The sequence below is a fragment of the Petromyzon marinus genome, chromosome 72 (genome assembly GCF_048934315.1).
Source record: "Petromyzon marinus isolate PM22_M1 ecotype Great Lakes invasive population chromosome 72, UKy_Petmar_22M1.pri1.0, whole genome shotgun sequence".
NCBI classification, from domain to species: Eukaryota; Metazoa; Chordata; class Hyperoartia; order Petromyzontiformes; family Petromyzontidae; genus Petromyzon; species Petromyzon marinus.
In genome coordinates, this window is record NC_133738.1 from 5,778,926 (window position 1) to 5,923,104 (window position 144,179).

At 44.3% G+C, this 144,179-nt stretch overlaps 2 protein-coding genes across 3 annotated transcripts in view; one reads left to right on the forward strand and one right to left on the reverse strand.

The window, feature by feature from the left end:
- Positions 1–2,035: 2,035 nt before the first annotated feature.
- On the reverse strand, positions 2,036–72,877 carry LOC116957348 (uncharacterized). The gene is made up of 11 exons (XM_076055707.1): positions 72,762–72,877; positions 58,346–58,414; positions 57,409–57,516; positions 36,896–37,054; positions 34,708–34,866; positions 25,956–26,060; positions 24,053–24,211; positions 23,193–23,300; positions 21,466–21,624; positions 18,313–18,423; positions 2,036–3,481 (listed from the first exon to the last, which is right to left on the reverse strand). Exons 2-11 carry the CDS (start codon positions 58,356–58,358, stop codon positions 3,051–3,053), a joined length of 1,512 nt encoding a protein of 503 aa, XP_075911822.1. The 5' UTR covers positions 58,359–58,414; positions 72,762–72,877; the 3' UTR covers positions 2,036–3,050.
- A 30,976-nt stretch (positions 72,878–103,853) lies between these two features.
- Positions 103,854–144,179, forward strand: part of LOC116957321 (uncharacterized) — a 51,150-nt gene continuing 10,824 nt past the window's right edge. The window contains exons 1-11 of one of the 2 annotated variants that reach the window (XM_076055708.1): positions 103,854–105,000; positions 108,409–108,479; positions 109,308–109,412; positions 120,791–120,949; positions 123,427–123,534; positions 124,340–124,498; positions 128,292–128,399; positions 131,912–132,070; positions 134,051–134,158; positions 136,149–136,307; positions 142,045–142,155. In XM_076055708.1, coding sequence (XP_075911823.1) covers positions 108,419–108,479; positions 109,308–109,412; positions 120,791–120,949; positions 123,427–123,534; positions 124,340–124,498; positions 128,292–128,399; positions 131,912–132,070; positions 134,051–134,158; positions 136,149–136,307; positions 142,045–142,155 — 1,237 coding nt within the window. In that variant the 5' untranslated portion in view covers positions 103,854–105,000; positions 108,409–108,418. Of the gene's footprint in view, positions 105,001–107,959; positions 108,209–108,408; positions 108,480–109,307; positions 109,413–120,790; positions 120,950–123,426; positions 123,535–124,339; positions 124,499–128,291; positions 128,400–131,911; positions 132,071–134,050; positions 134,159–136,148; positions 136,308–142,044; positions 142,156–144,179 lie in introns of those variants that run through there. The other variant, XM_076055709.1, reaches the window with a different exon arrangement.

The following is a 144,179-nucleotide window of genomic DNA, read 5'->3' on the forward strand; positions in this document are numbered from 1 at the left end:
TCCGCAGATGTAGATGCCACTGGTTCCTCACGTTCTGCAAATGTAGATGCCACTGGTTCTTCACGTTCTGCAGATGTAGATGCCGCTGGTTTTTCACGTACTGCAGATGAAGATGCCACTGGTTCCTCACGTTCTGCAGATGTAGATGCTACTGGTTCTTCACGTTTTGTAGATGTAGATGCCACTGGTTCTTCACGTTCCGCAGATTTAGATGCCACTGGTTCCTCACGCTCTGCAAATGTAGACGCCACTGGTTCTTCACGTTCTGCAGATCTAGATGCCACTGGTTCTTCATGTTCTGCAGATGTAGATGCCACTGGTTGTTCACGTTCTGCAAATGTAGATACCACTGGTTCTTCACGTTCTCAAATGTATATGCCACTGGTTCTTCACGTTCTGCAGATGTAGATGCCACTGGTTCTTCATGTTCTGCAGATGTAGATGCCACTGGTTGTTCACGTTCTGCAAATGTAGATACCACTGGTTCTTCACGTTCTCAAATGTATATGCCACTGGTTCTTCACGTTCTGCAGATGTAGATGCCACTGGTTCTTCATGTTCTGCAGATGTAGATGCCACTGGTTCTTCATGTTCTGCAGATGCAGATGCCACTGGTTCCTCACGATCTGCAGATGTAGATGCCACTGGTTCTTCACGTTCCGCAGATTTAGATGCCACTGGTTCCTCACGTTCTGCAAATGTAGATGCCACTGGTTTGTCACGTTCTGCAGATGTAGATGCCACTGGTTCCTCACGTTCTACAGATGTAGATGCCACTGGTTCTTCACGTTCTGAGGATGTAGATGCCATGGTTCTTTACGTTCTGCAGATGTAGATGCCACTGGTTCTTCACGTTCTGCAGATGCAGATGCCACTGGTTCCTCACGTTCAACAGATGTAGATGCCACTGGTTCATCACGTTCTGCAGATGTAGATGCCACTGGTTCTTCATGTTCTGCAGATGCAGATGCCACTGGTTCCTCACGTTCTGCAAATGTAGATGCCACTGGTTCGTCACGTTCTGCAGATATAGATGCCACTGGTTCTTCACGTTCTGCAAATGTAGATGCCACTGGTTCTTCACGTTCTGCAGATGTAGATGCCACTGGTTCTTCACGTTCTGCAGATGCAGATTCCACTGGTTCCTCACGTTCTGCAGATGTAGATGCCACTGGTTCTTCACGTTCCACAGATTTAGATGCCACTGGTTCCTCACGTTCTGCAAATGTAGATTCCACTGGTTCCTCACGTTCTGCAGATGTAGATGCCACTGGTTCTTCACGTTCCACAGATTTAGATGCCACTGGTTCCTCACGTTCTGCAAATGTAGATGCCACTGGTTCTTCACGTTCTGCATATGTAGATGCCACTGGTTCTTCACGTTCTGCAGATGTAGATGCCACTGGTTCTTCACGTTCTGCAGATGCAGATTCCACTGGTTCCTCACGTTCTGCAGATGTAGATGCCACTGGTTCTTCACGTTCCACAGATTTAGATGCCACTGGTTCCTCACGTTCTGCAAATGTAGATTCCACTGGTTCCTCACGTTCTGCAGATGTAGATGCCACTGGTTCTTCACGTTCCACAGATTTAGATGCCACTGGTTCCTCACGTTCTGCAAATGTAGATGCCACTGGTTCTTCACGTTCTGCATATGTAGATGCCACTGGTTCTTCACGTTCTGCAGATGTAGATGCCACTGGTTCTTCACGTTCTGCAGATGTAGATGCCACTGGTTCTTCACGTTCTGCAGATGCAGATGCCACTGGTTCCTCACGTTCTACAGATGTAGATGCCACTGGTTCTTCACGTTCTGAGGATGTAGATGCCACTGGTTCTTCACGTTCTGCAGATGTAGATGCCACTGGTTCTTCACGTTCTGCAGATGTAGATGCCACTGGTTCTTCATATTCTGCAGATGCAGATGCCACTGGTTCCTCACGTTCTACAGATGTAGATGCCACTGGTTCTTCACGTTCTGCAGATGTAGATGCCACTGGTTCTTCATGTTCTGCAGATGCAGATGCCACTGGGTCCTCACGTTCTGCAGATGTAGATGCCACTGGTTCTTCACGTTCTGCAGATGCAGATGCCACTGGTTCTTCACGTTCTGCAAATGTAGATGCCACTGGTTCCTCACGTTCTACAGATGTAGATGCTACTGGTTCTTCACGTTCTGCAGATGTAGATGACACTGGTTTTTCATGTTCTGCAGATGCAGACGCCACTGGTTCCTCACGTTCTGCAGATGTAGATGCCACTGGTTCTTCACGTTCTGCAGATTTAGATGCCACTGGTTCCTCACGTTCTGCAAATGTAGATGCCACTGGTTCGTCACCTTCTGCAGATGTAGATTCCACTGGTTCTTCACGTTCTGCAGATGTAGATGCCACTGGTTCTTCACGTTCTGCAGATGTAGATGCCACTGATTCTTCATGTTCTGCAGATGCAGATGCCACTGGTTCCTCACGTTCTGCAGATGTAGATGCCACTGGTTCTTCACGTTCCGCAGATTTAGATGCCACTAGTTCCTCACGTTCTGCAAATGTAGATGCCACTGGTTCTTCACGTTCTGCAGATGTAGATGCCACTGGTTCTTCACGTTCTGCAGATGTAGATGCCACTGGTTCTTCATGTTCTGCAGATCAAGATGCCACTGGTTCTTCATGTTCTGCAGATGAAGATGCCACTGGTGTCTTCACATTCTGGAGATACAGATGCCACTGGTTCTTCACGTTGTAGATGCCACTGGTTCTTCACGTTCTGCAGATGAAGATGCCAACACTGCTAGCTATTGTGCAAGACGGTTGAACTTACGACTCTCTTTTCCAAACACCTGCAACTGGACATACGGGGAGAGCTTTGTTCGTATCTCTGAAAGTCCGTGAGTGCAATATTCGTAAGTAGAGGAGTCCCCCACACAATTTTAGCTGGGCGAAATATATATTTTTTACCTGCATAGCTTAGGGCGCCCCTTTCCCCCTTTTCAGGAGTGCCATCAGCCACGCTGGCCGAGGACAACTGCCGCGGTCACCCCGACAGGCAGAGCATTAAAAAGCAGACGAGATAACGGTCGCGGCAACGAGCAAGGCCGACGTGAAGTGGGCCGCTCGCAATCCGGCGCATCCGTTGCCACCACCGCCGCTGCTGCCGCCGCCACTGCTGCCGCCGCTGCTCCCACCACTGCTCCCACCACTGCTGCCACCACTGCTGCCACCGCTGCTGCCACCGCTGCTGCCACCACTGCTGCCGCCGCTGCTGCCACCGGTGCTGCCGCCACTGCTACCACCACTACTACCACCACTGCTGCCGCCGCTGTCATTGTTGTTGCAGAGATTCTGCTGGCAGCAGGTAAACGAATCGACAGTGCCGGTGAATGAGGGGAAAAGGGTGTTGATTTGCACCTTCAGCTGATCCTTGAAATCGCCGGCAGCACATTGAGCCGTAGTGGCGCAGCCTCTGCCCATGAACTGCTGCCCGCCTGGAAAAGGAAAAAGAAAAAAAAACCTGTTAAATAATTAAATTTAAATAAATAAATGCTACCATGAATAATAGGAATTATTAATAATAGTTCATATTAATAATGCACATTCCATCCGAGGATACTCCACATCCACTTCAGCGAACACATCATCAATGCCGGGGTCCGCCTTTTCACGGGATGGCCGGCATCCTGTGAGAATATCACGCCAGAGCCCTGCGTGGGACTGGAGTCACTCCCGGAGCAGACCACGGCCTGACGTGGACACGCAAGCCAAGGCCGATCTTCGACACCGCGGCCTTGGCTTGCATTCAGCGTGGCGGCTGGCGCAAGATAGAATCGCCTGGTGGCGGCGTGTGGAGACTGCAACGCCCCGAGGGGCATGCACATGATGATGATGATGAACCGAGGATTCCAACTGCGCATTGCATAAAGAGCAGGGAACAAAAACAACCGGTGGGGGGGGGGGGGGGGCAACGGACCCAACTAGAGAGGCAAGATCTTGACTTGAAGCTTTCGTTACTGCAGGAATTAATATTCTTTGGGACTTTCGGTAAAGTCACGTAGATAGGCTGTAATAATCGAAAATATATATATACAAAACATGTTATGATAACACTGTGTAACAAAAAAAAATGTATTTTGTCCCTGGGTAGTAATTGTTATTATCTAATTGCTTATGCCCCACAAACTTTGCTTTTGTGACCAGGACAGTGATATTTTGAAATGTACCTATTTTCAATGGGAATTCCAGATAGGTTCAGTGCTGAGTAAACTTGGAGTAACTTCTAGAACATTCTCGAAGTAGTAATACGTTTTTACCCTTTTATCTGGCACAGAAAACTGACACCTTTATACAAGGGATCATGTTTGCAATAACCACAACACAAGCAGTCAAAATGCAAACAAAAAAGACAACTCTGACGATATGTACTGTCCTTGAATTTGATTGGTCCACACCCGAGATGGCTTTTCTTAGAGCTTAGTCTCCACTGGTGTTGGACCAGAAGACGCCAAAAGGCGTACAACTCAAAAACAGCACACAATCAGAGTATTGAGAGCTCGGAGTAAGCATTTACATTATGAGACCTTTTTGTTTGCATTTTGACTGCTTGTGTTGTGGTTATTGCAAACATGATCCCTTGTATAAAGGTGTCAGTTTTTTGTGCCAGATAAAAGGCTAAAAACCTATTACTATATCTTGTTACTGGCAAAGGAGGTCTCATAACATTCTCGAACTTTCCAGTAATATACATAGTAGTATAAATACAGGGGCCTTAAGCCCACCAGTTCAGTTTAGTTCCATTTGCCTAAGTGGATACATATCTGCATTTTTGTGAGATGGTATCAAGAGGCTGCAAGCATCCGGCAGACGCATTTTGCTATGTCTGCGACCAATTTATCAAGAAAAGAGTGAAAAAGTACTGCTAAGATGTGCGAGGCCTATAAGGCATATTTCGGCATGCCTGTCGGGGATAAAGGCAAACCCTGGGCACCTCATTTCACCTGCGAGCAATGCAAACAAACTGGAAGGTAAGATGGACAATTGTTGCTCAGAATTTTATGTTATAAAATTTGTTAAAATGTTTTCAATTGTAAAAGCTTTTTATTTTAAATGTTTTACAATTTTCAATGTTATTATTGAAAAAATATATATCATATATGAAAAATGTTGCGATAATCTCTAACACATTAGTCATGGGTGAAATAAATGTATTTCGTAGGATGGTACAGAGGGGAAAAGAGAGCCATGAAGTTCGCTATCCCAAGAATTTGGCAGGAACCCACTGACCACTCAAGCAACTGCTACTTCTGCATGGTGGACCCTTCCTAACGTCGGACTGGCAAGAATGCACCTGCTATCACGTATCCGTAACTTCCTTCATCCATCACCCCGGTGCCACACTGCCATGAGCTCCCCATACCCACTCCTCCGGAGAGAAAGGAGCCGTCTTTAGAAGAGAGCAGCAAGTCAGAGAGCGAGGAAGATGTAGATCCAGATGACAATTTCAAAGGTGGAGCTGAGGAGAGAAACCCATACTACCCCAACCAAAAAGACCTCAATGACTTGATCAGAGATCTTGGTCTCACCAAGTCCAATGCCAAGCTTTTGACGTCTAAGCTCAAGCAGTGAAACTTGTTGTATGCAAGTGTGCAAGTCGCAGATCAGAGGAAGCGTCACCAATCTTTTTGCAGCTTCTTCACCCGTAAACATGGGCTCTGCTTCTGCCACAAAGTGACCAGTCTGTTTGAGGCAATCGGAATCGCCTGCAACTAGAATGAGTGGCGCCTATTCATTGACAGCTCATCCAGGAGCCTCAAAGCCGTGCTGCTCCATGATGGTAACAAGTACCCGTCTCTTCCTCTGGCTCACTCGGTGCATCTCAAAGAGGATTACAACAGCATCAATACCATGCTGGATGCCTTGAAGTATGATGAGTACGGCTGGGAGGTCATCGGAGACTTCAAAATGGTGGTATTCCTGATGGGTCTTCAAGGAGGTTTTTACCAAGATTCCCTGCTATCTTTGCCATTGGGACAGTAGGGACACCAAGGTGCACTACCACAGACGGGACTGGCCACAGCGGACCGAGTTCTCTGTGGGGAGGCACAACGTCAAGTGGGAGCCACAGGTGGACCCCCGGAAGGTGCTGATGCCACCACTGCACATCAAATTGTGCCTTATGAAACAATTTGTCAGAGCTGTAGATAAGGAGTCGGCATCCTTCAAGTGCCTTCAAAATTCTTCCCTAAGATGTCTGAGGCAAAGGTCAAACCCGCTGTCTTCATCGGACCACAGATAAAAGACTATCCTGGAGTGCAATGAATTCCCCCAAGAAGCTCACTAGTAAGGAGAAAGCGGCTTGGGACAGCTTTATCGCAGTGGTTTTTTGGCTTGCTGAGTAATCACAAGGCCGAAAACTCTGTGGTTGAGACTGGTGAAGAACGATGGCACAACTAGGGGTTGTTCGGGGGCGTCTGTGGCGCCCCTCACAACCATTTACGGCCTTCGGCCAGGAATGTCACAAAAAAATTGCGCACGAACGACGCATTCACGCAAGCACCCGATGCTCTGTTTTGAAGTTTTAAAATGAAACATTTTTAATTGTATTATGTTTTGAATTGGATAATTTTATTTCTTCATTAAAAGCTTATATCATTTTACATCTGGAAGACTTCACTTGAAAACGACATTTCGTGTGAATTTCCTCTCGTCGTTAAGTAGATGGCCTTGCTGGGGATTTGGTTCAATGCGGACTTTCACCCGCCCCTCTATAGCCCCGCCAAGCGTTCGTTGGCTGCTTGGTCCCGGTCACGTGATGCACTTCAACCAATCTGTGCCGCGTTAGTCACACAATGACAGAATGACAGACCTGGGTGTTTATATATTGATGGGCTGTAGGATTTCCCTCAAAGTCCATATCCTTGATGCTCATCTTGATACATTCAAAGACAACATGGAAGCATATTCGGAGGAGCAAGGCGAGCGCTTCCACCAGGATATACTGGACTTTGAAAGCCGCTATCAAGGACATTATAACGAGAACATGATGGGAGACTACATTTGGGGGCTGATTTGTCAAAGTGTTTTAAAGTATAATCGTAAATCTCAAAAACTACTCACTTCTAAATATTTTGTAGTATTTTTTTTATTACTTTAGTATGAATACATGTTCATTTTGATTTATATGGTGTTGTTTTTTTACTTTATGTGAACGAAAAGACACAATTTTAGTATGAATACATGTTCATTTTTATTTAAATGCTGTTGGTTTTTTTACTTTACGTGAACGAAAAGACACATTATCGCCTGTTTTCTCATTGAAAATAGGAACATTTCAAAAGCAAACTTTGTGGGGAACAATAACCATTTTGTATACTTTTTAGGCATGAGCAATTTAAAAAGAACACTTACTACCCAGGGACAAAAATTGTGTCACATAGTGTAATGTAATTGTCTTTGACATTGATTGGCCTACACCAGAGACAGCAGCCTTCTGTATGGCCTAGTCTCACTGGCAGTGTCTCACTACCAGTGTCTTACTACCCAGTGTCTCGCTACCCAGTGTCTCACTACCCAGTGTCTCGCTACCCAGTGTCTCACTACCCAGTGTCTCGCTACCCAGTGTCTTACTACCCAGTGTCTCACCACCCAGTGTCTCACTAGCAGTGTCTCACTACCCAGTGTCTCATTAGCAGTGTCTCACCACCAGTGTCTCACAACCCAGTGTCTCACTACCAGTGTCTTACTACCCAGTGTCTCACTAGCAGTGTCTTACTACCCAGTGTCTCACTACCAGTATTTCACTACCCAGTGTCTCACTAGCAGTGTCTCACTAGCATTGTCTCACACCCCAGTGTCTTACTACCCAATGTCTCACTAGCAGTGTCTCACTACCCAGTGTCTCACTAGCAGTGTCACAATACCCAGTGTCTCACTTGCAGCGTCTCACTACCAGAGTCTTACTACCCAGTGCCTCGCTACCCAGTGTCTCACTACCCAGTGTCTCGCTACCCAGTGTCTCACTACCCAGTGTCTCGCTACCCAGTGTCTCACTACCAGTGTCTCACTACCAGTGTTTCACCACCCAGTGTCTCACTACCCAGTGTCTCACTACCCAGTGTCTTACTACCCAGTGTCTCACCACCCAGTGTCTCACTAGCAGTGTCTCACTACCCAGTGTCTCATTAGCAGTGTCTCACCACCAGTGTCTCACTACCCAGTGTCTCACTACCAGTATCTTACTACCCAGTGTCTTACTACCCAGTGTCTCACTAGCAGTGTCTCACTACCCAGTGTCTCACTACCAGTGTCTCACTAGCAGTGTCTCACTACCCAGTGTCTCACTAGCAGTGTCTCACTACCCAGTGTCTCACTACCCAGTGTCTCACTAGCAGTGTCTCACTACCCAGTGTCTCACTACCCAGTGTCTCACTTGCAGTGTCTCACTACCCAGTGTCTCACTACCCAGTGTCTCACTTGCAGTGTCTCACTACCCAGTGTCTCACTACCCAGTGTCTCACTTGCAGTGTCTCACTACCCAGTGTCTCACTACCCAGTGTCTCTCTACCAGTGTTTCACTACCCAGTGTCTCACTACCAGTGTCTCACTACCCCGTGTCCCACTACCAGTGTCTTACTACCAGTGTCTCACTACCCAGTGTCTCATTAGCAGTGTCTCACCACCAGTGTCTCACCACCAGTGTCTCACTACCCAGTGTCTCACTACCCAGTGTCTCTCTACCAGTGTTTCACTACCCAGTGTCTCACTACCAGTGTCTCACTACCCCGTGTCTCACTACCAGTGTCTCACTACCAGTGTCTCACTACCAGTGTCTTACTACCCAGTGTCTCGCTACCAGTGTCTCACTACCCAGTGTCTCGCTACACAGTGTCTCTCTAGCAGTGTCTCACTACCCAGTGTCTCACTACCCAGTGTCTCACTTGCAGTGTCTCACTACCCAGTGTCTTACTACCCAGTGTCTCACTTGCAGTGTCTTACTACCCAGTGTCTCACTGCCCAGTGTCTCACTTGCAGTGTCTCACTACCCAGTGTCTCACTACCCAGTGTCTCACTAGCAGTGTCTCATCACCAGTGTCTCACTACCCAGTGTCTTACTACCCAGTGTCTTACTACCAGTGTCTCACTACCCAGTGTCTCATTAGCAGTGTCTCACCACCAGTGTCTCACCACCAGTGTCTCACTACCCAGTGTCTCACTACCCAGTGTCTCTTTACGAGTGTTTCACTACCCAGTGTCTCACTACCAGTGTCTCACTACCCAGTGTCTCACTATCCAGTGTCTCACTAGCAGTGTCTCATCACCAGTGTCTCACTACCCAGTGTCTTACTACCCAGTGTCTTACTACCAGTGTCTCACTACCCAGTGTCTCATTAGCAGTGTCTCACCACCAGTGTCTCACCACCAGTGTCTCACTACCCAGTGTCTCACTACCCAGTGTCTCTCTACGAGTGTTTCACTACCCAGTGTCTCACTACCAGTGTCTCACTACCAGTGTCTTACTACCCAGTGTCTCGCTACCAGTGTCTCACTACCCAGTGTCTCGCTACCCAGTGTCTCACTACCCAGTGTCTCACTACCCAGTGTCTCATTACCAGTGTCTCTCCACCCAGTACTACCAGTGTCTCACTACCAGTGTCTTACTAACCAGTGTCTCACTACCCAGTGTCTCACTACCAGTGTCTTACTACCAGTGTCTTACTACCAGTGTCTCGCTACCCAGTGTCTCACTACCCAGTGTCTCGCTACCAGTGTCTCACTACCCAGTGTCTCACTACCCAGTGTCTTATTACCAGTGTCTCACTACCCAGTGTCTCACTACCAGTCTCACTACCAGTGTCTCACTATCAGTGTTAGACCAGAGAATAACGCCAAAAGGCGAACAGTACAAGGATAATGCCACGTATCAGAGCATTCATAGCTCGGGGTGAGCAGCTTCATCATGGGATACCTTTTTGCCAGTATCAAAGTATAGGAATAGGTTTTACCCTGTCTGGCAATAATAAAACATGAGCTCTGTTAAGATGTTCAAACACTAAATAGATGATACATTTTGCAAGGGATCAAGTCTGCATTAACCACACACAGTACTTCTGGTTAACATGCCAACAATCATGCTCTGATAATAATGTTACACGCATTGTCTTTTTGATAGTGATTGGCCTAGTCTCACTACCCAGTGTCTCTACACCAGTGTCTCTACACAAGTGTCAGACCAAAGAACGTTAAAAGGGGAACAGTACACTAACAATGGACATTTATTACTCTACACTGCACCGTAGACTCAACATTGCACGATCGACTCAACACTTCCACCCATAGACTCAGCACTTCCACCCATCGACTCAATACTTCCACCCATAGACTCTATACTGCCACTCATAGACTCAACACTGCCACCCATAGACTCAACACTGCCATCCGTAGACTCAGCAATAATCCAATAGACTCAATACTGCCACCCACAGACTCAACACTGCCCCTGTATATTCAGCAGTCTCCCCTCTCCTTAAGCTCTTTCCGTTCCCTCTCTTAAAGTCTCATCACCTCTCCATCGTCACCAATTCCCCTGCCTCTTTCCCCTCCACCACGCCCCCCTCCACTCCTTCCTGACCTTTCCCTGTAACCCCTTGGCGTGATTCCCAAATACCCCCTCTATCACTCCTGTCACTCGTTGCTCAATACCCTTGTAGCACGCCTCTTCTGCCAACTGCATTATTCCACTCTATGTCAGCATTTGCATTTGCAAGCGCCTTGAGATAACATACAAAACTGGTTCCATTGTTGCTAGATTATTAACCCCTCGCCTGGTATATAGTGGGGCATGAGTTCAATCCTGACCGTGATGCCTGCTGTATATTTGGAGTCTGCTTGTCTCTCTCCCCGTGGTCGTGTGGATTTTTCTCCAGGTCCTCCGTTTTTCGCCTTCACATTTAGAATCAACATCTCCACACGTTTAGAGTATTTGACTGTTGCTATACATTTTCACGTGATATCAGCCACTTCATTAAGCTGCTATCATTTGTGAAAGCCAGCTCGCTTCCGCATAGCTCAAGGGGCCTTACCTGGTAAAATAAAAATTGCTTATAGTTTAGTATGTATGTACGTAGCCAACCGCGCTATTTGGAGTTGAGGGGGAAGGACAAACTAAGCAAAACAACAAGCAGTTCTAAAGAAATGAGCTTGTCGATCGAGATGATTATCTGAAAGTGTACAGCTCCCAGTGGCTTCCTAATATCAGAAGAGCTCTCCATACGGCCGCAGAAGCGCATCTGAAAGCGCCGTGCGATGATGTGTTTGACTGTCTTTGTTCGATGGCTAGGCAAAAGTTTAGTGTATAGTAGTGTGTAGTGTATAGTAGATGCCGACCGAAATTCGGTTTCGGCGCCGAAAGTTGGCAAATGGCCACTTTTGGCATACTTTCGGTTTCGGCCGAAAGTAAATGTTTTACTTTCGGTCTGGTTTCGGTTTCGGCCAAAACTGATATTGACTTTCGGTCGTCAACCGAAGATCATTTTTAGAATATAACGCTAGTGCTAAGTCTATCAGCCAGTCAGTCGGCGCGAGGCAATCCTATGCGATAGGCTGCATACACACACACACACACACGTACATATACACGTACATACACACACACGTACACACGTACATACACACATACACACGTACACAAACACGTACACACGTGCACACACGTACACACGTACACGCACACGTACACACATACATACACACACGTACACACATACACACACACGTACACACACACACGTACACACACAAACGTACACACAACAACAACAACCGCCATTCGCCACTAAGTGGCGGTGACGTCACCACGACGCTTGTGCCAGGCTATGTGCACCCTGAGGCCACGTGAAGTGTCGAACGCCCGCTGGCAGGAGGTCATGGGGCAGACCCAGGTGCCACGGGTCGACTGACTGAGATGACTGGCTGATGCACCACCTGTGCCCCCTACTGTGCCAACCTGCTGTGCTTTAGCCACCCGGCACTCCGCTCGTTGTTCTGAGCGTCGCTCCTCCGCCCTCCGTTGTTGTTGAAGGGCGACTACCTCCAACTGCCCAGTAGCATCCTTCACGAGGCTCCTCGACAGAGGCCGATCTTGACACCGCTGGTACCAGTCATCGGCAAGTCCACTCAGCTCCACGTCCTCCTGTACCACATCACTCCATGTCTTCTCTAGCCCGTGCCGCGCCCGCTTAGCCCCCTCAATCCGGCCGAACAAAAGCTGTTTCGGCATGCGGAGGCTGGGCATGCGGGCTACATGACCCAGCCATCGCAGCCTTGCCCGCCAGAGGAGCTCACCGATGGGACCTTGCCCAGATCTTTCAAGGATTTGTGAGCTCCTCACACAATCCAGTCTGGTTAAACCCAGGATGGATCGTAGACAGGCCAGCCTAAATGTTTCTAACCGGTGAAGATGTTCCATTAGGGGGGTCCACGTATCGCAAGCGTAGAGAAGGGAGGGAATGACCGTGGCCGAGAAGACCTGAAGCTTAGTGCGGAGCGACAGACCAGGTAGCTTCCACACAGCGTTACGCAACCGATGAAAAGATATTGCCGCTCGACTGATTCGGAGTGAGACCTCTGCTGTTAAACTGGAGCCAGTCATAAGCACACTGCCCAGGTATGGGAAACTCTCCACTCTCTCCACAACTGCCCCATCACCGATTGGGAGTTGTGGGGGTGGAGTGTCCGATGGTACAAAATACCCAGGCAGGTGCTTAGTTTTGGTGGGCCTGATGGTAAGGCCCCACCTCTTAGTGGCACGCTCCAGTCTCAGCAGCAGCGTCTCCAACTCCTCCTCTGACTGAGGAGCTATTACCAAATCATCAGCATACATAACGTGGTTGAGCAATAGGGAGCCATCCCTTGACCGCACCCGGGCATCGATTAGCCTCCCATTATATCTGTACCATATGGAGATTCCCCCGGTACAGCTATTGAAGGCTTCACGAACTACGTGGTCAAAATAGATGTTAAATAATGTGGGAGGCAGAGGACATCCCTGTCGCACCCCAAGGTGTACAGGGAATGGCTCTGACTCCCGGCCACGTAGTTTTACCCGGGCCCGCTCACCATCATGAAGGTCCTTAATGATTGTGAGCAGAGGGTCAGGTACTCCAAAAGCACGAAGAACGACCCAGAGCCCAGGCCTACTGATGGTATCATAGGCCTTGACCAGGTCAATAAAGCAGAGATGTAGGTCTTGTTGGAATTCCCTACACCTTTGCTGTTGCAGACGGACAGAAAATATGGCATCTGTGCAGGACCGCCCTTTCCTGAAACCGCATTGGGGCTCCGCAAGCCTCTCCTCAGCGTGCCTGGCTAGGCGATGCTGAATAATCCTTGCCAGGACCTTTCCCGGCACACTGAGGAGTGAGATGCCCCTGTAGTTGTTACAGTATGTGCGGTCCCCCTTCTTAAAAAGGGGGACCACCAGGGCATCCTTCCAATCCTGCGGAACCCATCCAGTGGTCCAGACTGTTGTTATAATGTCATATAGGGCAGTCTGTGCACAAACGCCACCCTCCCTCAGCATTTCACTTGGGAGATCATCTCTGCCCGCTGCCTTTGTTGGTCTCAGACTCCGGATCGCCTTCAGTACTTCCTCAGCAGATGGCACCTCAGCCAGCCACTCACAGGGGGTGACTTCTTCCAATATTTGAGGCACCGCAGCCTCAGCAGGGTCATCCTCACTTTGTGCCACGATGTTTTCCTGGCTGAGGGATTTTCCCTCCCCCAGGACCTCACAGAAATGCTCAGCAAATCTGCAAACCTGTTCCTGGGGGTCGGAGATTGGATAACCCTTTTTTCCCCTAATGATGGTAATAGGTGTGGCGCCGCAGGTTACTTTTTTGATGGAATTAAATAGAGATTTGTGATCACGGGCCACTGAGGCAGACTCCATCTCCTCAGCAACCCGCGACCACCACCCATCCTTGCAGCGCCTCACGGCTCTCCGAACCTCCGAGCGAAGGCTGCGGTAAGCCTCCACATTCTCTGACGTGGGATTCTGTAGCCGATGACAGTACACACATACACACACGTACACACATACACACACGTACACACATGTACACACGGACACAAAAGATCCAAAGATCCCCCATATAGCCTTAACAGACTGTAGGGGCAAGTGCTGTTAGCGAGCACCTATGAAGGCCGGTAACGGTACATGAGGGGGTGGGTGGCCAGCACCACGCCCGACCGCCTTTGTCTCCCTAGTAGCAATGTTTACACACCGCACCAGGTACTGATTTGAGGCTGAGTCGACCTATGGGAGGCCTGGGACCGGTTAAGATAATCGTACGTACACAAGTACACACACATACGTACACACGTACACACACACATACACGTACACACGTACACAAAGATCCCCCATATAGCCTTAACAGACTGTAGGGGCAAGTGCTGTTAGCGAGCACCTATGAAGGCCGGAACGGTACACGAGGGGGTGGGTGGCCAGCACCACGCCCGACCGCCTTTGTCTCCCTAGTGGCAATGTTTACACACCGCACCAGGTACTCATTTGAGGCTGAGTCGACCTAGGGGAGCCCCGGGACCGGTTCAGATAATCGTCACTGGTGTTGGCCGTGAGCGGGAATCGAACCCGGGTCGCCAGATTCATAGCGCAGCGCGCTAACCGCTACACTATCGCTCCCCACACGTACACACATACACACACACATACATACACACACGTACACACGTACATACACACACACGTACACACATACACACGTCCACACACACACGTACACACGTACACACACACATAGACGTACACACATGAACAACAACAACCGCCATTCGCCACTAAGTGGCGGTGACGTCACCACGACGCTTGTGCCAGGCAATGTGCACCTTGAAGCCACGTGAAGTGTCGAACGCCCGCTGGCAGGAGGTCACGAGGCAGACCCAGGTGCCACGGGTCGACTTACTGAGATGACTGGCCGATGCACCACCTGTGCCCCCTACTGTGCCAACCTGCTGTGTGTGCTTTAGCCACCCAGCGCTCCGCTCGTTGTTGTGAGCGTCGCTCCTCCGCCCTCCGTTTTTGTTGGAGGGCGACTGCCTCCAACTGGCCAGTAGCGCCCTTCACGAGCCTCCTCCACAGAGGCCGATCTTGACTCCGCTGGTACCAGTCATCGGCAAGTCCACTCAGCTCCACGTCCTTTTGTACCACATCACTCCATCTCTTCTCTAGCCCGTACCGCGCCCGTCTAGCCCCCTCGATCCGGCCGAACAAAAGCTCTTTCGGCATGCGGTGGCTGGGCATGCGGGCTACGTGACCCAGCTAACGCAGCCTTGCCTGCTGGAGTAGCTCACCGATGGGACCTTGACCAGATCTTTCAAAGATTTGTGAGCTCCTCACACAATCCAGCCTGGTTAAACCCAGAATAGATCGTAGGCAGGCTAGCCTAAATGTTTCTAACCGGCGAAGATGTTCCATTTAGGGGGTCCACGTTTCGCAAGCATAGAGAAGGGAGGGAATGACCGTGGCCGAGATGACCTAAAGCTTAGTGCGGAGCGACACACCAGGTAGCTTCCACACAGCGTTACGCAACCGATGAAAAGATATTGCCGCTCGACTGATTCGGAGTGAGACCTCTGCTGTTAAACTGGAGCCGGTCATAAGCACACTGCCCAGGTATGGGAAACTCTCCACTCTCTCCACAACTGCCCCATCACCGATTGGGAGTTGTGGGGTGGAGTGTCCGATGGGACAAAATACCCAGGCAGGTACTTAGTTTTGGTGGGGCTGATGGTAAGGCCCCATCTCTTAGTGGCACGCTCCAGTCTCAGCAGCAGCGTCTCCAACTCCTCCTCTGAATGAGCAGCTATTACCAAATCATTGGCATACATAACGTGGTTGAGCAATAGGGAGCCATCCCTTGACCGCACCCGGGCATCGATCAGCCTCCCATTATATCTGTACCAAATGGAGATTCCCCCGGTACAGCTATTGAAGGCTTCACGAACTACGTGGTCAAAATAGATGTTAAATAATGTGGGAGCAAGAGGACATCCCTGTCGCACCCCAAGCTGTACAGGGAATGGCTCTGACTCCCGGCCACGTAGTTTTACCCGGGCCCGCTCACCATCATGAAGGTCCTTAATGATCGTGAGCAGAGGGTCAGGGACTCCAAAAGTACGAAGAACAACCCAGAGCCCAAGCCTACTGATGGTATCATAGGCCTTGACCAGGTCAATAAAGCAGAGATGTAGGTCTTGTTGGAATTCCCTACACCTCTGCTGTAGCAGACGGACAGAAAATATGGCATCTGTGCAGGACCGCCCTTTCCTGAAACCGCATTGGGGCTCCGCAAGCCTCTCCTCAGCGTGCCTGGCAAGGCGATGTTGAATAATCCTTACACACACGTACACACACACGTACACACATACATATACACACGTAAACACGTACACACACACGTACACACACACTTACACACGTACACACATACACACACACACATACACACACGTACACACACGTACACACGTCAGCAGCAGCAGCAGCAGCTTGCGAGCGAGGTGACAGCGCAACCAATGGTCTGGGGCCGTCAATAAATTATGTCACGCACCTGGGGGGGGGGGGGGGGCAGCGACTGCGTAGCGGTTTGCGCGCTGCGCTACGAACCCGGCGGACCGAGTTCGATTCCCTGGGCCTCCCCTACGTCGACTCAGCCTCAAACGAGTAAGTGGTGTCGTGTGTCAACATCGCCACTGGGGAGACAAATGCGGCCGGCCGTGGTGAATCCAACTCCCGGGCGAAGCCGGGTTGTAGAGCTCTTATTTTATAAATCTTGTGTTCCGTAACGTCGGTTATATACCTTTCTGTTTCGGTCTTGGTCGAAAGTCAAATTTTAACTTTCGGTCTGGTTTCGGTTTTGGCCGAAACCAGAAATTCAGTTTCGGTCGGCCTCTAGTAAATAGTAGTATAATGTATGGTGTAGTGTATAGTAGTGTGTAGTGTATAGTAGTATAATGCATCGTGTAGTGTATAGTAGTATAGTGTGCTGTATAGTGGTGTAGTGTCTATAGCATCTGAAAGCGATGTGCGATGGTGACCACCGTCCGAGTTCAATGGCCAGCAGCCGAATGTCACTGCTGCTGCAAGGATGAGCGGAGTTCGCGTGACGATGGTTTATTGTTCCTTGATGAAATCAGCAAGGTATTTGGGTCATTTGTGGCAATTGAAAACTGTGTGTGTGTGTGTGTGATCAGTGCGACCTTCTAATGCTGTATGTTCGTTCGGCAACCGGAAGCCAATGCAGATCTATGCAGTACCCCTTCACGACACGTGCCAGATAATGTTGTGCACGCTTTTACCAGACGTCTCATAGAGTAGTGGGAGTTGTAACAAATGAGTAAAGGGTGCTCAATAAATATAATTAGATTATATGTGTAGTGACATCACGGGATGCCACTGGGTAATGCCAGCCCTAGAGAGGCACGGAGTGCGGTGTGATAACATCGCAGATACCACAATGGTGTGGGTGTAATACTGGCCCAAGAGGGGCTCGGTTAGCACTGAGTGATAGCGCTGGATGGCATCACGCTTGGCGTGCAGTCCCAGCCCTGCAGGATAGGGTGGAAGTGCCGGCCATAGGAACGGGGTTATTATAGGCCATGGCACTTTGGTTGACCCGAGAGGACATGTGACCGTTTAAGTCTACAAAGGGCCCCAGGTGGGGGCTCGGGGTGGTCACGTGGTCTGGGTCGAGATCCTCCTAGAGTGTTCTGGAAGGTGGTCGTGGTCAGGGGCGGGGCCGGCCACACGGCAGAGGATATAAGCCGGCTCCCCACAGAGGGACCGGCGCTGTTATTCATCCAGAAGAAAACTTCGTCTATGTTCTACGTCCAACAGGTGGGGGTTAGGGGTGGTCACGTGTCAGGGTCGAGATCCTGCTCGAGGATTCTGGAAGGTGGTCGTGGCCAACCGCGGAGACAGACGCGACCCGTTAGGATATAAGCCGGGTTCCCTCAGCGAGACCGGCTGCTGTTGTTCATCCTGAAGAATTCTACGTTCTACAAGAGTCTCCAACACGTGGACCGGGACCCAAGCTGTGGTCCGGTTCGTTGTAGCTAGTTACGGTGTAAATTAGTGTAGTTAACCTGGTGGTCACCACCATAGGTTGTTATTCTGTTAAGGGGCAGTTAACCCCGTGTGTGTTGGTGTTAATAAATGTGTTGCCTCCAAAGAGTATGTCTGCGACTCAGTTGAACTCACTACATATGCATAAAAAAGTTATGATTTTTACCAGAACAAACTTACCCTGCGATAGCACAGCGGTCACACACGAGTCTTCCTCTGGTGCACAGGCCTTGTCCACTTCAGGAACTCCCAACCCGCTGCTTCCGAAGCGACAGGTACGACCATTGACCACTGCATGGCAAGGGGGGTGGGGGGGGTGAGCTCATGGGAACTTGCGACATTCAACAGCATCGATACAGATCAGACCCAGAGAATAATAATAATGATTATGATAATGAATACTTTCATCTTATATACTATATAGCGTCATTCGTAGTGGTTGGCTGCGCATGGTGCGAAAGAAACACAACACATGCAGAATTAAATTTGTTGTCCTTCCCCTGCACTTCCGATTAGTGCGGTCGGCGACGCACGGTGGTGTGAAAGAAGTTCAACATTCATACCATAGATAACACTACCCATCGACTCAATACTACTCTACCCATAGACTAACACTTCCCATAGACTCAACAATACCCATAGACTAACACGACCCTATCCATAGACTAACACTTCCCATAGACTCAACAATACCCATAGACTATATTATTTGGTTCGTTCGGTAAAGTCACGTAGGTAGAAATAAAATTAAACAAATCACGACGTTTTGAATGCAACACAAGCATCAGTAGTCATCAGGCAAAAAAAAAAAACACTACCCATAGGCTCAACACTACCCATATACTCACTGCCAATAGACTCATCAATGCACCATAGCCTCAAAACTGCACCTCTGATTAGCATGGTTGGCTATGTACAGTGTGAAAAAAGTTCAACCTACACACATATCAGTATGGGTCTCGGTGGGTTTTTGTGGGTCTCTTCTAATATTAGGATGCCACTGGGCGATATGCACTTTTAAATAATCTCGACTGACAAACTCACTTCTTTAGAACTGCTTTTTGTGTTTAGTTTGTTGTCCTTCCCCCGCATCTCCAATTAGCACGGTTGTCTACGTACGGTGCTAAAAAAAGTTAAATGTACATTCTACACTTCTGTACACTACACTGATGGTGGGAAGACAAAGTGAAGGAGATCCAACATCTTGCCGACATCTATAATATGCGTGGATTTTTCAGTGCCACCAGAACCGCCAATGGTCCGAGCACTCAGGGACCAACCCCCCACTGAGGCCTAAGAATGGAGGAGATCTGATCAAGGAGAGGGAACTCAACACCCGCTGAAAGGAGAATTTTGAAAATAAGCTCAATCGAGACTCGTTTGTCGATGATAGTGTTTTCCGCTCCATTCCACAACATCCAATCAGAAATGAGCTTGGAACCCCTCAACCCTTGATAAAGTGAGGAAAGCCATCAAGCAGATGAAGAGCAATAGGGCACCTGGGAGCTGATGGAATTCCTGCTGAAATCTTCAGAAAAGGAGAGGAGCTCGATTTACTGCTCCAAGCGCTCACGTTGAAAATTTGGAAATACGAGGACATCCCGAATGACCTCAGAGATGCCATGATTGTGAAAATCTTTATGAAAGGACATACAACCGATTGTGGAAATTACAGGGGGATCGCCTTGCTGTCCACTGCAGGAAAGATCATTGCAAGAACTTTCCTGAACCGTCTTCTGCCACTTACTGATCAACTCCCCCCCAGAATCCCAATGTGAGTTCAGGCCATGGGGAAGCACAACTGGCATGATTTTCGATGCCCATAAACTGCAGGAAAAATGTCAGGAACAACACAAACCTCTCTACATGGACTTCTTTGACCTCACGAAAGCCTTTGATTCTGTCAACCGAGGAAACACTGTGGAGATCCTTGAAAAGTAAGGATGTCCACCGAAATTTGTCACCATTCGCCTGCTGCATGATGGTATGCGAGCAGTGATTCTTAGTAATGGATCCATCTCACACCACTTTGAAGTTAAGACTGGAGTCAAACAAGGCTGCGCCATCGCCCTAACACTCTTCTCAATATTCCTCACTACGATGCTACAGCTAACTACTGGTAAGCTTCGAGCAGGAGTGGAGACAAACTAACAAATTGATGTTAAGCTGTTCAACATCAACCGACTTCGATCTAAATCTAAGACCATCCCGACAGCAGTAGTTGTTGAACTCCAGCATGCTGACGATGCTGTCGTGTGTGCCCACATGGAGGTGGATCTTCAGGCAATCAAAACTTTACTAAGGCACATGAGAAAATGGGACTGACGCTTAATGTTTTAAGGACGAAGGTCCTTCATCAATCAGTTATCAATGAGCAGTCCCCACTTCCAACAATTTACATCCATGGTGAGACTGGAAAATCAGTATTTCCCATACCTTTTTTAATGGAATGCTGATGTTGGTAAATAAATCCAAAATCCTCTGAAATGTGTCTGTGCTGCTTTCAGTCGGATGAGGAAAAGGGTGTTTGAGAAATTTGACATTAGGTCCAAAACCAAGATCATGGTTTACCAAGCAATCGTAATCTCTACCTTTCTGTACAGAACTGAGACGTGGATAAAATATAGGAGACATCTTAAAGCACTGGAGAAGTCCTATCAAGGCTGCCTGCAGAAGATCCTTCAAATCAGGTGAGAAGACGGACTCACAAACGCCAGCGTCTTCTTGCAAACAAACACCACGAGAATTGAGGGCACGATCATTCGACGTCTTGCCCAACTCCAGCTTATTTCGGGGTGTGCATTCAAGAGGAGGGCAGATAAAGCACTTCAAGGATGTTCTGAAGGCCAACATGAAGAAGTGCACTATCGACACCAACTCATAGGAGACTCTTGCCCAGTATCACCTCAGCTGGAGACACACAGACAGTCTATTTCAAGGTTCCAAACATACTGAAACTCAACGGTGGAAACACGAAGAGGAAAAGCGGGAATGGCGGAAACAGCATACTGTAGCCGAAATTACTTATCCAGTTCCACCCACCACCCTTGAGGTATTTTAAGACCCAAAGATAATTAAACTTTTCTATGGAAGACACTCATCCTCGATTGCGAGGGATCGCCTATGATGATGACACTACACATTACCCCACTATACTATTTCAAAACACATTTATTTTCTAATTGCTTGTTTTAAGTTCATCGTCCTTTCCCACACACCTCCGATTAGCACGGTGCGACATGAAGTTCAACGTACACACACAGGCATACACCACATTACAGAAATAAGACGGAGGTGGGTAAAACAATCTGTCCGTCAATTGCAATCCACTACCGCCGTTGCAGAGATCGGTCTGGCAGCAGGTGTAATTGTTCACGGTGCCGTCGAACGACGAGGCGATGCCGGTGATGAATTGCTTTATCTGCGTCTTGTATTCAGACGTCTCACACTCCGCTTTGATGCCGCATCCCCTGGCTTGGAATGTTTTGCCACCTGCAAAACAAGGAGGCGATCGCAAACTGTTTAGATCAACGTTGTAGTGACCGGGACCGAGTTTTATTGTCCCCCCCACGTAACCACCCCTGCCCAGAGCATGTCAAAGTCACTTAATCTGGAGAATTGGTCCCACTAAACTAGAAACATTTTTATTTTATTTACTAGGTGTTAAGGCCCCACTGAGCTATGTAGCTATTATTCAGACAAGCCACCTGGCCATCACAAATTATAGCAGCTAATGAAGTTCCCGATAATCACGTGGAAATGTATAGCAGCCAAATACTAAACTCAACGATTTTTAATTGAGCAGGTAAGGCTCATAGCTACGTAGCTTTTTTTTTACATAAGCGACCTGGCCATTACAAATGAGAGCTGAACAAAGTGGATTATCACGTGCAAATTATTTAAAAAGTTTCGTTTAGTTCTCTCTCCACATTGACTCCCCCTTTTATCAGAATATATATTTACACTCCAGGAGGAATCCAATGAGATATAAAGTTCTTCTTCATAGATGTCCAGTACAGACACGGGATAAGAGTGTTACAAAAACGAACAATAAAAAACACAATAATCGCGCAAAGTACAATAAAAGTAAACAAATCACCCGGACATATAGAAATGAAACTAAGCAATGCCCATGCTGCCAGGTAAAGCCCATTGAGGTATTAAGTAATTTTTCAGACGTAACCTGGCTTTCACAAATGATAGCTCAATAAAGTGGCCCATCATTCGGACATTTGTAGCAGTGAAATTATTTAAATTATCTCAATGCATGTTTCTAAATGTGGAGGAAAAAACCAGAGGACCTGGAGAAAAAAATCCAAGTGACTGCGAGGAGAACATGCAAACTTCAAATATACAGCAGGCTTCAGGATCAAACAAACGACATCCTGCATACCAGGTGAGGAATGTAACATCTCACCACCGTAGCACCTTTTAAATGAATAAATTTAGTATATAAGTTCAAATTGCATAATAAATTCTTAAGCTTCGGAAATGGGGCAGTTAACAGCAAAATCTGCCTCAGACCACACCAAGACACAGTCCTTAAATATTTTTTTACGTTAAAATGGAACTCAATACATTAAGGAATTAAATCTACAAATCACATGGGGAAATGTGACTGTATCCATGACTAATCTTCTACATCCCCTCACCAGCTGCAGTGCCTCCTACCCCCTCCCTTATGTTGTCATTGTTTAGAAACCCGCAATACTTGTCTGAAGGGGGCACTGGTGAAGCATAGGGGTTAGGGACCGGAGCTGGCAAGGGGTTAGGAAGCAAGATTGGTATGCGAAGCATACATGCCAACCCCTTATCAGTGCCTACCTTATTACAGACCAATTCAGACCTTATTGGTCACCCCATGTCCTTATAAATATTATCCTACAGTCCCATCACAAGGCAGAAACACAAACAAAAACTATGTTTTGCCCACTTTTAAATAGCTGTAGGGCATATGGTCCTGAAAACTAAATTTCCCTGTACAAGAATACGTGTAAACCGTATGGGTTGACACGTATGACAATGGTCGTCCAAATCATCTTCCCAGGCCAAACCGTTACCCTGCGTTAGGGTGGTGGTTAAGCAGGAGTCTTCGCCTGCCGCGCAGAACTTATATTCTTCGGTGATTCCCAGTCCGGCACTCCCGTAGTAGCAGATCTTTGCAGTGACTGCAACAACAAAACAAACCACGCTCGCATCAGCAAGTGAGAGAGACAGAGAGGGTACTGTAGCAAAAGAAGACACGTGGTGAAGGGATAATGAATGAGAGGGTGGTGTAGCTAGAGAAGACACGTGGTGAAGGGATAATTGATTAGAGGGTGTGTGCGCTCCGCTGATGCGTTACTCGTCACGAGTTGTGAAAACTCCATGTAACTTAATAAAAGGTCGTACCTTTCTCTTCTTTCACAACTCGTCGGAGCTTCTTTACACAAGTACAGCACACCGGTTGTGTGTTGGAGAGTAAACCCACTACAACATTTAAAAATCGAGTGCCGTGATTTTTCGCCAGTAAGTACAACTAGCAGCATCATCAGGCAACAGCCAGAGTTGTGGAGAAATCCTCCTCCTGTCTCGGTCTTAAACAAAGCGTGACGATTTAGTTTAATAATTCAGCACTAACCGGTTGTTGTATGTTGGAGAGTTCAAGCCACAAACACACATTTACACAATTGTGTAGCTGGTGATGTTTCGCTTGGGGTGTGATTACAACAACAACCAGCGGCCAATTTTGCCTGTCGCTTGATGAGGATTAGTTTAGTTTTCCTTTTGTCAGTAAGGTTTTGACAGTACGTAACCACAAAATAAGAGAGAGATGAGTCCTAGTTTAACATTTGTCGATAAGGTTTGACAGCAGGTAACCCACAAAATAAAGAAGGGGGGGGGTGAGAGTGGAAATCCATAATTCGAAATCCCAACTTACCGTAATTGCAGTTTTTTGACTGGCAACAGCTGTAGTACTTGACGATGCCCGTGAACGAGGGCTTCATGCCCACGATAGATTGTCTGATCTGCGTCTTAAAGTCGGGTGCGTTACATTGTGCCTGGTTGGCGCAAATTTTGCCCTTGAACATTCGGTCGCCTGCAAAACAAACGCATGCGAATTGAGAGCGGAAACGGTAATGTGCTTTGGTTTAGCCAGGGTGTATGTGTGAGCTTAACTGTGATTGATCGCACATATAATCGTGCACTCTGCTAAAAGCTATGCCACAGCCAGGTGCGTTTTTATTATTATTATTTAAGAGAAGGCAATGGTGAACAGGGATCGGTCCCCGAGGCCCTGTGTGCACAGTATAGTACGGGGCACACACCCCCCAATTTCGATTTTGGCAGATTTTCATGCTGTTAAGCTGCATAGCTCCGATAATATATCTAACTGTTAAAATTATATTGCTTGAATGTCCATCGACTGACAGGAGGATCTCGGTAATGTTAATTGACCGGTCAGTTATTGGTGGTAATCAAGATGTTGCACGATTAAGACGTTGATATTAAAGTGTATTTTAATAAGTAAATACTTGTAATAATTGCATCTGGAATATGAACACCGGTGCTCGATTCCATTTACACCCGGAGGAATTGAGCTGCGGCGTTGTGCGACATGGAGGGGTGACGAGGGAAGTGTCAGGTCGCTCTTGCAGATACGCAATTGCCCGTTAGAGATTAAACCTTTTGAAATGAAATTTTTGCCGTCCCACAAACGCACCCTTTGGTGCTCAGCTGTTTTGGAATCGCCCACTTTCTCTTCGGGAGAGACAGAACACAACACAGAGTATATCAATTTATTCATCGTCAGTTTAAAATGTAGGCTTTCGTGACCAATATTATTCATAATAAAGGTCTTTGGGTTAGATCGCGTTATTTATGTGTCGTAACCCTCCACCACCCGACACAGCCAATCAGCAAAAAAGTGTCATGTTGACAAAATACAAATAGTTCACTACTTTAGCCCACCGGTGTGTTGAAGAGTGAATCCACAACATTTACATCCAGCATCATCGGGCAATTCGCCAGAATTGCCCGATGATGCTGGATGAAATTACCAGCGAAACGGCGTACTCAATCTGTAAATGTTGTAGATTCACTCTTCAACACACCGGTGGGCTAAAGTAGTGAACTATTTGTCTTTTGTCAACGTGACACTTTTTTGCTGATTGGCCGTGTCGGGTGGTGGAGGGTTACGACACATTTATAAATAACGTGATCTAACCCAAAAACCTTTATTATTTATCGTCGTCGACCTAGTTAAATTATTTTGTAATCATTGTTGCGGTCGTCTATTTAGCTGATACGACCCCCCCCCCCCCACCTTGTTAGAGGGACAGGGTAGACTGGCTGCATTTGCATCGCAATAAAGTTGTTAATACCTTGCTGTAGACTGGCTGCATTTGCATCGCAATAAAGTTGTTAATACCTTGCTGTAAAAGACAGGAAAGACTTCTGATCATCTCTCCACGTTTTTCCGCATCATGCCCTGTGATAAATGCCACAACGTAACGCAGCCCAACTGTTGCGCTAATCGGAGGTGCGGGGTAAGGACGACAAACTAAATACACCTCAATAAGCAGTTCTAGAGAAATACGTTCGTCAATCTCAATTATTTAAAAGTGCACAGCTCCCAGTGGATTCCTAATATCAGAAGCAAGAGCGTTAAAGGCGACCGCAAAGTGCATCTGAAAGTTCGCAATGTGATGACCCCTATCATTCACCTCGATCACCACCACTATCACTACCCCTATCTCTATTCCTGTCATTACCACTACCCAATACCCCTATCACTGCATGCATGTGTGTAGCTAAATCAAGGCCTCGCTGGAATAGCTTACCCTGCATCAGCAGTGCAGTCACACATGAATCTTGTCCAGAAGGGCAGAGCTTGTCCTTTTCATCAATTCCCAAACCGACACTTCCATAATAACAGTATTGAGTAACTGCAAAACGTGGAAGGAAGCATACTAAATCATGTGAATGTAGTCACAATGGCAGATTGCACTCATACACACACAAAGCACTTGCCACGAATGATCCATAATACAGACAGTCCCCGGATTACGGAAGGGTTAGGTTCCATAGAACGATCCAAAACCAGGATTTTCCATATTTTGTAAACTAGACAATTTTCTCCCTAAATCAAGATAAAAGCCGGAAATGGTTGTAGCCTCCTCTACCGTTTTCCCTTGGTACTGTAACGCACTATCGTGTATCACGCTATCGCTACCTGTATCATATCGCTGTACATATGCTCTGCACTTCCTATGATTCTTTCAATACATCGAATATCTACCATAACACTTGCCATAATTAAACTGATGGAACAAACTGTATCCAATTATGTATAAATACCACGAAACATTTTTTATTAATTGTTAACAAAGAGCAGTCATTTCCGAATGTTCATTTACTGTATATTAGGCTAGGCCTAGACTTACACATTTGGCTAGGCCCACCTTACGCCTCGATTTGCGGTATTCATCCGTAACCTCACCATGCTGCACTTCGGCTGAAGTGAGCAGGTAAAAAGTGAATTCGTAACTCTAAACTATAAAACGAACACTAAAAACTTTTATTTTACCAGGTAATGCCCCACTGAGCTATGTAGCAATTTTTCAGAAACGACCCTGGCCATCACAAATGATGGCAGTTCAGAAATGTGGCTTATCACGTGAACATTTCTAGCAGCAGCCAAATATTGTAAACGTGTGGTGACGTTGATCTTAAGTCTGGAGGGAAAAACCGGACCCGGAGAAAAATCCACGCGAGCAAGGGGATAAAGACATGCAAACTCAAAATATACAGCAGGCACCATGAGATTCTGGAGCAAACCCACGAGCTCCTGCGTACCAGGCGAGGTAGTTAACATCGCCGAGTCATCGTGGCACCCACTAGACCTCCACTTTGAGTATAGGCACTCTCCAGGTAACAGCCACACCCCTCCAACACCTTACAGGCTTACATGATGTACACCAGTTTCTGGTTAGAAAGTTACAGTGCAGAGTAAGTCTGTTCTCCTATAACGTGGTGGCAGTTGTTGCATTCCTGAAGACCACCGTGTTAATGGACAATCGCATTGTAATAATACATAATATAATATAAAGTGAAATTTTGATTTAAAGCTTTCGTGACTGCAGGGATTCATATTCTTGATTCTTTCGGTAAAGTCACGTAGAATGAGAATAAAATAATAAATGGCTAAAATAAAATAAAACAATAATATTCTCACGACGTTTCGGCCACAGCACAAGCGGCCTTCATCAGGTGAAGGGGACGAGACTGTCTGGAGGACAGCGCTGGAGTGACAAAGAAACGCTGAGATCACAACCTTTAAGCTGTGTGAGAAGAAACAAAACGCCTTGACAAAGGAATTAGCATATAATTTAGCATTGAAATGGCTGAGTGATTAGCTTGTGACTGGTCACAGAAAAGGCTATGTTAAAGTTAAAGCATACACATCCGCAAAGGCACCCCTTGACAAAGGAATTAGCATAGAATTTAGCATTGAAATAGCTAAGTTAAAGTATACACATCCGCAGAGGCACTCCTTGACAAAGGAATCAGCATAGAATTTAGCATTGAAATAGCTGAGTGATTAGCTTGTAACTGGTCACAGAAATAGCTATGTTAAAGTCAGAGCATATACATTCACCGAGGTACCTAGTACAAATCAAACAGGATAATTTAGCATTGAAATAACTAGGCGAATTTAGCATTGAAATAACTGAGTGATTAGCTTGTGACTGGTCACAGAAATGGCTATGTTGAAGTTAAGGCCTACACATCTGAGCTATTCACAGCAACTGGGTATACAATACAATATATAATGAATACTATATAGTGAACCAATAAAAAATACTAAAATATAAATTACCTCAATGTTATCAATAAACTCTATATTCTCCAATCAGCTAAGCTACCAACAATAAGTCGTTATATATCACAATGCTATATGGCGAAGAATGGGTGGATTCTTACCCTTAACTTTAGCAACACGGATAGCTACGGGTCCCATTCAGACGGACGAGTTCATCCATGGTCGGAACAGAGGAGAGGGAGAGAGACAGCTGCGAGGCGCTATTATACTCCATGTTGTAAACCATACCATTAACCGTGGTGTGAGAGGTATTAAGAGTCAATGCCAGCGAAGGAGCTGCGGTCTGAAGGTCATCGTAAAATACAATTAATTAAGAACGGAAATGGTTCAAAACATCTTTCCAATGGTTACTAAGCCAGAATCCATCTTCTCGGTTGAAATTGTCTCTGTGCTTGTATATGTGAATGGCCTCATGAACGAATCTCTCATGGTAGCCGGTTGGTTTGCAAAGAACCTCCGTCTTGGATAAGTCAATGTCATGTGAGCCCACTGAATTGTAACAGTGATCTGCCACGGCAGAGGAGTTCGTTCTACCGTGTTTCAAGTCTGCTTTATGTTCGCGGATGCGGTCCGAGATATGTCGTTTGGTTTCTCCAATGTAGCTACTACCACAGAGGCACTTTAGTTTGTAAACGCCCGGGTACTGTATGTCTGGAACCGCATCTTTTACAGATGGAACTAGGTCACGGATTTTATGTACTGTGTTGAATCGGACCTGGATCTTGTGTTTATTCAGGATTTTGGAGATCTTTTTAGTGACCCCTGCAATGTAGGGTAAGGTGATGGTTTTGAGTGGCTCCACAAGAGGATCCTTCTTCATGACTGGAGTGATGGCTTTGCGGATTGTGTAGTCCAGGGGTCGGGAACCTTTTTGACTAAGAGAGCCATGAAAGCAAAAAATTTGGAAATTTATTTCAGTGAGAGCCATATAATATATTTTAAAAGTGAATTCAACTAAATATCAGTATAATAAGCCTCTGAATTTATTCTTTTAAATAATGTTGTTATAACACTCACCATTAATGCGACTTCTGGTGCTGCATGGATTTGCTGATGTCTTTGTAGTCGGGTTGGTACTTGGTGAGGTTAAGCTTCATGCAAGCGTTGAGGCTTTCATCCGTTAAACGTGATCGTAGGTTGGACTTGATGTTTTTAAGATGTGAGAATGACTGCTCACATGCATACGTAGATCCAAACATGGTCAATACAGCAATACTCACACGCTGCAGTGTGTGGTATGTGACAGGAAGCGCGTTCCAAGTTTTGAGAATCAGCTGGTCTTCGGGTTGGAGTTTTTTCATTTCTGTCCACATGTGCTTGCTCGCCAACTCCGCTTTCTGTCGTGTGATTCTTTCCAAATCTTCATTCAGTGACTTGAACTTATTCACCCACATGTCTGAGGCCTTCAGGTCAGCCACTTCTGCTTCAAAATCTCTGACGGAGACACCAGGGATGTAATTCAGGTCGGCTGTGTTCAGTGAACACTCGTTTGGATGGGTGATGAACTTAAAAAAGACGAGTGTGCTCACGAAATTCTCCAAAGCGTGCTTTGAAGGACTGTAGGAGACTGGATGTGCAGCCAGCTAGCTGGTGGAGATCAAGGTTTTGAATGGGCTCACTTGCTGTGCATGCATCTTTAAATTGGCTCAGTTTTTCAAAATGTAGTAAACGACCTGTTTCAAGATCCGTGATGAAAAGCTCCAGCTTGTTTTCAAAAGCAAATACAGCTTGTTGAAGGGATAACACTGTATTTCCAATGCCTTGCATTTTCACGTTGAGCTGGTTCAGATGTTCAGTCAGATCTACGAGATAGTAAAACTTGAGGAGCCACTCGGTGTCGGCTAGCTCAGGATGCCCGACGCCTTTCATTTCAAGGAAAGTCCGGATTTCGTTCAGGCAAGCCGCAAAACGGCTAAGCACCTTCCCTCTTGACAACCAACGCACATTGCTGTGCAAAAGCAGACCAGGATAGTTATTTACAACTTCATCCAGCAGTGTTTTAAACTGGCGATCATTTAAGGCTCGGGCAACAATAAAGTTGATCACACGAATGACCAGCGACATCACTTCGCCAAACTGCCTGTCACACATCTGAGCACAAAGTGCCTCCTGGTGTATAATGCAATGGAAACTTAGGATGGGTCTATTTTCATGTTCACGGAGAAGCGCCACAAATCCTTTGTTTTTCCCCACCATACACGGAGCACCATCAGTACACACTGAGAGAAGTTTATCCATAAGTAGACTTTTTTCTTGAGCAAACTCCATGAAAGACTTGAATAAATCCTCACCTCTTGTGGACCCTTTTAATGGCAGAACAGCAAGACTTTCTTCGCGCAGTGTGTCACCAACAGCATATCTTGCAATCACGCTGAACTGCGACAAATGGCTCACGTCTGTTGACTCATCCAAAGCCAGAGAAAAGAACGGCGCTGCATTTATGTCCTTCACTTGCGTTTCCTCCACTTTGTTTGCCATCACGATGGTACGATCATGAACAGTTCTTGCCGACAGAGGCATGTCTTGTATCCGTTTGATTATCTTGTCTTTGTTCGGAAGATCATCAAAAAGTTAATTGGCTACATCCAGCATGAACGTTTTAGCATACTCGCCATCTGTGAATGGTTTTCCGTTCCTCACTATTGCTAAAGAACCAGCAAAGCTAGCCGAATTATAGTCACCTTGCCGGGTCCATACGCGGAGTTGCTGCTGGCTAGCTTGCACCCTGCTCAGAAGCTCTTGGCACGCTTTCTTTCTGCTGTCTCCCGCAGGGTATTTTGATGCAAAGGTAGCGTGGCGCGTGTCGAAGTGCCGCTTTACATTCGACCGTTTCAACGATGTAATTTTGTCATTGCAAATTAGACACACCGCAGAACCCGCTCTCTCCACAAAGGCGAATTCTTCGGTCCATTCGTCCTGAAATGTACGATACTCGTCGTCTTTTTTTCTTTTCGCCATCTTCTTCGTCGAAGGGTTAGCTTTGAGCTAATGACCGAGCAGACGCAGTCTCAGACTGATTCAAAAGGGGGCGTTTACCTGTTTTACCCAGCAACGGCAAACGTAGGCCAGTATCATCCAATTAAAATAATGGACAATTGCTCCTGCAGCCCTGAACAGGACATGCGCAGTGAAAAATCGATGGATGGATTAAAACAAGTGAGAATATTTTGTTTTATCTGCGAGCCATATGCAATCATCAAAAGAGCCACATCTGGCTCGCGAGCCATAGGTTCCCGACCCCTGCCTTACATGATGTACACCAGTTTCTGGTTAGAAAGTTACAGTGCAGAGTAAGTCTGTTCTCCTATAACGTGGTGGCAGTTGTTGCATTCCTGAAGACCACCGTGTTAATGGACAATCGCATTGTAATAATACATAATATAATATAAAGTGAAATTTTGATTTAAAGCTTTCGTGACTGCAGGGATTCATATTCTTGATTCTTTCGGTAAAGTCACGTAGAAGGGAAACAATAAAATAATAAAAAAATATATAAATAATAGACCTATATTTTTTATTTCATTGTTTCCCTTCTACGTAACTTTACCGAAAGAACAACTCAATATAATGAAAGTGGTAAAGCACAGTCCGCAATAACGCATGAGATGATGACGCGTAACGCAGGACCTGAACGTTTAAGGTAGCAGTGACTATTATAATCCAGCAGTATCCCAATGCATTGTGCGACGACGATGATGATACTACGCCGAGGTAACAGTCGTATTACGACCACTTATTCCCACTCACGTGACATAATTCAAGCTCGCTCAATTGTGTTATAATATATAATTATAGGTGGTAAAGCACAGCCCACGAAAACGTGCGAGATGATATGTAACGTAGGCCAAACAAAGAATGGAGGCGCGTATAGGGTAGCCTCTAGAATTATCCAGCAGCATCCAAATACCCTGTTTGTTTATGACGATCATTGAGAAAAAATAAAAACTGTTGCTTTTCACAATGCCATACGAAAGAAGAAGTTTGATGCTATGCCGAGGCAGCCGTATGACCGCTTATTCCTACTCGTGCTGCGACGTAGTTACATTCGCTCGATCACGTTGCATCCAATTCTCAATTTTTTTTCCCTCTAATACATTCTTCACTTTGCATATACAATTCGCGGTATGAAAACAACACACAGCGTTACAGGATAACTGACTGCCTTTGCTTTCAATCACATGTGTAGTGGATTCCACAGAGGCACACACTCGAACTTGGATGCAACACGTTTATTCTTAATACAACGGGGTAACTATATTAACACTTGATAAAGGGTGGTAACCACCACGTGTAACTACGTAACCGAAGACCGAAGACGTAGCCGGCGGATTCGATTCCCAGAGACGAACAGCCAAGATCGCTCTCGGGACTCGCAAGTCGCGGCCGACGCATGGGCTAAAACAGTGCCTGCCTGTATTACAGACGTATCCAACCCCGCGTTCGGGACCGGAATAAAAGGTTCCTGGTCATTGGACACTAATATCTGAGCCCCCACTAGTGCCAAACCCCAGGCAACTTTATTCAAGGGTCCCAATAGGATTCCTCCCGCGGTCGCTTCCCGGTCGAGCTGCTTTTGCAGCCGCAGTGGCACAAGCATCTGCGCACCGGGCGGAGAGAATGTCTCCAACTCAACTGGTCTTACCTTGCTCGTCACTCTGTGTCGCCTCTCCTCCAACCCCTGTCGTCGGCGGAAGCGCATACTGGGAGGTCCTCCTTGTCTTCCGGTGCAACAACCACCTCGGAAGGTGTGGTGCACGCCGCCACTCCAGCAAATCGTTTTAAATTAAGATGCACCTGGATGCTTCGTGCAACCAAGTTCTTGTGCCAGTGCCAGCAGCGACAAGAGAGCACTGCGCAAGGCGATGGGCATCTCGGGTCATCCCCCCCCGCCTCCACGCGGTAAACCAGTGTTGAACGTTGGACGGCGGATCGTAGATGGCCGCCATTGGGGTGAATGCTGTTGGCAGCGTGAGCCTCTCAGTCGGCGGGATGGCATAGAACGCAGCCAAGGCATCATCATCTTCAAGAGCGGTGGGGAGCGCCCGCAGCGGTTCCACCTAGTTCCATCCAGCCAACTCACAATTTGCGTAGAAACGGCGATGAAATGCTTCCTAATTGCCACCAGCTCCGGAGAATTCCTACACAAAGGGGAGCAGTCGCTTGAGTGATGGGACTTCAAGCGGTTTTTTTTGGGCGGGAGTTCCAATTTAGCGGGATCCTCGTACCGCCCGACCTCCAAAATGGCCGCTCCGTGCGCAGGCTGCACGTCCAAATTTTCCCGCGCGCGAAAAGCGGCAGCAGCAGCGGCGTCGTCGTCGATGTCCCGTGGCTCCTGCGCTCCGATGCTCCGCCGCCGGCTCCTCCAGGTTGAGCTCGGCGACCAGCGCTGTTGCGGTTTGCATGCAGCTCTCGGCGAGGCGAGCGCGGTGCGCCTGGCGCTCTCTCTTTGACGGCGGCGAAGGGGCGGCGTGATGGACGACCCATTGTTCAGCCTGCAGCACCGCCTCGCACCCTCTCTCCGGGGCTGCGATCCCCAGGGCTGTCTGAGGAATGATCCCCCTCGTAGTCTTTGTTGTCTGAAGACGTCTTGGTGAGTTGTTTCCTTCGCGTGAAAAGTACACCTACCCTGGGCTATCACTGTGTTATTCTTACCACTTCTGATACCAGTTGTAGTGGATTCCACAAAGACGCACACTCGAACTTGGAGGCAACACGTTTATTCTTAATACAACGGGGTAACTATATAACCACTTGCCGGGATAACGATATAGCATGGTAACCACCACGCATAACTACATAACCACTCAACAGGATAACGATGTAAGGTGGTAACCGCCACAGTTAGCTACGTAACCACTCAACAGGCTAACTACATATACTCGGACCAGGTCAGCTAACACCCTGCCTGGTCCACGATGCCGTGCATGATGCCCGAAGACCGAAGACGTAGCCGGCGGATTCCATTCCCAGAGACAAACAGCAAAGATCGCTCTTGGGACTCGGCCTTAATGGGCTGCGGCGTGGCCAGGCTCCGCCCTTGGACACGCCATTTTCCAGATCCTTTTCGGAGACTCTGGGCCCACATCATGTGTCCCTCTCACCTCGTCTTTGGCCAGCTTTACTACCTCATCCGGTCACGTGCCTTCTCGGGTCCTTACCGAACCTCTCTCTGTCACCCGAACTATGCCCCCTAGGGGCCCTTTTGGTGTCATCTGGTTGAACACCATATTGGACTAGGCTCTAAGGAAAGCTGTCTCTGGTGTGGACCAATCAATTTCAAGGACAATGCATACATTATCAGTGTGTTCTTTGTTTGCATTCTGACCGCAGGGATTGTGGTTAATGCAAACATGAATCCTCGTAAAAAGGTGTCAGTTTTGTTGCTAGCTCGCTTGTCGGAAGGGGATTGCATCACGTGGGGTGTGGGGCCTCGTCACATCTAGCGGAGGATCGCTCCGCCAAACAAAGTAGTTCCGTGGTTCATCTTACTGGGAATGTTCGTAAGCGCGGGCATTCGTAAGCATGCAGCTATTCGTGAGCACTCGGGCGTTCGTAAGCACATGGGCGTTTGTAAGCGCCGGCGGTCGTAAGCCCGGAAGTATTGTATCCCCGGGACCGCCTGTATGGTACTGCATTTTCACTGCCATTAGGTTTTTCAGGAAAACAACCCAGAAGCATTGAAGTACACCACCGTGAGTTTATTTTATTACCGTGGTTGCAATAACTTTCCTGGCAGCAGGAGGTGCCATCGACCGTGCCAGCGAACGTTGGCAGTTTTCCGAGGATGTACTGTTTCATCTGGTCCTTGAAGTCGGTCGCATCGCACTGTGCTTTTGTTGCACAGGTTCTGGCCAAAGAACGAACACCATCTGCAATGGAGACGTAATTGGAGAGAAGAAAAATGAAATCTGCAGTTAAGTATAAACGACATATAATTTGCATGTGTACGTAATTCAATCTAACGTTTTTGTTGTCGTTGTTGGCAAAGCACGTCCCAAAATGTAAAAATAAGAGGATTACGTACAAGTACAGCAAAGCCATTCCGTCTCGCGGGTTTTAGCCATCGCGGTGTTGTGACAAATGTATTAAGTTTTGATTTAAAGCTTTCGTGACTGCAGGGATTCATATGCTTGGTTCTTTCGGTAAAGTCACGTAGAAGGGAAACAATAAAATAACAGGCTTTGATATATTACAATAAATTATTACAGCACATTCGTTTGCATGTTTACCACAAGTACTGTGTGTGGTTAATGCCGTACATGATGCTGCACAATAAATATCTATTTGGTGTTTGAACATCTTAACACAACTCCTGCTTTAAATTTTGATTTAAAGCTTTCGTGACTGCAGTAATTCATATTCTTAGTTTTTTCGGTAAAGTCACGTTGAAGAGAAACAACAAAATAACAAAATATATATAAAACAATAAAAAAAACAATAAAAAATTCTCACGACGTTTCGACCATAACTCAAACGGTCATCATCAGGTGTGTCGGTTTGCATAAATTTATTTTGAAAACGGCATATTTATTTATTTATATAAAAATAACGTTTGCGTCACGCGCAACGATTGGCTGTTTGCCAGGACTAGTCCATCTATTTTTTGAAAAGAGGAGGGGGGAGACGAAATTTGTTTTTTATGTATGCTGTCTGAAAGGCACTGTAAGCGTGAACAATCAATCAAGACCTGAAATGGTTTATCAAATCCTTCCAGTGATTGCTAAGCCAGAATCCATCTTCTCGGTTGAAATTGTCTCTGTGCTTATTCCTTCTCAAGTGACAATTCAAGTTCGCTCAATTTCGTTATAACATATAGTTATAGGAGGTAAAGCACAGTCCACGATAACGCGCGAGATTATACGTAACGCAGGCCGAACAAAGAATGGAGGCGCGTATAGGGTAGCCTCTAGAAGTATCCAGCAGCATCCCAATACCCTGTGTGATGCTATGCCGAGGCAGCCGTATGACCGCTTATTCCGACTCACGCTGCGACGTAGTTCCGCTCACTCGATCACGTTGCATCCAATTCATTAAAAAAATCCCTGTAATACATTCTTCACTTTGCATATACAATTCGCGCTATGGAAGCACAGGGTTACAGGATAACTAACTGTTTTTACTTTCAATCACATGTCTAATTTTCAGAATCCATATGCATGCATGATAATGTCTCAGCTGTGTCGAAATGTTTTATTTCATTTGAGCTTTGGGTCAAATCGCCCATCAGGTTATACAATTGGATATTACGTGAAAACACGGTGATATTATATGGTACGGTTTTATTTAACAGTACACGGTTCAGGTTTTCAAGAACACGACCCAAACATACATACAGAGAGTCCTTGACTTATGAAGGAACAGGTTTTATATTCCCGAGAGACGTTCGCAAGTAGATTTTTTGTCGTATCTTAGAACTCAAGAGTTAATTGTACAGTAAATACGATCAGTCCCATTAAGAAAGTGATACGGTTTCAATAAAAGCAGGGAAGCATAGTTAAACTCACAAATAAGACATTGTACATTTTCACGTAATACTGCAATAAATACTGTATAGTGAATAGAATGAAAGTAAAATAAAAAAAATAAAGGTAACATGAAAAAAATGATCGGTAATTTTTTCCGCTCACTGAGTCCTGATGCTAGCTCGCTTGTCGGAAGGGGCGTGGCAACAACGCGGGATGACGTGGGGGCCTCGTCACATCTAGCGGAGGATCGCTCCGCCGAACAAAGTAGTTCCGCGGTTCATCTTACGGGGAATGTTCGTAAGCGCGCGAGCGTTCGTAAGCATGCGGGCGTTCGTAAGCCTGGAAGTTTCGTATCCCCGGGACAGCCTGTATGGTAACCGCATTTAGGTTTTTCAGGAAAAACAACCCAAACACAGAGTTTTTGTTTTATTACCGTCGTTGCAACGATCTGTCTGGCAGCAGGAGGTGCTATCGACGGTGCCAACGAACGTCGGCAGTTTTCCGAGGATGTACTCTTTCATCTGGTCCTTGAAGTCGAACGCATTGCACTGTGCTTGTGTGGCACAGGTTCTGGCCTGGTAATGAATACCACCTGGAATGGAGGTGTAATTGGAGAGAAGGAAAAAAAGAACAAAAAAATCTGCAGTTAGGTATAAATGACATATCATTAGCACGTGTACGTATTGAAACTTAACGTTTTTCAACGGTTTTACTTAACTTGACTCCTGTGTCGTGGTCAAATCGTCAAATCTTGTCATTTACATTTCGATAGTTTCCCGTTGTCCAATCAATCCCTAATTTTGCACACGTACTCAGATCCGGTGACAATGCATGCCTATATCTAATAATAATTTAATTGGCTCCTTGAAAGCAATTCACTTTTTGTATGGACGACTTGTTAATTATATATTTTTGTGATGGTCAAAAACGCCGCGGTCCCTAAACTCTGGAATCGGCTCGCCCAAGAAGCAGGGCCACGTTTCTCAGGCGCCACGTGTCTCAGGCGCGCCTGCTCCGTGTCAAAAGCTTACAGGCACCCTCCATACAATAGTGGTACATTGAAGATTAATTTATAAAATAACCTATTAATTCAAGTAAGCGTTGATCTGGGAGCAGGCACCACATAATTGATGTACTTCTCGACGGTGAGTTAAACGAAGTTGTGAAAAATTTCATTGTATGTCGTCAAATCTTGCAATCAAAATGTCCTCCAGTTACCGTTGTCCAATCGATCCCAAATTTTGCACACACTGACATCCAGACACAATGCATGCCTGAATCAAAATCGCCAACAATTAATCAATTACTTGCCTCATTTAAACCAATTAATATTTGGTATTGAAGCCTTATTCGACGAGTGCTTTGCAAACAGGTTTTGTTAATATATATTGATCCCAACGTAGGAGTCGACACTTCGAAACTTGCCTGGAACATATTCTTTTCGTACTATTATTTTTAATTTTTTCCTTCAAGGTAAACAGTCACATCAAATTATTTGGTGTGTTTACAAAAGTTATTTATTATGATGTAGTGCATCCAGTGGGACAATGAAAAGACAGGGTCAATGACTTCATTTTTGCACTAACCCCTTTGAAAGTGACATTTTAACATTTGTATTGATGTTTTATCCATTTTTTTAATTAAGCTGTTTGTGGTCGACAAATCATTTGAATGTTGGCCTTTCGATCTCAAGCTCAAAAGTTCAAATCTTGGGTATGAAATTTGTAGGGTTTTTTTTCAATTAACATTTTTGGTACTTTATATAGATCTTTAAACTCTAGCACATTTTAGAGTGAGTTGTCTGTGCTTGATAAGTTGACTGAGGTTGGGAAATGTGACTTTTATATTAACATTTTTAACTCATCTCGTGAGTTCAAGCCCCGACTTATCACAAATTGCCAGCCACTCTTTGACCCAAAATCATTTGTCCTATACAAACCGACATCAAACAAAAAACAAGGACCTACGGTAACGACAAATGGTAAACAAACAACGGATCATGGGAAGAGAAAGCAAAAATGAAACTGCTACGCAACAAAGCGACGGTTAGAAAAGGCTCGGCAAAGTACCAAGAAAAGCGTGCAAAATTAAGATGAAGAGGCAAAGCGCGCCAGACTTGACAAACGACGTGATCATTTTCATGATGAAACAAGCACGTAACGTCCAATTTCAACGAGACCGTCAACATCACATAGAATCAATAAATCAAGAAACACTCGTGATGGTCGATTGCAATCTGTGCGTGAACACACGTGACAATTCAGAGTTGCAGAAAGACTTGAAGCACGTGATGTCACATGAAAGCGAAATCGTCTATCAATCGCAACATCTTCAAGCACTCAATGCTGACATGACAACATTTGACAATGCAATCAACACATTCTGTCATTAAATCTGTGAAGTCTGCACCAAACTTTCCTATCCAAAATCATATTTACAGAGTACGACGTAACGAAAATGCATTGCACTATCTACCAATCGAATTGTCATCAAAGCAAACATTGGAAATGTGTTCACGTTGCAAGACACATCAACAGTGACAAAGAGCTGCACTGCCACAAGCTCACTGGAATTATTTGGATCCTGGTGAAATCCCAGATGTGATTCCAGTCTTAACAACGTCTATTATCAATGGTTATACCATTTGTCAAGATCATCAAATTCCGTGGAGTCTTCAGTTAATTTGGCTTCCGTGGACAGGCATTGCTCTTTGCTATGGACATTTTTCAAGTTAATGACACATTTCCACAAGCAATGCATAATACTGCAATGGTTGTCATCACAACACATCGTGAGAATCTAAACATCACATGTGAATTCTATATATTTCGAAAATAAGTTTACAATTTACTTAACTGGCTAATTCAAAACAGTCCACTTTATCGGGATGTAACAATCAATTAAGAAGCAAACATCGCTGATGTACATTCAGTGGCTTTTCCTGTGCAACAACCAGTGGAACAAAATCAGCCGCGATACTTACTTGAAACCGGATTCCCACCACCATCCATCCCAGAAGAATTCCCTCATCAAGACTCTATACCATAGAGCCCAATGCAATTCCGACCAGGAACACATTGCGAGTGAACTTAAGCACATACACCAAGCTCTCAAGGCTATTGGTTACTCCGTCTATACAATCCGCAAAGCAATCACTCCAACCATGAAGAAGGATCCTCTTGAGGAGCCATTAAAAACCATCACCTTACCCTACATTGCGGGGGTCACAAATGAGATCTCCAAAATCCTGAATAAACACAAGATCCAGGTCCGATTCAACACAGTACAGAAAATCCGTGATCTGGTTCCGTCTGTAAAAGATGTGGTTCCAGACATACAGTACCCGGGCGTCTACAAACTAAGTTGCCTCTGTGGTAGCAGCTGCATTGGAGAAACCAAACGACATATCTCGGACCGCATCCGTGAACATAAAGCAGACTTGAAACACAGTAGGACAAACACCTCAGCCGTGGCAGATCACTGTTATAATTCAGTGGGCTCACATGACATTGACTTCTCCAAGACGGAGGTTCTCTGCAAGCCATCCGGCTACCATGAGAGATTCGTTCATGAGGCCATCCACATATACAAACACAGAGACAATTTCAACCGAGAAGATGGATTCTGGCTTAGTAACCATTGAAAAGACGTTATAAACCATTTCGGTTCTTGATTGATTGTATTTTACGGTGACTTTCAGACTACAGTCCATTCGCTGGCACTGCTTCTTAGTACCTTTCACACGACGGTCAATGGTATGGTTTATAGCACGTATAATAATAAATAGTATAAGTGTAATGTTTAACATAATTGAAAAGGCAATATATAGTTTCGTAATTGTATAGTGAATATACAGCAGTGTGGTATACAGTAGGGTTTGTAGAATAATACATAGTGTAATATTCCAAGTCTAATATTTTATAGTCTAAAGTATAGGGTAGTGTATAGTAATGCATTGTATTATTCAAGGGTGGGGTTTGTCTATGGCAGTGTATATTACGGTGTATAGTCGTGTAATGTAGAAAAAAGTTTAGTTGGAGGCATATCAATATAATGCATAATGTTAGAGCTTACATTGGGCTGTGTATACGATATTATACAATGTAGTTTAGATCATTAGACCTCCTTTGCCAGTACCAAAATATAAGAATAGGGGTTTTCCCCTTTTTTCTGGCAACAAAACTGAAACCTTTTTTCTAGGATTCATGTCTGCATTAACCACAATACCTGCAGTCAAAATGCAAACAAAAACACACTATGATAATATATGCATTGTCCTTCAAACTGATTGGTCCACAGCAAGGGACGGCTTTCTTTTGAGCCTCGACCCAATTGGTGCTCGCCTTTTGGCGTCATCTGGTCGAGCACCAATTGGGTCGAGGCTCAAAAGAAAGCCGTCCCTTGGTGTGGACCAATCAGTTTCAAGGACATTGCATCAAATATTATAGTATGTTTTTTGTTTGCATTTTGACTGCAGGTATTGTGGTTAATCCAGACATGAATCCTTCAAAAAAGGTTTCAGTTTTGTTGCCAGAAATAGGGGAAAAACCCTATTCTTAATGTAGTTTAGATTGGAAGGTATAGCATAGTTCTTTGTTTTTTTTGGTAAAGTCACGTAGAATGAGAATAAAATAATAAATTGATAAAATAAAATAACACAATAATATTCTCACGACGTTTCGGCCACAACACAAGCGGCCTTCATCAGGTGAAGGGGACGAGACTGTCTGGAGGACAGCGCTGGAGTGAGAAAGCCACGCTGAGATCACGACCTTTAAGCTGTGTGAGAAGAAACAAAGCGCCTTGACAAAGTAATTAGCATATAATTTAGCATTGAAATGGCTGAGTGATTAGCTTGTGACTGGTCATAGAAAAGGCTATGTTAAAGTTAAAGCATACACATCCGCAAAGGCACCCCTTGACAAAGGAATTAGCATAGAATTTAGCATTGAAATAGCTAAGTTAAAGTATACATATCCGCAGAGGCACTCCTTGACAAAGGAATTAGCATAGAATTTAGCATGGAAATTGCTGAGTGATTAGCTTGTAACTGGTCACAGAAATAGCTATGTTAAAGTCAGAGCATATAAATTCACCGAGGCACCTAGTACAAATCAAACAGGAGAATTTAGCATTGAAATAACTAGGCGAATTTAGCATTGAAATAACTGAGTGATTAGCTTGTGACTGGTCACAGAAATGGCTATGTTGAAGTTAAGGCCTACACATATGAGCTATTCACAGTAACTGGGTATACAATACAATATATAATGAATACTATATAGTGAACCAATAAAAAATACTAAAATATAAATTACCTCAATGTTATCAATAAACTCTATTCTCCAATCAGCTAAGCTACCAACAATAAGTCGTTATATATCACAATGCTATATGGCGAAGAATGGGTGGATTCTTACCCTCAACTTTAGCAACACGGATAGCTACGGGTCCCGTTCAGACGGACGAGTTCATCCATGGTAGGAACAAAGGAGGGGGAGAGAGACAGATGCGAGGCGCTGTTATACTCCATGTTGTAAACCATACCATTAACCGTGGTGTGAGAGGTATTAAGAGTCAATGCCAGCGAAAGAGCTGCGGTCTGAAGGTCATCGTAAAATACAATTAATTAAGAACGGAAATGGTTCAAAACATCTTTCCAATGGTTACTAAGCCAGAATCCATCTTCTCGGTTGAAATTGTCTCTGTGCTTGTATATGTGAATGGCCTCATGAACGAATCTCTCATGGTAGCCGGTTGGTTTGCAAAGAACCTCCATCTTGGAGAAGTCAATGTCATGTGAGCCCACTGAATTATAACAGTGATCTGCCACGGCAGAGGAGTTCGTTCTACCGTGTTTCAAGTCTGCTTTATGTTCGCGGATGCGGTCCGAGATATGTCGTTTGGTTTCTCCAATGTAGCTACTACCACAGAGGCACTTTAGTTTGTAAACGCCCGGGTACTGTATGTCTGGAACAGCATCTTTTACAGATGGAACTATATCACGGATTTTATGTACTGTGTTGAATCGGACCTGGATCTTGTGTTTATTCAGGATTTTGGAGATCGTTTTAGTGACCCCTGCAATGTAGGGTAAGGTGATGGTTTTGAGTGGCTCCACAAGAGGATCCTTTCTAGATTTAAAGCTTTCGTGACTGCTAGGATCCATACTCTTTGGTTCTATTGGGTAAAGTCACTCCAGCGCTGTCCTCCAGACAGTCTCGTCCCTTCACCTGATGAAGGCCGCTTGTGTTGTGGCCGAAACGTCGTGAGAATATTATTGTGTTATTTTATTTTATCAATTTATTATTTTATTCTCATTCTACGTGACTTTACCGAAAGAACCAAAGAAGATGAATCCTTGCAGTCACGAAAGCTTTAAATCGAAATTTAACCGCCTCTACGGAGAGGGATTCCACACCACCTTAAGATCATTCAACAGACTCCGGGATAAGAAGGCTCAACTAATCGAGTCTCTCACCTTTCTGAAGAGATGCCGCGACTCTAAGGTAATACCAACCGCATTTACACTAACCTCTGCTGTTGCAACGTCTCTCAATGCAAAACGAATTCTAGCTAGAACTAGCTTCGCTCTTATCTCGGAAAAAATCAGACTTACACGCACCGAACTCGATCAGTTAGACAAGACACTCTACAAATCACACTTAACATTGACAGCAACAATGTCTACATCGGATTGGGAACATGTAGACAATATGACTACCTCTTCGGCTGCTACTATGTCGACCAAATGTAGGGACAATTTGATTTCCAAATTCAATCACCTCTCCAGCAAAAAATCGGATCCACACACCGAAAAGATAGACGTCAACAAAGTCGTAATTAATCGCAGTAACAGTTCCATTTCTGATGGTCTGAAATCCGTTTTAGCTAAAGGTCTAAACTTTGCTGTCACACCGAGACACTTACCGGTTAACGATATCATTGCCCATGTCGACGTTGCACTCAAGGGCTTGAGTCACATCGCTGCAGACGTAGCAAGATCTGAAATCGCTGCAACCCTCAAAAACGCTAAGTTGCCACCCAGCAACATCAGCAAAGACGAACGTTTTGAATTATCTCAATTAAGAAAGAGATGATATTTTCATCCTCTCAGCCGACAAGGGCAATGCCACTGTCATCATCGACAACACAGAATATAATAACAAAATTCAAGAACTACTCAACGATGCCAGCTATACAAAAATAAAAAGAGATCCCACCAACAGCCTGGTTACCAAGACGAACAAAATCATCTCTGATTCAACAGCATTAATTGATTAGACCAAACAGTTCTCGTTGAAACCCTCTGCTGCCAGAACACCAAGATTATATGGCCTTCCAAAGACATACAAAGAAGATACACCCCTTCGTCCCATCGTCTCTACTATCAACTCCCCCACCTATAAACTGGCACGTTTTCTTGCTGATATACTGCGACCTTTCACTGGAAAACCACCTCTGCGGTACTAAATTCTACTCACCTGGTATCGACAATCAAAGGCATTTCCCTGTCCCCAGACGACCTGCTTGTCAGTTTTGATGTGGTGTCCTTGTTCACCAAAGTCCCGGTACCTGACACCATCGCTATCATTGAAGACCTGGTTCATCAAGGACTGCACACTGATGTACCCCCCCTGGTGAGACATTGCTTAACCAACACATACTTCACCTGGAATGGAACTTTCTACAAACAAACTGAGGGCACCCCAATGGGCTCCCCCCTATCTCCGGTTGTAGCCAACGTATTCATGGAAAAATTTGAAACTGACGCCATCCAGACCGCCACTCTACGCCCGACCTTATGGAAGAGATACGTGGATGACACCTTTGTCATCTGGCCACATGGCCAGCCTGCTCTAGACCAATTCCGCAACCACATCAATTCCATACACCCAGCCATCAGATTTACCATGGAGGTCGAAAAACATGGCAAACTACCCTTTTTGGATGCCTTAATTAAAAGGAGACATGATGGTTCAATGAGCCACTCTGTCTACAGGAAAGCTACCCATACAGATGCTTACTTGAAACCGGATTCCCACCACCATCCACCCCAGAAGAACTCCCTCATCAAGACTCTATACCATAGAGCCCAATGCATTTCCGACCAGGAACACATTACCAGTGAACTCAAGCACGTACACCAGGCTCTCAGGGCTAATGGTTACTCCGACTACACAATCCGCAAAGCCATCACTCCAGTCATGAAGAAGGATCCTCTTGTGGAGCCACTCAAAACCATCACCTTACCCTACATTGCAGGGGTCACTAAAAAGATCTCCAAAATCCTGAATAAACACAAGATCCAGGTCCGATTCAACACAGTACATAAAATCCGTGACCTAGTTCCATCTGTAAAAGATGCGGTTCCAGACATACAGTACCCGGGCGTTTACAAACTAAAGTGCCTCTGTGGTAGTAGCTACATTGGAGAAACCAAACGACATATCTCGGACCGCATCCGCGAACATAAAGCAGACTTGAAACACGGTAGAACGAACTCCTCTGCCGTGGCAGATCACTGTTACAATTCAGTGGGCTCACATGACATTGACTTCTCCAAGACGGAGGTTCTTTGCAAACCAACCGGCTACCATGAGAGATTCGTTCATGAGGCCATTCACATATACAAGCACAAAGACAATTTCAACCGAGAAGATGGATTCTGGCTTAGTAACCATTGAAAAGATGTTTTGAACCATTTCCGTTCTTAATTAATTGTATTTTACGATGACCTTCAGACCGCAGCTCTTTCGCTGGCATTGACTCTTAATACCTCTCACACCACGGTTAATGGTATGGTTTACAACATGGAGTATAACAGCGCCTCGCAGCTGTCTCTCTCCCTCTCCTCTGTTCCGACCATGGATGAACTCGTCCGTCTGAATGGGACCCGTAGCTATCCGTGTTGCTAAAGTTAAGGGTAAGAATCCACCCATTCTTCGCCATATAGCATTGTGATATATAACGACTTATTGTTGGTAGCTTAGCTGATTGGAGAATATAGAGTTTATTGATAACATTGAGGTAATTTATATTTTAGTATTTTTTATTGGTTCACTATATAGTATTCATTATATATTGTATTGTATACCCAGTTGCTGTGAATAGCTCAGATGTGTAGGCCTTAACTTCAACATAGCCATTTCTGTGACCAGTCACAAGCTAATCACTCAGTTATTTCAATGCTAAATTCGCCTAGTTATTTCAATGCTAAATTATCCTGTTTGATTTGTACTAGGTGCCTCGGTGAATGTATATGCTCTGACTTTAACATAGCTATTTCTGTGACCAGTTACAAGCTAATCACTCAGCTATTTCAATGCTAAATTCTATGCTGATTCCTTTGTCAAGGAGTGCCTCTGCGGATGTGTATACTTTAACTTAGCTATTTCAATGCTAAATTCTATGCTAATTCCTTTGTCAAGGGGTGCCTTTGCGGATGTGTATGCTTTAACTTTAACATAGCCTTTTCTGTGACCAGTCACAAGCTAATCACTCAGCCATTTCAATGCTAAATTATATGCTAATTCCTTTGTCAAGGCGTTTTATTTCTTCTCACACAGCTTAAAGGTCGTGATCTCAGCGTTTCTTTGTCACTCCAGCGCTGTCCTCCAGACAGTCTCGTCCCCTTCACCTGATGAAGGCCGCTTGTGCTGTGGCCGAAACGTCGTGAGAATATTATTGTTTTATTTTATTTTAGCCATTTATTATTTTATTCTCATTCTACGTGACTTTACCGAAAGAACCAAAGAAGATGAATCCTTGCAGTCACGGAAGCTTTAAATCGAAATTTATAGCATAGTTGTAACGCAACACAGGACAGAGCAGCGCATTGTGGCTGTTTCTCCCCCCTCCTCCGTTCCGAGCATAGATGGACTCGTCCGTCTGAACAAAGCTCGTCGCTTTCTGTGGTGCTAACGTTGAAAAGAAAAAAGAAACCGCCACTTTTTTCGACATAGAATTGTAATGTATAACCACTTATTGTTAGTAGCTCAGCTGATTGGAGAGTATATTGAGTTTATTGATAACATTGATGTAGTTTATATTTTAGTTTTTTATCAGTTTACTATATGGTATTCATTATATAGTGTAGTGTATACCCAGTTACTTTATGTTAATAGCTCAACTTATTGAATAATATATTGAGTACATTTATTATATTGATGTAGTTTATACTTAGTTCTTTCACATTGGCTTATTTTATTTTATGATAGTTGAAACGTCGTGAGAATTTTATCGCGTTATTTTATTAATTTATTATGTTATTCTCATTCTACATGACTTTACCGAAAGAACCAAAGAAGATAGTTAGGTATTTGCAGTTCTTTATTGTCAATATACTATATGCCTCTGTTGATATGTAAACTCTGACTTTCACATAGCTACTTCAGTTACCAGTTACATGCTAATTTCTCACTCTAACATCATGCTAATCTCCCAGTTACATGCTAATTTCTGACTGTAACACCTTGCTAATCCAACACATTAACACAGCTACTTCAATGCTAAATTCTTCTGTTGATATGTAAACTCCTTTGTCAAGGCGCTCTGCTCCTCCCACCCAGCTTAAAAGACGCTGCCAAGCTTAGCAGTGTTCATTGAAGCGCTGTCGTCCTGACAGTTCTGTTTCTTCACCTGAGGAAGGCTACTTGTGTTTTGGCTGAAACGGCGTGAGAATTTAATTTTATTATGTTTTAGTTTTATTATTTTATTTCCATTCTACGTGACTTTACCGAAAAAACCAAGAAGATGAATCCCTGCAGTCATGAAAGCTTTAAATCGAAACCTGCTAATGCTTACATGGCAATCAATTAAAGATCTAGAATTGTTCGTGCTGCACGGCATCAGGCAAATGAAGATGTGTTTACATTGGCCAATGCAGGTGTTCAATGTTGTACAATGGTGCTGGCAAATATTGTAAGAGCTGCTATACTGCTGTTGTATATATAGGCCTTTTTCCAAAAAAATATATGAAGAATAATTCTGCCTATATTTTTTTCATCAATCGCGGTGTCGCTTGGGGCAAAAGGGGGTGATGCGAACCCCCGTCCCCTCACACAGCAGCTGCCTTTCACACTCGGGGCCAGGCAGCCGGAGATAAGCCATACAATGCAATTAAAAAATCATGGTAAAAAAAGAAGGGGTTTGCTAATGAGATTCTGGGGAATCTTTACACGACTTCAAAAGGCCACCTCAAAAGAGTACAGAGAGCAGGCGCCACTAAACAGGTAACGTTTTTTTTATTGTTTTTGTTTCTCTTAACACAACGGTAAAAGTTTGAAAACTTAGCGACAAGAATAAGTGAACATCATAGACTCACACACTCCGATGAAAAACCAGATTAGTGGGTTATTATTTCTCATATATTATTTTAACACTAATGTTATTCACCTTAATTTTATTCTTATATCTACGTGATTTTACCGAAAGAACAAAGAATGAATTCTGTCTAAACATAAACCAAATCATAATTATGAAGTATTAGACCGAGGGTCATCCAGAAGAATTAAAAAGGCGAAAGAGGTCAATCACACGTGACCAAGATAAAATGTATCCCATAGAGAGAGACTCCCAAACGCCTTTGTCTCCCAGCAGCACGGGATAGCGAGAAATTGCATACGCATGCAAAGGGCATCTCCCCTTAAAAAGACAAATCAAATACCATGAAGGAATTCCAAACCACGATGAAAGTACTGTAAACACTGCTACAAACATACCTTGAGTTTTGATTTAAAGCTTTCGTGACTGCAGTAATTCATATTTTTAGCTCTTTCGGTAAAGTCACGTTGAAGGGAAGCAATAAAATAATAAAATATATGTAAAACAATAAAAATTCTAATATATTTTATTATTTTATTGTTTCCCTTCAACGTGACTTTACCGAAAGAGCTAAGTATATACCTTGAGTTACTTACAGAATCAGCACTACAAAAGTGGTATGGTATCAAGCTATAAGAGATAAAATAATATTTTTTCCAAACAGTACAAGAGAAACGACTTCAAAGGCCAGTGCCCCTCTCTGTGAGAGAGAAGAAGATGTAACACCCCACCGCGAGGGAACGGGGGGGGGGGGAACGCGACCTGACAGGGGAAGCCCCTCCCTCCCTCCAGAACAGTGGTTCTTAACCTGGGTTCGATCGAACCCCAGGGGTTCGGTGAGTCGATCTCAGGGGTTCGGCAGAGCCCCCGCCACGGAGGTCCGGACACACTTGAATTATTGTGTAAATTTGTGATGACACACACGGCCCGCTTGGCCATCACTGGCTGCAGATGATCATGCTACACTGCTTGGCCAATCAGCGCTGCGGGGAATTTAGTGCGTACTCAGTAGTCAACGTGTGACTGTTGTTGTCGTACGTCGTGTGATTTCTTTAATATTTTATCCATACTAACTATGTCGGGCAAAAGAAGAAAGTGGTCGGACGAATATGTACAACATGGATTCTCATGTATCACGGAACGTGATGGGAGTGAGCGTCCTATCTGCATGATTTGCAACGCCAAGTTGAGCAACTCTAGTCTTGCACCGGCAAAACTAAAGGAACACTTCTTGAAGCTGCATGGAGACGGGGAATACAAGAACACAACACTTGCTGAATTCAGGGTGAAGAGAGCCAGATTCGATGAAAGGGCCACTCTGCCTGCTCTTGGATTTGTACCTGTTAACAAACCGATCCTGACAGCATCGTACGAAGTTGCTTACCTGATCGCAAAGCAGGGCAAGCCACACACCATTGGTGAAACACTTGTGAAACCAGCTGCATTAAAGATGGCGAATCTGATACTCGGAACAGTGGCCGAAGGTAAATTATCCCAAATTCCCCTTTCAAATGATACCGTCAGTGACAGAATAGAAGACATGAGTAAAGACATCTTGGCTCAAGTAGTCGCGGATCTGATTTCAAGCCCGGCAAAATTCAGCCTTCAACTCGACGAAACCACAGACGTTTCTGATCTAAGCCAGCTTGCTGTTTTTGTACGCTATGTGAAAGACGACATGATAAAAGAAGAGTTTTTATTTTGTAAGCCGCTTACAACAACAACGAAGGCAGCCGATGTGAAGAAGCTTGTGGATGACTTCTTCAGAGACAACAATCTTTCATGGGATATGGTTTCTGCAGTTTGTACGGACGGAGCTCCAGTCATGCTGGGAAGAAAGTCTGGTTTTGGTGCGCTAGTAAAGGCCGATGCACCACACATCATTGTGACGCATTGTATTCTGCACAGGCATGCGTTGGCAACAAAAACCTTACCTCCAAAAATGGCAGAAGTATTAAAAACTGTGGTGGAATGTGTGAACTATGTGCGAAAAAGTGCTCTGAGGCACCGTATCTTCAGTGAGCTGTGTAAAGAAATGGGCTCTGAATTTGAGGTACTTCTGCTCCATTCTAATATTCGGTGGTTATCCCGGGGACAGGTGCTGAATCGTGTTTTTGCCATGCATGTGGAATTAGCCCTGTTTTTGCAAGAGCACCAACACTGCCATGCAGATTGCTTCAAAAATTCTGAGTTCATTCTCATTTTAGCGTACATGGCTGATATATTCGCAGCTCTCAATCATCTCAATCAGCAGATGCAGGGTGGTGGAGTCAATATCATGGAAGCGGAAGAACACCTGAAGGCTTTTCAAAAAAAGCTACCGTTATGGAAACGACGAACAGAGAACAATAACTTCGCAAACTTCCCGCTTCTGGACGACTGTGCAAGTAAGATCGAAGATGTGTCTGGAATCGGAGATATTTCTGTATCCACGGAACTGAAGCAAACAATTGCCACGCACTTAGATGAGCTTGCAAAGTCTCTCGACGGATATTTCCCTACAAGAGAGTCATATCCAGCATGGGTGAGACAGCCGTTCACGTTTGCTGTTGAAACAGCAGATGTCAATGATGAATTCCTCGACGAAATCATTGAAATTCAGCAGAGCCAGGTTCAACAGCAACTCTTCAGAACAACAACGCTCTCAACGTCTTGGTGTCGACAAATGAACAAGTATCCAGTTATTGCTAAGAAAGCCCTGGATTTTTTCATACCATTTGTTACAACATATCTTTGTGAGCAATCCTTTTCGAGGATGCTGGACATAAAAACGAAGAAAAGGAACAGACTTTGCTGTGAAAATGACATGAGAGTGGCACTTGCCAAGGTGAAGCCACGCATATCTGAACTGATCTCTCAAAGGCAACAGCAGAAGTCACATTGATTTCCAGGTATGTAATTTGTTGTGAGTTTATGCATTGTGTTGGTTTTATTCTTTGAACAAGGTAATGTTCATGCACGGCTCATTTTGTGTACCAGTAAAAAACATATCTATGTCTTGAATTTGAAAAAAATCACATTTTATTTTTCACTAAAAAGGGGTTCGGTGAATGCGCATATGAAACTGGTGGGGTTCGGTACCTCCAACAAGGTTAAGAACCACTGCTCCAGAAATAATTATTACAAGTTGAAAAACTAGAAAAACACAAAAGGGCAATTTTGGATCATCTGCTTTCCACGGATGAAAAGGTGGCTTAAGGAGGGGGAAAGGAATCAGGCCAGGGTGAGACTTAACAGATTGCTTAATAAATTAGGACATACACTACACACACACACGTACCCCGGATGAACAACTGCCCCCACAGTAAAGAGCGAAATCAAAGGGATTCTAGTCCTTTGTGAGAAGGCGAGCCGAGAGGAGAGAATTTCAGATATAAACAGTGACACGATACACACAATTCAGAGTACTGCGACGGGCAGACTCTGGGGCATGGCCTAGAGATCAACAATGGGTGTTGTGTGTCGCAGAGAAGATTGGCAAGGTGATGCTCGGTGCTGAGTTTGGCATGGACCGACAGAGTATCGCTGAACGTTTTATTCGAAATTTTTCCTGATGTTTTGTGTCGCTTGCAAAGTCAAGGATTGCGATAAGTTGTATTGTACTAAGCTATCAGAGTTGTGTAAGAGGTGTTCGGGAACCTGCCCCTGCGACTGGCACATCGTCAACGAGCTGCACCAGCAGAAGCCACGCATCTACGAAGTCAACGCAAAGCTCCGGGGTGGGACTCTGCAATCGACCAAGGATGGCGAGGCTTGCCGAGTAGCGATGTGTCACCGAGTACGAGTTCGGCGCTGACAGAAGAAGTATCGCTCAAAGTTATTCTACACTGAGTACCAGCTTCCAACCAGCAGCTGCACGATCAAGGAGAGAGATAGAGTGACGAGCAATCAACCTGGAGAAAGGGCGGAAAGCGCCAAGCATCGACCAAGCCAACTCACAGAGAACCAGCTGCACGCGCAATCGTGCATCGCCAGCGAGCACGGAGCCGGAGAGAGTGCGCAGCAGCGCCACTAGCGCCACCGAGCAAGGGTGTCAGCTGCCAGCGGACAAGTGACAAGCGTTGTGCCGACTCAGCTCATCCAGCAGGGGAAAGGCCCTTACCAGCCACCCGTGAGAAAGAGGAGAGCACCGTTGAGAGCGCCGTCGGTTCGACCCACATGCACCCACCAGCACTAGCTGGGAACCAAGACAAAAGTGAGGATCGGCGACCAGCGGACGAGCTGCGGGCGCTATCTGACAACGGAATCATCGCGCACCACCGACGGCGAGCGTCGTCCCGACTCTCTTCATTCAGCAGTGGACAAGTAACTGCAGCTGCTGCCGAGCGAGAGAGAGAGCGAGGACGCCGTGTGTATGACCCTCCCCCACACTCACGCACTCACAACACATTTCGTTAATTACATAATCTTACCAATGAATTCATTGAGGTCTACTTTTGCCTTCGGGACATGTTTCTTTATTGCCGTTCGTATGAATATCGTCACATTCATTTTTAAGGACTTTTTCCTGTCGCGTGTATGCTCGTGTTACTCTGAGAAATTAATCGATTGTTCTGTTACCCAGTTTAACAAACATAATCATTGAGGGTTAAATGTACGGATCAATGAGAACATCACCAGGAGTACTTTGTTGACAATTCCAAGCAATAGCCTATGATGGAGCAAACACTACTCGTTGGAAGTTTACAAGACTCAGTCAATGAAGGTGATTCACAAGGCATCACTTTTTAATGATTTGTTCACAAATCATCAGGCTGGCATACTAATAACAGGATCCAAATCACTAGGAATTATGCATTACGATGACAAATACAGGGTGTTTCAAACTCATGTACCCAATTTCAAAGCAGTATATTTCACGATAGCAACATGTTACAATTACACAAAAAGTTACAAACGGTTTAATGAGTTATCAAGTTCTACTAACCATTTAATAAATTATCTATCTGCCCTCCACCTGCTGTATGGACAACATCAAGACGATAGTTGAATTTGTCCCAAATGCCTCTCAAAGTGTCTTCTTCCACTGAAGTCACCACTGCCGTGAATCTGTTTTTGAGATCATCCAGATTAGTCACTAACGGTGGTACAAAAATACCACGGTCTTTGACGTATCCCCACAAGAAAAAGTCGCAGGGTGTGATGTCTGGGGATCTTGGGGGCCAAGAGTGTAGCGCCAAGTCTTGGGGTCCCGTGCGACCTATCCAACGTTGAGGCAGTGTGTCTTGGGAATGACTGAGGCTAGGAGTTGTTAGTGCGCTGGGAGAGGCATCTAGCAGTAATTATTTGAAACACTATGCCCCACCCTTTGAAGTGGTAAGAGTTTCATTCATGGGCAGTTCGTGGTTGCAGAGATATAGCGATTTCAAATAGGATCCATCTTTTTAAAACACCCTGTACTATTTCCCCCATTCACATTCATGTGGTCAGAAAGGTGCACCGGCAGGCAATGGCAGAGCATGCATAATTGAGTGTCACACAATTAAGAACTGCAGACGATCAACAGGCTCAAAAAATGTTCACGTCACCATCATCTTCATAGATGTTAATCAAAAATATTACATTGCCGATCCAGGAATGCGAGAAGAAGATTCATCGCCACATCTGCGATAGGCATTGCAAGAAAATATGGTACACAAGTTGAATCGATGCCTGTACAAACATCAGTCATGGCTTCTATAGATTGTCATCAGCCAAATGTGGAAGATGAATACGAAGTCTCTGATAATACTCATTAAATAAGGTGTAAAACAACCAACAACATTCTGAACGAAGCACATTCATTTAAAGCTGAAGAGTTTGCATGGTTCTACCTCTTCCCAAAAAGAATCAATGGACTCAAAGAAGTAAGAGCTGTCAGAATCACTCCATTGGACTCATTTCAATTAAGAATTCTGCATAGTGATACACGATTTCAACGAAACTACTACCTCGTCTACGCATTATCAATGTTCGAGTATTATCGCATCCAATCCAACATCTTACCATGTGGAAAGAAGGTTCAAGGACAAGATGCTAGAGTAGAATATTTTCATCTCTACCTTAACAACCTTCGAGGATCAGCTGCATATTGGCAAACAGCGCTGAATGAATTTATCGGACAAATATGTTCAATAGGACCACCAACATACTTTGCGAGATTCAGTTTCAATGATTTGAATTGCCTTGATATGCGCAAATCACTTTTAGTAGCTGATGAAAGACCCAATAAAGATCCAAATGAACTCAACATATATGCCACACAACGATTGATCGAACAGTATCCTGTCATAGTCACTCGACACTTCATTGTTCGATTGAACGCACCGATGAAATTCTTGACAAATAATCATGAAGTGTTTGGTGGTCATTTGAATCATTTGGCGAGACCCCGGGGTCCCGCAAAAATCAGGTCAATAATTATTTTCAGCCATCCCGCCCAATCTCGTCGCTGAGTTGGACGACGACAGCAACGCACTGCCGGCCCAGACTCGCGCCAACAAGCGCCAGCAGGCGGCAATCGACACGATGGGCACCACCCCACCGGCCAAACGCAAGCCCGGGCGTCCGCCGCAGTCGCGCGCGGCAACAACGCCCTCCGGTCAGCCGTCGATCCTCAGCTTCTTTGCCAAAGCGAGCCCGCCGCCCCCCAGGCAGTGAATTTAACGTGTTTATGTAATTTTTAAACTTTTTACGAAACTTAGTGCCCCGAGTAGCTCTCGACGAGGCCAATCGATTGACCACTAGTTTTGTTGTCGGTAAGGCAAGACTCGTGTCGCTACGCGGTTTTTCCCATCCTGGGGCAATGATGGGACCCCGGGGTCCCGCCAATTGCTTGATATATATTTATTGTTTTATTCTTTCCCTTCTACGTAACTTTACCGGAAGAACCAAGAATAAAAATACGATTACATTTCTAATAATATAGCGCGGCTATTTTTATTTGCTATTAACAATATCATGATGGTTTTTAGTTAGTTGACATGGCTTGATGCATTAGTAACACGTTTGGAATAATTTAACCGATTCCATGCTAAAATTCTAGTATTTAGGTTGTGAAGAGTTCCAACAAACTAATAAGAAAGAGCTTCTAGTGTTCCTTTGTAAACTAAAGTCTCACACTATGAAGGCAGTGCTATCTGATTTCACAAAAAGGTAAGGTGTAAGGTCCTAGGCAGTGTAGAATATGCATTATACATAATATCACCTATCAATAATAAAAAGCCTAGTATTAAATTCTTATGGAAAGTTCAACATTCATCTGGCAATCTTGACGAGCAATCTTTACTTATCTAAAGTGAAAACATAACAACATGAGTAATAATTATTTGGAGCAATTGAAACGCACATGTCAACTTGATTATGATACAGAAATTAAAAAATGCACAAAAATCAAAAACATTAACAGAAAAATCCAGGAAAAACTGAAAAAATCTTCCCGAAAAAGCACCGTACACCAACGCTGTGTGCAAAAATCCCAATGGGATGCAAGTCAAACAACAACAACAACAAGACAACTTTGATTAAAGCCATCATTCTAACTCCGTACTACAACAAAGAAACATGGCCAAATCAAAGAACTGTGACCGAAATTTCACAATAAACGACATAAACAACATGTACCACCAAAACCCTGTAGCATAGCTGGCTGCATGAGTCACTCCACTACAGCAGGAGCATCAGTAGGAGTATCAACATTTTTCAATGCACCTTTGGGATCAGCACACTAAATCAAAAACACAGATCATAATTTACAGCGGTCATCCGGAGCGAAACATTTTATTTTATTTTAGGCCACTGAATAGCAGTGGCAGCTAGGGGTGTACAACTCCTCTAGAGCAGTTTTGAGTGAAGATCTCATAGGTAGTGATTCAAGTTGCAGTTTATTGGCAATAGCTTTCCTGACCCTAGGGGCATCAATAGCAAAGGCCCTTACTCCAGCATTTGTACGGCAATAGGGAATGTGAAGCTGGCAAATGAGCGAAGACCTTAGGTCAAATTTGTTCTTTGAAATAGAGAGGAGATCCAGCAGGTAGTCTGCGGATTTTTTTGTAAGTACATCGTTAATAAATAAGATCTGGTGCACAAGCCGTCGAACATAAGAAATGTTAAGTTTGACCCAATGTAGAGATCACAGTGGTGAGTCCTGTATAAGCAGTTCAATGTAAATCTTAAGGCGGAGTGATAAATTGAGTCAAGCTTCTTCAGTACAGTACTTGGGGCTGATTTATATACGTTGTCACAGGAATCAAGTAGAGGCAGTATGGTAGCTTTTATCAATTCCAATTGGAACATAGGGGGGAAGCAGTGCTTGGGTCGATACAGAAAACCAATTTTTATTTTTGTCTTTTTACCAATATAATCAATGTGATATTCAAAATTCAGTTTTGAATCCAGGATGACTACAAGATACTTATAGATCTTGACTTGCTCTATTTGATCATTATTTAAGGAATGTAATTGGGGGAAAAATACTTCCTGCTTTAGTCCTGGTGAGAAGCATAGCACCTTGGTTTTGGAGGTATTCAGGACTAGTTTAAGAGCAACTAGCTGATGTTGTAGTTTGTTGAAATCACCCTGGAGCTTGGCAATCACGTCATCCGGAGAGCAGCCAGCAGTAATCAGTATCGTGTCATCTGCAAAATATTTACTCTGGAATGATCCAGGTCAGTGCCCAAGTCATTGACATAAAGAGATAACAAGAGGGGGCCGAGGATAGAACCCTGTGGAACTCCTTTTGTTATCTTAACACTGTTTGACCTCCAACCATCTGTGAAGACAGTTTGGGTGCGAGAAAAGAGGTAATTTTGTAACCATTTTACTGCGTTTTTGGAAAAAACGAGGCAACTTAGTTTACTAAGCAGGGTGTTGTGGTCTACTGTATCAAGTTTTTTACAAGTCAAGAAATAGACAGGCACAGTACTGCTTATTATCAAGGCTACTGTCAATGTGATTCAGAGAGTCAAATGCAGCAGATGTGCTGTATTTTTTTCGGAACCCAGATTGTTTTAGATGTAATAGATTGTTGTCGGACAGGAAACTGCTCATTTGGTAGTTCAATAGTTTTTCAAAAATTTTCATCAACGGGGACAATTGAGATAGGTCGGTAGTTATTTGGATCATCTTTAGGGCCCCTTTGTGAAGTGGATAAACATAGGAATGTTTCCATTCTAGAGGTACTGAAGCTTCTTTGAATGACAGGTTGAAAATATGGGCTATAGGTTTGTATTAGGTGACCAACAGTTAGTAGAGCAAAGACGGGAATACTATCTGCTCCAGTAGAGTAGGACCCTTTGAGGTAGGATAGTTGTTTCAGAACATTACTTTCGTGTATTGGCTGGAAACTACATTCGTTTAATGTTCGGACAGGGGTGTAGGAATTTGCATGAGCAGGGGTGACTCCCAATACATTTTCAAAAAGGTTACCAGCTTCAGAAAAATTAAGGTTAAAATTGTCAACAATTTTTTTGGGATCTCAAAAATATTCCCCATTTCGGTTAAGCTCAACGGGCAGATGATCTGTTTTGGATGCCTTTTTGATACATTTGATTGTTTTCCAGTCGAGGGAGATAACATACCCAGGTTAGAGAGAGATAGATGCATCCACCAAATATACAGCAGCCTTGACCTGGAAGCACTTACTCTGAGTCAATTCCATCGTCACGCACGAGTCTTGCCCTGCTGCACACGTGGTAAATGTTGATTCAGGAATCCCCAAATCAAGACTTCCAATGGTGCAGATAAGCCGTCCTGCGAAATTGTACAAAGGACGCATATTAGTATTTAAACTCAACCATTTTTTTTTACCAGGTGTAAGGCCCCACTGAGCTGTTACGTTGTAGCTCTTTTTCAGAAGCGACCTGGCCATCACAAATGATAGCAACTCAGCGAAGTGACTGATATGATCACGTGGAAATTTACATCAGCCAAATACTCTAAACCCGTTTTTCTAAATGTGAAGGGATAAACCGGAGGACCCGGCTTAAAAATCCATGCGACCACCACGGGGGATAGAGAGACGCAAACTCCACGTATAACAGCAGCATGCATCGTCTGGGTCGAACTTCACGAACCTCCTGCATACCACGCGAGATAGTTAACATCTCCACGGGTAGAGAGACACCTGTAGCCGGAATGGGCTTATTGTAACGAATCACGTATAATTACGGAGTTAATGATGACCATGGATTGGGCCCTTAGACTCACGTGACTGCACAGTACACCACGCCCACCAGTGGAGTAATCAATTCAGGGTACGGGGAATCTATTTAGATTCGGATGGACACTGTCCAGGTAACACACACACACTTTTACAGCTCCGCTAAAACATAGCTATATATAACTATTTAATAATTACGGTTGGACTCTATCTTAGTCCAACCGTTGCGCTAATCGGAGGTGTGGGGGGGTAGTGTAGTGTATAGTAGTACATTCTAGTGTATAGTAGTCTCTAGTGTAGTGTATAGTCTTGTCAATTGCGGTGTTCTTCAGGAACATTACTACCGCAACACAAGAGAAAATACTATACTAGCTAAATGAGCGCAAACGTATAGCCGGGGAGTGGAGTGAAAAACGTCACCTTCGACGCTCATAGCGAGCCAGATGACAGCCGCCAGAACGAATCAGGGTAATGTCCATGCTGCTCCACCTGGCAAAATACAAAAATACGCACCACGGTCATGCTGGCAGCAGCGTCTTTTGGCTAACAATCGAACAAAGATGGTGGTCACCGCATCATCGCGACACTTTCAGATTGTGCTGCTTCTGCGGCCGTCTGGAACGCTCTTCCGTCCGATATTAGGAAGCCACTGGCAGCCATGCAACTTTTTAAATCATCATCATCTAGGTTGACAATCTTACTTCTTTAGAACTGCTGCTCGTTGTGTTTAGTTTGCTGTCCTTCCCTCGCACCTCTGATTAGCTTCATATGGTGCTAAAAAAGTTAAACATACATACACCACTATACACTACACCATTCCACACTACACACCTATACACTATACTATTCTACACCATACACTCCACCACTATACACTACACGACTATACATTATACGACTAGAGTACACACTACACTACTATACAGTAAACACTACACTACTATACTATAGTACTATATAGTACACTCATGCACTTCACAAATATACACTATGCTATACACACCACACAATACACTACACTATTATACAATACACTACTCTACACCACTATACTAAATTGAAGTCGCGGGGCATGGAGGGAGGGCGGTATGGTGAGTGTGGGGGCGGGGTGGGGGCTGCGAGGAGAGGTTGTAAAACCGAGGGTGCACTGGGAGGCAACGGGTGGTGCCGAGACTGAGGCTTTGTGATGTAGATGGGGGAAGTAAATAAGCAAGCTAGGATTAAGCCGCCATTTGCTATGCTGCCGGGTGGGTAAGTTAGAAAAGTGCAGGCTAACAATGTAAGGAGTTCAAACTGAAATGTGGAAGCTAAAAAACAACTTGTGGTAAACACTACTATGGCGATGGTAGTGTGTAAAACTGGGGGTAGCAGACTGGGTATATGGGTATGTTTATGAAAATACATTTAAACTGGCTGTCTGGCAGTAAAATGCCCGGTAGCAAAAGTTTGACTTGGTTAATTACATCTTTCCAATGATTGCTCAATTTTAATCCATCATCTTGGTTGAAGTTATGTCTATGTTTGTATATCTGGATGGCTTCATGGACAAATATTTGCTATGTATGGCAATGTAAGGCATTACCAAAAAGATTTCCAAAATTCGAAACAAACACAAGATCCAGGTCCAATTCAGTACAGTACACAAGATCCGTGATCTTCTTTGGTTCTTTCGGTAAAGTCACGTAGAATGAGAATAAAGTAATAAATTGATAAAATAAAATAACACCTTAAAATTCTCACGACGTTTCGGCCACAACACAAGCGGCCTTCATCAGGTGAAGGAACGAGACTGTCTGGAGGACAGCGCTGGAGCAAACACAGCCAAGCTCAGACCGCGACCTTTAAGCTGTGTGAGAAGAAACAGAGCCCCTTGACAAAGGAATTAGCATAGAATTTAGCATTGAAATAGCTGAGTGATTAGCTTGTGACTGCTCACAGAAATGGCTATGTTAAAGTCAAAGCATACACATCCACAGAGGCACTCCTTGACAAAGGAATTAGCATAGAATTTAGCATTGAAATAGCTGAGTGATTAACTTGTGACTGGTCACAGAAATGGCTGTGTTAAAGTCGAAGCATACACATTCACAGAGGCACCTAGTACAAATCAAACAGGAGAATTTAGCATTGAAATAACTGAGGGATTCGCTTGTGACTGGTCATAGAAATAGTTATGTTAAAGTCAAAGCCTACACATCTACAGAGGCACCTAGTACAAATCAAACAGGATAATTTAGCATTGAAATAACTGAGTGATTAGTTTGCGACTGGTCACAGAAATGGCTATGTTAAAGTCAAAGCATACACATTCACAGAGGCACCTAGTACAAATCAAACAGGAGTATTTAGCATTGAAATAACTGAGGGATTAGCTTGTGACTTGTCATAGAAGTAGTTATGTTAAAGTCAAAGCCTACACATCTACCGAGGCACCTAGTACAAATCAAACAGGAGAAATTAGCATTGAAATAACTGAGTGATTAGCTTGCGACTGGTCACAGAAATGGCTATGTTAAAGTGAAAGCCTACACATCTGAGCTATTAACAGTAACTGGGTATATACTTAACTATATAATGAATACTATATAGTAAACCAATAAAAAACTAAAATATAAATTACCTCAATGTTATCAATAAACTATATATTCTCCAATCAGCTAAGCTACCAACAATAAGTCGTTATATATCACAATGCTATATGGCGAAAAAATGGGTGGATTCTTACCCTCAACTTTAGCACCACGGATAGCTATGAGCCCCGTTCAGACGGACGAGTTCATCCATGGTCGGAACGGAGGAGGGAGAGAGAGACAGCTGCGAGGTGCTGTTAAACTCCATGTTGTAAACCATACCATTAACCGTGGTGTGAGAGGTATTAAGAGTCAATGCCAGCGAAAGAGCTGCGGTCTGAAAGTCATCGTAACATACAATTAAGAACGGAAATGGTTTAAAACATCTTTCCAATGGTTACTAAGCCAGAATTCATCTTCTCGGTTGAAATTTTCTCTGTGCTTGTATATGTGAATGGCCTCATGAACGAATCTCTCATGGTAGCCGGTTGGTTTGCAAAGAACCTCCGTCTTGGAGAAGGCAATGTCATGTGGTTCAATGAGCCACTCTGTCTACAGGAAAGCTACCCATACAGATGCTTACTTGAAACCGGATTCCCACCACCATCCATCCCAGAAGAACTCCCTCATCAAGACTCTATACCATAGAGCCCAATGCATTTCCGACCAGGAACACATTACCAGTGAACTCAAGCACGTGGGAATGTATGATTGGTTCTACCTGGCCACGAAGGGGTATAAGACGGGTGACCCAACGGACCTCGGGGAAGTTCTCTCCTTGCACGAAGACGGAAGACTGGGCTGAAGCCTAGCTAGGACCCTGGACCAGCCTTTCAGCCCTTCTAAGGGCTAAGGCTCGGCATACCCAGTGGTCAGGACCCACCGGGCCAGCGGTGGGTCAGATAGCCTCCCCTAGGTCCTAGCCGGAGGACTAGGATAGCGGTAGACGTGTGAGTCCCGCCAAGTCCGGAGGTTGTACCTCCTTAAGTATCAAGGAGGTTAGCGGTAGACGTGTGAGTCCCGCCAGGTATGGAGGCTGTACCTCCCTAGGGTATCGGGTGAGGGGACCGAATATCCCTCTGTGTGTTAAGCGTTGCATAAGGAAATAATACAATAAACAGAGTGTGCCTCCTAAAGAAGTCTGCTCGTCCTTACAACACTACAACTTCAACATAGCCATTTCTGTGACCAGTCACAAGCTAATCACTCAGTTATTTCAATGCTAAATTCTCCTGTTTGATTTGTACTAGGTGCCTCTGTGATTGTGTATGCTTTGACTTTAACATAGCCATTTCTGTGACCAGTCACAAGCTAATCACTCAGCTATTTCAATGCTAAATTCTATGCTAATTCCTTTTTCAAGGGGTGCCTCTGTGGATGTGTATGCTTTGACTTTAACATAGCCATTTCTGTGACCAGTCACAAGCTAATCACTCAGCTATTTCAATGCTAAATTCTATGCTAATTCCTTTGTCAAGGCACTCCGTTTCTTCTCACACAGCTTAAAGTTCGCGGTCTGAGCTTGGCTGTGTTCGCTCCAGCGCTGTCCTCCAGACAGTCTCGTCCCTTCACCTGATGAAGGCCGCTTGTGTTGTGACCGAAACGTCGTGAGAATTTTATTGTTATTTTATTTTATCAATGTATTATTTTATTCTCATTCTACGTGACTTTACCGAAAGTACCAAAGAAGATGAATCCTTGCAGTCACGAAAGCTTTAAATCGCAAGATCCGTGATCTGATCCCATTTGTAAAGGATGTCATTCCTGACTTACAGTACCCTGGTGTCTACAAACTGAGTTGCTGGGATTGTTACATCGGGGAAACGAAACGACATATTTCTGATCGCATTCACGAGCACAAGTTGGATCTGAAACATGGCAGGACGGATTATTCGGCCGTTGCCAACCACTGTTATAATGCTGCTGGCTCTCATGACATAGTGTTGTCCGATACCAAGGTGCTCTGCAAGCCTCCTGGATACTACCAAAGATTTGTCCACGAAGCCATCCAGATATACAAACATAGACATAACTTCAACCGAGATGATGGAATCAAATTGAGCCAGGGGCGGAGCCAGGGGGTGGCAGGGGTGACATTCTGCGTATAAGTGTACGACACTCGGTCTGGCGGACTCCATGCAACTGCATTGTCAGAGTGTGTCGCCAACTGATGGCGTCTAGTTCAACAGCCTGACTCTCTAATCATTCTTGAAATTAAAATTTGTTGAAAGTCACCCCGGCATGAAATCCTGGCTCCGCCCGTGAATTGAGCAATCATTGGAAAGATGTAATTAACCAAGTCAAACTTTAGCTACCGGGCATTTTACTGCTAGACAGCCAGTTTAAATGTATTTTCATAAACATACCCATATTCCCAGTCTGTTACCCCCAGTTTAACACACTACCATCGCCATGGTAGTGTTTAACACAAGTTTTTTTTTAGTTTGCACATTTCAGTTTGAACTCCTTACATTATTAGCCTGTGCTTTTCTAACTTTCCCACCCGGCATCATAACAAAAGGCGGCTTAATCCTAGCTTTCTGATTTACTTCCGCCATCTACATCACAAAGCCTCAGTCTCGGCACCACCCGTTGCCTCCCAGATAACCCTCGGTTTTGCAACCTCTCCTCCCAGCCCACACACCGCCCCCACACTCACGATGGCACCCCCCCTCCCCCCATGCCCCGCGACTATATAATCCCTCGTCACAACCATCTCTGAGACACACTTATGCGTTTGTGCTTTCGCTACGTTGTCCCCACCTGAAAATGGACGCTTGTGTTGCGCCCCGAAACGTGATTTAATTTAGTTTTCTTTGTTTTGCCTACGTGACTTTACCGACAAAACCAAAGAGTATGAATCCGCGCCTTAAGATGATTGGGGAGAGGTGTCAGTAGTAGACTGTATAGAAATTAATTAGTACACTTGCGTTGAGTTGTTTGGGAACAAGTGGCAGTTGGGGACTGTATAGAGAATTAATTAATACACTTGCGTTGAGTTGCTTGGGAACAGGTGACAGTTGGGGGACTGTGTAGATAATAATTAGTACACTTGCGTTGAGATGACTGGGAACAGGTGGCAGTTGGGGACTGTATAGATAAATAATAAACTTGCGTTGAGTTGATTGGGAACAAATGGCAGTTGGGGACTATATAGAGAACTAATTAATTAGTACACTTGCGTTGAGTTGCTTGGGAATAGGTGGCAGTTGGGGACGGTATTGATGAATAATTAATTAATGCTTATGCGTTTAGTTGCTTGGGAACAGGTGGCAGTTGGGGGACTGTATAGAGAATTAATTAATGCACTTGCGTTGAGTTGCTTGGGAACAGGTGGCAGTTGGGGACGGTACTGAAAATTAATTAATACACTTGCGTTGAGTTGCTTCGGAACAAGTGGCAGTTGGGGACTCTATAGATAATTAATTAATTAGTACACTTGCGTTGAGATGACTGGGAACAGGTGGCAGTTGGGGACTGTATAGATAATTAATAAACTTGCGTTGAGTTGATTGGGAACAAGTGGCAGTAGGAGACTGTATAGATAATTAATTAAATAGTACACTTGCGTTGAGTTGTTTGGGAACAAGTGGCAGTTGGGGACTATATAGAGAACTCATTAATTAGTACACTTGCATTGAGTTGCTTGGGAACAAGTGGCAGTTGGGGACTGTATAGATAATTACTTAATTAATTCGCTTGCGTTGAGATGATTGGGAACAGGTGGCAGTTGGGGACTGTATAGATAATTAATAAACTTGCGTTGAGTTGATTGGGAACAAGTGGCAGTAGGAGACTGTATAGATAATTAATTAGTACACTTGCGTTGAGATGACTGGGAACAGGTGGCAGTTGGGGACTGTATAGAGAATTAATTAATACACTTGCGTTGAGTTGCTTGGGAACAGGAGGCAGTTGTGGTACTGTATAGATAATTAATTAGTACACTTGCTTTGAGTTGTTTGGGAACAAGTGGCTGTTGGGGACTATATAGAGAACTAATTAATTAGTACACTTGCGTTGAGTTGCTTGGGAACAAGTGGCAGTTGGGGACTGTATAGATAATTAATTAATACACTTGCGTTGAGTAGCTTGGGAACAAGTGGCATTTAGGGACGGTATAGATCATTAATTAATAAATACACTTGCGTTGAGTTGCTTTGGAACAGGTGGCAGTTGGGAACGGTATATATAATTAATTAATACACTTGCGTTGAGTTGCTTGGGAACAGGTGGCAGTTGGGGGACTGTATAGATAATTAATTAATTAGTACACTTGCGTTGAGTTGCTTGGGAACAAGTGGCAGTTGGGGGACTGTATAGATAATTAATACACTTGCGTGGAGTTGCTTGGGAACAGGTGGCAGTTGGGGGACTGTAAAGATAATTAATTAATACACTTGCGTTGAGTTGATTGGGAACAGGTGGCCGTTGGGGGACTGTATAGATAATTAATTAATTCACTTGCGTTGAGATGATTGGGAACAGGTGGCCGTTGGGGGACTGTATAGATAATAATTAGTACACTTGCGTTGAGATGACTGGGAACAGGTGGCAGTTGGGGACTGTATAGATAATTAATAAACTTGCGTTGAGTTGATTGGGAACAAGTGGCAGTAGGAGACTGTATAGATAATTAATTAGTACACTTGCGTTGAGATGACTGGGAACAGGTGGCAGTTGGGGACTGTATATAGAATTAATTAATACACTTGCGTTGAGTTGCTTGGGAACAGGTGGCAGTTGGGGACGGTACTGATAATTAATTAATATACTTGCGTTGAGTTGCTTGGGAACAAGTGGCAGTTGGGGGACTGTAAAGATAATTAATTAATACACTTGCGCAGAGATTATTGGGAACAAGTGGCCGTAGGGAGGACAGTGAAATGTACAAGTTGAGATCATTAAAGACAGGTGGCATAGTCAGGGTGCAAGGCGCTGTACAATTAAGGGCGGGCCCTGAGAGGATATATAAATCGGAGCAAGGCCCGCCGTCGGAGCTCTTGCTTGCAGAAATTACGAAGGTGGAAGGCATCGGGGCTGACTGTTCACCGCGATGTATCGACATAATTATTATGAAAAAAACAAGGACTTCACCTTTTTCTACATGGATATCTCAAAAGAGCTTCTTTACCAATGTGTCATTAAACCCACCGCCACACGACACAGCCAATCGGTAAGGGGGGGATTGTGTCGCCTAAACCTAAAACGGTATCTAGTTGACTTTCAGCACTAACTGGTTGCTGTGTGTGTTGGAGAGTTTAAACGACAACACCAATTTACATATTGGAGTTACCATGACATTTTGCTTGGTGTGATTACAACAACAATGATCAGCAACCAGCAGCCTCATCAGGTGATTAGCCAGAATGGTGGACCATACCTTAAATACAGGAGGGATAAATGTGATGTGGTCAATTGTGAGCCTACCAGGTACAAAGGCTAGAGGGGGGGGGGGGTACTAATGTTGTTTTATAAATTACAATGGATATCTATTTTTAGTTGCGTTATTCATAATTAAAGATGAAGCACATTATGATTGCTGCGACACGTGCCATATGTAGGGTCCATGACAGTCATATCTGTTTTGCAAAAAACTTTTGTCTTGATAATTTCTTCTGTAATTGAATTTTATTTCCAAATCTGACAACGAAATTATACGTGTAGTAGTAGTAAGTTACCCTCAGTTGCGCTGCTTCCAGTGCAGCTCGTATAAATTAGAGCTTTTACTGGTAGCAACCTCCTGGTTCCACCAGCCCACAGGGGATTATTGTGTCTGTCCGTTCGTCGTGCATCCAAAAATGGGAGGGGTGGGGCTGCGTGGAGAGGAGGGTGGGGCTGGCTGGGGAAGGCGGCCACGGCACACACGAGGTGGTGGGTGGCCATCAACCACGTCCGGCCATCTTGACATTTTTCCCTTCACATGGAGAATCAACAACATGCGTTTGGAGTATGCGGCTGCTCTCAATCTCTACATTATAAGCCGCCAATTCGTTGAGCCATCATTCGAGGCAAGGTCACTTACGAATCGTATACAGCTCAGTGGGCCCTGCCCGGTCAAAATAAAACAATTAGTTGAGCACTGTACACATTTCTGCACAGGGTACTGTACACACGTGTGCTGTATCAACTACCGACCTTGGGAGCTGTTGCTATTTTGAAAAAAACCCACACCATTCCTCCTGGGTTGATAAAATAGCTATAGCTTTGTGGGTATTTTTTTTCTCTCCACCATCCCAATTCCCCACTCGGTCCCCACCCTTCACGCCGGCTTGCGCCCGCCCTCACAGTCGGGCATATTTGCGGAATGCACCACGTGCCGCCGTTGACCCTGGCCATTGACCGAGCAACCCAACGTTCCTACCAGCTCCCTCCGCAGGAGAATGTGTTTTCTAATCAGATTTTCCACCTGTGCTGTCTCAGCCTAGTGAATCGCCTCTGCTGTTGAAGCAAATGGGGACCATGTTGTTAATTGTCATATTACTCTTTGTTTTTTTCAGTAAAGTCACGTATAAATAAGAAATAATAAAATAACATGATAGCATACGACGTTTCGGTTGCAACACAAGCAGCCATCATCAGGTACAGAAGAGCTAAATTTACGAGAGAGAGGAAATGCATAACCCCAGATGTATATACAGACACCCAAGTAGGGGGGAACTAACACAGATACAACAGTGGACACAGAGAGAGAAGCATACCAAACAAACAGGGTTTAGCTAAATTTGGAAACCATATAAAGCAACACATTTTATTATTTCTTATTTATACGTGACTTTACCGAGAAAAACCAAAGAGTAATTCCTGCAGTCACGAAAGCTTCGAATTGTCATATTCTTTAACCAATCAGATTTCGAGTTTGCCATGTTGGGCATAATCTTTGACACACCGGACCCTCCTAGCTTGCCTAGCCACTTACATTAGTATTTTTCGTGTGGCATGATCGGAGGGCCAGTTAGCTAACTGAAGTAAAACTAGCTAGCACGTAACGTAGCATCATTTAAGATGTATTTAAACCTTCTTTCGTGACGTTTAGATTTTTAGATGCTGTGCTTTAGATTTATTTTTCTGCACGGAAGCCTATTGAATCCTGATTGTGTTATTCGTGTTTTACGGCATTTTGCGTGCTTGGTGGTCGTAAAAGTAAATGTGACTGGTTGTTGTGAGTTTGTTCTTGTTTCTTTGGTAATGACATTGATTTGGGCTATGCGATGCCTATCTGCGATGCAGCATCCTGTCATGCTGCGTAATTGTGGTACATCCTTGATGGTTTCAGTCACCGTGTATTCACGTCTCTGCAATTAGTGTATTGTAACTTTCATAGGTCTTAAGCCTCGTGTTAAATCACTTTATTCCACACAATAAAGGTTACTGTCTGTGAATATGTGGTGGTTATGTCGAATGATCATAGCCTATAGCCCTAGTATCATGGTGAGGTTATTCGAAGGCAGTTTCATTGGTGGAGGATATCACTAAAGGCCTAGGTGTAAAATACACAGCCCGCCACTACTCAGCCTAAACTTCTCAGTCTGGGGCACCGCGATGGTGACATGTTTGGGAGGGGGGGAGGTGATAATTTCGAACCCAGGGACATGAAAATATTTTTCTCACCAGTTCTGTTATTTGTGGAACGCGGTTCTGCCCCAACGTGTACTGCGAGGTCTGCCCTGTATTTGTTCATTCTCGTGGTGGAGAGCGAAACGCTTTGTGCTCGCGTCACTCCTGGCTGAAGATTATCCACGAGAGAGAACAATTCGAGTCTTTGGCCTACTCGTCCTATAGGTGTGTAGTAACGTAGAAGCAGTCACTTAGCAGCATAGCGCTTGTTGCTGGCAGGGAAAGGGATCTGCAGTTACAGCAGTCCTGATTGACAGCAGGTCACTTGATAAACCAGAGAGAGGGATTTAGGGGAAAGGTTACAGAGGGTGCACGTGAGGGAAGCCCGGGAATCCGTTAGTAGGTTCCAGAAAGGGGGCGTGGCCGGGGCGGAGCGAGGCCAGGCTGGGAGGATAAAAGGGGGCCCCGAGCAGGGGCTCGGGGCTGTCGTTTGGAGTGGGATCCCTTCGTGCTGCTGGAGTCTTCGTTGCTGTCTACGCCTTCACCATCTCGGCGTCGTCAGCCAGGCAGTCTGCCAGCCGTCCTGACTGGGAGCTGTAGTTACTTTGTGTGAACTGTTAAGGCTGTTCATAAACAGAGTGCCTCCTACTCTTAGTGTCTCTGGCCCAGTCACTACAGGTGTACCCATACAACACCTCCCCCCCCCTTCCCCCCCCCCCCCCCCCCACTAATAAACACAACGTGCCAAATCAACAAACTGCAGCAATACCCGTTAATACTGCTGAGGGGATAGACGTGGTGTGGTGGGCGGAGGCGTTGGAGGTGGGGGCAGTGCATTCACGAAACTTAAACCATTATTTTCAACCCTGCCTGTGCCAGGAAAATTTGATCATGCATGTATATTGAACTTTATTTGCCTCGTACATAAAAAAATACTAATTGGAGGTGCAGGTGAAGGACAACAAACTAAACACAACAACAATCAGTTCTAAAGAAATCAGTTTTAAATTTAGCTGATTTTAAAGTGCATAGCTCCCAGTGGCTTACAAATATCAGGAGGAGGAGCGTTCCAGACGGCAGCAGGAGTGCATATGAAAGTTCCGCACTATGGTGCGGTGGCCATCTTTTTTAATGAGGTCCTCGGTTCAATTAAGCACCAGCCCTTTCTGCCATACTAGCTATAAAGTGGAGGGAGAGGCCAATAAATGTATGTTAAGTGTTTTAAATGTATAATGAAATCCAGTTTCTAGATGAGTTGACTTCTTTTACTAAAGGATGATTTTCACCTACATCAAGTCGTAAATGTTGCAGGAGATATTTGAGAAAAGTTACTTGGTGCCAAAGGGTGCGTTTTAAAATGTCAAGAATGCGCAAAACGTGTTGAGGTCATACCATTGCATGCAAATTCAGGATTGTGGCCGCGAGCTTTTATGTCGTGGTTAGCACACTGACCTCTAAATCCTGGTCATTTGAGTTTCATTCCCAGCCAGGGCTAACTTACTATTAAATCTATATATATAAATTTTGTCAGGTAAGGCCCACGGATGTATGGAGCTCTTTTTCAAAAGCGACCTGGCTATCACAAACGACAGAGTGGCTTATCGTCAAGTGGACATTTATTGGAGCCAAATTCTAAAAATGCATAATGTTGATTCGAAATGTGGAGTGGAAAACTGGAGGGTCCAGAGAAAAATCCCCGAGACCACGGGGAGAGAGAAATGCAAACTCCAAATATGCAACAGGTGTCAGGGTCGGGATCGAATCCACGACCTCCTGTATACCAGGTAAAGTAGTTAACATCTCACTAGCCACCGTGGCCACCCCGTGATGGAAAGTGTCAAGTCAGGTCATTTCTTGCACACACGTAAACGAGAACAAGGAAGTTCTCATGCACAAAATATATTGCACTCCATGAAAATACCACATTTTATCATTACAGACAAGACAGGCTCCTGCCTCGTCTCATGTATACAATGGTATGAACACCAATGGCAAAAAGGGCACTCTCCGTCAATGGTATTGTCCCCTTATCAAACGATCAATCATTGTCAGCCAGCAGCAAGTCAACGTTGAATAATGGCCTCTCCAAATCGCACTCTAATCTACTAGATTATCCGGTAATGCGACAAATGCTCACCCAGCACCTGCCACGCATGGCGTGACTTCGGTGCTCCGTGTCCTTAAGTGGGGCCGTCCTCTTGGATGCATTCCTTTGGCTGCCACTCAACATTGTTGACCATGAATTATGTGTGTGTGTATGTATGTCTTTGTATGTATGTGGCGAGCTGTGGCGCATTGGTTAGCTGTAATGTGCTACAAACCCGGCGACCAGATTAGGTAGCCATTACCACGTCCGGCTTCGTTTGTCTCTCCAGTGGCGACGTTTACTACACATTGGTTCAGGTACTGATTTGATGCTGAGTCGACCTAGGGGAGGCCTAAAGCCTGTTCATTTCGTCGCTTGTGTTGGTGGCCGTGAGCGGGTATCGAACTCTGTGGGGTTCAGAGTGCAGTGTATCGCTAACCGCTCGCTACCGCTCCCCACACTTAAAATATTTCACACACACACTCATTCACTCTCACATTCACTAACTCTGATAAAACGGGAGAACGTACACAACTCTATACACTGAAAGGCACCCCGGTGGAGAATTGAAGTTAGACCCCTTCTTGATGTAAGGCACAAGTAAGGAAGTTCAAGAAGTTTAACACGTAAGCTTACGCGACCAATATCATCCATAATAGAGGTTTTTTTGGGTTAGATCGCGTAAATATATAAATGTGTCGGTTAACCCGCCACCAACCGACACAGCCAACTAGCAGGGGTTGTCACGTAAACAGAACATGCCAAGTCATTACTAGTACAGCACACCGGTGTGTTGGAGACACAAGCCACAACATGTACAATCTGAGTACGACGTTTCGCCAGTAATTCCAACTAGCTTCATCAGTCGCCTAGATTCATCAGTTGCTCCATAGAAGACAACTTGATGATGATGATCCAGGCAGTGATGAGAGGGAAGCTGGGCACTATTTGGGCACCATATGAAGAAGGATGGACAAGAAGATAGTGGCAAGTGTGCTCGGAAAAATAGAAAGAACCGGAAAATGAGGGAAGACCGAACACATAATGGCTTGACGATGGCTATTTAGAGATTGGGCCAGAAAGATGTGCCCACTAATTGAACAATTGGTCACAAGACAAAGGAATATTGAAAGAAATTATGAAATCTGCAGTTTAAACCTACAGGGATATCTGCCCATGGATCGTGATGATAATGATACTACAATGAGAGAATTAAAACTTAAAAATTATAGCCATTTAAAATATATAAGCGGACTTGTGGTTGTGAATTAGTTGTGAGAGAGGCACTGCGTTCCATTCTGGTCCGGGCGCTCATACACATCATAACCGGCCAGATGTTGACTCCCTCCAGTGGTATACAGGAGGTCGTGGGTTCGATCCCGACCTCGACGCCTGTTGTGTATTTAGATTGTGCGCGTCTCTCTCTCTCTCCCCGTGGTCGTGTAGATTTTTCTGTTATTTTCGCTCCAAATAAAAAAAAACATCCGTTATGGGGTATTTGGCTGCTTCTATAGATGTCCACGTGATAAGCCGCTTAATTGAGCTATAATTTGTGGCCTGGTCGCTTCAGCAACAGCCAAATACTCGAACGTCATGGTTTTTAAATGTCGAGGGGAAAATAATTGGAGGACCCTGATAAAAATCCATGCGACCACCACGGGGACAGAGAGAGTCAAAAACTCCCAAAAACAGGCATCGTTAGGGTCGGGATGGAACCCACGACCTCCTGTAGAACAAGCGAGGTAGTTAACATCTCCATAGCCACCGTGGTCTTACATAGTAAACTAGTGTAGTCTGTGCTCGTGTGAATGTAGAAATAGCACAACCACACGAACTCTCTCCTGTGAACTCTCCTGTGGCTAAGCACACCTCGGCTTTGGCGACAAGCTCCTGAACATATGTTGCTGCCATGCGGAGGGATAGGCATCTTTCCCATGCAGTCGCTAAACGCCGTGCAAACTTACGACAAATATTCAACAGAGGTATTTGGAAGGAAGAAAAATCCATCAAAAGTCAACTGAAGCGATTTCCTGGCTGATATGCAGGATCATAGGTATCGTACATTTTGCACAAAATAATAGTGAGCGTAATCGTGGGTTTAACTCTCCGACCCAAAACAACCAGTTAGTGCTGAACTAGTAAACTAATTGTACACGTTTTGTGTTACATGACACAAACCCCTTACTGATATTGGCTGTCAGGTGGTGATGGTGGCTGATTTAAAGCAACATTTGTATTTTTAAGCGATCTAACCCAAAATAATCATTTATTACAGAAAATAATACTTAGGTTTTGTGACTACCATTCCTCTCTCTATATATATTTTTATTAGCGGTTATATTTCCCAACAACCAAAATATGAAATAACCAACTCCCCTACATAAGATGCCTATTATCTGTTTCAGTAACTATTCGTATTTTTTTTTTTAGCAATCGACAGAAACAATAGCAATGTGCAGAAAAAAATAAACTTGGCAGGAACCCCTCCTGGCAAAAAAGAGAGTCGGCCAGCTTAAGTCACAAAGTGCCTTGGCATCCCTTCATCTGGAGGCAGGAGCGGCAGTGCCCAATTACGATTTAGTGATACGCGACAGATATCGCCACAGCGCGGTGTTGCACTTACCGACTTTGAAAATTGTTGAGAAAAGAGCTGAAAATCTCTGACCATGCGTGATTATCGATTTTCAAACGAAGTCAGCGGACAGTCACAGGGTGTATGTGTGTGCCCACATATATATGATTGGGCGGGTGCTGCACCATGTAAAAATATATATATTTTTAAATAATCAAGTAATAACCTTTATGAAGGTTGGCAGGAAGAATGTGCGGATAGGCCCAATTTGAAATGTCAAACATACGGGAATGTACACAGATGCGGATATATCCGCAGGGTTTGGCCATTTGAATTGTTATACTGATAGGAACCTCCTGGTTACACCAGCCCACAGGGGATTATTGTGTCCGTCCATCGTGCATCCAAAAATGGGAGTGGGGCTGGGTGGAGAAGGGAGGGTGGGGAGGGGAGGGTGGGGAGGGGCTGGGTAGGGAGGGTAGGGAGGGTGGGGAGGGGAGGGTGGGCCTGGTGGGGAGGGTGGGGAGGGGCTGAGTGGGGAGGGTGGAGCTGGGTGGGGCTGGGTGGGAGGGGTGGGGCTGGGTGGGGTGGGGCTGGTCACCCCATGGTGCCCTTATAAAACTCAACGTTTAACCTACTCACGCCGGCTTGTGCCCGCCCTCAGTCGGGCATATTTGCGGAATACACCACGCCGCCGTTGACCCTGGCCATTGTCGAGCAACCCAACGTTCCTACCAGCTCCCTCCGCAGGAATGTGTTTCAGGAATGTGGTCTGGAGGCGTTGGCGTAGTGAGTTAGCGCACCTTGCACGACACACCCTGTTAACTTCCGTACGATTCCCGGCTATGCCTAGCACACGTGGAAAGTGATATCCTGATCAAGCCCCCACGAGCGGGGGGCCCTCTTGCACCGTCTCATTCTGTTGGGCGTGGGGAAGTATGATCAAATGACCCCCCACCCCGTGAACGACATGGTTCTCCGAGGCTGTCGACCAGCAGTGGTTTGGGGTAGCCGCGGTGGCGGGATGTTAACTCCCTCACCTGATATGCAGGAGATCGTGGGTTCAATGTCAATGGCGGGACAAATCTGAACCCTGTCTGGGCCTCCTCGAGCTCGAGGTCGACTCAGCCTCAAGATGCCGACACGGGGCTCTGTGTGAGGGAAATGTGAGCATGAGGAAGACGACGTTTTTGCCACCCAATGGTGTGCAAGGTGCTGCTTGTCTATGCAAAGACGCCGCCTTCGTTGGTCGTAATACCTATCTCATGATGCTGTGGCTTGCAAAGTTTGGTCGTACATATTATGTACATTGTTTATTTTTAAATTGGAATCACAGTTCCAATGATCACTGCTACATTATTTTTGGAGCTTTATTTTGGTGATTTCGAAAAGGTTCTGGTTTAGCCATATTTGTTTGTTGTAGTACACAGAATTAGACTGGTAACTGTAATTGAAATTGTCTCATGGTTATTGTTTGGCTTGCATCCCACTGGGATTTTTGCACACAGCGTTGATATGCGGTGCTTTTTCTGGAAGACTTTGCTGTTTTTTTCCTGGATTTTTTCTGTTGCTCGTAGTCGCTTTAAGATGTTTTCTTGTTCATGTTTTTGTTTGTTGCAGTTGCACCCGATTCAAGAGCCGAATGGCTCACAGGGCTATACTAAAATAAATTAACTGAAATGAAATGAACTGAAGGTCTCGGGGTTCAGATCTCACCGCAGGATACAATTCGTCATTACGACAATGATGCACGAGTACTAGGAAAGAAGCACTCGGAAACCTGTTTTAATTTAAGCAACTTTAATCTCAACTTGCCCTAACATCCACCAAATCTTACCATCTGAATTCCAACAACAGTGCCCATGCAAATATAAGTACTCATCAATCTGTACTGGATGATCATTAAAGCATCAAAGGTCAAATCTAACGATGACGTGGTTAACCCAGTGCAACAGGCAACAGCTCAAAATGGAAATATTCGCACAAAAGGCGTTCCCATCAAATGAATATCAAACAGTTAGAAAACGTCAATAATCTGATCTCACAATCACGTGATTAAACTACAACAATAGGCTGTCTTATGCTAACGCGACCATACACGATTCCCGTGTGTGCGGCATGCAAGCTGAGATTCTGCTTGGCCCACAACCTGTACAAGGTAGAGTTAAAAGTAGTGAGTGAGTGTAAAGTTAATGTTTCTCTTTCTTCTTTCTGAACAATACCTCAAGTCCCACAACGATGTGTAGTAGAACGGCAGGCTGGGCCCACAATTGTTGTGTGCTCGCGGCCCTGCTGCTCGCTGCTCCTTCGCACCGTTGTCTGTGCATCGTGCTCGATCCACGTTGGAGGATCCTCAATGCTCCACAGTGAACACGCTCGTGGTCAGCCGCTAGCTCCTGGGCTGCACGTTTGCAGGGTATCTGCACGCCAGGCTCGATCTGCAGTTGGAGTACTCTGGCCACGCTGCTCCTCATTCCTTTTCAGTAGCTGACTGCTTCGCGCGAGCACCCTTGGTGCCCCCCTCCCTCGCGAGATCTCCTTCGCCCAGCTCGCTCTCCAAAACTCATCAAAACTCTTATCATCAGAATATCAGTCACTTGGACAACGTAACTTATCCAGCCTATAGCTTGGACAACATTCATGCACACTCGACATTTGTGTATAACTCAAATTGAGTTGCGAGAAGCTAAGAGGTGTGCAAATGCATTTTCACATAATACTGTGATGAGCTAAGACGTGTGAGAAGTTAACTCAAATTTCCACTTAACTTCTCACATCTTAGCTCATCACAGTACTATGTGAAAATGCATTTGCACACCTCTTAGCTTCTCACAACTCTTAGATGAGTACAGTACAACTTCTCGAAGTACTTGACTCTGCAAGTGACTCAACACATAAGGAAAACACGTAAAATAAAACACTTTCAGCGATACTCAGTCTGTCAGTGCAGAACTCAACACTTAGCGACACAGAGCCTTTGCCTCTGCAAGACTCTTGACACTTGGCTGGTTACGGGTGCCAGTCTCGGAGTTTGCCTCGGCAAGAATGACTTGTATGATCCATAATAAAGGTTTTTGGGTTAGATCGCGTTTATTTATAAATGTGTCGTAACCCTCCACCACCCAACACGGCCAATCAGCAAAAAAAGGTGTCACGTTAACAAAAAGACAAATAATTCACTACTTTAGCCCACCGGTGTGTTGAAGAGCGAATCCACATTTACAGTTTGAGTACGCCGTTTCGTTGGTAAATACAACCAACATCATCGGGCAATTCGCCAGAATGGTAAAGCCCTCGCTTGCTCCCGGTTTTACATAGAGCAGCAGGGTGACGTCATCACTTAACTCATATCAGGTGCAGTGATTAGAGGCGGAGGGGGGTATTGTAATTATATGATCGATTAGTAATCAGTCATTGGTTATGATTAGTAATGAGTTGTAGATTAGTAATTCTTTAAATCAAAATGTAATGTGTATTATTTAATAATACGCTTCCAGGCCGCACTAAGCCTGTAGCTGTCATGTTAAACTGACTTGTATGATGTTGGGTGATGTTTATATAGGATTTCTAGCTCATGTGATGCATTACCTAAGACACATTATGGCCCAATTTTCTCCCATCTTTGCACACGTGGTGCATCCTTTGGGTCAGCCTGAATGCATCATGGCTTGGGACAGTCAAAAACAAATTTTATTAGAAATGTGTTTCTGCCTGTCCCAAGCCAGGATAAAGGAGGAGGGTTGTTGTCTGGTGACAACCAGCCACAAAACCCTAAAGACAAAACATGGAAAGTAATTGCAAACAAATGGCCCTCAGTCCCGGGCAGCCCTTAAGTGGGCAGAGAGTGTGAAGAATATTGGGACCCAATGACTCTGCCCCTAGCTGGCAGTGCAGACCCGGGCGGTGGTAGTATGTTGTCCGCAGATATCAAGATAGAGGCACAAAATGGAAAGAGCAGAAGGTTGACTACATGGAATACTGGAACAATGCCACAAGAGAGAGGACCAAGCTATGGCAGCCACAGAGATGAGGATGTTGCGGTGGATGTTGGGTTTAACAAGGACGAACACGGTGATAAATGAAGAAAATATAATTGACGGTGCGTGCTTTTATTTTAGCCAATGGTGTTTATACCTTGACTTAAATCTTTCGTGACTGCAGGTATTCATATTCTTTGGGTCTTTCGATAAAGTCACTTAGATGGGTTCAAAGAAATAACAAAAAAACAAAAAAAACTACGACGTTTCGATCGCAACGCTTGTGTTGTTATTTTTTTGAACCTATCTACGTGACTTTACCGAAAGACCCAAAGAATATGGTGTTTATACCGTTGTGTACATAAGGACGAGGCGGGAGCCTGTCTTGTCTGTAACAATGAAATGTGGTATTTGCATGGGGTGTAATATATTTTATTTGTGAATTTCCTAGTTCTCGCGTGTGTGCGTGTGTGCGTGCGTGCAAGAAATGACCTGACTAGATACGTTCCATCACGGGGCGGCCACGGTGGCTCGTAAAATGTGAACTACCTCGCCTGGTATACAGGAGGTTGTGGATTTTATCCCGACCCTGACGCCCGTGGCATATTTGGAGTTTGCGTGTATCTCTCACTCTATCTCTCTCCCCGTGGTCGCGTGGATTTTTCCCCGAATCCTCCGGTTTTCCCCTCCACATTTATAATCAACATCTATATGCAATAAATTCCCACCTGATAAGCCACTTCGTTGAGCTATGAGTTGTGTCCAGGTCGCTTCTGAAAAATAACTACATAGCTCAATAGGCCTTACCTGGTAAGATAAAACAATATTTAGTTGTATTTCTATATTTTTTCAAGTGATGTATTTACCTTTCCTATACTTTGCACTCCTATCGTGTTTTTGTTTTTTTGTTATTGTTGTAACTTTCTGTAAGAAAGAGTTTCGTAGCTCATTGGATTCCTCCAGTATTAATAAGTATCCTGATTCTGACTTGAGCCACTTCGTTGAGCTATCATTTGTGGTAGCCTGGTCGCTTCTCTGAAAAAAAAGCTACGTAGCTCTGTGGGGCCTTACATTTGGTAAAGATGGGAGGTAGGAGAGGAGAGGGACTAACTTTGGAATACCCCTTTTTACTGCTGGGAGGACAGAGTTGGAGAAATTAAAGGAACAAAGAAATTCCATTGTTTCAACCCCTGCGCTGGAAGATCGAATTTTAACTCATTTCTGCCATTTGGTGGAATGGATATTGCAGATGGCATGACACTAAAACGAGAGTCTATTGTCCATGGCGCCACGGTGGCTAAGAGATGTTAACTACCTCGCCAGGTATGTAGGAGGACATGGGTTCAATCCAGACCCTGACGATGCCTGCTATTATATATTATGAGTTTGCTTGTCTCTCTCCCTGCAGTCGCGTGGATTTTCCCCCGGGTCCTCGGGTTTTTCGCGTTCAGAGTATTTGACTGCTGCTATACATTTCCACGTGGTGATAAGCCACTTCGCTGAGCTGCTACCATCTGTGATAGCCATGTCGCCTCTGAAAAAGAGCTATATAGCTCAGTGGGCTTTACACGTCGTACAATATCAAAGATAGTATTGTTCACCTCACACCAAGAAACGAGCCTTGCCCCCAAGGTGTACGCGGAATCATTAGTCACTCGGCATGTCGGCAACGACGTTGATGGAAGCTTGACAGTTGAATGCTTTGGGCAGTTTCAGCCCCAGTCATTTCTGCCATTACGGGATCACCAACAGTGGAGGAAAAGTCAACGAATCGGCTGCATCAGCTTCCAGTTACCGAACGAATGCATGCCAATGTTGTGCTCATTACACACAAATAGCGCTTGCCACAAGTGAGCCACGATAACTTGCTGCTGATCTCGTCAAGGTGCATAAACTATCATCACACGAACTCTGCTCATCCTCGCAGCAGCAGCGGCTTTTGGCTAACCACTGAACAAAGAGGGGCACCCCTTTGTGCGGCGCTTTCAGGTGCACTTCCACAGCCGTCTGGAACGCTGTTCCTTCCGATATTAGGAAGCCACAGGAGCTATGCATTTGAAGTCTAGCTTGAAAACTAAGTTGATGTTTTGGCTTAGTTCGCTGTCCTTCGCCCACACCTCCGATTATCACGGTTGAATACGTACGTTACGAAATAAGTTCACATTATATACAATGAATACACGCAGGTGATTGTAATGTATCATGGAATCCGGTTTCTAGATTCCAAGGTTCATTTCAAGATTAATTTCAAGTGTTAAAAAGGGATAATGTTAAAATAAATGTTTTCTTTGCAAGCTTAGATTTGGAGGAGCTATTTGAGAAAAGTGACCCACTGCTTGAGGATATGTTTAAAATGTCAAGAATGCGGAAAAGTACAAAGGTGTGCTGGATATCTGTGGGGGTCTTGCCATTGCATGCAAATTCAGGATTGTGGCAGGGAGATTTTCTGCAGTGATTTAGCGCACTGCCCTCTAAACCCCGGTCACCTTAGTTCAATTCCCAGCTGGGACTAATATATTATTATAAAAAAAACATTCATTTTTATTTTGCCACATCACCTCCTGTTGATTGTCTTTTTAATCGGAATTTATTATATCCCTGACTTCTAATTAGGCTCGAAGTTATACGTGAGATAAGCCATGTTTCATACAGACAGTGTTTCTAAATGAAGAGGGAAAAACCCGGAGGACCCGGAGGAAAATCCACGCGACTTCGGGGAGAGAGACACTCAAACTCTAAATGCACATCAGCAGGAATCGTCAGGGTCTAGATTGTATCCATACCCTCCTGTATACCAGGCGAGGTAGTTAACATCTCCTAGCCACCGTGGCACCCAGGACTCTGGCAGGGCTTTGTTGTCGTCTTGGTATTATGACGCCTGCAATATCCATTCCAGCAAATTGCACACATCCGTTGAAATTCGATCTTCCACCGTGACGGTTGAAGAAATGGAATGTTTAGTTTCTTTAATCCCTCCTACTGTCCTCCCAACACTATAAATGGGTATTCCAGAGTTAGTCAATCAGAGGGTGAGTGCTTGCAGTTACACCAATACGTCTGGCCACCATAATAACAGAAGGGCAGTTTATATATACAAATATAAATAATGAATTATTGTACCGCACTGCTATGCTCCCACAACTACCCCTTCTTGCTTGCATCAATTCGCATTGGCCAGAGTGATGGGGTGACGACAAATAACCCCCAAACATTCACTGGGAGCAGAGCCTCCCAAATCCACAAGGTGAATTGACAAAGGGACTGCACATGTACGTGCTACATACTCAACCAGGGGAAAAAATCTGGAGGCCTCTGTCCATCCATTGATGCACAAAGAGCCACCAAAAATCCACGTCAGTCATGTGCAATTGAGTTTTTTGTTGTTGCTACACAATTCACCGTGAAAGACAGCGAGGAATCGTAAAAAAAGAGGGGAAATGGTTGATATATGAATTTCCACGTAGGGGCATCATGGTGGAAGCAAGATGTTAACTACCTCGCCTGGTATATAGGAGGGTGTGGGTTCGATCCCGACTCTGACTCCTCTATATTTGGAGTTTGCACGTGTCCCTCTAGGCAGAGACCGGAATTTAATTCCCGCTCATGGCCACCAACACTAGCGGCGATTATCTGAACCTGGCCCTGGGCCTCCCTAGGTCCACTCAGACTCAAATGAGTACCTGATCCGATGTGTAGTAAACATGGCACTGGGGAGACACATGAAGCCAGACGTGGTGCTGACCACCTGCTCGGGTCACGGTGTTCATAGCGTTTAACAGCTAACCACTGCCCAACCGCTCGCCACATACAGATGTAGTGACATAGCGCTGACTGTTGGGCAGCAGCAGCAACTGCAGGTGGGCACTTAGCACACACGCCGCTGAGCATATACACGGGTGTGCCGGCAGGGCGGAGAAACTGGGGCAAGGGTCATGATATACCTCGTGTGGAAGCCCCAGGAAATCTCTAGATGGTTCGAGAAGGGAAGTGTGGCCAGGGCAGAAGGCGAGAGCTCTGGGCTGCCGGTTCTGAGATTGGACTCATCTCATCATTGCTGTCATCATCGTCGCCCTTGTCGCTGCCACCTTCGCCTGATCATTGTGCGGCCAGACAGTAGTTGGCTGTCCCGGTCGAAGCCGTCGGCGCAACGCGGACAGGGTCGTGCCTGGGATGGGGTGCGCTGCAGCGTGGTCGTGTGTGAGAGAGACGGGGCCCGAGTGGTGCCGTGAGCTCAGCAACATTCTTTAAGACTCCTGGGTAGGCTAGGCCAACATCGACTTATGATAATTTTTACTTACGATGGAGATGCGTTACGACGACCCCATCGTAAGTAGAGGACTACCTGTATTGATTTTATAGTAAGTTAGCCCTAGTTGGGAATCGATCTCAGTTGACCGGGGTTGAATTTGCATGCAATGGTATGACCTCGACACTTTTCCAGGACACCTTTGTACTTTTCCGCATTCTTGACATTTTAAACGGACCCTCTGACACTGATTCACTTTTCTCAAATATCTACTGCAAGATATACGACTTACTGTAGGTGAATACCACCCTTTTTAACATTTTTTATTAAGGTTGGAACTCATCTAGAAACTGGATTTCATAAAAAATTTAAAACACCTTACAAACATTTATTGTCCTGTGCCTCCACTTTTCACTGATTTATTTAGAACTGCTTGTTGTTGTGTTCAGTTTGTTGTCCTTCGCCTGCACCTCCGATTAGCAGGGTGGGTTACGTACGGTGCGAAAGAAGTTCAACATACATACATTTCATACAAATATACACCACACTATACACTACACTACTATACATACGACACTACTATATACTACACTATACACTTCACTACACACCAAACTATACAATCCACTTTACACTACGCCACGATACTAAATGGGAAACTAAAGTGATTGTTGTATTTACTGTTCCTTCCCCCCCACCCCGCACCTCATCTTAGCATGGTTGGTTACGTACGGTGCGAAAGAAGGTCAACATACTGTACGTACATGAATACATATTTCTCACGAGGGCAGGATTGAAACAATGGCTTACGTTTCGTGAACCCCCCCCCCACCTCCCCGCACCTCCCCCCACCCCCACCACATCTATCCCCTCAGCAGTATAAACGGGCATAACGCTTTTTGTTAATTTGGCACGTAGTGTTTGGTGCTGGGAGTGACATGAGCACCAAGCGTTTCGCTCTCCCACCACAATAATTAACAGATACGATGCCGACTTCGCCGTACCGCGTGGGAGTTTTTACGTTCCCGGAAAATGCCGTGTTCGGGCAGAACCGCGTTTCACAAATAATAAACCTGGTGAAAAAATATGGTCGCGTTCCTGGGTTCTAAATTATCACCCCCCCCCGCCCCCACACGCACACTCTGTTTAACTAATTCAACACGATTTCCAAACGATGATATCAGCCACTTCCTTGAGCTGCTATCATGTTTTGAGCTACTACATAGCTCAGTGGGGCCTTACACCTCGTAAAATAATAAAAGAGTTTGGTTTTTAGGTCTAGGGCATGAGTCCAATCTGCGACGACAGATTGTGTGAAGCTTCGTGTTTAGCCCGCTCATATAAACGTTCCGTCATCTGACTGCTTGGACATCACGAGCACTGATTTTGATGCATCACCGCTACACCGCGAGATTTTTCCGAATGGCAGTTTGTGTTACTTGTTTACAACAACAAACGCCATTTGGGGCCGTCCATAAATGACGTCACGCGATTTTGGACGATTTTTGACCCCCACTCCCCCCCCAGTCACACGACGTCACAAAAAGTTATACCCCCCCTCAAATATGACGTCACAAAGCTCTGCCCCCTCCCAAAAATATAAAACATGCTTCAAATCGCTTTTAACTATTGTCATTGTAGTGCGTATTTAATGTGGCGCTGCACTCTGATGTTGTAGAAGAAAACATTAAAAAGTCTATTTCATTAAGTAGAACGTGTTGTCTATATTTATTTAAAGTTGCGCATTTTGATGTGAAGTCACATTTCTCAAACCCCCCCTCGTCACACATCGTCACAAATGTCTGACCCCCCCCCCCGCCCCTAGGTGTGTGACGTCATTTATGGACGGCCCCTTTGCCACTAAGTGGCGGTGGCATCAAAACGGCGGTTGTGCCAGGCTATGTGCACGTTAAGGCTACGTGATGCGAATTTGATATAGTAAAGCAATTGAGCGAAGGGAAGTCAATATCGCCGCGGCAAGTAGGAATCAGCGGTCGTGCGGATCCATCGGAGTAGCACCATCATCATCAGACAAGGCGTTTGGACACTACCCTGCACGCGCATCCAGTCTTTGTTGATGCCCTGCGTTACATATCATCTCGCGTGTAAATATTGATACAGTCCCCTACAGCCGCCTGTTCCACATAATCTAAACCGTATATTTAATGATTCTCTATCAGATCCCCAACGGCCACCTGCTCTCAAGCATCTGAACGCAAATGTGTTTAATAAATGACTTATACTGTCCCTAACTGCCACCTGTTCCAAATCATCTCAACGTAAAATGTGTTATTAATTAATTATATGTACAGACTACTACTGCCACCTGTACCCAATCACCTCAACGCAAGTGTATTAATAAATTATTTCTCTATACAGTCCTCAACTGCCACTTGTTTCCAATCATCTCAACGCAATTGCATTAATAAATTATCTATACAGTCACCAACTGCCACCTGTTCCCAATCAACTCAACGCAAATGTATTATATCATAGGCTCTTTCGGTAAAGTCACGTTGAAGGGAAACAATAAAATAATAAAATATATATAAATTAATACAAATGTATTAATTGATTATCGATACAGTCCCCAACTGTCACCTGTTCCCAATGAACTGAACGCAAGTGTACTAATTAATTAATTATATATACAGTCTCCTACTGCCACCTGTTCCCAATCATCTCAACGCAAGTGTATCAATTAATTATCTATACAGTCTCCTTCTGCCACCTGTTCCCAATCATGTCAACGCAAGTGTATTAATTATTTTATTTTCTATACAGTCCACAACTGTCACCTGTTCCCAATAAACTCTACGCAAGTGTACAAATGAATTAATTCTCTATAGTCTCCTACTGCCACCTGTTCCCAATCAACTGAACGCAAGTGTATTAATTAATTATCTATACAGTCCCCAACTGCCACCTGTTCACAATCACCTCAACGCAAATGTATTTAATTAATTTTATATACAGTTCCCAATTGCCACTTGCTCCCAATCATGTCAACGCAAGTGTATTAATTAATTCTCTATACAGTCCCCAACTGTCACCTGTTCCCAATCAACTCAACGCAAGTGTATTAATTAATTAATTCTATACAGTCTCCTAATGCCACCTGTTCCCAATCATCTCAACGCAATTTTATTAATTATTTTATTTTCTATACAGTCCCAAACTGTCACCTGTTCCCAATCAACTCAACGCAAGTGTACCAATTAATTAATAAATTACCTCTACAGTCTCCTACTGCCACCTGTTCCAAATCATCTCAACGTAAAATGTTTTATTTAATAAATTATATGTACAGACTACTACTGCCACCTGTACCCAATCACCTCAACGCAAGTGTATTAATAAATTATTTCTCTATACAGTCCTCAACTGCCACTTGTTTCCAATCATCTCAACGCAATTGAATTAATAAATTATCTATACAGTCACCAACTGCCACCTGTTCCCAATCAACTCAACGCAAATGTATTATATCCTTAGCTCTTTCGGTAAAGTCACGTTGAAGGGAAACAATAAAATAATAAAATATATATAAATTAATACAAATGTATTAATTAATTATCTATACAGTCCCCAACTGTCCCCAGTTCCCAATGAACTGAACGCAAGTGTACTAATGAATTAATTATCTATACAGTCCGCAACTGTCACCTGTTCCCAATGAACTCAACGCAAGTGCACAAATTAATTACTTATCTATACAGTCCCCAACTACCACCTGTTCCCAATCACCTCAACGCAAATGTATTGAATTAATTATATATATACAGTTCCCAATTGCCACTTGCTCCCAATCATGTCAACCCAAGTGTATCAATTATCTATACAGTCTCCTACTGCCACCTGTTCCCAATCATTTCAACGCAAATGTATTAATTATTTCATTTTCTATACAGTTCCATACTGTCACCTGTTCCCTATCAACTCAACGCAAGTGTACTAATTTAACAGGTCCCTGCTGGGTGGGCCGGTAGGACAAGTCTCTGCGCTGTCTATTGCTGATTTTACACCCAACAGCACGAGGTTTCACTCCGTTATGAAAGGGGACGGACGGACGGACACATTAATCTATTGCAGGCTGGTACACTCAGTTTACAACTTCGTTCCTACCAGTATTAATTATCTCTACAGTCTCCTACTGCCACCTGTTCCCAATCATCTCACCGCAAGTGTATTAATTAACTATCTATACAGTCCCCAACTGCCACCTGTTCCCAATCACCTCAACGCAAATGTATTTAATTAATTACATATACAGTTCCCAATTTCCACTTGCTCCCAATCATGTCAACGCAACTGCATTAATTCTCTATACAGTCCCCAACTGTCACCTGTTCCCAATCAACTCAACGCAAGTGTACTAATTAATTAATTCTCTATAGTTTCCTACTGCCACCTGTTCCCAATCATCTCAACACAAGTGTATGAATGTATTATTTATCTATAGTCTCCTACTGCCACCTGTTCCCAATCATCTCAACGCAAGTGTATTAATTAATTATCTATACAGTCCCCAACTGCAACCTGTTCCCAATCACCTCAACGCAAGTGTATAAATTAATGGGCAAATTAATTAATTAATTATACAGTCTCCTGCCACCTGTTCCCAATCATCTCAACACAAGTGTATTAATTAATTATCTATACAGTCCCCAACTGCCACCTGTTCCCATTCACCTCAACGCAAATGTATTTAATTAATTATATATATATACAGTTCCCAATTGCCACTTGCTCCCAATCATGTCAACGCAAGTGTATTAATTAATTCTATATACAGTCCCCAACTGTCACCTGTTCCCAATCAACTCAATGCAAGTGAATTAATTAATTATCTATACAGTCCCCCAACTGTCACCTGTTCCGAATCAACTCAACACAAGTGTATGAATTGATTAATTATCTATACAGTCCCCAACTGCAACCAGTTCCCAATCACCTCAAGTGTATCAATTAATTAAAGCATTATTTAATTAATTCTCTATACAGTCTCCTGCCACCTGTTCCCAATCATCTCAATGCAAGTGTATTAATTAATTATCCATACAGTCCCCAACAGCCACTTGCTCCCAATCATGTCAACGCAAGTGTATCAATTAATTATCTATACAGTCTCCTGCCACCTGTTCCCAATCATCTCAACGGAAGTGTATTAATTAATTCTCTATACAGTCCCCAACTGTCACCTGTTCCCAATCACCTCAACGCAAGTGTACTAATTAATTCTATATAGTCTCCTACTGCCACCTGTTCCCAATCAACAGCACGCAAGTGTATTAATTAATTATCTATACAGTCCCAAACTGTCACCTGTTCCCAATCACCTCAACGCAAATGTTTTAATTCATTCTCTATACAGTCCCCAACTGCCACCTGTTCCCAATCAACTCAACGCAAGTGAATTAATTATTTTATTTTCTATACAGTCCCCAACTGTCACCTGTTCCCAATCAACTCAACGCAAGTGTATTAATTAATGAAAAATAAATTAACTATTTTTTTACAGTCCCCAACTGCCACCTTTTCCCATTCATCTCAACGCTTGTGTATTAATTGATTAATTATCTATACAGTCCCCAACTGCCACTTGCTCCCAATCATATCAACGCAAGAGTATCAATTAATTATCTATACAGTCTCCTTCTGCCACCTGTTCCCAATCATCTCAACGCAAGTTTATTTATTCATTCTGTATAGTCACCAACTGCAACATGTTCCCAATCACCTCAACGCAATTGTATTAATTAATTAGCAAATTAATTACTTCTTTATACAATCTCCTACTGCCAGCTGTTTCCAATCACCTCAACGCAGATGTAATTAATTAATTAATTATCTATACATTCCCCAACTGCCACTTGCTCCCAATCATGTCAACGCAAGTGTATCAATTAATTATCCATACAGTCTCCTTCTGCCACCTGTTCCCATTCATCTCAACGTAGTGCATTAATTAATTAATTATCCATACATTCCCCAACAGCCACTTGCTCCCAATCATTTCAACGCAAGTGTATCAATTAATTATCTATACAGTCTCCTGCCACCTGTTCCCAATCATCTCAACGCAAGTGTATTAATTAATTCTCTATACAGTCCCCAACTGTCACCTGTTCCCAATCAACTCAACGCAAGTGTACTAATTAATTAATTCTATATAGTCTCCTACTGCCAACTGTTCCCAATCATCTCAACACAAGTGTATTAATTGATTAATTATCTATACAGTCCCCAACTGCCACCTGTTCCCAATCAACAGAACGCAAGTGTATTAATTAATTATCTATACAGTCCCCAACTACCACTTGTTCCCAATCAACTCAACGCAAGTGAATTAATTATTTTACTTTCTATACAGTGCCCAACTGTCACCTGTTCCCAATCAACTCAACGCAAGTGTATTAATTAACTAAAAAATTAATTAGCTAATTTTTTACAGTCTCCTACTGCCACCTGTTCCCATTCATCTCAACGCGAGTGTATTAATTAATTATCTATACAGTCCCCAACTGCCACTTGCTCCCAATCATGTCAACGCAAGAGTATCAATTAATTATCTATACAGTCTCCTTCTGCCACCTGTTCCCAATCATCTCAACGCAAGTGTATTTATTCATTCTCTATACGGTCACCAACTGCAACCTGTTCCCAATCACCTCAACGCAATTGTATTAATTAATTAGCAAATTTATTACCTCTTTATACAGTCTCCTACTGCCAGCTGTTCCCAATCACCTCAACGCACATGTATTTAATTAACTATCTATACAGTCCCCAACTGCTACCTGTTCCTAATCACCACAACGCAGATGTATTTAATTAATTATCTATACATTCCCCAACTGCCACTTGCACCCAATCATATCAACGCAAGTGTATCAATTAATTATCTATAGTCTCCTTCTGCCACCTGTTCCCAATCATCTCAACGCAAGTGAATTAATTATTTTATTTTCTATACAGTCCCCAACTGCCACCTGTTCCCAATCAACTCAATGCAGGTGTACAAATTAATTAATTCTTTATAGTCTCCTACTGCCACCTGTTCCCAATCAACTGAACGCAAGTGTATTAATTCATTCTCTAAACAGTCACCAACTGCAACCTGTTCCCAATCACCTCAACGCAAGTGTATTAAGTAATGAACAAATTAATTAATTATTTATACAGTCTCCTACTGCCACCTGTTCCCAATCATCTCAACTCAAGTGTATTAATTAATTCTCTTTACAGTCCCAAACTGTCACCTGTTCCCAATCAACTCAACGCAAATTAACAAATTAATTAATTATCTATACAGTCCCCCAACTGCCACCTGTTCGCAATCAACTCAATGCAAGTGTATTATTAATTATCTATACAGTCCCCAACTGCCACCTGTTCCTAATCAACTAAATGTCAGTGTATTAATTAATTTTCTATACAGTCTCCAAATGCCACTTGTTCCCAATCATCTCAACGCAATTGCATCAATTAATTAATTATCTATACAGTCCCCAACTTCCACCTGTTCCCAATCAGCTCAACACAAGTGTATTAATTAATTATCTATACAGTATCCAAATGCCACCTGTTCCCAATCAACTCAATGCAAGTGTATTAATTAACTATCTACACAGTCCCCAACTGGCACCTTTTTCCAGTCAACTCAACGCAAGTGCATTAATTCATTAATTATCTATACAGTCCCCAACTGGCACTTTCTACCAATCAACTCAACGCAACTGTGTCAATTAATTAATTCTCTATACAGTCCCCAACTGCCACCTGTTCCCAATCACCTCAACGCAAATGTAATTAATTTTCTATACAGTCCCCTACTGCCACTTGCTCCCAATCCTGTCAATGCAAGTGTATCAATTAATTATCTATACAGTCTCCTACTGCCACCTGTTCCCAATCATCTCAACTCAAGTGTATTAGTTAATTCTCTATACAGTCCCAAACTGTCACCTGTTCCCAATCAACTCAACGCAAATGTACTAATTAATTAATTCTCGATAGTCTCCTACTGCCACCTGTTCCCAATCATCTCAACGCAAGTGTATTAATTGATTAATCATTTATACAGTCCCCAACTGCCACCTGTTCCTAATCATCTCAACGCAAGTGTATTCAAATCTTAACTTAAAGCTGTCGTAACTGCAGGAATTAATATTCCTTGGGCCTTTCGGTAAAGTGACATAGATAGGTTCAAAGAAAATAATAAAAAATAGCAAAAAAACTACGACGTTTTTTTCGCAAGGCAAGCAGTCGTCATCATGAGGAAAAAAAGAGAGGAAAGCTGCTGAGGCGGACTGTTTCAAATGTTTGAAATGGGAGTAGCCCAACGGGTTAGCAGACTGCACTTGCAATCTTGAGGCTGCTGGTTAGATTCAGTCTTCTCCTGCAGCAATTCATGCAAATTTTTGCCCAGTGTCCTTAAAACAATCCACCTGCCATCTCTGGGGAGGGGGGGGGGCGACGAGGGAGAGGAGCGGTGGTGGTGACCAACCCAAAAAGTCACGCGACAAGCGATTTTCTTGTAATTAAGTTTAACAAAAATTAAACCCAATCAATGTTTTGAGAGCTGCAATAATAAAAAAGTAAGTCGAATTATATAGCTCTGCACATAACACAGCAGCAGGAGATACTCAGGATACAAATTATTATATCAATATCCATCAGAGGTTTTCTAGGGTTAGATCGTGTAAATACACATTAAGGACACGTGATGCGAATTGTATATAGTAACGCAATCGAGCGAAGGGAAGTCAATATCGCCGCGGCAAATAGGAATCAGCAGTCGTGCGGGTGCCTCGGGAGTAGCACCATCATCATCAGACAAGGAGGCGTTTGGACGCTACCCTGCATGCGCATCTAGTCTTTGTTGACGCGCTGCGTTACATATCATCTCGCGTGTAATTATTGATACAGTCCCCGACAGCCGCCTGTTCCACATAATCGAAACCGTATATTTAATTATTCTCTATCAGATCCCCAACAGGCACCTGCTCTCAATCATCTGAACGCAAATGTGTTTAATTAATTAATTATACAGTCCCCAACTGCCACCTGTTCCAAATCATCTCAACGTAAATGTCTTATTTAATTCATTATCTGTACAGTCTCCAACTGCCACCTGTTCCCAATCATCTAATCGCAAGTGTATCAATTAATTAATTATATATACAGTCCCCGGCTGCCACCTGTTCCCAATCATCTCAACGCAAGAGTATTAATTAATTAATTCTCTATACAGTCTCCTACTGCCACCTGTTCCCAATCAACTCAACGCAAGTGTATTAATTAATTATCTAAACAGTCCCCAACTGCCACCTGTTCTCAATCATCTCAACGCAAGAGTATTAATTAATTATCTATACAGTCCCCAACTGCCACCTGTTCACAATCACCTCAACGCAAATGTATTTAATTAATTTTATATACAGTTCCCAATTGCCACTTGCTCCCAATCATGTCAACGCAAGTGTATTAATTAATTCTCTATACAGTCCCCAACTGTCACCTGTTCCCAATCAACTCAACGCAAGTGTATTCATTAATTAATTCTATACAGTCTCCTAATGCCACCTGTTCCCAATCATCTCAACGCAAATGTATTAATTATTTTATTTTCTATACAGTCCCAAACTGTCACCTGTTCCCAATCAACTCAACGCAAGTGTACCAATTAATTAATAAATTACCTCTACAGTCTCCTACTGCCACCTGTTCCAAATCATCTCAACGTAAAATGTTTTATTTAATAAATTATATGTACAGACTACTACTGCCACCTGTACCCAATCACCTCAACGCAAGTGTATTAATAAATTATTTCTCTGTACAGTCCTCAACTGCCACTTGTTTCCAATCATCTCAACGCAATTGAATTAATAAATTATCTATACAGTCACCAACTGCCACCTGTTCCCAATCAACTCAACGCAAATGTATTATATCCTTAGCTCTTTCGGTAAAGTCACGTTGAAGGGAAACAATAAAATAATAAAATATATATAAATTAATACAAATGTATTAATTAATTATCTATACAGTCCCCAACTGTCACCAGTTCCCAATGAACTGAACGCAAGTGTACTAATGAATTAATTATCTATACAGTCCGCAACTGTCACCTGTTCCCAATGAACTCAACGCAAGTGTACAAATTAATTACTTATCTATACAGTCCCCAACTGCCACCTGTTCCCAATCACCTCAACGCAAATGTATTGAATTAATTATATATATACAGTTCCCAATTGCCACTTGCTCCCAATCATGTCAACCCAAGTGTATCAATTATCTATACAGTCTCCTACTGCCACCTGTTCCCAATCATTTCAACGCAAATGTATTAATTATTTCATTTTCTATACAGTCCCATACTGTCACCTGTTCCCAATCAACTCAACGCAAGTGTACTAATTTAACAGGTCCCTGCTGGGTGGGCCGGTAGGACAAGTCTCTGCGCTGTCTATTGCTGATTTTACACCCAACAGCACGAGGTTTCACTCCGTTATGAAAGGGGACGGACGGACGGACACATTAATCTATTGCAGGCTGGTACACTCAGTTTACAACTTCGTTCCTACCAGTATTAATTATCTCTACAGTCTCCTACTGCCACCTGTTCCCAATCATCTCACCGCAAGTGTATTAATTAACTATCTATACAGTCCCCAACTGCCACCTGTTCCCAATCACCTCAACGCAAATGTATTTAATTAATTACATATACAATTCCCAATTTCCACTTGCTCCCAATCATGTCAACGCAACTGCATTAATTCTCTATACAGTCCCCAACTGTCACCTGTTCCCAATCAACTCAACGCAAGTGTACTAATTAATTAATTCTCTATAGTTTCCTACTGCCACCTGTTCCCAATCATCTCAACACAAGTGTATGAATGTATTATTTATCTATAGTCACCAACTGCAACCTGTTCCCAATCACCTCAACGCAAGTGTATTAATTAATTAGCAAATTAATTAATTCTTTATAGAGTCTCCTACTGCCACCTGTTCCCAATCATCTCAACGCAAGTGTATTAATTAATTATCTATACAGTCCCCAACTGCAACCTGTTCCCAATCACCTCAACGCAAGTGTATAAATTAATGGGCAAATTAATTAATTAATTATACAGTCTCCTGCCACCTGTTCCCAATCATCTCAACACAAGTGTATTAATTAATTATCTATACAGTCCCCAACTGCCACCTGTTCCCATTCACCTCAACGCAAATGTATTTAATTAATTATATATATACAGTTCCCAATTGCCACTTGCTCCCAATCATGTCAACGCAAGTGTATTAATTAATTCTATATACAGTCCCCAACTGTCACCTGTTCCCAATCAACTCAACGCAAGTGAATTAATTAATTATCTATACAGTCCCCCAACTGTCACCTGTTCCCAATCAACTCAACACAAGTGTATGAATTGATTAATTATCTATACAGTCCCCAACTGCAACCAGTTCCCAATCACCTCAAGTGTATCAATTAATTTAAAAATTATTTAATTAATTCTCTATACAGTCTCCTGCCACCTGTTCCCAATCATCTCAACGCAAGTGTATTAATTAATTATCCATACAGTCCCCAACAGCCACTTGCTCCCAATCATGTCAACGCAAGTGTATCAATTAATTATCTATACAGTCTCCTGCCACCTGTTCCCAATCATCTCAACGGAAGTGTATTAATTAATTCTCTATACAGTCCCCAACTGTCACCTGTTCCCAATCACCTCAACGCAAGTGTACTAATTAATTCTATATAGTCTCCTACTGCCACCTGTTCCCAATCAACAGCACGCAAGTGTATTAATTAATTATCTATACAGTCCCAAACTGTCACCTGTTCCCAATCACCTCAACGCAAATGTTTTAATTCATTCTCTATACAGTCCCCAACTGCCACCTGTTCCCAATCAACTCAACGCAAGTGAATTAATTATTTTATTTTCTATACAGTCCCCAACTGTCACCTGTTCCCAATCAACTCAACGCAAGTGTATTAATTAATGAAAAATAAATTAACTATTTTTTTACAGTCCCCAACTGCCACCTGTTCCCAATCATCTCAACGCTTGTGTATTAATTGATTAATTATCTATACAGTCCCCAACTGCCACTTGCTCCCAATCATATCAACGCAAGAGTATCAATTAATTATCTATACAGTCTCCTTCTGCCACCTGTTCCCAATCATCTCAACGCAAGTTTATTTATTCATTCTGTATAGTCACTAACTGCAACATGTTCCCAATCACCTCAACGCAATTGTATTAATTAATTAGCAAATTAATTACTTCTTTATACAATCTCCTACTGCCAGCTGTTTCCAATCACCTCAACGCAGATGTAATTAATTAATTATCTATACATTCCCCAACTGCCACTTGCTCCCAATCATGTCAACGCAAGTGTATCAATTAATTATCCATACAGTCTCCTTCTGCCACCTGTTCCCATTCATCTCAACGTAGTGCATTAATTAATTAATTATCCATACAGTCCCCAACAGCCACTTGCTCCCAATCATGTCAACGCAAGTGTATCAATTAATTATCTATACAGTCTCCTGCCACCTGTTCCCAATCATCTCAACGCAAGTGTATTAATTAATTCTCTATACAGTCCCCAACTGTCACCTGTTCCCAATCAACTCAACGCAAGTGTACTAATTAATTAATTCTATATAGTCTCCTACTGCCACCTGTTCCCAATCATCTCAACACAAGTGTATTAATTGATTAATTATATATACAGTCCCCAACTGCCACCTGTTCCAAATCAACATAACGCAAGTGTACAAATTAATTAATTGTCTATAGTCTCCTACTGCCACCTGTTCCCAATCAACAGAACGCAAGTGTACAAATTCATTAATTATCTATAGTCCCCAACTGCAACCTGTTCCCAATCACCTCAACGCAAGTGTATAAATTAATGTCCAAATTAATTAATTAATTATCTATCCAGTCTCCTACTGCCACCTGTTCCCAATCATCTCAACGCAAGTGTATTAATTAATGAAGTATCTATACAGTCTCCAACAGCCACTTGCTCCCAATCATGTCAACGCAAGTGTATCAATTAATTATCTATGCAGTCTCCTTCTGTCACCTGTTCCCAATCATCTCAACGCAAGTGTATTAATTAATTCTCTATACAGTCCCCAACTGTCACCTGTTCCCAATCAACTCAACGCAAGTGTACAAATTAATTAATTCTACAAAGTCTCCTACTGCCACCTGTTCCCAATCATCTCAACACAAGTGTATGAATTGATTAATTATCTATACAGTCTCCAACTGCCACCTGTTCCCAATCAACAGAACGCAAGTGTATTAATTAATTATCTATACAGTCCCCAACTACCACTTGTTCCCAATCAACTCAACGCAAGTGAATTAATTATTTTATTTTCTATACAGTGCCCAACTGTCACCTGTTCCCAATCAACTCAACGCAAGTGTATTAATTAACTAAAAAATTAATTAGCTAATTTTTTACAGTCTCCTACTGCCACCTGTTCCCATTCATCTCAACGCGAGTGTATTAATTAATTATCTATACAGTCCCCAACTGCCACTTGCTCCCAATCATGTCAACGCAAGAGTATCAATTAATTATCTATACAGTCTCCTTCTGCCACCTGTTCCCAATCATCTCAACGCAAGTGTATTTATTCATTCTCTATACGGTCACCAACTGCAACCTGTTCCCAATCACCTCAACGCAATTGTATTAATTAATTAGCAAATTTATTACCTCTTTATACAGTCTCCTACTGCCAGCTGTTCCCAATCACCTCAACGCACATGCATTTAATTAACTATCTATACAGTCCCCAACTGCCACCTGTTCCTAATCACCACAACGCAGATGTATTTAATTAATTATCTATACATTCCCCAACTGCCACTTGCACCCAATCATGTCAACGCAAGTGTATCAATTAATTATCTATAGTCTCCTTCTGCCACCTGTTCCCAATCATCTCAACGCAAGTGAATTAATTATTTTATTTTCTATACAGTCCCCAACTGCCACCTGTTCCCAATCAACTCAATGCAAGTGTACAAATTAATTAATTCTTTATAGTCTCCTACTGCCACCTGTTCCCTATCAACTGAACGCAAGTGTATTAATTCATTCTCTAAACAGTCACCAACTGCAACCTGTTCCCAATCACCTCAACGCAAGTGTATTAAGTAATGAACAAATTAATTAATTATTTATACAGTCTCCTACTGCCACCTGTTCCCAATCATCTCAACTCAAGTGTATTAATTAATTCTCTTTACAGTCCCAAACTGTCACCTGTTCCCAATCAACTCAACGCAAATTAACAAATTAATTAATTATCTATACAGTCCCCCAACTGCCACCTGTTCGCAATCAACTCAATGCAAGTGTATTATTAATTATCTATACAGTCCCCAACTGCCACCTGTTCCTAATCAACTAAATGTCAGTGTATTAATTAATTTTCTATACAGTCTCCAAATGCCACTTGTTCCCAATCATCTCAACGCAATTGCATCAATTAATTAATTATCTATACAGTCCCCAACTTCCACCTGTTCCCAATCAGCTCAACACAAGTGTATTAATTAATTATCTATACAGTATCCAAATGCCACCTGTTCCCAATCAACTCAATGCAAGTGTATTAATTAACTATCTACACAGTCCCCAACTGGCACCTTTTTCCAGTCAACTCAACGCAAGTGCATTAATTCATTAATTATCTATACAGTCCCCAACTGGCACTTTCTACCAATCAACTCAACGCAACTGTGTCAATTAATTAATTCTCTATACAGTCCCCAACTGCCACCTGTTCCCAATCACCTCAACGCAAATGTAATTAATTTTCTATACAGTCCCCTACTGCCACTTGCTCCCAATCCTGTCAACGCAAGTGTATCAATTAATTATCTATACAGTCTCCTACTGCCACCTGTTCCCAATCATCTCAACTCAAGTGTATTAGTTAATTCTCTATACAGTCCCAAACTGTCACCTGTTCCCAATCAACTCAACGCAAATGTACTAATTAATTAATTCTCGATAGTCTCCTACTGCCACCTGTTCCCAATCATCTCAACGCAAGTGTATTAATTGATTAATCATTTATACAGTCCCCAACTGCCACCTGTTCCTAATCATCTCAACGCAAGTGTATTCAAATCTTAACTTAAAGCTGTCGTAACTGCAGGAATTAATATTCCTTGGGCCTTTCGGTAAAGTGACATAGATAGGTTCAAAGAAAATAATAAAAAATAGCAAAAAAACTACGACGTTTTTTTCGCAAGGCAAGCAGTCGTCATCATGAGGAAAAAAAGAGAGGAAAGCTGCTGAGGCGGACTGTTTCAAATGTTTGAAATGGGAGTAGCCCAACGGGTTAGCAGACTGCACTTGCAATCTTGAGGCTGCTGGTTAGATTCAGTCTTCTCCTGCAGCAATTCATGCAAATTTTTGCCCAGTGTCCTTAAAACAATCCACCTGCCATCTCTGGGGAGGGGGGGGGGCGACGAGGGAGAGGAGCGGTGGTGGTGACCAACCCAAAAAGTCACGCGACAAGCGATTTTCTTGTAATTAAGTTTAACAAAAATTAAACCCAATCAATGTTTTGAGAGCTGCAATAATAAAAAAGTAAGTCGAATTATATAGCTCTGCACATAACACAGCAGCAGGAGATACTCAGGATACAAATTATTATATCAATATCCATCAGAGGTTTTCTAGGGTTAGATCGTGTAAATACACATTAAGGACACGTGATGCGAATTGTATATAGTAACGCAATCGAGCGAAGGGAAGTCAATATCGCCGCGGCAAATAGGAATCAGCAGTCGTGCGGGTGCCTCGGGAGTAGCACCATCATCATCAGACAAGGAGGCGTTTGGACGCTACCCTGCATGCGCATCTAGTCTTTGTTGATGCGCTGCGTTACATATCATCTCGCGTGTAATTATTGATACAGTCCCCGACAGCCGCCTGTTCCACATAATCGAAACCGTATATTTAATTATTCTCTATCAGATCCCCAACAGGCACCTGCTCTCAATCATCTGAACGCAAATGTGTTTAATTAATTAATTATACAGTCCCCAACTGCCACCTGTTCCAAATCATCTCAACGTAAATGTCTTATTTAATTCATTATCTGTACAGTCTCCAACTGCCACCTGTTCCCAATCATCTAATCGCAAGTGTAGCAATTAATGAATTATATATACAGTCCCCGGCTGCCACCTGTTCCCAATCATCTCAACGCAAGAGTATTAATTAATTATCTATACAGTCCCCAACTGCCACCTGTTCCCAATCAACTAAATGCAAGTGTATTATTAATTATCTATACAGTCCCCAACTGCCACCTGTTCCCAATCAACTAAACGCAAGTGAATTAATTAATTATCTATACAGTCCCCAACTGCCACTTGTTTCCAATCATCTCAACGCAAGTGTATTAATTAATTTACTATACAGTCCCCAACTGTCACCTGTTCCCAATCAACTCAACGCAATTGTATTATTAACTAGCTGTACCCGGCCACGCATTGCTGTGGCTCAGTCTGGTTAAATGGAAAAGAAAGAAAAGAGAAAGCGCACGTTTCTAAACTATTTAATTTCACAATGCTTGTGGGTATACAACAGTTTTTGTTGTTCCATTGTCTGTGTAGATATAGAGATTGTCTGGTTTGCCGACTCTAGAACACGCAACATATAATTGTCCATGTGAGAAGCAATCCGTGTCTAGATCTAAACCGCACAATTCTAAAGATTGGCCCTGAGCTGTGTTGATGGTGATTGCAAACGCCAATCGAATTGGGAATTGCAATCTCGTAAATTGAAATAGCATATCCGTTGGAATCATAGGAATGCGAGGAATGAGGACATCTTCACCTTTAAAAGGTCCTGTCAAGATTGTTGCTTCAACAACGTCGGTCATTCATTTTTTTACTGCAAGCCGCGTGCCGTTGCAAAGCTTTGGCTGGTTTATATTTCGCAACATGATTATTGGCACGCCGATTTTCAATTGCAGTACGTGCGGTGGCATGCCTGGCAGATCGAGTGAATTCAAAAATTCTGTTGGATAATTAACCGCTTCATCTGCTTCCACAACAGTGTCGCCGGACTTTTATGTGACTGCCTCGCTTTGAATGTTAGACTGAATAATATTGTTAAGTTCGTAGACGTCTTTGTTATTGGCCGCAAGAATAGCTTGTTCACTCAGCCAATCGTGATTCTTATAATTGGTTGGAATATTGGGAAATACTTTTTCAACCAATTCTTCTTTGACGTCACTACATTGCAGAAGTTTTGAGGCAATGAAATTCGTCCTGAGGTCAGATCAACCGGCACCTTTCCGTTCTAAATTTCCAGCAATTGATTTTAACGTCTTTACGTGTCGCCACAAAGTAGAGTATTTCAGGCAAGCATTTATTTCGTCCACTGGTGTCGATCGAGGAATTACAGGTAATGTTTGCCTGAAATCTCCTGCAAGCAATATTAATGCGTTCCCAAATGGTGTGATGTTTCCACGCAAATCTTGCAATGATCGATCAAGAGCCTCGAGCGATTTTGTGCGCCATTGTGCATTCATCCCAAACAATAAGTTTGCATTTCTGCAATACTTTTCCCATGCCGGATGCTTTGGAAATGTTGCACGTGGGAGTTTCAATGAATAGCATGTTCAATGGCAATTTAAAATCGGAATGAGCAGTTCTTCCACCCGGTAGCAATGTCGCAGCTATTCCGGACGACGCAAGAGCTAAGGCTATGCCATTTTGGGGTCGAATTGCTGCCAGAATAAATCTAATTAGGAACGTTTTACCAGTTCCTCCTGGCGCATCTAAGAAGAAGATTTCTCCCAACTCCGTTATTGATAGTCTGCATTATTTGATCGTAAATGCCTTTTTGTTCAAGCGTTAGCTTAGGAATATTTGATTGCACATACGACAAAAAATCACCCGTGTTGTAATTTTGTTAACGACCCAATTCTACATCGAACGAAGCAGCAGCAGATCGATTCGGTGATGGCATTCCCAATTGATTGAGAACTTTGTTCGCGATTTCTAAGCACAAATCTTCAATCATTATCAACGCTTCGTTGTAGATTTCTGCTGTGAAATCCATGTTCATATTTGAATTTTCCTTGCGTATTCGACGGAAAATATCTTCAGCCATGTGCGATTTATATTTCTCCCATAACTCTGTTGGAGATGAAGGAGAGCAGGCGGTCAATATGATTGCAAACAATGCACGAATTTGATTTGGATGTGACGTGTTGCACGCATCATTAATGCATACATCCCAGTGTCGGTCATTCTCCAATAAATTCAGAGCTTGACATGCACTGCGGAAAGTGGCATGTGTAACGCCGTTGACAATTCTCAATTGCTGGAAAGACGTTGGACCGGGTACATTTACCAACAGCATGCGAATAAAGAAGCATTCATCTTGATTGGGATGCACGGTATACAGTCTATCTATCATAGTTTCTTTGAATATGCCAGGTTTGTCCGTCGACTCGCTCTCCTCGTTTGCGTCGTTCAAATGATTTTCTACTCGCATTCCATGTGTAATACGTAGGCACTTCCGAATACAGCAGTGTTTTCGCAAACGTGTCATTTTGACATAACGTGAAGAAAGCAGTTATCGTTGCAGCCGGTGGATTCAGGGCTATTTGTTGCACATTTGCAGCTGTGAAATACACGCGTTGTTCATTTTCTAGATGTACTGCTAAGTGAACAACAGCTGGACTTCGTTCATGTATGTGAAATGAAAGAATTCGCTATACAGCTTCAATGCTGCTTATGTATCTTCCAGCCTGATACTGTGCGATTTCATCGATATGTATGACCGCATTCCTATCACTTCTTTCTGGTTGCACGCCAAAAACTGCCATGTTGCTGCCTTTATTCACATACTTACAAATGTATTTGATCGATTTAACGGAGTTACAGTATTCCACGTTTATGTGCGCTTGTATGTTTTTGATAGCAAAGGCGAATATGGAACAACCCACCGGTTATCTACTTAGATGTCACCGTTTCGCATTTGTATTGTTGCTAATTTACCGCCATCTTCTGCTGATCGTCTTCTGTATAAAGGATATCCATCGTTTCCTGTAACTGTGTTGGATACTAATGCTCGAGGATATCGCTTAGAGTATTTTCCGTCTATCATGCATGGCGAATTTGGATTCAGTGTACCGCATGGTTCATGTATAATATTTTTCGTCACAACTTCATGCAAATCCTTATCGACGTCGGCATCTGGTATTTCAGCGCATATTTCATCGTCGATTTCGTTGGAAGTGATTTTGTTATCGAGCCAGATTAGTATATGTGCGTGTGGCAATCGTCTCTTTTGCCATTCCACTGAGTACATCCAGCAGCGCACACACCCAAACACTTCATGTTTTACCATGAAATCCATCAGCGATTTCAGCTTCTGTCTGAAAACACGTGCTGTGATGTCATGTCTATCCACCGGCGATTGCCCAGGAAGTAAGAGCTGTTGTATATCGTCCCAAGCTGGATTACATGTGAATGTAATGAATAGGTCTGGACGCCCGTAGTGACGAACATACGCAATTGCATCTTGAGAGTACTCATGCATATGACGTGGACTGCCTGTATATGAAGATGGCAAAAATCTTTAGTCTTCCAACGTTAGTTGTATTACCGTCATTTACAATTGCATCTCGCAAATGAACGTTTTCTTCAGAGCGAAGCTTGGTCTGATTCAAACGGATGAATATCAAACGTTCTGTTTTGATTTTTGCATACATATCTACGATGTATTGGTGAAACAATTGTCGGCATTTCAAAATGTGATTGTCTTCATTCTCTCGAATCATTAGTCGGTATGAATAATATTTCATTGCGGTGCATTTCTTATTTGTTTCTTCGCCACTGACTGGATTTATCTTAACGTTGAAGTGATATCCATCGGTACCATCCCAAAAAATGATTGGATATTGCAGGGCATCGTAGCATCGATGAGTTTCTGCAACTTTTGTCAATTGATCGTTTCTCCGATGAAGAACAATATCTCTAGGTTGGAATTGATCTCCGACTAAAACAATTGCCACTTCGTCTATAGTTGGAGCATTGAATCTTCGCACATGTTCTCCAGCAGGCGTTTTGTCAGCATGAATAACAACCTTGTGTGTATCAGATGGCATCATGTCAATTGCTGTTTTGAACAAACGCACTAAATTATTTTTTTCGTGAAGAAGTTCTTGCAGTTGGGAAACGATGGACCTTTTTATGCCGGTAGAAATTCCGCAGCGTGCATTCAATTCATCATTGCCATCACCGATTAAATACATTTGTAGGAATTTACGTTGACCATCTGGGAACGGAAGCAGGGAGCCGGCTTCATGATAAATTTGTCCTTTCACTTTGAAAGTTGGCATGAATTGAGCTGTTACGATATCTGCGCCGAACGACGTTATTTGGAAGCATGAGTTGTATTTCCTGATGTTAGATAGGAAATGCTTTGATTCGGCGGTATATCCGGAAAGCAAAGTTTTTAATGGCACTGGCGGTTCTCCAAGTTGAGGCAGTTAAATTTTTCCGGCGGCGCAACACATTCCTTTCGTTTCTCCATTAAATTTCAGAGCCTTGCAATAAGGACACACTTCAGTCATAGTGCCGATGAGAACATGCCGGCTCAAACTATAATCATCAGCTGGATTGTACCGGAATGCAAGGCGATTGTAATCGCGTGATTGCTGAGCACGTAGTCGTGTTTGACGCTGATCTGCTGTTTCTCGTTGACGTCTTTCAGCCACTCTCAGCCTGTCGCGTTCATTCTGTTGAGAACGAAGCAGATCTGAAGCTGCAGAACGCGATCGCCGTGCTCGCAACCGTGGCATCCTCAAGTCTGGCTGCACGTCGCTCTGCTGCTTCCTCGGCACGTATTTGAGCCATTCTTTGTCTGTTTCGCTCGTTCGCTGATGCCCGTTCTTCCTCAGTTTGATATACAATTACTCGTCGCACTGCTTCCGCTCCGCGAGAACGACGACCTAAGTGTGATCTTCTGCGAGGCATTATTTGGGTGAACTAAAGCAGATCGATTGCACTGAAAAAGAAGAAAGAAAGTTATAACAAAAACATAAAATTGCAAAACATTAAAAAAGGAAAAAACACGAACTAAAAAACAAAGATAAAACAAAAATAAAAAATATTAACGAAATATTTCAATGCAAACGCAGATCAATCGACACAGCTCAATTCCACCGCCAATTGCACTGAAAAATAAGAAAAACAGTTAAAAATACGTAATGAAAAACAATGAAAAAAGAATAAACTAAACTCACGAAATGAACGCTAAGGTAAACGACACAGCTCAAATCCAAAGCAATGTCACACGAAATAATTTAATCAAAATGAAAAAAAATCGAAATGTATGAAAATTCAATTTAACAATGCAATCGGAAACATTGAAATGGAATCGTAAAATTGGAAATTTGTAAATCGTAAAAGGATCGTAAACCTGAAACATTGAAATGGAATCGTAAAATATTTAGTATAGCGTGTGTTGCTTTTACGTCCAACAGATGGCGCTGTTTTTCAAAAAAAGCATATTTTTACCTGTCACAGATGTGACATCTATATAATAGTAGGTATATAAAAACATAGTAGGTATATATAAACATGCGTGTATTCGAATGCAACGTTGTGTCAAAATTTCAAAGCAATCGGTGAAGAACTTTCGGAGATTTGAGATTTTGAACAAACGAACATTTACATTTTTATTTATATAGATTAATTATCTTTACAGTCCCCAATTGCCACTTGTTTCCAATCATCTCAACGCAAGTGTATTAATTAATTATCTATACAGTCCCCAACTGCCACCTGTTCCTAATCATCTCAGCGCAAGTGTATTCAAATCTTGACTTAAAGCTGTCATAACTGCAGGAATTCATATTCCTTGGGTCTTTTGGTAAAGTGACGTAGATAGGTTCAAAGAAAAAAACAAAAAATAGCAAAAAAAATAACAAAAAACTACGACGTTTCGATCGCAAGGCAAGCGGTCGTCATCAGGAGGAAAAAAAATAGAGGAAAGCTGCTGAGGTGGACTGTTTCAAAGGTTTGAAATGGGAGCAGCCCAACGGGTTAGTAGACTGCACTTGCAATCTCGAGGCTGCTGGTTTGATTCAGTCCCCTGCAGCAGTTGAAGCAAATTCTTGCCCAGTGTCCTCAAAACAATCCACCTGCCATCTCCGGGGAGCGGGGGGGCGACGAGGGAGAGGGGCGGTGGTGGTGAGCAACCCAAAAAGTCAGGCGACAAGCGATTTTCTTGTAATTAAGTTTAACAAAAAAATAAACCTAATCAATGTTTTGAGAGCTGCAATAATAAAAAAAGTAAGTCAAATTATATAGCTCTGTACATAATACAGCAGCAGCAGCAGATACAAATTGTTATATTATTAATATCCATCAGAGGTTTTTTAGGGTTAGTTCGTGTAAATACAAATCTGTCTTTAAACTCGCTACCACCCTGCACTGCCAATAAGTAAGGTTTGTCACGTAAACAGAACATGCCAATTCATTATTAGTACAACACACTGATTATGTTGGAGACTAAATGGCGGTACTTAAATGGATAACGTCAAACCGTACGTTTTTTTGTGAGTGTAATCGCTATTTCTAGAAGAGCACGTGCGCCACATTTATTCATAATGCCGCGTTGCAAATCACCATTGGGCTTATTAGAACGTTCACTGTTCATCAAAAGTGATTAGGAGCGGTTTGCTTTTTTGTTATTTTTGCTTTGCAATTACAGTTCCACGTGCGGTTTTTCCGTTTTGTGGATTAACCGCCCACCAGGGATTTTGACGTGAATTAATAACTGTTATGCATTGTCTTTTTTGGAAATGTTGATTGCAAGTCGCACAATGCTTAAAACTGAACAAATATGTTACTTCGGTTAATCTGAAATCCACGCAATCACCTCTACAGTACAGTTGTTGCGATATATTTACAACAGTGGGCAGAGCTTGATTGTTTGGTTCATTAACAAACTCAGCTGTCTTGACTAAAACATGATTTCAACCTGTATTAGTGTTTTTTGGCATAGAGATCCGCGGGAAATATATATATTTTTGGATCCACGATTTTGAATCATCTGTGCGCATCTTCCCCGTCGTTTGCGTGGATAATCGAGAGTCTAACAGTAGTGTCGAGAGCCACGAAGTGGTTCTTAAAGCTGCATGCCGCTCCGGAGCCGCAGGTTTTCTACTCCCTGCCCCTTCCTCTATCAAATAAGTACACCACAATCGATGGGCAGGTTGCTTATTAGCTGGTAAAACTGTGCGTAGCCCATATATTTCCTTTAGAGATGACCTGGCCAGCGTGAGAAAAGCAAGCAGCATATCCACTATATAGGGAGCGAGGATGTCTTGAGTCAGCGAGAAATAAGTCACAATAGGTGGGGGCCTTTTGGCCAGCGGTGGTGAGATGTTAACTCCCTCCCCTGGTATGGAGGTCGTGGGTTCGATTCAAATCCTGATGCCTGCTGCTGTATATTTGGGGTTCGTGTGTCTCTTCCCCCCCGTGGTTGCATGGATTTTTCTCCAGGTCCGCCCAGTTTTTCCCCTCCACATTTAGAATCAACGGTACTTGTCGAGAGTATTTGGCTGCTGCTATAAATTTCCACGCAACAGTAAGCCATCACTTCACTGAGCTATTATTTGTGATGGTGTAGCTCAGTGGGTCCTTAATACCTGATAAAATAAATTTAAAAAGATGAGCAGTAAATGACAGTACTGCATATTTAGCTATTTGTGATAAAAAAAAACCTAGACGAGACTTAACCAGATGCAGCCAGTTCTTATCTTATCAGAATCACACAGACACGTGAAATGCGCGCACATTGCGTAATGGGTTCATTGGAAAATTTATGAAGGAACACCCATCGACTCACGAAGTCAAACTCCTCTATATATACACACAGCAGGGGGACTGTCAATACACTTCACGTCGAAGGTTGATAGTCACACCTGCGTCGCGAGGTAAGAGCATTCTGGTTTTGTGTGATATATTTTACATATTGTAACGTAAATGTAATTCGAATGGTCATTTAAGGAACACAAAATCCTGCTTATGGCATCTCTTATTTGCATTGCCACGTTTCATCACGCTGCTTTCATTCAACGTTTTTTAAGGTCTCTCTTGAAGTGGTTGAACTCGAGGTTTGTTTTTTTGTTATCCAGTTTTCGGGTTGAGAATTACATGCAACAGGACCCTCTCTGATCTATAAACCCATCATCATGCAAACTCCGCTCATCCTCGCAGCAGGGGCAGCAGCTTTCAGTGAACCGTTGAACAAAGACGGTGGTCTCCGCATCATGGCACGATGCTTTCAGATGCTGTTCTATGCGCCTATCTGTAACACTGCTCTTCCTTTAAAGGATAGATTGACAAACTAATTTCTTTAAAACTGCTTGTATTTGTTTTGTTGTCCTTCCCCCCCACACCTGCAATTAGCAGTGTTTGGCTACCTACGGTGTGAAAGAAGTTCGGTATTCACGAGGTCGTGGGTTAGATCCCGGACCCTGAAGATGCCTGTTGTGATATATTTCGAGTCTCTTTCTCTCTATCCACATGGAGGTTTCAATTGCCTCACCTGGTATGCAGGAGGTCGTGGGTTCGATCCCGGTCCCTCACGATGACTGTTATTGTATATTTGGAGTCCGCTTCTCTCTCTCTCTCCCAATGGTGGGCCCTGCGTGGATTTTTCTCCGGGTCCTCCCATTTTATCCCTTCACATTTAAAATCAACATCAGGCACTTAAGAGTACTTGGCTATACATTAATGTGATGATATCAGCCACTTTGTTGACCTGCTATAATTTGTCGTGGTCAGGTCATTTATATATATAAAAAAGAGCTGCATAGGTCAGTGGTGTCTTACACCTGATAAAATAAAAATAAAACAAACCTCAGCACGATTCCTGGCCATGGCTAACAATACAATATCTGAACATGCCCTGAGCCCCTCGTAAAGAAGTATAAGCCATCATCACGTGACCTCCGGTCATCCTAAAGTAAACTGTTTCTTATGTTACCAGGTAAGCCCCCACCGAGCTATGTAGCTTATTTTTGAGAAGCGACTTGGCTATCACAAATGATAGAAGTGGCAGATCGACCTGCATCCATAAACTCACCAGGCTTCTACTTTATTTCTGCAAAAAAAGATTACAAAATAATTTTAAACAAAATACCGCTTTCATATCAGGTAGTTACTTATGACCCACCCTGCATAAATCTGTAGGGGACTGTACAGAAACGTAATTACACACACACACATTGGGACACTACCCTTCACGCGCATCCAGTCTTTGTTCAGGCCCTTAGTAGCGCTCGAGATGATGCGAAATCAGGGACTGTGCTTTACACCCAATAATTATATATTATAATGCAATTGAACGAAGGCAACTAGGTCACGGGAGTAGAAGTGGAGGTTGTAATGACTGCCTTGGCATAGCATCATCATTAGACAGAGGCATTGGGATGCTGCTGGATGATGCTTCTAGACCGCTGCTACCCTACACTCACCTCCAGTCTTTGTTCAGGCCCTGGATTACGCAACATCATCTCACGTGCTATTATGGACCATTGCTCTACCCACTATAATTATACATTATTTATAAAAAACGCGATTATTCCATAACGCAGTGTTCTTCAGGAACGTAACTTACTACTACTGCCGCTGCCTTATAGGAGGGCAGGGACTGTATACTTTCGTTGTCATATTTGGCAAGAAAATTCAATGACACAAGAAATTATCAAGATAATTTATCGCACGTGTCGCAGCAATCATAATGTCCTTCATCTTTACTTACGAATAATGCAACTAATAATAGATATCCATTGTAATTTATAAAACTACATTAAGACCCCCCCCCCCCCCCCCCATCTAGTCTTTGAACCTGGTAGGCTCACAATTGACCATATCACATTTATCCCTGCTGTATTTAAGGCCGGTCCACCATTCTGGATAATCACCTGATGAGGCTGCTGGTTGCTGATCATTGTTGTAATCACACCGAGCGAAATGTCATGGTAACTCCAATATGTAAATGGGTGTTAAGAGAATGGATTTTTGTTTCAGTTTTCAGTTATGGGAAGGCGAGTCTGATTAGGTTGAGTCTTGCACAGACCACGGAATGAAGAGATGCTGCAGAAGGAAAACCAAATAAACACACAAAGCAGTTGTACAGACATGAGCTTTCAATTTAGTATAGTGGTGTCAGGTGTAGTGTAGTGTATATAGTAGTGTATATTTGTGAACTGTATGTGTGTACTATATAGTACTATAGTAGTGTAGTGTATTGGTTAGTGGTGGATTGTATAGTGTAGAATAGTATAGTGTACTAGCCTTTTGCCTGTCCAAGGACGGGTGTATTGCAGTAAATCTGGAACTTGCAAGGGAAAAGCAGACCGCGATGTGATATTCATTGCATCAATGCGTGTGCAATTTGTACGGGCGCGGTGACACAGACCTATTTCATTTGAAGGTTATAATCCCTTGTTCATCATGACGTCCTTTTGACTTTGTCTTAATAGCATTATAGAGATCTGTGACGTGGGGGTTCTGCCTTTGTAGTTAGGGTTATTAATGAGGGGCGGGTCCATGTGGAGGATGTAACCTGCTCATGATTATTAATGAGGGGGGGCTGGTCGACGTCGAGTGACGTCACGAGCAATGCACGAAAGCATTCTTGGCTCATTATAGTAAGTAATAATAATGGGGGGCGTGTCCATTTGGAGGATGTCACCTGGCCATGATTATTAATGAGGGGGGCTGTTCGATGTTGAGTGACGTCACCTGCTCATGATTATTAATAAGGGGGGGTTCTCCATGCGGCGTGACGTCACCCGTTCATGATTATTAATGAGGGGGGCTGGTCGACGTGGAGTGACGTCACGAGCAATGCACACAGGCATTCTTGGCTCATAGGTAATAATGGGGGGGGGGTGTCCATTTAGAGAACGTCACCTGCTCATGAATATTAATGAGGGGGGCTGGTAGATTTTTAGTGACGTCACGAGAGGTAAGGACATTCCTGGGTGATTATAGTACGTATAGGTGTGCAGTGTGGAGTAGTGTATAGTAGTGTGAATATGTCTTTTGAACTTCTTTAACACCATATGTAGCTAATCAGAGGTGCGGGTAAAGAACAGCAAACTAAACACAACCAGCAGCAGTTCTAAAGAAGTAAGATTGTCAGCCTAGATGGTGTTGCATGGCTCCCAGTGGCTTCCTAATATCGGACGGAAGAGCGTTCCAGACGGCCGCAGAAGCAGCACAAATCTGAAAGCGCCGCGATAATGCGGTGACCACCATCTTTTTTCCATGGTTAGCCAAAAGACGCTGCTGCCCAGATGACCGTGGTGCGTGTTTTTGTATTTTGCCAGGTGGAGCAGCATGGACATTACCCTGATTCATGTTCTGGTGGCTGTCATCTGGCTCGCTATGAGCGTCGAAGGTGACGTTTTTCACTCCACTCCCCGGCTATACGTTTGCGTTCATTTAGCCAGTATAGTATTTTCTCTTGTGTTGCGGTAGTCATGTTCCTGAAGAACACCACAATTAACTAGACTATATACTACACTAGACACTGCTATACACTAGAATGTACTACTAGACGCTACTATACACTACACTACCCCCACACCTCCGATTAGCGCAACGGTTGGACTAAGTTACAGTCCAACTGTATTGATTAAACAGTTATATATAACTCAGTTTTAGCAGAGCTGTAAATGTGTTACCTGTGCAGCGTCCATCCGAATCTGAATAGATTCTCCGTACCCTGAATTGATTACTCCACAGGTGGGCGTGGTGTACTGTGCAGTCACGTGAGTCTAAGGGCCCAATCCATGGTCATCATTAACTCCATAATTATACGTGTGATTCGTTACAATAAGCCCATTCCGGCTACACGTGTCTCTCTACCCGTGGAGATGTTAACTACCTCACGTGGTATGCAGGATGTTCGTGAAGTTCGACCCAGACGATGCATGCTGCTGTTATACATAGAGTTTGCATCTCTCTATCCCCCGTGGTGGTCGCATGGATTTTTAAGCCGGGTACTCCGGTTTTTTCCTTCACATTTAGAAACATGGGTGTAGAGTATTTGGCTGATGTAAATTTCCATGTGAGCATATCAGTCACTTCGTTGAGTTCCTATCATTTGTGATGGCCAGGTCGCTTGTGAAAAAGAGCTACTACGTAACAGCTCAGTGGGGACTTACACCTGGTAAAAAAATGGTTGAGTTTAAATACTAATATGTGTCTTTGTGCAATTATGCAGGATTGCTTTACTGCTACACCGGAAGTCTTGATTTGGGGATTCCTGAAATATCTACCTATTGTGCAGCAGGGCAAGACTCATGCGTGACGATGCAACTGACTCAGAGTAAGTGCTTCCAGGTCAAGGTTGCTGTATATTTGGAATCTGCGTCTATCTCCCTCGCCTGATTTTTATTAGGCAGTGGGTTCAATCCCGGACCCTGACGATGCCTGTTGTATATTTGGAGTCTCTCCCCATGGTGGTCACTGCATTGATTTTTCTTTGGGTACTCTGGTAATATAAGCATTGTGCTTAAAACCGATTGGCCTACACCAGGAGACGGCAGCATTCTTAAGGGCCTTGTCTCTGTATCAGTGACAGACCAGAGAACAATGCCAAAAGTTGAACGTTGCAAAGACAATGCCCAGTGTCAGAGCACTTACAGCTCGCGTTGAGCAGTGCTGATATCTGTAGTGTTTTTATTTCACGCGGACAACTTATTCTTTTTCTCCTGTGTCACTTTTATTTAACAGATCTCCTCGCGTTTGACACCCCGTAACTCCGTCGCGTTTTTCCCGCTTGGGCTGCTCGCCTGCTTCGTTCGCTCCGCTCCCCCTTTAAAGCTTTCGTGACTGCAGGGATTCATATTCTTGGTTCTTTCGGTAAAGTCATGTAGAAAGGAAACAATAAAAAATATATAAAACAATTTTATTGTTTCCCTTCTACGTGACTTTACCGAAATAACCAAGAGTATATATCAAAGCGTGTTAATTTGCAGTCAGTGAACTTTATATATTTGTCACAAAACCGTGATGGCTTAAACCCGCGAGTGGGAATGGCTTTGCTGTACTTGTGTAGTGGGTTCACAAGCGACAGAGACGGCGATGTAGAGGCAGCACTATTTATTATAACTCGACAACGAATAGCCAAGATATACAACACTGAGAAGGGGTAACGGCCTCAATCACCCGTATTACACTGGGATATACCCCTAGGCTATCTGCCTAGCTATCTATGCTCCTGGGTCCTCCGCTAAGGGCGCTCGGGGAGGCTGACCTGGCCCAGCCAAGGCACAGGTCGCGACCACCAGCCACACAGACCCGGCCCTTAGAAGTGTAGTGTTGTAAGGACGAGCAGACTTCTTTAGGAGGCACACTCTGTTTATTGTATTATTTCCTTATACAACGCTTAACACACACAGAGGGATATTCGGTCCCCTCACCCGATACCCTAGGGAGGTACAGCCTCCGGACCTGGCGGGACTCAATCGTCTACCGCTAACCTCCTTGATACCTAAGGAGGTACAACCTCCGGACTTGGCGGGACTCACACGTCTACCGCTATCCTAGTCCTCCGGCTAGGACCTAGGGGAGGCTATCTGACCCACCGCTGGCCCGGTGGGTCCTGACCACTGGGTATGCCGAGCCTTAGCCCTTAGAAGGGCTGAAAGGCTGGTCCAGGGTCCTAGCTAGGCTTCAGCCCAGTCTTCTATCTTCGTGCAGGGAGAGAACTCCTCGAGGTCCGTTGGGTCACCCGTCTTATACCCCTTCGTGGCCAGGTAGAACCAATCATACATTCCCACGTGGAACCGTCTGATTGGTTCGCACCAAACCCTGGCCACGATCCGTTTCACCTCGACTGACCCCAACCGTTGTACCCAGGGGTAATGCTGCACCGCCCTGGTGGCAACGCAGGTTACGCAACAGCGCGTAGTTAACACCTCTACATCACCCCCTCCTTCGGAAGCTCCAGCCGTCCCGGCTGCAACAATGGGAAACTCCGAAATTACCAATGGTAGAAGAATTGTGAGTGTGCCTCACGAACAACAAGAACAATTAAACCCCTATAAATACCCCCCTTAACAACATAACGTATGTACAAGGCACTAGACATGCCAAAAAAAACATTATAACAACCGGCGAGATTTCGCGCGCGTGCGTTTCGCGGGGCCATCGTAGGGGATGGCAGGCTTTGTCGGCGGCACAAGGGAAGGAGGAGGATGAGCCAGAGCATCCGGTGGGCCTTTAGGCATCTCCACGGGGACACCTGCTGCTCCACGGTCCATTGAGGCCGAACGTGGCCTGCATGGAGCCGTCACTCCCGTGTCATCTGCAGGAGGAATGACACGCCTGCGCTGTGGGTTAGGCACCAACGGGGCAACATCCGGCTCGTCGGACGCGTCGCACACTCGGCCCCCATGTTGTGTGTGTTGTGGAGGGACGCGTGGCGTGACGAAGGGTTTTAACCGAGAAGGGTGAACGCACCAGCGACGCCGTCCCCAGCTAATTTTAACACATTGGGGACGCAGGACTTCCACTACCTCAACCGGGCCTCGCCATGGTCTGAGGAGTTTGGCCGACATGGACACCGGCACCTGGGGGCAGTGGAGCCATGCCCTGTCTCCCGGTGCCCACCGATGCGTGTACGACCGAGGGTCCCGCAGTCGCAAATTCGCCCGTTGGCGGGAAGCCGAATTTTCAATGGTGGCCTCCCGTGCCTCGGCCAACTTACGGAGGTTGAATCGCAAGTGGTCAACGAGCTTTGACTTTTGCGGTGGCTGTTCGATTTCCAGCCGAACGTCGGCGGGAGGAAAGGCATCCCTGCCATACATTAGAAAGAACGGGGAAAATCCCGTCGCCGCGTGAGGTGCCATACGGTATGCGGCGAGGACCCCCGGAACCTGCAAGTCCCAATCGAGGTGGGATTCATCGACCTGATGGCATAACATAGCGGTGAGAGTTCTATGAAGGCGCTCCACCATGCCGTCGGTCTGGGGATGGTAGGGCGAAGTGCGCACTTTCTTAGTGCCCAACAGGCGGCACACATCAGTCAGCAAGGCTCCTGAAAAATTTCTTCCCTGATCGGTCAGCAACCGTTCTGGTGCGCCCTTGTCCAGGACGTAGCCTTGAACAAAGGCGTCCACAACGGCCGCCGCCGACTGGTTGGGGAGGGCCCAGGCCATAGGCCACCGTGTAAAATACTCTACCCCAACCAGAAGGTACTTATTACCCCGTGACGTAGTAGGAAAAGGGCCCAAAATATCGAGAGCCACCAACTCATTTATACGAGAGACCGAAATGGGTTGCAGGGGTGGGCATGCCGGTTTAGCCGGCGGTTTACGTTGCGCACAATGGGTGCATCCCAGCAAAATGTCAGTGACGTCGCGCAGCATGCCCGGCCAGAAAAATTGCAACCGCAACGACCCAATGGTCTTATGAACACCCAGGTGCAATAAACGCTCATGCGCCGCCCATACGGCCTTGCATCGCAAGGCGGATGGCACGACGATTTTATGTTGACACGAGTCAGCATCCCAATGCATCAACAAGCCGCGCTTCATGACAAATGAATTAAATTTGCCCTGTCTTGGAACCGCATTATTCGCGAGGCGACGCAACCTCAATAACGACATGTCCTCGCCCTGGTGCCGACCCCATTCGGCCAAAGTTAGCCCCAGCAAATCGTCACTGGCCATTGGATCTGCATGATCCAACATCGGCGCTGAGGCGGCGGGAAGTGCGGCTGACACCGTTGTGAGAGGCGCGACCTGCGCAGGCAGTGGCGGCTTACAACGGCCCGAGCCCAAAAAACACGCACATTTTTGAGCCGGCGGAAGGCGAGACAACGCATCGGCATTCGTGTGTTGTGCACCCCTACGGTAAGTGACATTGAAATCGTAGTCCTGAAGGACTTCGAGCCACCGAGAAAGCTGCCCGGACGGTTGGTCAACCCGCAGAGCGTACTGTAAAGCCGAATGATCAGATCGCACGGTAAAATGCTGACCATACAGGTACGGCCTGTATTGCTGAATAAAAAAAACAATGGCCAGCAGCTCACGTCTGGTCACACAGTATCTTTGTTCAGCAAGAGACAAGACTCTGCTACCATAGGCAACAACCCTTTCAATGCCATCAACTTTTTGTGACAGAACACCCCCAATCCCCGTATTGCTAGCGTCGGTGTCCAACACGAATGGCACGGAAAAATCGGGGTACGCAAGGGACGGTGCCGTCACGAGCGCGTTCCGCAAGGAGTCGAACGCAGCCTGTTCTGCGTCCCCCCAATGAAACGCCACCCCTTTTGACGTAAGGGCGTGGAGCGGCTTGGCAATCGTCGCGAAGCCAGCAACAAACCGGCGGTAGTACGACGCAAAACCAATAAAACTACGAACATCGCCCGCAGATGTAGGGGTCGGCCAATGTTGAACACATTTGGTTTTTTCAGGGTCGGTAGAGATGCCCGAGCGGCTAACTATGTGGCCCAGATAGCGCACAGACTCACGCAGAAGGTGACACTTCTGCGGCTTGAATTTCAAGTTAGCGGCCCGCATTTTCAAGAAGACAGCACGCAACCGTTCGATGTGTTCGCCGAACGTGCGGCTAAAGACGATGACGTCGTCAAGATAAATGAGACATGAGTCCCACTGGAGCCCAGCGAGGACCAGCTCCATGAGCCTCTGGAACGTCGCTGGGGCCGAGTGGAGACCCATGGGCAATCTATTAAACTCGAAAAGGCCCTGTGGTGTCCGAAAAGCAGTCTTAGGTTTTGACGATTCGTCGAGGGGGAGTTGCCAAAACCCCGACAGAAGGTCCAAGGTGGAGAAATAGTGCGCCCCTGCCAGGGCATCCAATGACTCGTCCATACGAGGGAGAGGGTAGGCGTCCGCTACCGAGATTTTATTTAGGCGCCGAAAATCAACGTAAAAACGGAGACTGCCATCGTGCTTTTTGACCAGCACTATTGGAGCACCCCAGGGACTAGTGGAGGGAGAAATTATATCGGCCTTCAGCATGTCATCCACAGCCGATTTAACATGCTGTTTCTCCGCCGGGCTAAGCCGAAACGGGTTTTGTCGAATCGGGGCAGCGTCACCAGTATCAATGTGGTGACGCAGCAGCTTGGTGCAGCCAATATCAAATTTAGATTTACTAAAGACATCGGAAAATTCTCGCAGAAGAGCGCGCAATTTAATTCGCTGCGAATGAGACAGATCACCCGTGTCTGTGCAGAGCGCGTCCAACCATCTCTCATCCGATTCGGAAGGAGGTGGGACCTGCGGCGTGTCACGCACGTGTCCCGCGACTCCGGTCCCCAACGGCACCGGGGTCGCGTGAGCGAGCACAGTTCCTTGCGGAATGACGGTTGTGGACAATCCGACATTCAAAACCTGCAAGAACGGCTCCCTGTCGGCTGCTACGAGGGTCTGTGCAGCCACCACATCTAACCCCTTAGCAGCTGCGTTTGAAGGCCCCAGCAAAATGCCATGTGCCGAGGCCTCCGGGGCTAGCGGTTTTTTAAGTTGCAAGGGCACGAGCATTTGTGTCCCTGGCGGAATGCGGACTGTGCTCGCAACAAACGCCTGCACCGAGGCACTAGCCATGCGTGGATGTGAGGGTGTGGGCAAGAACGCCATCCGTCGACCCGACGGGAGTTCGATGCAGCCTTGATCTACAAGGATCTTAATAGGCATTTTCGCGAGAAAATCAGTGCCTAACAAACACGGCACGGCGAGGGAAGAAGAGACCAAAATAGGCCCTGCCAATTTAATGTCTCCAATCGAAATTTGCGCCCGAATTTGCCCAATAATGCCAAGTGAACTGCCATTAGCGGCGAAACACGGGATAGAAACCCGTTCCAAGGGGCGGCATCGTACGGGCAGTATATTGTAAATCAGATCCGAAATGATCGTAGCCGACGCACCAGTATCGACCAACACGCGAAATTCCACACCCTCGATTGATCCGACAACCACGGACGAACCTGCCGTCGCCGCGACTACCCTATGGGCCAACTCAGACCACTGCCCAGGTCCGAGTGGCCGCGAACAAACGCCAGAATACCCCCCATCACACGCCGAATCGCGAGCCCTTCTTATGGTGCGTTGCAGTGTGTATGGTGTGAATGAGGGCCGAGCGTGAGAGGCGTTTCGACTTGCCTGGCTTTGCCGCGATGCCGTGGACGTCCTGTAGTCCTGGCCCCGGGATGCGGAGGGGCGTCGTCGAGGCGCACGGCAGTCAGAGGAGATGTGGCCTCGTCGGCCACAGTTGAAGCACGTCACGTCGCCGCGTGGAGCAGGCCGTCCCCGCTGCTGGTCGTTGCGGCGACCAGCGTGGTCGGACGATCGCCGGCCCGTTGACCTGGTCGCCATGAAGGCCCGGTCGGGGGAGAACTCGGCGTCCCTGCTGGCAGGCTCCGACGTCGAAGCCGAGGCGGCGATGGTCGATTCCGTGTGGAGCAGCAGATGTGCGTGGATGCACCGAGCGGCTCGTAGCGAGCACATACCGTCGTCGTCCACCGCTTGGATGACGATGCGCAGCTCGCGCGCCAGCTCCAGCATCTTCTGGAGAACGATGGCATCGATGGCCTCGTCGTCCATGCGAGGGTAACCCGCTCTTGCCATCGCCAGTAGAGCGGTCCGGAATGCCAACGGAGACTCTTTAGGGCGGCGTTGCCTGTCGTAAAATCGGCTGCGGACGTCGGATGGAGGCCCGTACACGTCGGACATCCGTCGGAGGGCCGATTGAAGAGTCGCCCTTTGTTGCCTGGGGATGGTGAGGAGCGAGGCGAGAGCGCCGTCATCCAAAGTGGCCGGTAGTGCTCGGAGCGCCTGTGCGTCCGACCAGCCCACCATCTCTTGGTGGCTCAGGAAGCGACGCTGGAACGCCGCCCAGTCGCCCCCTTCAGATGTGAATTCTCGGAAGATGGGCAGGCGTTGTTGGAGGGCGGACGTCGTCTCCCCCTCAGCTTGTACCGTCTCGAGCCGGAGATCGGCGATTTCCCAGCCGATAGAGTCTACTGTACCGTGTCGGTACAGTAATGACGCGGCGTCCGTTGAGGAACTTGAATCCGCAGCGTCGCGTGCTGATGACGTTGCGGGTTGTGATTGGCCCCCCGCGTTCCCAGGATGCCCCTGGCTTCCGCTTCCGGCGGAATCACGTGGTTCCCCGGCGGGAAAATCAAAATGTCTGCCCCGGCCGATGGCGGGAACGTCTGCCGGCGGTTGACTCGGCCTGCCCGCAACCTCCAAGTTGATCTCTTCGAGAGTGGAGGCCGCGGCGTGTAGGAGTTGAGCGAGACGGCCGTGTGCTGCCCTGAGTCCGTCCCCCATGGCAGGGGGAGCAACCGGCTGCTCAACCGGTGGCTGGGCGGCCGTCAACGCGGCAGCGTTTTCAGCGGAGCTGGCGGTGCTTGCAGGTGAGACAGCGTTATCTTCGTTCTGGCTCTGCGCGTGGGCTGAACTTCTGGTTTCCATTTCCAACCACTTCTGACTCCAGTTGTAGTGTTGTAAGGACGAGCAGACTTCTTTAGGAGGCACACTCTGTTTATTGTATTATTTCCTTATACAACGCTTAACACACACAGAGGGATATTCGGTCCCCTCACCCGATACCCTAGGGAGGTACAGCCTCCGGACCTGGCGGGACTCACACGTCTACCGCTAACCTCCTTGATACCTAAGGAGGTACAACCTCCGGACTTGGCGGGACTCACACGTCTACCGCTATCCTAGTCCTCCGGCTAGGACCTAGGGGAGGCTATCTGACCCACCGCTGGCCCGGTGGGTCCTGACCACTGGGTATGCCGAGCCTTAGCCCTTAGAAGGGCTGAAAGGCTGGTCCAGGGTCCTAGCTAGGCTTCAGCCCAGTCTTCTATCTTCGTGCAGGGAGAGAACTCCCCGAGGTCCGTTGGGTCACCCGTCTTATACCCCTTCGTGGCCAGGTAGAACCAATCATACATTCCCACGTGGAACCGTCTGATTGGTTTGCACCAAACCCTGGCCACGATCCGTTTCACCTCGACTGACCCCAACCGTTGTACCCAGGGGTAATGCTGCACCGCCCTGGTGGCAACGCAGGTTACGCAACAGCGCGTAGTTAACACCTCTACATCAGGACATCGACTCTGAGGCTCTGGGGCCACACCGCTGGCTTTCTCTGCCCGGCCCTGAGAAGGACAGCGGGTCAAAGGATATCCAGGGTCTATCTAGCCGGCCTTCAGTCTTCAACTGGGTCTTCGTACTTCGGCTCTTGAACACTGCCCCTATCTCTCTCTGGCTCTCCGTCTTTTATACCAATTGCCCACCGAGGGGCGGGGTTCTGAGGGATCGAAACACACCCCGTAGCCCACCCTTTGGAAGGGGCGCGGGGGATCCAAATCCCATAGCCCCCTTTGGGTAAGCCCTGGATGCTAGCTGTAACCGACGTGCGTTTGTCCCGTAACACCCTAACGGCTGTAACAGATGTGTGTTTGTACCATAACACCACTACACTTGTACGTAATCCCTTATTTTGCACATTTTGGGACGCGCTTTACCAACAACAAATAAACTCCTTAAAAAAAGGTTTTAAAAATAACGGTTTAATTTTAAAGTGCACTAAAAAGTAAAAAATATTTTTTTTCAGCCATCACCAGTAGTTCAGAATATTTTTCGACATTTGTAACTAAAACATAAGACCGTGGGGCGCTCCTTTAATATTACTTATATCTAATAATATAAAAAAGGTGAATAACATTAGTATAAAAAATAATATATGAGAAATAATAACCCACTAATGTAGATTGTCACCTGGTTTTTCATCGGAGTGTGTGAGTCTATGATGTTCACTTATTCTTGTCGCTAAGTTTTGAAATTTTACCGTTGTGTTAAGAGAAACAAAAACAATACAAAAATAAACGTTGCCTGTTTCGTGGCGCCTGCTGTCTGTACTCTTTTGAGGTGGCCTTTTGAAGTCGTGTAGAGATTCCCCAGAATCGGATTAGCAAACCCCCCCCCACCCCTTCTTTTTATTACTGGTGTTTTTATTGCATTTTATGGCTTATCTCCGGCTGCCTGGTCCCGAGTGTGAAAGGCAGCTGCTGTGTGATGGGAGGGAGGGGGGTCGCACCACCTCCTTTTGCCCCAAGCGACATCGCAATTGATTAAAAAAATATTGGCAGAATTTTTCTTAATGTAATTTTTGGGAAAAAGGCCTATATATACAACAGCAATATAGCAGCTCTTACAATATTTGCCAGCACCATTGTGCAACATTGAACGCCTGCATTGGAACATGTAAACACATCTTCATTTGCCTGATGCCGTGCAGCGTGAACAATTCTTGGTCTTTCATTGATTGCCATGTAAGCATTAGCAGGTTATTGCGGCTGATTTTGTTCCACTGGTTGTTGCACAGGAAAAGCAACTGAATGTACATCAGCGATGTTTGCTTCTTAATTGATTGTTACATCCCGATAAAGTGGCTTTTTTGAATTAGCCAGTTGAGTGCATTGTAAACTTATTTCCGAATTATAGAGAATTCACGTGTGATGTTTAGATTCTCAAGATGTTTTGTGATGACAACCATTGCAGTATTATGCATTGCTCGTGGAAGTGTGTCACTAACTTTAAAAATGTCCATAGCAAAGAGCACCACCTGTCCACGGAAGCCAAATTGACTGAAGACTCCACAGAATTTGATGATCTTGACAAATGGTATAACTATTGATAATAGACGTTGTTCTGGCTGTTGAATCACATCTGGAATTTCACCAGGATCCAAATAATTCCAGTGAGCTTTTGGCGGTGCAGCTCTTTTGTCACTGTTGGTGTGTGTCTTGCAATGTGAACACATTTCCAATGTTTGCTTTGATGACAATTCGATTGGTAGATAGTGCAATGCATTTTTGTTACGTCGCACTCTGTAAATATTATTTTGGATAGGAGAGTTTAGTGCAGACTTTACTGATTTTATGACAGAATGTGTTGATTGCATTGTCAAATGTTGTCATGTCAGCATTGAGTGCTTGAAGATGTTGCGATTGATAGACGATTTCGCTTTCATGTGACATCACGTGCTTCAAGTCTTTCTGCAACTCTGAATTGTCACGTGTGTTCACGCACAGATTGCAATCGACCATCATGATTTCTTGATTGTATGTGATGTTGATTTGTTGGTTTGTATAGGACAAATGACTTTGGGTCAAAGAGTAGCTGGCAATTTGTGATAAGTCGGGGCTTGAACTCACGAGCTGAGAGTTAAAAATGTTAATATAAAAGTCACATTTCCAAACCTCAGTCAACTTATCAAGCACAGACAACTCACTCTAAAATGTGCAAGAGTTTAAAGCTCTATATAAGTACCAAAAATGTTAATTGAACAAGAAATACAAATTTCATCTCCAAGATTTGAACTTTTGAGCTTGAGTTCGAAAGGCCAACACTCAAACGATTTGTCGACCACAAACCGCCATATAAAAAGTATATGAATAAAACATCAATACAAATGTAAAAATGTCACTTTCAAAGGGGTTAGTGCAAAAATGAAGTCATTGACCCTGTCTATGCATTGTGCCATTGGATGCACTACATCATAATAAACAACTTTTGTAAACTTACTCATTGTTTTTTTCGGTAAAGTCACGTATGTAGAAATACAATAAAATTATATTTAAACAAAAAAACAATCACGACGTTTCGATCACAACGCAAGCGATCTTCATTAGGTGTCAAGAACAAATCACGGAGGTAAATACAACAAAAAGATGAGATGAGAATTCAACAAACCTGAAAACACATTATGTGAAGCACATCCAGTCAGGCCAACAACACAGACACTTCCTGGCGGACCACGAATTTCAGAAGAGTGTTAAATTTCGTGTTCAAAGCATTTGATGTGACTGTTTACCTTGAATATGTTCCAGGCAAGTTTCGACGTGTCGACTCCTACGTTGGTATTAATATATATATTTTGAACAAAACCTGTTTGCAAAGCACTCGTGGAATAAGGCTTCAAACCCAAATATTAATTGGTTTAAACGAGGCAAGTAATTGATTAGTTGGAGATTTTGATCAGGCATGCATTGTGTCTGGATGTCAGTGTGTGCAAAATTTGGGATCGATTGGATAACGGTAACTGGAGGACATTTTGATTACAAAATTTGAGGACGACATACAATGAGACTTTTTTTCACAACTTAGTTTAACTCACCGTCGAGAAGTACGCCAATGATGCGGCGCCTGCTCCCACATCAACGCTTACTTGAATTAATAGGTTATTTTATAAATGAATCTTCAATGTACAACTTTTGTATGGAGGATGCCTGTAAGCATTTGACACGGAGCAGGCGCGCCTGAGACACGTGGCGCCTGAGACACGTGGCGCCTGCTTCTTGGGCGAGCCGATTCCAGAGTTTAGGGACCGCGGCGTTTTTGACCACTAACAAGTCGTCCATACAAAAAGTGAATCGCTTTCAAGGAGCCAATTAAATGATTATTTGATATAGGCATGCATTGTCACCGGATCTGAGTACTTGTGCAAAATTAGGGATTGATTGGACAACGGGAAGCGATCGAAATGTAAATTACAAGATTTGACGATTTGACCACGACACAGGAGTCAAGTTAAGTAAAACCGTTGAAAAACGTTAAGTTTCATTACGTACATGCGCTAATGATATGTCATTTATACCTAACTGCAGATTTTTTGGTTCTTTTTTTCTTCTCTCCAATTACACCTCCATTCCAGATGGTATTCCTTACCAGGCCAGAACCTGTGCTACACAAGCACAGTGCCATGCGTTCGACTTCAAGGACCAGATGAAAGAGTACATCCTCGGACAACTGCCGACGTTCGTTGGCACCGTCGATAGCACCTCCTGCTGCCAGACAGTTTTGTGCAACAACGGTAATTAAAAAAAACCTCCGTGTTTGTGTTGTTTTTCCTGAAAAACCTAAATGCGGTTACCATACAGGCTGTCCCGGGGATACGAAACTTCCAGTGCTTACGAACGTCCGCATGCTTATGACCGACCACGCTTGTGACCAGCCTTGTGCTTACGAACGCTTGCGCGCTTACGAACATTCCCCGTAAGATGAACCGCGGAACTACTTTGTTCGGCGGAGCGATCCTCCGCTAAATGTGACGAGGCCCCCACGTCATCCCGCGTTGTTGCCACGCCCCTTCCGACAAGCGAGCTAGCATCAGGACTCGAGGTGAGCGGAAAAAATTACCGATAATTTTCTTCATGTTACTTTATTTTACGTTTGATTCTATTCACTATAAAGTATTTATTGCAGTATTACGTGAAAATGTACATTGTCTTATTTGTGAGTTTAACTATGCTTCCCTGCTTTTATTGAAACCGTATCACTTTTTTATGGGACTGATCGTATTTACTGTACAATTAACTCTTGGGTTATAAGATACGATTATAAATATACTTGCGAACAGCTCTCTGGAACATAAAACCTGTTCCTTCATAAGTCAAGGACTCTCCGTATGTACGTTTGGGTCGCGTTCTTGAAAACCTGAACCATGTACTGTTAAATAAAACCGTACCATATATTATCACTGTTTTCACGTAATATCCAATTGTATAACCTGATGGGCGATTTGACCCAAAGCTCAAATGAAATAAAACTTTCGACACAGCTGAGATTTTATCATGCATGCATATGGATTCTGATAATTAGACATGTGATTGAAAGCAAATACAGTTAGTTATCCTGTAACCCTGTGTTTTCATAAAGCGAATTTTGATATGAAAAGTGAAGAATGTATTACAGGGAATTTTTTTTTGTGAATTGGATGCAACATGATCGAGCGAGCGGAACTACGTTGCAGCGCGAGTCGGAATAAGCGGTCATACGGATGCCTTGACATATCACACAGGGTATTGGGATGCTGCTGGATACTTCTAGAGGCTACCCTATATGCTCCTCCATTCTTTGTTCGGCCTGCGTTACTTATAATCTCGTTATCGTCCTGGTGTCTATAAGCTGAGTTGTGTCTGTGGCAGCAGTTACATTGGTGAAACGAAGCGACGTGTCTCAGACGGGGTTCGCGAACACAAAAAGGATTTGAAACACGGCAGAACCAACACCTCGGCGGTGGCGGATCATTGTTTCAACACTGTGGGCACACATGACATTGTTTTCTCCGACACCAAGATGCTCTGAAAACCCTCGTGCCATCATCAGAGATTTGTTCATGAAGCCATCCAGATATACAAACAGACAAAACTTTAATCGAGAAGATGGATTCAGGTTGAGCAATCATTGGAAGGACGTGATAAACCACGTAAAGTTTTAACTGCTGTTATTTTTACTCACCCACCCGTGCCGTTTTTCGTTTTAGTGTACTAATTAAAACTCATTGACATGCTAATTTCTCCAGCCCCACTACCTCCCCGTGCCAGCCCCCACCCGTCCTTGCACGCCACAAACCCTCCCCCCCGTGAACTCCTGCAGCCACGACTCTACAAAAACTCCCCCCCCCCTTCCCGTGCCTATGTAAAGCCACAACAGCAGATCATTCTTTCTCACCTGATGAAGGACGCTTGTGTTGCGACCAAAACGTCGTGTTTCTTTTATTTTTTCTATCTACTTGACTTTACTGAAAGAACCAGAGTATGGATTCCTGCAGTCACGAAAGCTTCAAATCAAAACTACCATACGTCATAGGAGAACAGACTAATCTGTACTGTAATTTTTGAACCAAAAACTGTGGTGCACATCGTGTGAGGCAGGGGCGGAGCCAGGGGGGTGACAGGCATGACATTCTGCATGTAAGTGTACGACACTCGGTCTGGCGGACTCCGTGCAACTGCATTGTCAGAGTGTGTCGCCAACCGATGGCGTCTAGTTCAACAGCCTGACTCTCTAATCATTCTTGAAATTAAAATGTTTTGAATGTCACCCCGGCCTGAAATCCTGGCTCCGTCCCTGGTGTGAGGTGTTGGAGGGGTGTGGCTGTTACCTGGAGAGTGATTATACTCAAAGTGAGGTCTAGTGGGCGCCACGATGGCTCGAAGATGTTAACTACTTCGCCTGGTATGCAGGAGGTTCGTGAAGTTCGACCCAGACGATGCATGCTGCTGTTATATGTGGAGTTTGCGTCTCTATATCCCCCGTGGTGGTCGCATGGATTTTTAAGCTGGGCACTCCGGTTTTTCCCTTCACATTTAGAAACACGGGTTTAGAGTGTTTGGTTGCCCTAAATTTCCACGTGAGCATATCAGTCACTTCGCTGAGTTGCTATCATCTGTGATGCCAGGTCGCTTCCAAAAAAAGAGCTACTACGTAACAGCTCAATGGGGCCTTACACTTGGTAAAAAATGGTTGAGTTTAAATACTAATGTGCGTCTTTGTACAATTTTTCAGCTCCGGCTGTTTACTGCAAAAGCGGAAGTGCTGATTTGGGGATTCCTGAAAAATCATCTAAATGTGCAATGGGGCGAGACTCATGCGTGACGATGCAACTGACTCAGAGTAAGTGCTTCCGGGTCGAGGCTGCTATATATTTGGAGTCTGCGTCTATCTCTCTCCCCCTGGATATGTTATCTCCCTCGCCTGGTATATATTAGGCAGTGAGATAAATCCTGGACCCTGACAATGCCTGTTGTATATTTGGAGTCTCTTCCCATGGTGGTCACTGCATTGATTTTTCTTCAGGTCCTCCGGTAATATAAGCATTGTGCTTAGAACCGATTGGCCTACACCAGAGACGGCACCATTCTTAAGGGCCTTGTCTCTGCACCAGTGACAGACCATAGAACAATGCCAAAAGGTGAACGGTGCAAAGATAATGGCAAGTATCAGAGCACTTACAGCTCGCATTGAGCAGCGCTTACATCTATGGCATACCTTTGATGCCAGTATAAAAATAATGAAAAGATAATAGGCTTTATACCCTTTCTGGAAATAAAGCAGAAGTTGTGTTAAGATGTTCAAACACCAAATCGATACTTATTGTACAGCATCATGTACAGCATTAACCACACACAGTACTTGTGGTAAACATGCAAACGAATGTGCTCTAATAATTGATTGTAATATAACAAAACATGTTCGTTTCTTCATGAATTTCTCACAAAATCGCGATGGCTAAAACCCGCGAGAGGGATTGGTTTTGCTGTACTTATACGTAATCTTATTTTGCACATTTTTGGACGCGCTTTACCAACAACAACAAAACGTTTAATTTAATTGCGTGCACTTGCAAATTGTATGTCGTTTATACTTAAATGCAGCTTTTTTTCTTTTTTTCTTCACTCCAATTAATTCTCCATTGCAGATGGTATTCGTTACCTGGCCAGAGCCTGTACCACAAAAGCACAGTGCGATGCGCCCGACTTCAAGGACCAGATGAAACAGTACATCCTCGGAAAACTGTCGACGTTCGTTGGAACCGTCGATAGCACCTCCTGCTGCCAGGGACTTCTGTGCAACTACGGTAATAAATAAAACTCGCAGTGGCGAACCTCTATGCATTCGGCTTGTTTTCCTGAAAAACCTAAATGCAGTGAAAATGCAGTACCATACAGGCGGTCCCGGGGATACGAAACTTCCGGGCTTACGAACGCCGGCGCTTACAAATGCCCATGTGCTTACGAACGCCGAGTGCTCACGAATAGCTGCATCCTTACGACCGCCCGCGCTTACGAACATTGCCCATAAGATGAACCGCGGAACTACTTTGTTCAGATGTGATGAGGCCCCGCATCCCGCGTGATGCACTCTCCTTCCAACAAGCAAGCTAGCATCAGGACTCGAGGTGAGCGTGAATAAAACCGATTATATTTTTCATGTTACATTATTTTGTTTAGTTTTATTCACTACTAGCAGGAAGTACCCAGCATTGCCCGGGCAAAGACACACACACGCACATCGACCTACATGCACACACATATGGACTTACACACACACATTTGCACTTTTAGAGCAGGTTTGCAGCAAATGGGTAACTTTGGCACAAAACAAAGAACGCCATCAGGGTGGTATCTTGTGGAGCCAGGGCCTGTTGTTGGTCATTTCCCTTGGTGAAGTAGATGCGTTGACCATTTTCCAGTTGAACTTCCAAATGGACGACTGGGGGGGAACGCTCATGGATGGGGGAGTCAGGAATTATCCAAGTGGCCTCATTTCTGCTGATGTATCTTCCTTGGACAAAAAGTTAAACCTCACCCACACTTTGCCCCTCTTTTTGCAAGTCAAAGACAGGCATGTCAGAGACGTTGTTTATGTATTTCCAAAGTTATTTGATGGCTTGCACAGAATTGTAGAATTCCACATTAATGTGGGCCTCGAAGATCTTGCACAGAAGAGGGCGATCCACTGGTTGTCAACCTTCATTTAAGAGTTAGTGGTAGGTCTGAGTGTTGTTTCAAATCCACCATGCTCCATTTTTATGCGACGATATAGAGGATAGCCATCATGGCCTGAATGAGTGACTTTCAAGAAGTTGCGTGGATACTTCTTGGTACACCTGCGGTCTTGCATAAATGGCGAATTTGGATTGAACTGCCCACACGGGCCATGGACCATTTGCTTGCAGACCACATCAAACAGGGCAGGGTCTTGATGGGGGCCAGGTAGCTCAGCACTGACAAATGTGTCAATGTCACTTGCATTAATTTTTTCCGTCATCATTGAATAAACAAGCTGAAATAAGTGTACATTAAAGAGCAGCAGTACGCACAGCTAAGTTGAGAAGCAGGCTACAGTCTAGATTATAGACTGCCAGTATGCCGACTCAATGACATAAGCATTGCTACAGTCGACATAAAAAGCTGGCAATACAGTCAGCAGCTGAAAAAGCAGAATACAGTCGACATGAAAGGCTGGCAGTACACTGAGTGAGGTAAAGAAGCAGGCAGCAGATAATATACTGGCATACACTCATAATGGCCAAAAGCAAAATTAGCCTATAGATAATAGTGCCATTGCATGGACGTTAATTAATCAGCAGGCAACAGGCCACAGCACAGACTGGCTGGACACCATCGTAGCGTCATAAAAACACCTATAAAAATCAAATTTAGCAACCTAATGAAAAATTTGTTTTCTGCACACAAACATTATTATTGTAATATTTGTTGCATAGTGTTGAGGAGTAGAGTGGTGACGGATTGTCACACTCGCCTCGGGAGGAGTGACGTCATGTCCCCTCGGGGTATTTGAGGGGGGACCCGTGACGTGTTCGGGGTCTTCGCCAGGAGCCGGGGTTGTGAGCGGTATGAGAGTGGGGACCCAGGGTAGGGGAGAAATAGCACCAGGCTAAGGGGGGCTACTTTACCCGGCTGGCCGAGTTGGCTTAACCGTCGACCAGCGCTGTGGGAAGAGCCCGTTAGCCTGGGAGGCGTAGGGATTCCCAGTACCCTTCCCCTGGGGAGATTGGCTTAGCCGAGTCCGGTGTTAACCCTTCCCCAAACCTTAGGCGGGAAGCCCTAAATAAACAGTTGGCATCAGCCCCCCACAACGACTGCTCTCCGTGTCATCATTTACACCACAACAATAGTACCAATGAACCTTAGTACTTTACATTGCCGTGGTGAGGCCTAGACCTGTGGCCTCGCCTAGATTGCCCAGCCGGAGCAGGTGACACATTACCAGGCTGGGGGCTGGGCCGCTACCACAGCCCCCCCCCCCCCCCACCATTCCCCCCGCCCGAGCTACAATAATACTATCTAAAAGCTATATTAGTATCTACCGACCCTATAGTAGTAAGTGCACACATTGGGGTGGGGGGAGGAGAGAAGAGGACATGACACTGATGAATTTACCACAGCGTTGCGTATATATATTTTTTTCATTTTCAATGCGAATGAGAAATCCCCTCCACCCTCCACCGATGACACGCATGCATTGCCAGGGGCAACCCCCATGCAGCTTGAGCAGAGCGGGGAAATAAATAAAGAGAAATCGCACTAAAACGCTATTTTAACTATTTTAAAGTTTAAGGATGGGAAAACGGCATAGCGCTTGACCACCGCGGGGCTTAGTGTGCTGCCTGGCAATTTTTTTTCAACGTAAACCCCACAGATCGAGAGCCAAATCCCTCGCAAGCGCACGTGTGTGGATGGACGGACGGACAAAAAATTACTTTTATAGGTTAGATTACAACGCGATTGTCCTATAACATAATGGTCTTCAGGAATGCAAACACTACTACCACGTTATAGGAGAACAGACTGCACTCTGCACTGTAATTTTCTAAGCAGAAACTGTGGTGCACATCATGTGAGGTGTGGCTGTTACCTGGAGAGTGCCTATACTCAAAGCGGAGGTCTAGTGGGTGCCACGATGACTCGGCGATGTTAACTACCTCGCCTGGTATGCAGGAGCTCGTGGGTTGCTCCCGAATCTGATGGTGCCTGCTGTATATTTTTAGTTTGCATGTCTGTATCCCCTTGGTCGCGTGGATTTTTATTCGAGTCCTCCAGTTTTTCCCTCCACACTTAAAATCAACGTCACCACGTGTTTACAATATTTGGCTGCTGCTAGAAATGTTCTGGTGATAAGCCACATTGCTGAACTGCCATCATTTGTAATGGCCGGGGTCGCTTCTGAAAAAATGCTACATAGCTCAGTGGGGCATTACCTGGTAAAATAAAAATAAATCGTTTTATAGTTTAGGTTTAGAGTTAAGAATTAACTTTATATCTGCTCACTTCAGCCAGTGCAGCACAGTGAGGTTATGGATGAATACCGCAAATCGAGGCGTAAGGTGGGCCTTGCCAAATGTGTAAGTCTAGGCCTAGCCTAATGTACGGTAAAGGAACATTTGGAAGTGACTGCTCTCTGTTAACAATACAAAAATGCTTCGTGGTATTTATAAATAATGGGATACAGTTTGTTCCATTAGTTTAATTATGGGTAGTGTTAAGGTAGATATTCGATTAATTTAAAGAATCATAGGAAGTGCAGAGGATATGTATGGCGATATGATACAGGTAGATATAGACAGCATGATACACAACAGTGCGATACAGTGCTGAGAGAAAACGGTAGGGGAGGCTACAAGTATTTCCAGATATAGGCTTTTATCTTGATTTAGGGGCAAATTGTCTAGTTTCCAAAATATGGAAAATTATGGTTATGGGTCGTTCTATGCAACCTAACCCTTCTGTAACCCAGGGACTGTCTGTATTGTGGTTCATTCGTGGCAAGTGTTTGTGTGTGTGAGCACGACCTGCCATTGTGACTTCATTCACAGGATTTATAAAGCTTCCTCCCATGTTTTGCAGAACTTACCCGAGACTGCTATTATGGAAGTGTCGGTTTGGGAGTTGATGAAAAGAAAAAGCTCTGCCTTTCTGGACAAGATTCATGTGTGACTGCACTGCTGATGCAGGGTAAGCTACATGCATGCAGTGATAGGGGTTTGGGTAGTGGTAATGACAGAGATAGGAATAGTGGTAGTGATCGGGGTGAGTGATAGGGGTTGTGATTTCGGCAAGCCATCGAACAAACATGGTCGTCGCATCACGCACTTTCAGATGAGCTAATGCGGTCGCCTTTAACGCTCTTCCTTCTGATATTAGGAATCCACTGGGAGCTGTGCATTTTTAAATAATTGAGATTGACGAACTTACTTCTTCAGAACTGTTTATTGAGGTGTATTTAGTTGGTCATCCTTCCCCCGCACCTCCGATTAGCACAACAGTTGGGCTGCGTTATTGTGTGGTATTTATCACAGCGCATGATGTGGAAAAACGTGAGAGATGATCAGAAGTCTTTCCTGTCTCTTACAGAAAGGTATTAACAACTTGATCCCAATGCAAATGCAGCCAGTATACCCTGTCCCTCTAACGAGGTGGGGGGGGGGGGGCATGTCGGCTAAATACACGACCGCAATAATGATTACAAAATAATAAAATTGGATAGACGATAAATAAATTGATATACTCCGTGTTGTGTTGTCTCTCCCGAAGAGAAAGTGGGCGATTTCTGCAACAACTGGGGGGAGGGGGGGTTGTGTGATGGCAAAAAAATTATTTCAAAAGGTCTTCTCCCTAAGGGGCAATGGCGTATCTGCAAGACCGACCGGACACTTCCCTTGTCACCCCTCCATGTTGCACAACGCCGCAGCTCAATTCCTCCAAGTGTAAATTGGATCAAGCGCCGGTGTTCATATTCCAGACGCAATTATTATATCAACGTCTTAATCGTGCAATATCTTCATTACCACCAATAACTGACTGGTCAATTAACATTACCGAGTTCCTCCTGTCAGTCGATAGGCATTCAAGCAATTTAATTTTTTAAATTATATATATATTATCAGAGCGATGCAGTTTAACAGCACGAAAGTCCGCCCCAATAGAAATTTGGGGGGGTGTGTACCCTGTACGATGCTGTGCACAGAGGGCCTCGGACCGATCCCTGATCATAAAAAAACTCACTTGGCTATAGCCTAGCTATTAGCAGAGTGTACTCTTTGGTTCTATTTGGTAAAGTCACGTAGGTAAGAAATAAAATAACAAAAATCACGACCTTTCGGCCACAACACAAGCGGCCTTCATCAGGTGAAGGGACGAGACTGTCTGGAGGACAGCGCTGGAGTGAAAAAAAGCCACGCTCAGATCACGACCTTTAAGCTGTGTGAGAAGAAACAAAGCACCTTGACAAAGGAATTAGCATATAATTTAGCATTGAAATGGCTCATTGAAATAGCTAAGTTAAAGTATGCACATCCACAGAGGCACCCCTTGACAAAGGAATTAGCATAGAATTTAGCATTGAAATAGCTGAGTGATTAGCTTGTAACTGGTCACAGAAATAGGTATGTTAAAGTCAGAGCATATACATTCACCGAGGCACCTAGTACAAATCAAACAGGAGAATTTAACGAAACACAACCACATTCAGACCGCGGACCTTTAAACTGTGTGCGAGCAAACAAGGTGTCCTGACAAAGAAATTAGCATAAAAATTAGCATTTGATTGGCCGATTTTAGAAAAGAGGTGGTGTACGTGCCGGTGGACTTGCCGTTTGGCGCGGGGGGGGGGGGGGGAGTTTACCTATTGATGGTGTGAAAAGGGAATTCATAAGAGCTGCGAAAGTTTGGGGTACCACTACTTGAAAAATATACTGTACCATTGAAATTAGTTTAATGTTTAGTTAGATTTAGAACATCTTTCCCATGGTTGCTTAATTTGAAACCATCTTCTCGGTTGACATTGTGTATGTGTTTGTAGATCTGAATTGCCTCATGAACATTATCTCTGATAAAAACCCGTGGGTTTGCAAAGAACCTCTCAAACACAACATCTTTGAGAGGAGACCTGATGGCTCATTGGGGCATTCTGTCTACAGGAAACTCACCTACACAGATTCCTACTTGAAACCTGATTCCCACCACCACCCAGCCCAAAATAATTATCTCATCAAAACTTTATACCATAGGGCTCATTGCATTTCAGACCAACACCACCTGACCAGTGAATTAAAACATGTACACCTGGCCCTCAAAAGGAATGGTTACTCTGACCGTACCATCCGCCAAGCTGCTTCTCCCTCCATACAGAAACAACCACTTGATACTCCGGTCAAAACCATCACACTACCATATATAGCAGGCGTTACTAAAAAGATTTCCAAAATTCTAAACAAACACAAGATCCAGGTCCGGTTAAATACAGTACACAAAATTCGTGATCTGATCCCATCCGTGAAGGATGTCATTCCTGACTTACAGTACCCCGGGGTTTACAAATTGAGTTGTACCTGCGGTGATTGCTATATCGGGGAGACAAAGCGACATGTCTCTGACCGAATTCGCGAGCACAAATCAGATTTGAAACACGGCAAAACGAATTCTTCTGCCGTGGCTGATCACTGTTACAACGCTGTGGGTGATCACGATATAATTTTCTCCGATACCAAGGTTCTTTGCAAACCCACGGGTTTTTATCAGAGATTTGTTCATGAGGCAATTCAGATCTACAAACACAGACACAATTTCAACCGAGAAGATGGTTTCAAATTAAGCAACCATTGGAAAGATGTTCTAAATCGAACTAAACATTAAACTAATTTCAATGGTACAGTATATTTTTCAAGTAGTGGTACCCCAAACTTTCGCAGCTCTTATAAATTCCCTTTTCACACCATCAATAGGTAAACTCCCCCCCCCCCCCCCCGCGCCAAACGGCAAGTCCACCGGCACGTACACCACCTCTTTTCTAAAATCGGCCAATCAAATGCTAATTTTTATGCTAATTTCTTTTTCAGGACACCTTGTTTGCTCGCACACAGTTTAAAGGTCCGCGGTCTGAACGTGGTTGTGTTTCACTAAATTCTCCTGTTTGATTTGTACTAGGTGCCTCGGTGAATGTATATGCTCTGACTTTAACATAGCTATTTCTGTGACCAGTTACAAGCTAATCACTCAGCTATTTCAATGCTAAATTCTATGCTAATTCCTTTGTCAAGGGGTGCCTCTGCGGATGTGTATACTTTAACTTAGCTATTTCAATGAGCCATTTCAATGCTAAATTATATGCTAATTCCTTTGTCAAGGCACTTTGTTTCTTCTCACACAGCTTAAAGGTCGTGATCTGAGCGTGGCTTTTTTTCACTCCAGCGCTGTCCTCCAGACAGTCTCGTCCCTTCACCTGATGAAGGCCGCTTGTGTTGTGGCCGAAACGTCGTGATTTTTGTTATTTTATTTTTTACCTACGTGACTTTACCCAATAGAACCAAAGAGTATGGATCCTAGCAGTCACAAAAGCTTTAAATCTAATATTAGCAGAGTGCACAATTATATATGTGTGATCAATTACAGGTAAGCTCACACACACTCTGGCTAAACAAAAGCAAATTACCGTTTCTGCTCTCAATTCACATGCGTTTGTTTTGCAGGCAATCAAATGTTCACGGCCAAAAATTGCACCACCAAGGCACAATGTAACGCTCCCGACTTTAAGACACAGATGAGACAATCCGTCGTGAGCATGAACTCCTCGTTCACGGGCATCGTCAAGTACTACAGCTGCTGCCAGACCGATAACTGCAACGGCGGTAAGTTGGGATTTCGAATTATGGATTTCCACTCTAACCCCCCCCCCCCCCTTTATTTCGTGGTTACCTGCTGTCAAACATTACTGACAAATGGCAAACTAAACTAAACCTCATCTCTCTCTCTCTCAGTTCGTGGTTACCTGTTGTTAAACTTTACTGACATGGCAAACTAAACTAAGCCTCATCTCTCTCTTATTTCATGGTTACTTACTGTCAACCTTACTGACAGATGGCAATTTAAACTAAGCCTCATCAGGCGACAGGCAAAATTGGCTGTTCTCTTTGGTTCTATTGGGTAAAGTCACGTAGGTGAAAATAAAATAACAAAAAATCACGACATTTCGGCCACAACACAAGCGGCCTTCATCAGGTGAAGGGACGAGACTGTCTGGAGGACTCCAGCGCTGTCCTCCAGACAGTCTCGTCCCTTCACCTGATGAAGGCCGCTTATGTTGTGGTCGAAACGTCGTGATTTTTTGTTATTTTATTTTCACCTACGTGACTTTACCCAATAGAACCAAAGAGTATGGATCCTAGCAGTCACGAAAGCTTTAAATCTAAAAAATTGGCTGTTGCTTGATGGTGGCCGCTGGTTGTTGTTTTAATCACACCCCAAGCGAAACGTCACCAGCTACTCGAATGTGTAAATGTGTGTTGTGGGTTGAACTCTCCAACAGACAACAACCGGTTAGTGCTGAAATATTAAACTAAATCGTCACGCTTTGTTTAAGACCAAGACGGGAGAATGTCTCCACAACTCTGGCTATCGCCCTTGCTAGTTGTAATTACTGGCAAAAATCATGGCACTCAATTTGTAAATGTTGTAGTGGGGTTTACTCTCCAATACACAACCGGTGTGCTGTACTTGTGTAAAGAATCTCCGACGAGTTGTGAAAGAAGGTACGACCTTTTATTAAGTTACATGGAGTTTTTACTACTCGTGGCAAGTAACGCATCAGCGGAGCTACACATACTCTCTCATTAATTATCCCTTCACCATCAGTCTTCTCTCACTGCAGTACCCTCTAATTAATTATCCCTTCACCACCAGTCTTCTCTCGCTGCAGTACTCTCTCAATAATTATTCCATCACCACCTGCTCTATTTCTAGTTTCTCCCAGTACCTGTGTTCTTTCGATTTCATACATACTTAGTAGCTCCGTGTAACATTTCTTCTCCCGTGATGAATGAAGACTCAGAGGCAGAATTCCAGGTAAGGGATTGCGCCGGTTTATTAACAAGAAGGTAGTAACTAACCACCAGAGATAGGTGTCCTACACTCGGTCCTTCACGTGGACCCTCGGCTCTATCTCTTTCTAGCTTCGGCTATCTCCTCGGGCTCTCTCACTCGAGTCGAGACGGGAGCGTAGCCAACACCGCCCGACCGAGGAGTGCAGCACCTCCTGTAACTCAGCCGGCTTCCCCAGACTTCTTGCGCTCTACCCCTGGCTGTCTCTCCGGATCTCCGACTCCCAGCAGGAGCAGTCTTCTTCAGACCCTCACCATCCCGGGCTCCCACAACGAACCCGCTTTCATCACGGGGTCCCCCTTAAGTAGCCCCGATGACATGATGTCATCGCGCCTCACTGCACGCATGACGTCACGTTGCCATACTACTCTACACTAGTAACGAATTGGCATGTTTTGTTTACGTGACACCCATACTAATTTGCTGTGTGATTGGGCGGTAGCGGATTTAACGACGCATTCATATTTACCCGATCTAATCCAAACACCTATATAAAGGGACGTTTTGTTTACTGACAAACTGCTTTACTGATTGGTTGTGTCGGGTGGTGGTGGTGGGGGTTTGCACCTTGAATCTTAAACTTTCATTTTTGCTGGTTGCGTTGAATGAAGTTGCATTTGCCTTCATGTTTCTCGTGCGTTTTTTTGTTGGTACGGCCACCGCTCGATTTCCTCGACCTCTCTCTGTCTCTCTCACTTGCTGATGCGAGCGTGTTTTTGTTGTTGTTGCAGCCATTGGAAAGATCTGCTACTACGGGAGTGCCGGACTGGGAATCACCGAAGAATATAAGTTCTGCGCGACAGGCGAAGACTCCTGCTTAACCACCACCCTAACGCAGGGTAACGGTTTGGCCCGGGAAGATCATTTGGGCGACCATTGCCATACGTGTCAACCCATATGGTTGAAACGTATTCTTGTACAGGGAAATTGAGTTTTCAGGACCATATGCCCTACAGCTATTTCAATGTGGGCAAACATAGTTTTTGTGTTTTTGCTTGTGATGGGACTCTGTAGGATGAACGTTGATATTTATAAGGACATGGGGTGACCAATAAGGTCTGAATTGGTCTATAATAAGGTAGGCACTGATAAGGGGTTGGCATGTATGCTTTGCATACCAATCTTGCTTCCTAACCCCTTGCCAGCTCTGGTCCCTAACCCCTATGCTTCACCCGTGCCCCCTTCAGACAAGTATTGCGGGTTTCTAAACAATGACAACATAAGGGACGGGATAGGAGGCACTGCAGCTGGTGAGGGGATGTTGAAAATTAGTCATGGATAGAGTCACATTTTCCCATGTGATTTGTAGATTTAATTCCTTAATGTATTGAGTTCCATTTTAATGTAAAAAACTATTTAAGGACTGTGTTGCCTTGGTGTGGTCTGAGACTGTTTTTGCTATTGTTTTACTGCCCCATTTCCAAAGATTGAGAATTTATTATGCAATTTGTACTTATATACTTTACTTATTTATTAAAGGGGTGCTACGATGGTGAGACATTATCTTCCTCGCCTGGTATGCAGGAGATCGTTTGTTCGTTCCTGACCCTGATGCCTGCTGTATATTTGAAGTTTGCATATTCTCCTCATAGTCACGTGGATTTTTTCTCTAGGTCCTTCGGTTTTTTCCTCCACATTTAGAAACATGCATTGAGATAATTTAAATAATTGTGCTGCTTCAAATGTCCGAATGATGGGCCACTTTATTGAGCTATCATTTGTGAAAGCCAGGTTACGTCTGAAAAATTAGTCAATACCTCAATGGGCTTTACCTGGCAGGATGGGCATGGTTTTAGTTTAATTTGTATATGTCCGGGTAATTTGTTTACTTTTATTGTACTTTGCACGATTATTGTGTTTTTGTATTCGTTTTTGTAACACTTACCCCATGTCTGTACTGGACATCTATGAAGAAGAGCTTTACATATCATTGGATTCCTCCTGGAGTGTAAATATATATTTTGATTATTGTAAAAACGGCGAGTCTGTGAAGAGAGAACTTCATACAACTTTTTCATTTTACCGGTTAAGGCCCACTGAGCCCTCAGTTGCTATGATATGTTAAATACCTCGCCTTGTATAGAAGAGGTCATGGGTTCGATCCCAATCTCGACCCTGACAAAACCTGCTGCTGTATATTTGGAGACCGCATCTCTATCTCTTTCTCTCCCCGTGGTAGTCACATGGATTTTTCACTGGGGTCCTCCGGTTTTTTTTCCCCTCGAGTAGTTTTTCCCTTCGAGTAGCCCTTTATTGGTGGAAGCCCACCACCAGCACCATTATTAGCCACAACTACCATTACCTCTAGCAGCAACCTCCACCGTCAGCAATGTGGGTGTGTGGAGCGAGGTGCAATGTTCGCCTTGCGGCCCTTTGATTGGTGGAGACTCACTGCCGGTGTCGTTGTTTTCCTGGCGGCCATTTTATTGGTGGAGACCCACTGCCGGTTTCGTTGTTTTCCCCTACATTAACATTAGCTGCCCCGCCCATGCTGCTGACACACTTGGGCTATGCCCATCTTTAAACCTTTATAAACAGTTTTCTTGTAGAAGCTAACCCCCCTTTTCCTGATGACGACCGCATGTGTTGCGATCGAAACATCATAGTTTTTCGTTGTTTTCTTTGAACCTATCTGTGTGACTTTGCCAAAAGACCCAAAGAATAATATTTGGCTGCTATAAATTTCCACGTGATTATCGGCCACTTAATTAAGCTGTTATTATTTTTAGATGCCCAGGTTGCTTGTCTGAAAAAGAGCTACACAGCTCAGTGGGGACTTACACTACAACATTGATCTAAATAATTTGCGATTGCCTCCTTGTTTTGCAGGTGGCAAAACATTCCAAGCCAGGGGATGCGGCATCAAGGCGGAGTGTGAGACGTCTGATTACAAGACGCAGATAAAGCAATTCATCACCGGCATCGTCTCATCGTTCGACGGCACCGTCAACAATTACACCTGCTGCCAGACCGATCTCTGCAATGGCGGTAGTGGATTGCAATTGACGGACAGATTGTTTAACCCACCTCCGTCTTATTTCTGTAATGTGGTGTATGCCTGTGTGTGTACGTTGAACTTAATTTCGCACCATGCTAATCGGAGGTGCTTGGGAAAGGACAATGAACTGAAAACAAGCAGTTGGAAAATAAATGTTTTGAAATAGTATAGTGGGGTAATGTGTAGTGTCATCGTCATAGGCAATCCCTCGCAATCGAGGATGAGTGTCTTCCATAGAAAAGTTTAATTATCTTTGGGTCTTAAAATACCTGAAGGGTGGTGGGTGGAACTGGATAAGTAATTTCGGCTACAGCATGCCTTTTCCGCCATTCCCACTTTTCCTCTTCGTGTTTCCACCGTTGAGTTTCAGTATGTTTGGAACCTTGAAATAGACTGTCCGTGTGTCTCCAGCTGAGGTGATACTGGGCAAGAGTCTCCTATGAGTTGGTGTCGATAGTGCACTTCTTCATGTTGGCCTTCAGAACATCCTTGAAGCGCTTTATTTGCCCTCCTCTTGAATGCACACTCCGAAATAAGCTGGAGTTGGGCACATGGCCGACCTCGAATGATCGTGGCCTCAATTCTTGTGGTGTTTGTTTGCAAGAGGACGCTAACGTTTGTGAGTCTGTCTTCCCACCCGATGTCAAGGATCTTTGGCACGCAGCCGATTGGACTTCTCTAGTGCTTTAAGATGTCTCCTATATGTTATCCATGTCTCAGTTCCGTACAGCAAGGTAGAGATTACGACTGCTTGGTAAATCATGATCTTGGTTTTGGACCTGATGTCACATTCCTCAAACAATATTTTCCTCAGCCGACCGAAAGCTGCACTTACAAATTTCAGGGGTTTTGTATTTCTTCGTCAACATTATCATTCTATTAAAGGCTTACGGGGTTTGGGAAATGCTCATTTTCTAATTTCACTGTGGATATAAATTGTCGGAGCTGGGGACTGCTCATTGACATCTGGTTGATGAAGGATGTTCGTCTTTAAACTATTAAGCGTCAGTCCCATTTTCGCATGTGCCTTAGTAAAGTTTTGATTGCTTGAAGATCCACTTCCATGTGGGCACACACGACAGCATCGTCAGCATACTGGAGCTCAACAACTACTGCTGTCGAGATGATCTTAGATTTAGATCGAAGTCGGTTGATGTTGAATAGCTTAACATCAGTTTGTTAAATTTTGATTTAAAGCTTTCGTGACTGCAGTAATTCATATTCTTAGTTTTTTCGGTAAAGTCACGTTGAAGAGAAACAACAAAATAACAAAATATATATAAAACAATAAAAAATTCTCACGACGTTTCGACCATAACTCAAACGGTCATCATCAGGTGTGTAACACACAGGTGTGTATTTTGTTGTTTCTCTTCAACGTGACTTTACCGAAAAAACTAAGAATATCAGTTTGTTAGTTTAGCTCCACTCCTGCTCGAAGCTTGCCAGTAGTTAGCTGTAGCATCGCGGTGAGGAATATTGAGAAGAGTGTTGGGGCAATGACGCAGCCTAGTTTGACTCCAATCTTAACTTCAAAGTGGTCTCGGATGGATCCATTACTAAGAATCACTGCTCGCATACTATAATGCAGCAGGCGAATGGTGACAAATTTCGGTGGACATACATACTTTTTAAGGATCTCCACAGTGTTTCCTCGGTTGACAGAATCAAAGGTTTTTGTCAGGTCAAAGAAGGAATCGCTAAAGCAGTTACACCTAGATATAAGCAATAGTGTATCCATGCATTATTAGAATATAATCGATACCATAACACAACAATCGGCTGATAATGTGTTTAATCTAACAAAAACTAACCAAATGAATACATTTTCTGACTTCATAATAAACAAATCCCTACTAATAACGAACAATTTTAAAACAAAACCGTAATGAACTTGACTAACACTGTCTTAACTAGTGACATGATCTCTGTCCTATCTAGAGTCCTTAACTTTGCCGTTACCCCACGCACAATTCCAGTGGATGAGATAATTGCTGAGGTAGAATCAGCAGTAAGACTCCTTCCACATAATGAGGCAGAGATGACCAGACACGAGGTTGCCAAAATAATTGAGAATAGCAAAGTTCCAAAAGTAAATATTAGCTCTAACGAAGCAAAAGCCTTAAGAGAGCTCCGTGTAAATAAAGATATCCAAATCCTGGCAGCTGATAAAGGCTGCACTACTGTCGTGATGTCACGAGCCGATTATGATAATAAAATTAGAAATTTACTAGAGGAAAGTACCTACATTAAAATTAAACGAGATCCAACTAATACTTTAGAACGTAAGACTACTGCAATAATTGCAAATTAATCCATAAGATTGAGCAACACCAAATTAAGCCAAGGGCCTCAAAACCACCTAGACTGTATGGGCTACCAAAGATTCGTAAAATCGGCATCCCATTACGACCCATAGTCAGTACAATTGGCTCTGCCACTTAAAAATTAGCAAAATATGTAACTAAACAAATACAGCCCTACATCGGTAGGACATCTTCATTCATAATAAATTCAGAGCATCTTGTGAATGTGATTAAAGATACTAAACTTAATCCTAATGATATTCTGGTAAGTTTTGATGTGATTTCTCTATTCACTAAGGTTCCAGTGAAGGAATCGCTTAAATTACTTGATACACTAGTAAAGAATACAGGTTTACCAAAAGATATTCCGAAACTTGCTGACCATTGTTTAAATAACTTACTTCTTATGGAGAGGGGATTTCTTTAAACAAAAGTAAGGAGCAGCAATGGGCTCTCCTTTATCTCCTGCTATGGCAAATCTGTACATGGAAAACTTTGAAATAAGAGCACTTGCCTCGAGCACATTAAAACCATCTTTTTGGTTTAGATATGTGGATGACACTTTGGTTGTCTGGCCACATGGTAAAGATACACTTAATGATTTTCTAAATCATCTCAATACACAAAACCCGGCCATACAGTTCACCATGGAAATGGAGGTGAATAACACACTCCCGTTTCTAGATATTTTTTCTTGGACATGGCATAAACGGTAAAATAACAGCGTTTACAGAAAGCAAACGCACACTGATGCCTATCTGAATGCAGATTTGCATCATCATCCAGCTCAGAAATCCTCTCTTATCAAGACGCTCATACATCGGGCTAAAACAGTGTCAGATGGTGAAAGTCTAGTGAGAGAGATCAAACACGTTAAAGAAGCATTACGACAGAATGGCTACAATAATACTCAAATTAACAGAGCACTGAATGCCAAATCACGATCGCAAAGCAACACTGCTGAAAGCGCTCAGATTCTTAAAACAATAAAAATTCCATATCTCAGGAGTAACTGACAAATTAGCCCATGTTTTGCAAAACCAAAACATTACAGTAAGATTTGGTACAGTACACAAAATTCAAAAACTAGTATCTTGCACGAAAGACGAATTACCTAAATTATCAACAGGTGTATATCGGATTAATTGTTTATGTGGCAGATGCTATATTGGACAGACGGGACGTAACATCAGCATAAGACTAAAAGAACACCAAAGAAATATTAAATTATCTCAAACACAACTGTCAGCAGTGGCAGAACATGCTTGTCAACAAGGACACTCAATTGATTTTGATAACGTTGAAGTGTTGTGTAAAACTAATTATTACTGGCAAAGACTAATTAGAGAATCCATTGAAATTGAGAGAAACAAATAATTTTAATCGTTCTGATAGCTATAGGCTTAGTGCGGCTTGGAAGCGTATTATTAAATAATACATATTACAATTCCTTATAGGGGAAACACATTAATTAATGGATTACTAATGTAGCATATAATCACAATAACACACATTACAACAAATTACTAATCTAAAACTCATTACTAATCATAACCATTGACTGATTACCAATCGATGATATAATTACAATACCCCCTTCTTCCTCAAATCACTGCACCTGAAATAAGTTTAATGATGACGTCACCCTGCTGCTCTATTTAAGACCGAGAGCAAGTGAGGGCTTTACCATTCTGGCGAATTGCCCGATGATGCTCGATGTAATTACCAGCGAAACGTCGTTTTCAAACTGTAAATGTTGTGGATTCACTCTTCAACACACTGGTGGGCTAAAGTAGTGAACTAATTGTCTTTTGTCAACGTGACACTTTATTTTGCTGATTGGCTGTGTTGGGTGGTGGACACATTTATAAATAACGCGATCGAACCCACAAACCTTTATTATGAAGGTTTGTGTGGTTCCTGACATTTTTCCTGCAGTTTATGGGCAGTGAAGATCATGCCAGTTGTGGCTCTCGATGGCCTGAACCCACGTTGGGATTCTGGGCGGAGTTGATCAGTAACTGGCAGAAGACGGTTGAGGAAAGTTCCTGCAATTATCTTTCCTGCAGTGGACAGCAAGGTGATCCCACTGTAATTTCCACAATCGGATGTATGTCCTTTCATGAAGATTTTCACAATCATGGCATCTCTGAGGTCGTTCGGGATGTCCTCGTATTTCCAAATTTTCAACGTGAGCGCTTGGAGCCGTGAATCTAGCTCCTCTCCTCCTTTTTTGAAGATTTCAGCTCCCAGGTGCCCTATTGCTCTTCATCTGCTTGATGGCTTTCCTCACTTTATCAAGGGTTGAGGGGGTTCCAAGCTCATTTCTGATTGGGTGTTGTGGAACGGACCGGAAAACACTATCATCAACAAACGAGTCTCGATTGAGCTTATTTTCAAAATTCTCCTTTCAGCGGGTGTTGAGTTCCCTCTCCTTGATCAGATCTCCTCCATTCTTAAGCCTCAGTGGGGGGTTGGTCCCTGAGTGCTTGGACCATTGGCGGTTCTGGTGGCACTGAAAAAGCCATGCATATTATAGATGTCGGCAAGATGTTGGATTTCCTTCACTTTGTCTTCCCACCATCAGTGTAGTGTACAGAAGTGTAGAATGTACATTTAACTTTTTTTAGCACCGTACGTAGACAACCGTGCTAATTGGAGATGTGGGGGAAGGACAACAAACTAAACACAAAAAGCAGTTCTAAAGAAGTGAGTTTGTCAGTCTAGATGATTTAAAAGCGCATATCGCCCAGTTGCATCCTAATATCAGAAGAGACCCACAGAAACCCACCGAGACCCATACTGATATGTGTGTAGGTTTAACTTTTTTCACAATGTACATAGCCAACCATGCTAATCGGAGGTGCAGTTTTGAGGCTATGGTGCATTGTTGAGTCTATTGGCAGTGAGTCTATGGGTAGTGTTGCCTCATGACTGACGCTTGTGTTGCATTCGAAACATCGTGATTTGTTTTATTTTATTTCTACCTATGTGACTTTACCGAAAGAACCAAAGAATATAGTCTATGGGTATTGTTGAGTCTATGGGAAGTGTTAGTCTATGGATAGGGTCGTGTTAGCCTATGGGTATTGTTGAGTCTATAGGAAGTGTTAGTCTATGGATATGGGTAGTGTTGAGTCGATGGGTAGTGTTATCTATGGTATGTATGTTGAACTTATTTCACACCACCGTGTGTCGCCGACCGCACTAATCGAAGGTGCAGGGGAAGGACAACAAATTAAACTCTGCATGTGTTGCGCTTCTTTCGCACTGTGCGCAGCCAACCACTACGAATGACGCTATATAAGATTAAAGTATTTATTATAATCATTATTATTCTTCTTCTCTGGGTCTGATCTGTATCGATGCTGTTGAATGTCGCAAAAACCCATGAGCTCACCCCACCCCCCTTGCCATGCAGTGACCAATGGTCGTACCTGCCACTTCGGAAGCAGCGGGCTGGGATTTCCTGAAGTGGACAAGGCCTGTGCACCAGGGGAAGACTCGTGTGTGGCCGCTGTGCTATCGCAGGGTAAGTTTGTTTTGGTAAAAATCATAACTTTTTTCACATATGTAGTGAGTTCAACTGAGTCGCAGACATACTCTTTGGAGGCAACACATTTATTAACACCAACACACACGGTAACTGCCCCTTAACAGAATAACAACCTATGGTGGTGACCACCAGGTTAACCACACTAATTACACCGTAACTAGCTACAACGGACCGGACCACAGCTTGGGTTCCGGTCCACGTGTTGGAGACTCTTGTAGAACGTAGAATTCTTCAGGATGAACAACAGCAGCCGGTCCCTCTAAGTGACCCGTCTTATATCCTCACGGGTCGTGGCTGTTTCCGTGCTTGGCCACGACCCACCTTCCAGAATCCTCGAGCAGGATCTCGACCCTGACACGTGACCACTCCTAGCCCCCACTTGTTGGACGTAGAACATAGATGAAGTTTTCTTCAAGATGAACAACAGCGCCGGTCCCTCTGGGGGGGCCCGGCTTATATCTTCTGCGGCGTGGCTGGCTCCGCCCCTGACCACGACAACCTTCCAGAACCCTCTAGCAGGATCTCGACCCAGCCCACATGACCACCCCGAGCCTCCACCTGGGGCCCTTTGTAGACTTAAACGGTCACATGTCCTCTCGGGTCAACCAAAGTGCCATGGCCTATAGTAACCCCATTCCTATGGCCGGCACTTCCACCCTATCCTGCAGGGCTGGGACTGCACGCCAAGCGTGATGCCATCCAGCGCTATCACTCAGCGCTGACCGAGCTCCTCTAGGGCCAGTATTACACCCACACCATTGTGGTATCTGCGATGTCATTACACCGCACATTACCCACTGGCATCCCGTGATGTCACTACACATATAATCTAATTTATATTGAGCACCCTTTACTCATTTGTTACAACTCCCACTACTCTACGAGACGTCTGGTAAAAGCGTGTACAACATTATCTGGCACGTGTCGTGAAGGGGTACTGCATAGATCTGCATTGGCTTCCGGTTGCCGAACGAATATACAGCATTAGAAGGTCGCACTGATCACACACACACAGTGTGCAATTGCCACAAATGACCCACAATACCTTGCTGATCTCATCAAGGAACAATAAACCATCGTCACACGAACTCCGCTCATCCTTGCAGCAGCAGTGACATTTGGCTGCTGGCCATTGAACTCGGACGGTGGTCACCATCTCGCATCGCTTTCAGATGCTATAGACACTACACCACTATACAGCACACTATACTATACTACTATACACTACACGATGCATTATACTACGATACACTACACACTACTATACACTAAACTTTTGCCTAGCCGTCGAACAAAGACAGTCAACACTTCATCGCACGGCGCTTTGAGATGCACTTCTGCGGCCGTATGGAGAGCTCTTCTGATATTAGGAAACCACTGGGAGCTGTACACTTTCAAATCGTCATCTAGATCGATAAGCTCATTTCTTTAGAACTGCTTGTTGTTTTGTTTAGTTTGTCCTTCCCCCTCAACTCCAAATAGCGCGGTTGGCTACATACTTACATACCAAACTATAAGCAATTTTTATTTTACCAGGTAAGGCCCCTTGAGCTATGCAGAAGCGAGCTGGTTTTCACATATGATAGCAGCTCAATGAAGTGGCTGATATCATCACGTGAATATTTATAGCAACTCAAATACTCTAAACGTGTGGAGATGTTGATTCTAAATGTGAAGGGAAAAAAACGGAGGACCTGGAGAAAAATCTACACGACCACGGGGATAGAGACAAGCAGACTCCAAATATACAGCAGGCACCAGGGTCGGAATTGAACTCATGCCCCACTATATACCAGGCGAGGGGTTAATAATCTAGCAACAATGGAGCCAGTTTTGTATGCTATGTCAAGGCGATTGCAAATACAAAAGGGTGACATAGAGTGGAATGATGCAGTTGGCAGAAGAGGCGTGCCGCAAGAGTATTGAGCAACGAGTAACTGGAGTGATAGAGGGGGTATTTGGGAATCATGCGAAGGGGTTACAGGGAAAGGTCAGGAAGG

Bases quoted from the DNA above. Each gene is read 5' to 3' on its own strand.
- LOC116957348 (XM_076055707.1), bottom strand. The intron at 23,301-24,052 runs GTAAGTTGGGAT...TTGTTGTTGCAG, and splicing joins GTCAAAAAACTGCAATTACG to TCACTGCAAAGATCTGCTAC. The intron at 18,424-21,465 runs GTAGTGGATTGC...CTTGCCATGCAG, and splicing joins GACCGATCTCTGCAACGGCG to TGGTCAATGGTCGTACCTGT.